Source organism: Plectropomus leopardus, chromosome 13 (assembly GCF_008729295.1).
Source record: "Plectropomus leopardus isolate mb chromosome 13, YSFRI_Pleo_2.0, whole genome shotgun sequence".
NCBI lineage: Eukaryota > Metazoa > Chordata > Actinopteri > Perciformes > Serranidae > Plectropomus > Plectropomus leopardus.
Window position 1 is genome coordinate 23,016,181 of NC_056475.1, and position 113,863 is coordinate 23,130,043.

Consider the following 113,863-nt stretch of genomic DNA (forward strand, 5'->3'; position numbering starts at 1 on the left):
GCGGTTTGATTGTAGTTTCACAGCATCAGCAATAACACATGAACTACTGCCATATTCAGATGTGGGCAGAGCAGTGGTCGAACAGAGGGCAGCCCTGAAAACACAGCAGGACAGGCAGAATTGAACTGCATACTGTGTGTCTCAAACATTTAGTTTAGCATTGTACATTTAGTATTTCATCTGTAATTATAACTTTTGGAGGGCTTGCTCTTTTGAAGGAGTCCCTTGTGGTTCAGCCATAGGGGGTGTATGTAAGTACAATACCAAAGAACTGTCCCTTTTTCATTTTGTGTTGGTAAACTGCACGGATCATTTACAGTATCTCCAAATCACATAGAGGGATGAATAACAAAGTGTTGTTTTGCACAATTAGCACAGAAAACGACAGAATGATTCTTTGTAAAATGCATTGGAAAAAAACTGATCTTCTCAAGAAGTTTGAGCTGAGTAAGCTGATAGTCCTGACCTTCAGCCCTCAGACTGCCATCATTCAGCGATACTTTGTTATTGTGATTTGGACAGAGCAGGACGGACTCCTCCCCCGTGGTTGAAATGCTGTATAAATGCAGCATCAGCCTGACAACAACAGTGTCTGAAAGCTTATTGGTACCCAAACATGAAGGGACTGAGCTTGGTTCTCCTTGTGCTTCTCCTGATGCTCGCAGTCGGGGAGGGTAAGCATTGATGTATACACCCATTTTCTTACTGTATGAGATCAAATCAACGGAATCACGATGTGGCAAAATGCTCAAATTCCACTGGGCTTGTTTGTGTGGCTCTGAGAAAACGTAAAACAAATAGTTAAATCACAACTTGACAGTTTTCGTAACAATTTTTTGATGATTTCTTTTTAAGATAAATGTATTTAGTGTGATCACAGTTAATGAAAAGGTCAACATGTCACCAGAAATATGGGAACATATTTGTGATTTTTACTATAATCATCTGCAGGCAATGATCCAGAAATGCAGTACTGGACTTGCGGGTATAGAGGACTCTGCAGACGGTTCTGTTATGCCCAGGAGTACATTGTCGGTCATCACGGGTGCCCTCGGAGATACAGGTAGGCCTGATCATAAAGTAGAATTCTGCATTTTAACATTTTAATATTTTTTATTTTATTGCAACGACAGCACTATAGAAATGACTTCTGATTGTAAGATTAACTTAAGTGGCATTGTGCTGATTTCCAGGTGCTGTGCTGTGAGGTCTTAGCACCTGCATGCACCAGTATGACGGCTGACGCAGGTAGCTGGGATCCAGGTAACGACGACAGCGTTCTTCCGGATAAACCATTTTGATCAACCCCTCTCGGACTTCTAACGTGCCGTGGGATGTGACTTTGAATGCTTTTGAAGTGGAACTTAAAAAGTTAGATTTGTTTACAGCTCGGTGCGCAGCTGTAATCCTGCTGCTCACAGATCTGTTATTGTGGCTTGTAACTGTGTGCGACTGATCCTGTATCTCACATTTAGTAACTTTGTGAACAGTCAGTTTTACTCTCTGAAATGCACTGCTGCTAATAAATGCATGAAAAAAGTACTGATGTTTTGGTTTGTTGCTGTTTAGTTAGGATAATCATCACTATCAGCTTTGATTATGTCGTCCCAAATGGCAAATTCACTTTACATCTGAAAAACATCTAAAATATAGTGTTAACATTTCTCTATGCAGCCCATTACCCACTTGGCTTGACCTTAGGGAAATAACAGCATGGAAAGCAGTCTGAGTCGAGTCTGGCATGCTTTCGCCCAGCGCTGTACCGACAGGACACAATAATGGTCAAGTGACTGACCCAAATAGCTGTGATGGAATAGAGCTTTTGTGAATGAAGTGTTATGCCTCTTGTCTGTGTTTATGTTATCTCACCATTCTGTCTGTCTGGACAACACTGTCTGGAACAGACGGACAACGTCACTATCCGCCAGTCACGACTGCAAAGCAAATTCATTGTCGTATTGTCTGCCATTCTCCGATTGGAAGGTCAAATGTCTGTGTTGGTTAACTTTGGCTTTGTTTAATTCTTTTTTTTTTTTCCCCAGGAAGCAACATGGCTGTCAGTTGAAAACAAATATGCTCACCTCAGTTTGACACCATTACTGGATGACCCAAAGCCATTTTAAATTATGAAATGCTGACATCCAACCAATTACACTTTTTTAAATAACATTTTATTATCCTTTTACTGAATGTTTTAGCAGAGTTGACAGAACCAGGATCTGAAGATGGTTGATGACCGGTTTAGGCCAGTAGGTGTTAAAGGCATGGATGCTATTTGTAAACAGGAGCCTCTGTATTGTGCTCTGCATTGTCATCTGGGTGGAATCTTTGTGCTATTCAGACAGAGCAGCGTGACCAACCCACAAAAGGGTAACCCACCACAAACCTGTTTACATGAGGCTGTCTGTCTTCACAAAACCGACAGCTTAAAACTGAAAGGTATTATTACAGCATAAATGTATTTTATTTAATTTTAGTAACTTTGAGAGTGTATCCATGTTTTACATTAGAGAAATTTAGGTTTGAAGATGCCATAGGTGCTTTTCATAAGGAGAAAAACTAATCACATAGATACAATGTGATGCTAACAGAAAAGTATGACCTTTGCACTGCAGCCCAAATAAGAGTCCAGGTAATACGAGTCCTGGTTAGGGTGCAGTTCCTAAAGTCTGAGTTGACTTTAACAATGCAGCTATCATTTAAGCATGTCTTCTCTGTTAAGTAAATGTGAATATATTTTAGGCAAATCGATGATGTCATGATACTATATACCTAAACTTAGTAAACAGTATACATTTAGGCAAATGCTATAGAGAACTCCAGTAATGAGTCCTAAAACATGGAAAAGATTTCGCATTTCAGCACCTCTGGTTCCCTCGTCTTAAACTCAATTGTTCGGTTTTTGTTGGTATAGACTACATATTTAGATGGACAACATGACAGTTCCCCCAAAGTGAAGCTTAAACATCTCGACCGCCCCCTGATAGCTGGCTGCAGTACGCGCCATAAAGCCTGACCCCTCCATGTTAATAAATGGTTAATAAATTTTTTCCCAAAGATAGTTTCTGTCATTTAAGGCTGTTCTAATCACCCTGATGTTTGTTTAAGTGATTGTTGTTCTGATTTGTTTGGTTTTAATGAGTTTTTTACTTCTATTAAAGGGGCTTTTCTGCTATGACTGACAGCTGTGTCAGCCAATCTGTGAGCTCATTTTCAATGGTGCTGCTTGTGATTGGTCGTACAGGTGATGTCTCTAACTCAAGATGGTAGCGCCCATATCCCATATATTTTGGCCTCACTTAAGCATAATGGGGGTACGCGGGGTCGGTCTTTATATACAGTCTGGTTTTTGGTTAGAAGCATTGAATAATGTCTGTGGTTAACACAAACTTAAGAGACTTTCACATTTTGTTTGACAACATAAAATATGTCATTAATACTACACTCGCTAACTCTGAAGCTTTTTTTGTGTCTTAAAAAAGACAGTTGCTAACAAGTGGCTAAATTAGACTACAGAATGTTATCAAGCCTAATTGCACTGAATACTTCTATACAGCCTTGTAATGGTGGCGACGCAACAGTAGTGTACTTCATTATAGCCTAAGATTAGCTTTTTACTTCTGGTGATTACATTTAGGCTTCAAAAATCTTGACAGAGGTGTTCATTTGTGAAGATTATCTTGCTGAACAAAACGTGTAGGTGTTGTAAACGATTGTGAAAAACACAGTTTATTTTCTGCATTAATCCAAAATCCAATGGAAAAATCCCATAGGCTTTTTGATGAGGGAACCAGGGCAGAGTTAGCTTCTGGTTTGCCTACAGGAAAACGTCATCCCTAGGGTGCTCTTTTAGCACTCCGGTGTCCATAGCCACCAATGCTGTTTGCACCAGAGATTGAATAGTCAATGTAGCTATTTATATCCGAGTGTAGAGGATGTTCCTGGGCGTCCTGGCATTGTTAGTTTATGAAGCTAACACAAAGGGTAAATTCAGCAATTCTGCTAACATTTACAGTGTTCATTCAGCAGCTTAATGCATTCTAAAAAAATGACAATAAGAGATAAAATCTAAAAAAAGTAAGCCAATATTCTTGTAAATCTCCCATTTTAATCTCAGAAAATAACTGAGATCGGCTTGTACTACCCCTAAAAATGACCTCTTTGCCCAAATCCTAACCCAACCTCAACACCTCAATATTACTTAGACCAGCCAGTCACAGCACCTTGGGAGCTATAATATTGCATTGTAGGAATGGGTGTAAATAGCAGAACAAATGCATTGTTAATATTCTCACCTGGGTGCAGGACGATTCTAAGGACCCATGACTGACAGGGGTCCTAAAAATACATTAAGTGATTTTTTAAATAGAAAATTATTAGCCATCATTAACAGACGATCTCATTTAGAATGTGCTGATTAATACTCACAATTTATTTTCCTTATTTGTTTTCTTTTTCTTTTTTTCTTTTTACATCCATAGAGCTTCTGTATAGCCCCCCCTGCATTTTCATGGAATGGTTCGGTCCGGTCCCCACACCTGGCGCACTCGGTAATCTGCTAAAAGGGCTGAAAGAGGAGCGTCGGGGAAGCTAAACTTACCTGTAAGCCTTCAAAATGAAACTCTAGGTACCAAAAAACAAATAAAAGGCAAGTGAGAGTGAAGACAGGGTGACAGTATGTCTGCACAAAGAAAGGTGAGTCACCGTGAGCGGTGGAAATTAAACTTTAGTCCATCGTGAAATAAATGAGGCTATATTTGCTCCCTCAATATTAGCTAATATCTTCACACAAAGTTCTGTTTACATTTTGCTCCTCGTTTAACCATCATTTAATGAATGTAGCCAAAGTTAGCAAGTTTAGCAAATAATTTGCTATTACTGTATTTCTTACATTTCCATTTTTACACACTTACACACTCAGCATACTGGGCCATACATGCTTTACTTTTTACATACTGCGCTAATTGTTTAGCATTACTGTATTTCTATTGTTATACTTGTTTTTTTTTATATACTTGTGCTTGTACTAATTTCTACTTGCTGTAATTCTCCATGCTGGCATCAGAGCGACTGTAATGAATCACAATTTCCCCCCGGGGATCAATAAAGTATTTCTGATTCTGATTATTCATACTAAATCAGTTGTCCCTTTCCCTGCCTGATATTAGGCCAGATGCAGAACAGATGCAGCTTCATGTCCAGCAGCCCGGTCTCACCAAAAACCCCCATCACTGACCCAGGCCTACTCCAAGCTGAAGGAGGTGAGCAGCACTCTGCCAAATCACGTCAGCTGGTAGTAACTGAAAATTTAGTTATATTGTTATTTTCAGTGGTGGAGGATGTACTTAGATTTTTTTTTAACTTAAGTCAAAGTAGTAAAAAAAAAGCCCCACAGTCTAAAATAACCTTGTTACAAGAAAAAGTCCTCAATTCAAAATGTTAACTTGCTTAAGTAAAAGTTTGTAAGTATTATCAGCAGAATTTACTTAAGTATCAAAGTTAACAAGTAGGTCTTATGAAGAATGGCTCATTTCAAAGTATCATAACCATACAAATATTATGTCTGTGATCATAACATGAGATACTTAGGTTATAAAACATCATATGATTCTGTTTGCATGTTGTGATTTGTTAATGTGGAGCCAATACTTAGATACTTTGTATACTACTGGGTAGATTAGAGTATAATACTGCATCAAATTTAAATTTAAAAATCACAGCTATGTATAAGTGTCAATAAATATTTTGGAGTAAAAAGTATAATATTGCAAAGGTAGAGTCATTTGAAGCTATCCATTGGATTCTGGTGGTGTGGTTACAGTATTTGTGCAGGATTCACGTGACATGTAGCACTCTTTCCCCCCTTACCTGCGATCAGATGTTATATACAGAACAGTAATGCAGCATAATGGTGTGATATTCCCGCCTTAAACAGGCAGTATAAATGCTGCTTTAGACAGCCATCAGGGAGTGTGAGTATGAGGGAAATAAAGTTGTTTTTTAAACATAAAGCATGTAAATGTAGCGGAAACCCCAAACAGAAGTACAAACCTGAAAATCAGCATAATAGGCTCCCTTTAAAGGACTTTTGTTTGGTCTTGACCTGTCTCCCAGACTCTTTGTGTAATCAAACCAGAGAAACGTTTTTCTGCTGCTCTTAGGGTCCATTATGTGCCATTACACAAGCTCTACGTAAAATGTCATATGCGTATTACTTATGCAACCATGAAAACCTGATTAATGGAGCTCTGCAGACACTTGTCCTTCGAGCAAGTTTACCTATAGAGGCACTCTGAAGCTCTGTGTTGTGCACCCTTTTCCGAGTCTGTTTCTTACTGCAGTCATCAGAGCTTATTTCCGTTCATTGTCAAAGTTTGGTTTGTGCTGTGACGTTTGTAAGTCATGCCCACTTAAGTGAATTTGCAAAAGGACAGTCAATGTGAAGAAATACTCAAAGGATGACACAGTGTGCCTCTAAGGTAATTTTAAAGTATTGTAGTATAGATATTTCTGTAAATGAACAAATATTGTGTGCAGACAGTCTTGGCTGAATTATAATACATACATATAGTAACATACCCGTATGACTTTGGATTAGACTGCAGGTTTTTGTCATGTAGACTCTAATTAGGAGACATAAACTGCATGCTGTATACAGCAGCAGGCAGAAAACATGCAGTAATACTTAACAGGGCTGCACTTTCCTTACATGCGAAAAAATCACAGTGACATCAATCAATCTGACCTGGTTCCAGATGAAAGGGATGGATTCACTTTTAACTCACCGCTTCCTTCAAAGTAGGTTACTAACCTCTTTACAGATGCTGTAATGATCACCTTAATAAGAAAACCTATGGACAGACCACAGCCAGAGCTCACTACTCAGTGCTTATCAGAGCAGCTTTTTAAGATGTGTGAAAGGTAGCAAAATGTGAAAAATCTGGCACAACTAATATGATGACAGCCTAATAAAACCACATTATAGACCTGTATAATAGATTTACTATGAATACATATCTTAATGTCTGTAACTTCTTCCAACCAAAAGCTACATTTCAGTTAAATAACCATATAAAGTGCTGTATAAGCAAATACTGGACCACCAAATCTGGAACCACTTTTAATCAATTAAAATGTTAAAACACAGAAACATTCAGATATATCTTGTTGTTCAGAGGCATGAAAATTAAAAGCTTCCCTGACAGAGAGGGGGATTTTATTCCAACAGTTTTTCCAGAAAACTGATTCTAGGACAGTTAAGGTACATGTAAAACATCAACTTTAACTGCAAAAAAATGTACGAAGTCCCTCAAATCGTATCAGTGCAAATTCGACATGAAGAGGTGAATTTTAGTGCTGTTAAAATTTATACGCCCCTCGAGTTTATGCATACAAAGAGGTTTTTCTTTTGCTTAATAAATCTAGTTTTCACTATTTCACAACAGTTGTAGAACAATTTTATGTACTGTCATCTAGAAAACTTCTAATAATTAAAAAAAAGCTATGCAAAGCTAAGCACCACTATTGTTTTATGAAGGGTTTAGTGTGGTCTGACAAAACATTTTATTGATATCTCATTGCTAATGCTGCTCAGATCTTATAATCGGGCAGTATCTGCAGGTTTTAGAGATTAGCTACCACTGAAATTTGCTGTGATGTTAAAGACAATCTCTGGAATTTTGTAGGATTAAAACATAATAATTAAAATATAATAATCAAATGTGAACTTAACTCGATGTAGCATCCAGAGGTCTCGGCAAAACAAGCAGAAAACCCAGTGCTGTAATTCATGGAATCCATTTTTTTGGATTGGGTCCTGAGTCGTCAAGTTGCAAATTAAAAAAACAAACAAACATGAAATACATATCAATAAATAAAAAATACAGTGGTATGTGCGTTCACTGCAATTTATCTTGTCATGTTTACTTTTGGTTTTCTTTGCAACATGAAAACCTGGACCCTGTGGTTTTTCTTAATTGTAATCCATCTTGAACTTTAAACTCATCCCAGTGATATGATATTGATTTTTGTTAGCTTTAGGGGCAGAATTATAGTATTTAAGAGCAAATGTTGCAACATAATGCTTTAGGCTACTAAAACATGAGATCTGAGCATGATACATTTGAAGTAGCAATTATTCTAAGTGGCATTAAAGCGTGTTGAAACAAGGGGTGTTTTGTCTCTCACACTACATTTTGTGTGTAATTCTATTTCTGACTTTGGTCCACTTTGTGCAAAACCTCAAGGGGAGTAAATAAAGTTTAAACAGCACTGTATATGACAACATGCAATTTCACTTCTGCAGCAAAGACATGCTGTAGCTTGGATAGCTGGCCTGTTGGGTTAAAATGTGTAAGATGTTGCTGCTGAAACAGTAAGGTGCAATCTTTCACATTGGTGGCAAAGCACAAACTAGATTTAAACAATTTGCTTGCCAAAAAATACTCAAGAAGTAAAACTTTTGTTACTAATTCAAAAAGTAAAATGCCCTTGTAATTACAGCAGTGGGCTGATCTAAGCCTGAGAATCCGATTGTCTTAGCTTAGGAGAAAGGTGTGATTTGTTGCCCTGTGTCTGATGGGCCAACTGAGTTTGAAGCCAATTTTCTTTCAATTAAAAATATAACCTGAAGCTTCATTTTTATAATTAAATCAGTGTTCCACAACTTGTTATAAAAAGTTTGATGGAAAAAAGTGTTCAATTTTTCTATTTTAAAGAAATTTAAAATCTCTACAACATGTCAAATGAAGTGAAATGAGAGTGCATTGACAACAACACTCCTTTCAAACAGTTTATAAAAAAATAAAGAGCCGCTCTAACAATCCGTGTGCCTGCCAGGACAGAACAAAGCAAACGCATCAGAAATTTGCAATGTACATTTTCATTTGTTGTTACAGAGCTGAATTAGCGGTCCGTTTTAGGACAAAAACTCTGACTCGCGCACAAATTGGCAGCAAACATTTGAAAACAAAACAAAAAAATCCACCGGAAAATGACAAAAGCAGTTATGAACTCAATATTGACAACAGTAAAACAAAATTAGCAAACTTATTTACATTGATCACTTACTAAAATAGAAACATAAATCATCCATCATTTCCTACTCTAGTATGCAAAATGCTGTCATTGAACCAGTCACAAAAAAAGGAAGATTTTCAGTCCCAGCCACAGAATGAAAGGTTGTAGACGAGAGGTGCTCAGTGCACACCAAGATACAATCACAAAGACTGACTGCCTGTAACTCATAGCTGCTCTTATGAGGCCAAAGAGTAAGATGACGATGGCATATTGTGTCAAATTCAGAGCAAAAGACCCAGAAAATATTTTGGCAGCGCTTCAATACAAACAGCATTTCATATTCAAATTTAGTAAAAAGTTATATGGATACCCTTCGATCCTTTTAGTTAGCAATCCATTTTCTACAAATGTTAATATTTGTCCAATTACTCAAAAGTAATTCTGATGCTGTTTGAATGAATGCCTGTCCAGCAGTGATGATGAGACCACACAAAACAATGCATGTCGGATTTTACAGCACTGAAGACTCTCTAGCAACTCTAATAACAACTCCGCTTTAAATCTTACCCTCGCTTATACCTCAGTCATTGCAGACATTGTAAACAACATATAAGGAAGGGCTATGGCTTAACTGTCATTAAAAAAAATAGATCACTGCATGCTACAGATTTACCTTGCAAAATAGGCCTCATGGTGTCTGTGCTGAATTATCTTGAGCTGAGCCGACACCTGGGTGTCAGCACAGCTCAAATGTGCCCCCTACCATTAGGATGGAGCATCGAAAAGGCTTTAAGTACCCATGAAGTGATTTTTTTTTGCTTCCTAAATGCATCAAATGCTCAAGTAAATTACACAGACCTGAAGGTTTGTAGGAAGTTTACATTGAAAACAGCCAAAACATGGGATTTATTGACTTGCATTTGGGGATATACCATTTTAGCTGGTGTAAGGTTTGAGCTACTGTACCAAGCACTCTCAGTAGAGCTTCGCAAAATATTGATATTACATTGACGTGTTGATATGAGATGAAATATTGTCTCAGATGTCTTAGATGCCTTAGATGTCATCATGTCTTAGATGTTAATATCATAAATGTTGACTGTTTGGTTTTGAAAACCGCATTTCAGTAAAGTAAGGGCTGACTCATTGTTATGAAGCTTTGATCATTGCCATGAAAAATCAGCATTCCACTGCTCCACGCATTACCCCACAACTTTCCAAACAGCCCACAAATTAAGAAATGGTTATCCAGCAGTGTTCATTATGCATTAATGTGAATTATTTTTAAATATTGTCTGAAAAGGACATGTAAACTTTATGACAGTTTTGAGTCCAACTCGCTCTCATCTAATGTTAGTCACCGGCAGTCCAGCAGCGCAAACTTTGAAACTGGTTTGTCAAAAATCCTGAGTTGGTAAATCACCTGAAAACTGTAAGTAACAGCTTAGTCGTGTTGCAAAGTATTCTTTTTCTAGCTATGATGGCGAATGTGCAATCTGCATGCTAACAAACTGGTTAGTTGTCATGCTGTTTTAGGTGCAACATACTTGTCTCTCATTTACCCCCCAATGTCCAAAAACTGTCATAAGGACAGCCATAAGTAAAGTGATGTAACCAGACTGCACGCACCATTTGCCCGTACATTACTGATAATTATTAACCAGAAATGTATTGTGTAAATATATTGTCAAAACACCAACAGTCAACCCTACAATACTGACGCAATATCCACACTGAAGTATTTGATAAAAAACATTGTGATATTTGATTTTCACCATATTGCCCAACCCTAACTCCCAGCGGTAGCAGGCATGGTAAAACTAAACACTGTCTCCATGTGTTAATGACAGAATCTAATATCTGATGACTGCTTCGTCATTTCTCATGACGGTTTTTAAGGAACCAAACGCTACTAAGAAAAAGAGAGAATACCTTGAAAGTGTCTGCACTAAGGAAGCATTCATTATTTCATCGGATGTTTTGGCTGTTTTGAGTGTTTATTTCTCATCTTGCGTCATTGTCTTTATCACTTAGACAAGCCACTTCTTACTTCACCTCAGGTTTGTGCATTGTAGGAGCTTTTCATATTGCCTGTTCTTAAAATTTGGACTTTCACATTTCCATAGTTGTCTTCCAGATTAAGTTTATTCAGCTCTAAGGCCTATTTTGCAAAGTAGTGACAAAAGAAACTATATATTAGGGTTTAGAGATGGGACAAATACATCAGCCATAGACTGAGTCTATGGCTGATGGTATTTGTTTGGCTGTTTAAATTGACCACAATATGTGCTTTATATGTCTGCCACAATGGGATTCAAGGCTTAAAACATGATGCAGATATTTATCCACCAGGAGCACAATTTCGATGCCATCAGTAGTTACGATGGAGCCAGCAATATGAGGCTTCAACAGCCTGCACAGTGTCCTACACAGCATAAAACACATTACCTGCACTCCAGTGTGGCTTTTCAAGACACATCATGTCAATATGATCTGTTTAATGGCTTTGTAATCCAGTAGTACACTGCACTTTTGCAAATGCAACACACAGTGTGGTTTAAGTAGTGATAGTTGCCATTTGGAAAAGCCTGCCCTATCGCCCAACCCTAATGTGTAAAACGTATGGTGATGTGGTGGCACAGAACAAAGTTATGAAAGTAAAGATATATGGCCAAAGATTTTCAAACACATGTTTGGCCGTGCATCAAACTGGAGGATCATTAGCGCTAGTCCAGGGAAATGATCACCTCTTCCACAGTCTGGCCAAGCTATGATGTGTGGCTCCAGTTTATACGTTGCAGAGTCCTATCTGAGTTCACTCACTTTTTACGATTTTGTAGACATGGAGGACTCTGAGAAGTGCCTCTTCTCAACAGATCTCATCTTTACAAAATTAATTCCACTTTTGGTCCCACTCTCCTTTTCTGAATTTCATCTTCAGCGACTGAAAAGCTGTAAAGGACTCTGATGATTCCTTGCAGTCCAGGGCAGCTGGCTGGCTTGTGTGTATGATGGTGGCTTAGGCTACTCACATTCAATGATGTTCAAGGCAGGAGCGGTCATTTGTGAAATAAGTACATCGGCCTCTGAAAACCTGTTGTGATAGGGGAAAACAGTTGAAAATGACATCAAGCTACAATGGTGAATAACATGTAATGCATAGAACTGCTCTGACAAATTAGTGAATTACCTCTTATTGAACACTTGGGGGCCCCAAGGTACTCAGAACTGGTGAAGCCCACCTCTGTTGTAAGGTATGATGAAAACTGGTCTGGCTTGAGGCGGATGCTGTGAAAATTCCTGCTAATATTATCCTGTAAAGTAAGAGAGAAAGCAGTTATTTCTTATGTCTCAGCCATTAAACCTAGATTTAAAATCACTAAGTGCATCCAGGTATTTTTGCTTTGTTACAAATGTCATGGTTTGCATCGCCCTGTTCTCTTAAGTTCCTTACCGTTAGCTTCTTCCTCCTCACGTAGGACTCCCAGGGCTGTGGCTCCAGGATGAAGATGCCACCAGGACGGAGATGTCTATAGACTCTCTTGAAGAGCCGCTTGAGGCCACCGTCTCCCCAGTTCAGGTGAACCCATTTGGTAACGCTCAGGCACATGATCACGTCATACTCTGGCCGCTGAGTCAAAAGAAGATTATCGTTCTCCAGGACGTAATTGGCCTAAAGGAGAGACAAGGTGCAGTGAGAAAAACATGGTCTTGACAGGACAAGCTACTTTGTGCTACTCAGCACTATGACTGCATTAAAGACTTTCCTGAGGGATATGGCCACAGCTGAAAAATCTGTTAACTGAAAATCTTATTTGATGTTGTCTGAAGTGTGTTAAATCTGCTTTTAGATCTATTGGACAGCAGAGTGCCGCAAAGGGATGGATTCTTTTTAGGAGCTTAATAAAAGATGCGTAAAAACAAGAAAAAGTAAAAGCCTACAAGTGAAAAATTTTAAATGTATCCTATAATTATTAGTAATTACAGGATGAATTTATAGGATACTCTTTGGCTCTTATAAGGAGTAAAAAGCAAGGCAAGGCTCTGCAACACAAACAAACAAAGGAGCTTTTGAGGAGGAATACCCATAAAATTTTACTGCTGCTCTGTGAAACCATTTGACTTACAAATCCCACAAGATTATTATGAAAGCGTTTGTGTAAAGAACTCCAGATTTATTGTAATGATTAATTTATCTCTTCAAGACATTTATCGAGTAAATGCCAAACATTAGTTAGCTCCCACTTCTCAAATATGGAGATAACTGGACTGACAGACATGACTGATGCTGAATGAGAAAAAGCAGAATAGCGGAGAGGAAAACAGAGTTCAGGAGAAATTTGATTCAGATCACCATTTAAACAGAAAACAACTAAGAACTACATTTAGGAAACGTGATTATCAGAACACACCTTTTTTCCAAAGTAAACATTTTGAAATGTAATATCAGGTAAAGATACAGATGTTGCTAGCAATAACTGGGGGTTGGTCTATCACACATCAAAGAAGACTTTTATTTAGTAATTTAATTATTTGGGAACTGAATGTAGTTTGAAGGAGTAAAAAAAAAAAAAAAAACCCTCCTTTATTAAATCATCCCTACAACTTTTCCTCACTCTAACTTTATACCAGGTAGTTTGTCAAACAAATGCTAGACATCCTGACATTTCTCCCACTAATCCATCTATTGTACAGGCTGAGGGGGCTCAGGCGCTCGTCTTGAGGCTTTTCACTCATTAAACAGGATAAGCTTCATGCCGCACTGCCATTATCTCTAATGCTGGTAGCAGGGAGGAGGCAGTCATCGATTTCATTCAGAAACAAACACTACGGTTTCTGCATCTAACCAATGCATGCAGCTGCCTACACAGAGCCTGTAAGACACAAGGCCAGCCAAGTGAAGAAACTTCGATAGAAATTAGAACAATAAAACCCTTAATGAGAAACCTTTATATTTATAGAAGAAAAGCTTTTGTAGTATTTGTCGAATTCTCAAACAATGGCAGCGCGAGATAGGCCGACGCCAATAGAAATGCTTGGAAAGGACACACTGCTTTCCTTTTTTCTGCTTCCATCTTTCAGTTCTCAAAATCAGTGACAGCTTCGGAGAATAGTGAGACTCTGGCTGGAAACACACACAATGAGCTGAGCAACACACACACACACACACACACACACACACACACACAATCATAAAGGTGGACAAACTTATAGTAATTCCCTTTATACTCCCAAACTGAATCTACTTGAAGTGACTCACAAAACCAAACTGTCGCAGATGGTTCCTTATCAAAGGATCTTACCATGAAATATTACGGCCAACAGGGTTGCTTAATTAACTTGAAAGAATGGAGAAGCATGTGTCCTTTTCACTACGAGAAAGTAGCTATTGTTTAACAGGAAAACAACAATTGCAATGAAAATTAATTGTCATCAATTGTCATTGATTTCCAAATGTATCTCAAAGGGCGAGACACCACCTGAATAAAAATTACAGTATCTTATTTCTATTTTCATGGCCTGGGAAAGATCAATCAAAGTTGGTGAACAAGAGCAATGTTTCACAATTCATTGTCCGTGAAGCAGCTCCAGACTTTCTAACCTTTGACATCACAAATCTGAGTTTTAACACACTAGTTTTTGGATTTGGGGGTTGTTTATTTTTACTGTCTTAAGACCATAAGAATATAAGAATACCATGTGTGAATTTTGAAAATGGAAATAGTTCCCCTTTAAAATTCACAAAATTGTTAAAACCAAATGTGGACAAAAGATCAACAGCTCATGTTTGATCCATTCATCTTTGTAGACCTTCTGACAATAATTTTAAATATAAAATCTATAGGACTCTATAAGACAAATAAAGACAGACTTAACTTTTATATCAATGTACACTATATGCTATTCCTTTTCCTATGTTCCTGGAAAATGAGCACTGTATGTGTCTCTCTCAGGTAGGCCTCATGGTGCAACCTGCAGTCTATGATGGAACTGACTGTGCTCTCACAATGCTATCCCAAATCTAGAGAAATGACAATTATCATTATCAGGATCCAGGGTGAATGAATGGGCGGACACTTAGTGATGTTTTGTTTTTTTGATGTTTTTGGATGCATTTTGATGTGGATCACAATGGAGTATTGCTTGTTTCTTTGCATTATGCAGCTATATTAGTCTAAATGAATATATAAGGTTCCAAAGTAATGCAGGCAGTGCATAATTGTGAAATATTGGCTTTATTTTGGCCGTTCTCTAGACTCCAAATGTTCTCACAGATAATGCTGCCTTACCTTCATGAAGGACACATTTGAGGGGAACTCTCCAGGCCGCGTGGTGGGCGTTTCTGTCAGTGGTGGTGCAGCAATGGGCCCCCTGGAGATCCGTAGGGAGACAGGAAAAGAGCAGCTCACAGAGTGATCTGCGGGGGGTGATTCACAATCCTCCTGCTCCTTTTCCTCTGTTTTGCCATCCTGCCTCTGGGTCCCTGCCTCATCTGTGTGACAGGAGTCATTGTCATTTACAGCCACTGCAGGGCTACTTTCTCCTTTCAGTGGTGTCCCGTTTTCATCCCTGTTCTCGGCTTCATTGTGCTTCTTGTCTGTGCCCGTGAGACTCTCATTTCCATTCCTCTCCTCCTGCTTGGTGCTCTTTTTCTCCTGCATTGCATGCCTGGCCTCTTGGGTCTGCAGTTCAGACAGATAATGTCTGATGTTCTTCCTGGCTGCATGCACCAGAGCACTGTCAATATCCAGGCCCAGAATGCGGGCAGGTCTTAGCATTTTGGCAATATAAAGTGTTAGGTGGCCAGAGTTACACCCCAAATCTAGAACATCTTTACCTTCAAACCATTCTGGACGTAGCAAGCGTATTCGTGCATCTTCACTAGTGCCTGGGTTGCGGTAGCCATAATACTTGTTGTAATTTCCATACTGGAACTTTTTCTTCTGATGCTCCTTCGCCTGGTTATGGGGCTGCTGGTGCTGGCGACCTCCAGGCCCTGGTTTGGAACCACTCCTTGGTGTGTGGAAGGACTGGGAATTTCTCGATCCTCCTGAACCCCAACTTCTGTCTCCAGATCCTGACTTTCCAACTGGTGTGGAATGGGTCACAGGGGGCTCCATTTTGCCAGAGTTGCGCCTACGCTTGCGCCTGCTTGTGTGCTGGTTTGGTGGCCCTGATATGGAGGAAGTGGAATCCTCTATAGATACAGATGTTGTGTCCTCCTTGCAGCTGGCTGAGTTGTCGGCTGAGTGCTCATGGGAATCCCCTGTGACACTGGAGAAACTGTTGGACTCTTTGGAGACGTCTAGTGCAGAACATGAGGCTAACATACCTGGAAGCGGTGCGGAGGTGCCAGTTTTAACCTCACTTTTTCCTGACTCTGAGAGGTTGATCTGTGTTGTTGAAATTCCACTACCACCTCCTCCTCCTCCTCCTCCTCCATGGTGTCTGTTGCGGTGTCTTTTCCTGCCTCCACTCTTGAATGGGGACACCAAAAAGCTACTGTCTGCTATCCCGCTATTCAGGTTCAGTGGATCGGTGATGTCCCGGGGGATGAGGATCTCCACAGGGTCTCGACTCTTCGCCGGCAGCGGGGAGGATTTGGGCGTTTCTGCATTGAGTGCCCTGTTGACCTCCTCATCAAGCAGGCTGTTGAGATTCAGTGGGTCAAAAATATTCCCCCCCAGGAGGAAATTGGTAGGCAGGACGGAGTCGCTCTCAGAGTTGGCCCTTCGTCTCCTCTTTCCAGATGTGGGATGCTTGAAACCAGAGTTTGCTGTGTTGCGGCGCTTTGTTAATTTTGTTTGTTGCGGCTGTTTGGAATGATGAAAGCTGTTCCTGCGATTGATGTTATTCTCGTTCCCCCTGGCTCCTTGTCCAGCGTCGTCTGAGTGGGTAAGCCCGTCAGTCGTGCTGGTGTGTTTTGGTGAGGCTGCTGTACCTAAGACAGGACAAGCAGCTGCAAAATCAGGGGTGGCTGCAGTACCCTCCACCATCACAGATATGTTGCTGTAACCTCCAGTACATTCTGAGAGCTGCAGAGATGATGCTGAGCTGGTCTGCGGACTGCCAGTCTTCACTGTATCCTCATCAACAGACATCTCTTTTGGTTTTCAGGGCTGGTGCAGACATGGAATTTTTTCTGGATCTGAAAGTCACAGAAAACATTTGTCAAATGAAAAACTTCAATAAATACACAGCGATTTGGTGAGCAGTGTAGCATAAAATGAGTTACATCCTTATTGCTGCAATCACACGCTCAGGATTGCAATGTAAAGTCATATACACCCACACAACTACTACATCATGGTTGTGAGGTTCTTAAACTTAAAGGTCCCATATTATGCTCATTTTCAGGTTTGTACTTTTATAATGAGTTTCTACTAGAACGTGTTAACATACTTAAATGCTCAAAAATCGCCATTGTGTGTTGAGCAGTGCACCGGCGCACTGAAATGGAGCGTACCCTGTGTTTCTGGGTCTTCTACATCTGCGCTCTGGGTGTCTCTGCAATATTATAACAGCCAGTGGATACGACTATAATGGCATTGCAGGGGCACATTCTACCTTTATTGATAGCTCTATTTTTCCACAGGAATTGCGCTGTTAGCCAAAAGCTTGAGTCCATGTTTACTTCCTGTAGGTTGATGTTACTCAAAATGCAAAACATTACAACAATTAAATGAGAAATACAATGAAATGTTATGTTACAAGTTTAAATCAGTCTATACAGTAGATTTGTGACATCACAAATTCACAGAAGTCCCGATGACTGTTTAAAGGCACAGTTTCTGAATTCAGACTTTCTTTCAGACAGTCTTTGTGGACTGAGCATTTTGATACTTGAACAATTTCTGTATCACCCCTTTACCTGTTGTATAATTTAAAAAATAAACGGAAATCTGACTTTTTACAATATGGAACCTTTAAGTCCAGGGACCTGCACCTTTAAAAAAAAAAGAAAAAAAAGAGGGTCATTTGAAGTGCACGTCGTGGTCTATCACGTTGTGTTTACAGAGGAGGATGTATACCAGATAACCCTTTATTTTCCACTGTCATTTCCTAAGATGGTGTGACAATAACACAAGTCTTCACTTTACATGCAGAGTCTGTAGGACTACGTCATTATCAGATTGGGTATCTGTTATCTGAAGCGTGTCTACTCGGGGTTTACTGACCCGAAAAGTTTAGGAGTCCCTCACTGTGTTGGACAGTTATCTAGTTAGCAAGCTAGCTCCTAGCTTCTCTATCGCGGGCCAGAACGTCGACTAAACGTTCCGCTCCACTCCGGCCAAAAAGCCGTTATTAGACAAACCGTCAAGTACCCACCTCGATATGCTGCTGCCCGAGCGCCCCTAAAATCGTGACTCACATTGATGAAAGTGATACTATCTACCAGATGGCCACCTATGCGCGTACAGGCAACAGTGTAGTCACCATCAAAGTAACAGTCTCACCTCTCAGTTCTCCCCGCCTCCGGCCGGACTGTCACCACCGCGCACTCTCTCCACTCGAGCTAACGTTAGCGTAGCTAGCTCTCAAGTGTCCCTACATCAACACAACGGTGGCAGGCAACGCGAACACGCCACTGAACACAGCGCGGGTATCCCGAGCTGGTCTGTCCGTGGAAAAAAAGCTCCTCTGCCCCCCAAACTGTGTTGTCGACTTCTTCAGTGAACTCCTAGTCGCCCAGTGTCAGGCAGGTTGGTGAATAAATTATTCCATTCGCTGATAGAGTCGGCATGGCGGCGCATCCGGGCTCCGAGCTGTAGTCCAAGATGACTGGGGCGGAGATCCCTGACTGGGAGGAGAGCTCCGTGTCTGGGATATTATAATGAGCCTCATGCTAGTAAACAGCAGGGCTGCAACTACTGATCATTTTACCCTATCGATAAAAAAAAAATAGTTTATGGTTTAAATTGCATATGATATAAAACAGGGTAAAGACGCGAATACCGTGAAACTCTCGGTGTTTAGCATTTTGCCTTGATAAATGACAAAGTGGTCAAAATGAAACAAAATTGTCGAAAATTAGGCTAATTTTATGTCAGTTTGTCGATTAATCGATCCAGTTCAAACGTCACTTTACATTGTGGTGTTGTAAGACAAGGGAAGTTTATTTGTGTAGCACCTTATCACACACAAATGTTCTTCAAAGTACTATACAGTCAAAAGGTATGAAAAAAGTAATTAAATTGTTTTTCGAAAAATAAAAGAACAGGCAGATATAAGAATAGTACAGACCAGTTTAAAAACTAACTGAAAAATAGATAAAAGTACCACAAACAATGTTTACTAAAAAGCTGCAGAAAAGAGGACAGTTGTAAGTTTAGTTGTCTTACATTTGGCGCATATCTCAAATACAAGGAGAGATGATTTCAGCAGCAGGCACCAGTGACTAAAACCTGATTTACCACATCAGTTTTAACACTGGGCACCACTAACTGAGCAGTCCCTGCAGATCTGAGGGCCCTACCAGGTTTGTACTCAGCTAACATACACAAAATATATTTTGAGCCCAGGCCATTAAGTGACTTGTAGACAACAAGTAGTATCTATATACAGGTATGTACATACATATACAGGTTTGTAAATTTTATTAGCCTACTGTCTGTATGAATATAGACATAACACTTTGTGTTTTCATTACAGGGTAGCACATCATTGATAAGAGGGAACATTTTTCTTCTTGAATATTCTAATTACCATGCTCCAAGACCTTCATGTATGCATCCAAGTCCTCCCTAGAAATACAGATTTTTCATTATTGATTAGAAAATAGGCTACACATTGAAATTATTCACCAGCAGAAACATTCCACTTAAATGTCCAGGCCCAGCATTGGTTCAATCTCAGCAGGCTGGAAGAAATAAGTCGGTCTGCGTTAGGTTGCCAAACCCAGGTGAGATTAGTCATGAATGATGCCCCAGAATCAGGCAAATAAGCTAGCCTGATTCTGGTTGGTGACACTGACATAACTTGCTAGTTGTCAAAAAATGACCTGGTCCAGCATCGGCCCAAACTCGGCATGCCAGAAGTCGGGCAGCGTCTGGTTGCCTGATTTTGCTGTAACTCTGCATGAATAACACCCCAACTATTTATTTGTCTGGCGATACTGCCATCACATGCCTGTATTCAAAAAACAGCCTGGCCCAGCATTAGCCCAAACTTGGCTGAAAGAAATAAATCAGGCCGCGTCCGGTTGCCTGACTTGGGTAGGACTCGGCTGCTATCACTGGGGTTCCACAAAAATTTCAAGTGTTTTATGATGTGAGTGTGTGTTTTATGATGTGTTTTATTGATGAATTCATTGTGCAAAATTGGCCGAGGACTGGAATTTAATGGCCAGAATGTATTTCGAGTAGTCATAACAAAATACAATGATTTTGTGGCCAAATTACCAAGGTTATCATGTTTTTTCTGCTTTTTTTCCCTTCTTCTCTCTGCACAGATGGATTAGTGACCGTAAATGCAACCTTCAAGCTCATGGTAAGGTTGCACACAAAATAATTGCCAATTTTTTTTTTGGATGTGCCAGTTAAAGATTGAAAGGCTTCTTCGTTTTTCTGTTTACCACACTCACAGCCATGGCTACAGTCCACACACCAGTTGTTGGTGCTGGTTTTGATGACACCCTCACAGTCAACTTCAAGGGCACAATCTACCAGGTAGGCCTGTTTAACCTATCATTGCTCCCCTGACCAGCGTCTACAGTAAGCCTGAAATTAGAGCTTTTGCTGAGGCAGCTGGGCGGCTTCTTGTCACGTCCATCTCCACATAATTGTGGTTGTTCATCACAACATAGCAGCCGTTGACGGAGTCTGATAAAGGCCGGGTTGAAGATTAACAGTGGGCCTGGTTTGGAACAGGCGTGATGTTGAGCTGGCCTGCAGACTGGAATCGGTCAGGGCTGCTGAAGCCAAACAAATTCCCTAGATGGCTGAGAGCTTTTATTTGTTTAATTATTTACAAAAGTTACATGCTTTATGCAGGGTTACTGACTTAACAACTGTGCGTTCTTATAAAATGTTACACCTGTTGTTTTATGATCTTAGAGTGAAACAAAGTAAATAAACAAAAGGGTAAGACTGTTTCTGGGGTCCATGCAAACTGCTTTACTAATTAGTCCCATGCTAATAACTGGCTTTCTATCAAGTTTTGTCAAATTATTAGCAATAAATTCATGTCATAATATAAATATCACCATACTCAAAGTCTTGGATTACAGTTAATCTCTGGCACCTTTGCATAGAGGCAAAATTCAAGTGACACTTTGATGACCTTTTTGTTGATCAGCGAAGCGACATATCTAAATGTTACGAGGAGAATTGTTGAACGTCTGCAAATGATTAATCAGGTGTCAGATTTTTATATAATGATATTTAGTTCAGTTAGAGATGGGTGATTTGGAGAAAATGGAATATTACAATGTTTCTGACCAAAACATTGGAGGATTATCTATTGGTGTTTTCCCAAAATATTTACACTGAGATTTCTGATAAATTATGATCAGTAATGTGAATATAATGACTAAGTGGACAAAGTATAAGTGGACAAATAATAGAGCAGCTAGAGTAGTCTGTGAAGTTCATAAAATTCTGTCACTTTACTCTAATGCAGCCTTTTAATCCAGGAAAAGAAAACACTTACAATATCAAAAAAAATCAAAGACCATATCTAGTGATATCTAGGTAGTATCAACATATTGCACAGCTCTAAGTTCAGTTATGTCATATTCTTACTGTCGAAACACGCACACACACACACACACACACACACACATACACACGCACACACATAACAAGGTGCACACCATTATGACTTCAATACGACTTAGTGAAAAAGAAACATGTTGCAGTTTAGACAGTATTTTCACTGTGAAGTGTGACATCGGGGGGGTTCTCTGTGATAAATGCAAAACAGTTGGACATATTCAGGGAATAAAGTACGATATGGTGGAGAAGAGTTGTGCAACATGTTTTCCATAATGAATGTACACAGCTTTGTACAAAGTACCCTGAAGGTTTAACCACTGAATTCACAAAAATACACAATAAGTTTGTAGTCTTCTAAATCCCCCCTCATTGCATCTAATCCAACTCAAAACATGAAACTGCAGGGCTTTAACCTCATTTTCCATGACAGTAAACATGCACAGCACTTTCTGTTTCTTTAACCCTTTGAAATCTGGATTGACATCAGTTTTCTTGTGCTGCGTTTAGAAGCCTTTGACAAATATTTAAACCTTTAAAATGTACGCAAACTGGTTTGATTTCTTTCAGAAACATGGGGAAAAAAAGACAATCAGCGACTTGGTGTCTCCCAAACTGCAAAAAATTAGCAAAAGGTGACAAAAACATGACCTGAAAATGAGCTAAAAAAGAGAGAAATGTAAGAAAATTAGCAAATGATTAGGGACATTTTTCAAAAAATATATTTGCAATTATTTTCATTATCTGATATTATTATTTAAATTTATTAATATTATTTTAGCACTTTTTGCAGCTCTTTTATTTGAACTTTTTCTTTGTTTGGTTCATTTCAGGTGATATTGTGATAACCTCTTGCTAATTTTTGGGTCACTTTCTAAGTTGCTCATTGCCTGTCTATCATGTTTTTGAAAAAAATCTGGTCAGGTCAATTTGCTCAGGTCTCAAAGGGTTAAAGTTGATATCAGAGCAAACTGAAAAGGCATGATTCCCCTACTCTTGCAATCAGATAATTAGGTCCCTTAGTCAATGTGGGATGCAGTAATTATGTAAAGAGATATTGTGCTGAAAGTGGTCAATACTGCGAGGACATATGAATTTATTGGAGGTGCCACATGTCCTCCAAATAGCCACTGGGGGGAGACAAAATATGAGTTTAACAATATGCAGTGCACCACAGACCACACATACAGAAATGCACTATTTAGTTTCTTGCGCTCCTCTTTCTCTCTAGTCTCTTCTTTTTCATCATTTTGCGTGATAATAATCATAATGATTTCGTCATTGTGGTGCTCAAATTGAAACTTAAAATGATATAGCTCAACTTTCCCAAGAAGTTGGTTTATATTGAAATAGAGGCGATAAAGGAAGACATTTCTTTTGAGAAAGTAATACCGTGGTCATGAGAACCTCTCACATTGTGGTTGGTATGACTAATGAGTGAAAATAACAGAGCGGCCTCAGTACACCCAGAGAGAGGCTCCGGCTCTACAATCTGCAGCTGTGGCAACAGGAGTGTTTATGTTTTTAGGTAAAAGATGCCTCTAGTGGAAAGAAAGGAAAACACTACCAGGCAGTTTCTGTATTGATACAGCAAGCAGGCTGGAATTTTCTTTTTTCTTCAAATCACCAGGGGTTTTATGATGGCTGTAATCTGAGAAAGAGCTTTACACAGTCCAGAAAGATTCAGGAAAAGTTGCTTTATATCACCCTTGTAACTTATTCATAACGTTGCTAGATACTCTTACATTTTAACAGCACATTAATTTCCAGTTATCAAATACAAGGACTCTATAGCTGCTTTATTTTGAGCTTTTGTATTGCTGTGGCCTGCTGCATAAAAACCTGTTATGTGTTACCACTTAAATCTTAGATTTATGCGCATTTGAAAAAACATTTTACTGGTTTAACCACCTGCTGGCGCTTAAATTTAGGGGAACAGTTAAATAAAAAAAGAGCCATTATACTTTTTCACCTAAAAAATTACAGCAATTCTGCCAAAGAACTGTAGCCACACACATAAAAACACACTGTATATAATAAAAAACTCAAACATGTTCTATTCACCCATATTTTGAATATAATGTTGAGTTATTCTAGTTTGACACATGCAAAATGAAATTTCCTAAATAAGTGATGAACAGGAACTTAAATATGGATAGAAAAAACTGCATTTTTTATGCAACCATAGATTTTTTTTCAAACAGGATCCTCACATTTGATATTCTCTGCTGCCGAGTTGACAGCTTGCTCCTAATTGGGTTCCAAATCAGCACCACAGACTCTGTTGAGTAAATGAGTCACCCCCTCTCTAATCTCTCTATGGAAAGGGGAAATAGGAGAGAGGGTACCTGTTCCCCCGCCTCTGTCCCTCTCTTTTCTCATGTTAATGGGGGTGCGGTCCTCGATCCCGGGCACCATCTGCCCTTCCTCGGGGTTTGGGCCCCAAGCACTCCAGACGTGTCCCATTGTTTGTGTGTGTCCAAGCAGAAAGTGGTGAGTACACAGGGTTCTTGTGGCCCAAAAGGCTGCTCCATCAAGAGCACGAGCCTGCTGTTCATTAGCCTACATGTGACAGAGGGAGGAGGGGGGGCTGCTCGCGTGCCCTGTGTGCAGTAACATGAGGGGGATCCACCGTTTGTTCCGCTGCGAGTCCTGTTCACATTTGATGTGTGATGTCATTGTAAGTAACCGTTAGCGGAGGGTTGACTCGACAGGTCAACACATTAAAGTAGGGCATTACATCAAAGAATTTATGACTGGTCACAGATGATTTTTTTACTGGTCTGCTGTGCTCTAAACGTAATCCATAATTGATTCAAGTTTTGTAAAAATCTAATGGAGGACAGACAGCCAGACAGATGGATAAACAAATGGAAAGACTATGGACAGGGATCAATCAAAGTTCCCAAACTGCACTGAAAAAAAATACAATTACTTTTTACGGGAAACTTGAATCAGATCAAAAAAATCAGAAAAAATCAGATCAAAACATAGTTTTTTTTCAGTGCAGTTTAATAAGACAAAGAAGGACTTTGAAGTTAAGTGCATAGCATCTACATGATACTCACATACACACTCTTTATTATGTGTCTGGGAACTAATAAGTGGCTTATAGATTAGATTAGATTGTAGTGCATATGAATGCTGGAATATAAATTTAGTTTCTGTGTGTGTACTAGATTTTAGGTTTTAAAATGATTCATCAATTTTCCTATATACTTTTATTATTATTTTTATTATATTACTTTATTTTATTTTTATAGGAGTCGTCTACTAAAAGTGACAATGTTTTAAAATTTAAAATTTTAAAATGTTCGATTCAATATTGATAACTAAAATATGACATATGACAAATAAGACATAGAAGATCTCTCTCTACCCACTAAATGGATCCTGCACCTTAATACACTGAACCAAAGGGAGTGCATATGGCACCTTCCTTGAGCTAATTAGTATAGCTTTATTCACATGCATCATCCTCTGAGCTCAGTCAAAATTGGGTGTCTGAGATGTGGCAGATGGATGAATGAACTGAAGGATGAAGACCAAACTATGGCTGCCCTTTCTCAATTTCATTATGTAGGGGGGATGATAAAATGGCAGATCAAAATGTCATTTGAAATCTTTGGAAGAATAATTGCAAACGTACAGCAATAACCTTTGATATGAGCAAGTTGATTACAAAGCAAATTATTCCGCAGAAATGGCTGAGAAGTTATTGATAAAATAAATGTGGTGCAAACTTGAATTGGCAAAATCGGCAAATACTGTGTTCCTGTGCAGAACTGTTGGCTAAATGAATAACTGGTTACGAATTCTAATAACCCAAAACAAAAGGTGTTAGTCCACCAGGGCATGTTTGGTGTTAAAAATTCATGAAAAAACGAGGACACAGGTACTCAAGAGGACAACATAACTGCAGAGCAAATTTGAAATATGAGTCTTACTCTGTTGTGCAGCCAAAGGTGTGTGTGCTATTTCTGCCCTATCTCTGAATCCTCATGTGAACTGACAAGGTAACCTCCCAGTTACCCGACACAACAACGACAAGCAGATTATGACTTTCCATCGAGCCTGCCCTACTCATTTTCAAAGCTACATGCTGCTGGCTGCATTGAGATTAGTTATTGAACTGTCCAAGCTAAGGGAAACAAGGCCGCTTCAGAGCCACGGCACACAATAAGCCAGCTGTCAGTGGGAGGGGCTTGTTCAGACCGCTGTTGTCATGGATAGGACTTTTGTGTTGTGTTGGCCTCTGAGAGCGGATAGGTGCTCCTGTCATGCACTGATTAATATTGACACACAAGGCTTGATTGAGGGCAGAGTTAAAGCAGGGGTGTGTTCAACACAGGCATGTCAGCAAAGGTGGAGTGAATATGGACTCTCTGTGGCTTGTGTGTATACAGGATTTTTTGAGATATGTTGAAAGATGAATACGCTTTATGTTGTTGGGATTGTGCTAAAGCTGCATCTGAATTATAGCAATAACTGAGTAATAACTGACCCTTTATAAGCTCTCAAATAGACCCCTCTCTCTAACCCCCACAGGCCACTATTTTCCCTGTTTTATATTCAACGGTGTGTCTCGGAGCATCTTAAAGCAGCGTCTGAGCTGGTGTCCTGAAATTGTTTCAAATTACTAATATTGTGTGATTTCATGCTGCTTCAATGAATAATGCAGGTTTGTTGTTATGCTGCACTTATAGCACTAAGGGTGTTTAGTAGTATAATTTTAGACTGTTATTCATAATCCTGTATATAACACTTTCTGGCCAGTCTGACATTGTACAACAGAAATCTAACACGACTTGTTGTTGTCAAAAAAGCTATGGTGGCCTTTAGGCGGGTCATTTTTCATGTTTTATTATGAGCCTCCCTGATTGTTACACTCAGCTGTTTGCTAAACAGCATTTTAAATGAATTAAGTGATTAATGTTTAATCAGCATGGCTAATACCTGACATATTTGCTTAAATTTATCTTAATTGCCCACCCCCATTAACTTTGTTGCACACCATAATAACATCAAACGCTGTGACGCTGCCTCATTTTAAAGTCTGAGGTAATTTAAGTGTGACATGGATTTGTATATTGTAGATTTCAGTGTCAGACAAATGTCATAATAAAAATCCCCTAATCCCTCTTCAGAATGGATTTACCAGACTGTGTTACAATCCAGAGGTTACAGTATGTTGAACGGGAAAAGTTCAACAGTAGAATAATACAGAGTCTGTGTATGGCATTCAGAGCATTAATATAGCAACAAACTAAGTAAACATATAGTGGCGTAATGGCATCCTGAGCAGGGAATGAGGTCAAACTACCTTTGTGTGCATTGTACCTCGAGCTTCTCGGTTAGTTGTTGTGGTAGCCAGTCAAGCTGCACGTGAAGTCCCTGTTTGTGTAGGTATATTCTACTGGCTTGTTAATAGTTGCCACTCTTTGCTCTGATCATACAGCAAATTCAGGCATTTACTGCTGAAAAAAGTATATATATGTATATATATGTATATTTCACTGAGGGCTTAATGAGTTTCCTCCAGGATGTGACACTACCCTGAACACAAATAAAATAGTTTTTGATATCATCATATTTTATCAGCACTAATCCCCCAAATTGGTTTACACATCACGAGCCAATATGTATTACATTTACAGCAACCATTCTCACATTAAATGCATCACGAAAGCCTCACAAACACCAGACACAGCAGACTATGATACTGCAAAATGTTAATAAGACCCCCCTCCTCCACACGCACACACACACCACCCCCAATGGAAATGTGTTTGATGGCACAAACTAGCAGTCATGATCCAAAACATACGGTAACATGAGTTAGATGAAATGCTCTCGGCTTTGGCACCCTGTTTAGGTAAGCAGGTTGAAACATGTAACATAGCCTACATTTAAAATCTCTGCAAAACACCCAAAGGTGTTAAGTGCACAACATTAAACCGCGCTGTAATCTGTAATTACTGCGCTCAGCTGTCACCGCTCACTGTTGAGCATTTTTCACTCTGAAAAGAATTAATGAGCTCACGTAGCACTGCTAACTTATCAATAGGTTACCCATAATCAGCAGGATAGAGGCCTACTAACCTCAATTATATTCCTTTGGGGGTAATCTCTGCTGTGCTAGTGCACACAAAAAGTAGTTATCGTGTTTGTGAATGTAGCTGTAGCATGGATGAGCGTGACCTATTATCTTTTACATGCCAAGTTACCAGTGGACGGCTTACAGAAGTTAATCTGATGTGGTAAAATGAAGAGCATTTAATACCATACCAGCCATCTCTCTTGTGTTTTATCCGCCGACATCAGCACACTTAGAGCATTACTTTATGATGCTGCATATGCTTTTTGGTGGTGTTGTAGTTGTGCAATTTTTGTCCTTTAAACATTACATTTGATATGATATAAAATACTCCAGTTTAGTTTTTTGATTATGCTGAACAAATATTTAAATGTGCTATTATAATTGCCAATATTCACTTTTATAAAACTATATAAGTTGCACACTTTAAATCTTAACATACTCCATCTTGGTAAACCACTCTTTGAATGAGTCAAACAAGCATCAAGTGTCTTTCATTCTGGAATTCAAACTGAAAAGCCAAAGAAACACTTGCCACTTGGATGTATGACTTCAGCAAAAAAACCCCAAAATGTTAGCATTTACTAAAAGAAAATTGCACAGTTATTATCACAAGATATATTTTCAGGCCCAGGTGAGAGGTGAGAGATTTTATTGATCACCATAGCAGAGAGCGAAGTTCAGTTCAGTGGGATTCGCCCACACACTTCATCTCCTCTCATATATCATCATTTCCTGCGAGGCTTGCATGTCTCTCTGAAGCTTCCCTCTGCCTCTGCTCCCAAGGCACACTGAGCTCTGCCATAATATGATAATCTAAACCATAATTTGATATAGTTCATAGTGTAGTGATTGACCAGTGCTGTGATTATTTGATTCTAGACCAAAGAACCTATCATCTCACATTTCTGCCTTCCATTTTGTGGAATGATACATTCTTCTTGGACAGATGAGAAGCGATCACGAGGAAACACTGCACATGCAGATGTGATGAAAGTTCACAACAAACAGAACTATTCAGTGTTTCTGTTGATGGTTATTATAGTTGGCCTTGACGAGTTGGTAAGACAGAGTTTTCTCTGAGGTCAAAGACTGGATTGCAAAACTTCCGTAAAATGCCATAAAATAATTGCACTTATTTAGCAAACTGCAGAAATTCACAATTTTTCCTTTTCCCCAGAAAGCAGTGGAGGCTGAGGCTCAGGAGGGGGCGGGTCGTCTACTCATCGGAAGATCGGCGGTTTGATCCCTGGCTCCTCCAATGCACGTGTCAAAGTGTCCTTGGGCAAGGTACTGAACCCCAAATTGTCACTGGTGTACAAATTTGCATGTGAATGAGCATTAGATTAGATCCTGATGAGTTGATTGACCCTCTGCATGGCAGCCTCTGCCACCAGCGTTGGAATGTAAAAATGGATGATTGTTTGCAATGGTCAGAAGACGAGTAAGGTGCTATGTAAATGCCATTTGCCAAAGTCCATTTATCACTTACCATCCATTTTATAAGAACCAAAGAACCCAATAATAGGTGCACAAATCTTTGAATCCAGTATACTATGTCACATAAGTTACAAAGTAGATACAAACAACCCTGTCTACAGCCATACTAGCAGCACTGTGGGGCTGTAGGCCTTAAGTCCTCCTCATACTTTATTTGTCCATGAGGGTTCGCTTGGTCCATGTGAGGTAATCGTCATCATCCACCCCCATCTGCAAGGGTTCAAGTGGACCCCTGTGTAGACGTCTGTGTGCAGAGGACTGCATGCATAGTGAGTGTGACAGTTGGGGTGCTCCAGTTAGAAAATATAATCTGTTTTTTTTTTTATAATCTCATTTTTTAGTTGTTTTTAGGTTATTTGTTTCCTTGTTATCTTAAAAAAAACACAGGAGCTCCTCTTGCTGTTGTAAGGTCACTATTTTCTTTCCTAAGGCACATGCTTGTTTTTGATTTTTTTGGCAGTTTGCAAACAAAGTTATTGTGTTTAATCGCCACCAACTGGAATGTGGATCGGGCATTGCGCATGCATGGAACGGTGGACTGATATGCCCCCTCAATTGCAGTATGAATAAAACTGCAGGCGGCCTTAATGGTACAAGTCCACAGCTGTCTGCAGACATGGAGCACGCAGAGTATGTCTGATCCTTTAGGCACAGTGCTGCTTTGAGCTAAATGCTAACATGACCATGCAAACATGCTCACAATGACAATGCAAACATGCTGACGTGATAATGTTTCACAGTTTAAGTTAGCATCTTAAAAATCTAACATTTGCTAAAAAGCACTAAACACAAAGTAGAGCTGAGGCTGACGGAATTGTCTTTAGTGTTGGAAGTCTTGAGCAAAGTGGGGACATGAATATCTGTAACATATTTAATAACAAGTCGCAACATTTTACAGTAAAATATGAATCATCCAGAAATCGAGAATATCAGTGGCACAAAATTTACTACTTTTTCCCAATTCACCCACTTCATGTGGATAAATTCACTCGATAAATCAAAGCAGTGACTGACCTCCTGGTGGTGCTAGAGAAAAACTGAAGGATTTAGCAGGTTTTTTTTTTCATTTTTTGATGGACACAATGGATATTTGTAACAAATTTCATAGTAATCCATCAAATAATTAGTGAGAAGTTTTACTAAGAAACAATAATATCAACCTCATGGTGACGCCAGAGTAAAGTCAGGGGATCACCAGGATCAATAAGATTCATCCCCAGGGCACTATGAATGTCTGCACAATATTAAATGGGAACCCATTCAATATTTGCTGTGATATTTCAGTCTGGATCAAGGTGGTTAACCAAACAACCAATAAACCATCTGTGAAGCCTCGTCTCGAGGCTACTTGTCTCAACTATTTTGCCTGTTTTCCCTTTACAAAATACTCATGATTCTCATGTTATGATAGATGTAATACTGCACACGCTTGTTGTGATTTTCTGCACAAATATGGATGCCACATTGATTTCATTATTTGTTGCACAAAAGGGTGAAATATGTGTGTTATTAAGGGTTACAGTGAAATAACAAGCCTAAAAAATGCTTAAAATTACAGGCAACAATAAACTCGGACACTTATAACCAGATTACAACACTTTTTTTTCCGCAACCTACCTAATTATGCTTAATTACGTCATATTAATCAGGTTATATGGGTTATATAGATTTAACTTGAAAGCGATTTTCCTGACTGTGCCCAAAGCACTAGTAAAATCCAGATGGGGTTTAATACAAAATGTCACCACAGAGATGTGCTCTCCCTGTGAGGATATTTATAGGATTCATTATATAAAGCTGATCACTGACAGCAGCCTATGGATACTAGTAAATCATGCTCCTCCTCACTGCAGCTGCAGGTTGTTCCGTCAGCTCCTCATCTGAGCTTTCACCACCAAGCCTTAGAAAAGGATCTGCCTTGAGTATTAAACGCTTAAGTTAATGAGTAAATGTAACATTTTTAGCAGAATGTGAAATAGAAAAAATATTGCATCAGTCAGTATGCAGCTGTTGATACTGAGAGTGTTTGAGACACCAGACCTGATTGAAGCAGATGTGGATACTGTGTAAATGAGAGATTTGTTTTTCCGTTTTATGACTCAGTGTTGTGCTGGTCTTTACAAAGGCGAAGCAGGTTTGGGTTCAGTACCTCTAAAGGACAACGACACACATGGCTGTGAAAGGACATATACTGACTATTGTAGAAAGTCTGTGACCTTTCTAATCATTGTTGCAATCCCAGTTTGTTTCCTTTGAGTACAAAACACCTAAGCAGATTTATCCGTCCACTTCACCTGTTAAATCCACTTGAATCTACAAAATGAAGGCAAAAGGAAAGGTTAGAGGAAAACTTGAGCATCATTTGAAGCATACGTCAGTGCAGGCATATAAAGAAGTTGTGTGTGTTTTTTCTGTTCGGTGGTGGGTTCGGACTCTGGCCGAGGCCCCATAAATGTTCAGCTTGGCCCTGTTGATTGGCTGAAGGAGGTTAACATGAAGTGCACACATATCACAATATTTTTAGGCTATATTGCGATACACAATATTTTGAGATCTCCTCTTAACCATAATAAACTTCTGAAATAAAAAAAGATTTTAAAAGAACCACAGTTACAAATAAAGTAGCTACTGCCATAAAATAAAGTTAAATAAACTACTGTTATAATAAAGTTGAATAAAATACAGTTACAATTTTAAATGATGTAAAGTATAAAGTTAAATAAAATACTATTGTAGTAAAGTTTAAAAAAGTATTGTGGTACTAGATAAATCAAAGGGGAACCTGTGGAGCTTTTATTGTGAAGGACCGGGCTTGTCTCAGGTTGGAAGTGTTGATGTTTTTGCTGTGGACTTGAAGCATCTTGTCAACAGTAACTGTAACATTCATCCACTGCGAGCTGGAAACAAACTACCAGCTCTCCAGTTCATATATTAATAGTATTTGTGCTCCATAGTTTCAAAATGCAACTAAATAGTCACTGTCTGGAACGCTGCAAAAGCCCTGCTTTTTGTGTGTGTGTCTGTGAGAGGGCCGTAGGAGAGAGAAAGAAAAAATGAAACGCTGAAGCGTCTCATGCTGTTGGCCAAAAAAACAGTAACGGTGTCTGTGTCTTGTGCTGAATCCCTTTCAGTGTCGCATTTCAGCTCTTCCAAGTTTGTTTGTTTTGGTGCCATGCATTGTGTAGACGCCCCCTCGGCCATTCTGACGGACACAAAACGTTATCAGATGACATAAACTAAATTAACAATATAGGATAATATGAAACCATAGATGCCTTTTTTATTGTCAGAAGATATATTTCATCATATCGCACAGCCCTATCGGCTTGATTTGTCAGGGCCCTTATAAATCCTTGTGACATTCACTCAGCTGTGGATGTCATTTACACTGTTGACCCAAAGTGCAAAGCTGTGGTGGCTTTGTTCCAAGAAACCAAAAATGTGGGTATTTAAAAATTTTAAAAAGACAACAATTAATTAAGTACTGTCACCCCACAGTTAGGAGTTCATCTTTCTGGATTTTCTGGATTTGTTTGGGTTTCTCTTGAATCCAAAGACTTGTGAGTTTGGTTCATGTTGACCTGGAATTGGTCATTTGTTTGAGGGTGTCAATGTGATGGGCCTGTGTCAGACAGTTGATCTGTCCAGGGTATTTCCTCTCTATCCTGCTGTGGTGGCCCCACTGAAACGTTGATCATTCAGAGAGTCACAGGTACGAAAGTCCTAAGCATTGAAAATGAATGATTCTGTGGTTGCTGCTGTATTAGACTCATGGGAGGATTTGATTGGGAAACACTGAAATGATAACATCTAAGAGTAGATATTATCCAGATGGGTTTTTTTGTCATGCTTTAGTTGTCTTAGATCCAGGAGTATTTTGACACTTTTCTGTATTATCTGCACCTTACCGTCTCTGTGTAAGTGAACAGTGATCCTGATTGTCAGAGCAAAACCTTCTCTCTGCTTTAAAATGTTTGCGTGGCACTGCTGAACTGAATCCACATTTGCATTTCTCTTTCGTGTCTATGTTGGCAGCGTTAAATCAGGTCTCGCTATTCTAACACTTGTGTGCCTGCAGAGCAGAGAACAATTTATACTGTCAAAAGATTTGCATTGGATTATTCCTGATATTTATTGTATATTTAATCCCAGAGACTGGAGAAGTCTCATCGGATTGTTTAAAAAAAAAAAAAAAACATCTCATTGTATCTTTATGTTTGATACAATGTATTATTTGAAAGCTCCCTTTTCCCTAGAGCTTCTCAGAATATATAATTGCAATGTAATTATAAAAAAATAAGAAAGGCCAACTTCTGATGTGAATTAAGGGCCACAGTCTTCTCGCTATCATCAGGTTCTCCATTTGAGTGAACACTGTCACAGAACAGCCATATTACTCTCCGACGAGGAATCGACATTACAGGGGTTGTCAGGACAACCAGCCATGATTCACAGAGCCTCAGATAGGCCTCCACCTTGGGCTTGAAGCACTAGCCATGAGACTGAGCAGATGCTGTGCCAGTCAGCCAATCACAGGTGAGATAGAGGAAAAAGATGACATCATAGGCAAATTAGGGCAAATGCAGCGAGGATTTTGGTTGTCCTCTCCGCCCGCTTATAACCCAGAGTCACTTTTATACTCTAGAAAAATGAAATTTGTAGACGTTTGGCAGAAAAAAAACATTCCAGAAAAATATGTAAATATATAATATGTAAGTGAGTCTTTTTTGATTCTTACTCCTTTCTTCTGTATAGATTTATATATATGTGTGTATGGGGCAGGAATCACCAGAGATGATATTATCATGAAACTTGAATCAGGATACAATTTTAAATGTATTCCAATATGCCAAATATATAGCCATAACATATATTGCTATTTTCATTTATTACCATTTTTCAACAGCAACCATGTTCCCATGGGAAAACTTTTAATAACCTCTAATAACATCTCCTTTATCTAATAAGGACAAGTTTTTAGTCTGTTTATTCATTTTTATTGCAGCAAAAAGTATCTATCAGACTGGGTAACCCAATTTATTTCATTATGTTAATAGGCTATCAAAAGTTTAATTTGTATCTGCAGTATTAATAATTTATATATTGATGAAATTGATACTTGGCATCCATGTATCAATACAATATTGCCACGTAAATTATCGCTTTTCTATGCTTTATATTTCTGTTCACCCCCATATATGTATAAAAATGTGAAAATTTAGCATTACAATAAATTAAAAACATCACATCAATAGAATCAGGTTTTGCCAGAAATGTAAAATTGTGCACAGAACAAGCATGCCTTTTTTTAACACCAATTTACTAAAACCATGATCCTATATGTCATATCATTAGTCATCAATTAGATGAGGCCAGTAAGGCCAGTTATAATATGTCACATCTCAGTTTGCACTAAACATCCTCATAGATAAAACAGTAGAGTTTCTTAAATTTACCAGCATCATCTACTATAAAAAAGAAAAAACTGCCTTACTCTGTTTCTATTTATTTTGAAGACTAATATAACTCTAAATGACAGAATTCCCCTTCCTGCACAAAATAAAAGTGTACTTGTCCTTTTTCTGCAGATGAATATGACGCTTTGAGTGGTGTAAATTTCAGAAATATTTAAAATGCAGTGATTTTAACTTGTGATTAGTTGTGAAAGCCTTTTATAAACTACTATTGGTGCAAGTCATTGTAATTTTTATTATATTTTTACAATTTACTTCCTAAATGCTGTATTCTTTCATGTGGCCTATACATTGGGAAACCGTAACTTTTAGAGGAACCAGTGCATCAAACACAGCCCTTTAAAGGCTCTGTCAGTTCAAATGTTACATATAAAAAATACTTTGGCAAAGCCTGTTTTTGTTCAATTTGCCGTCCTTGGACACACACTCTCTCCCTCCCTCCTGGCCCTCTCACTGAGCAGGTTTGCTCTGTTAAACAGAAAACTAACTCTGTCTGCCCGTTGGCTGCCTCCTCCCCCAGAGTCGCTTCCTGCATTAATATTCAGCCTCTCAGCCAATGAGCAAAGCAGGGTGGATGACATCATGGGCTAGGGAACAGTGAGCAGCCAGTGAAGCATCCAGCCTGCCGAACAAGCTTGCTTTTAGGGTCAGGAACTGGTCTGACAAGAGAATGGCAATCCTGCCTTTAAACTGTCATTAGGACTGTACGGCTGACGATGAATCTACCACAGCTCCGGGCCCAAAGGCGAAACACTGAGCAAGAGAATGTGAAGACATATTTCAGGTAATTCCCTCTCTGTGTATGGCAATAGGAGATGTGGAGGGGGGGAGGCAGAGGAGGGAGGAGAGGAGAAGAGAGGAGGAGGGGGAGGCTGTGTATGTAGGGGTGCTTTGTAGCCTTTTTTTTCCTCCTTCTTCCACTCTGCATTCTGCCCTGCTAAGAAGGCAGCTGTTTCATCAGCAGTCTGTCCGTGAGGGCGAGATGGAAATGGATGCCTGCATCAGATGTATTTGTATGATCATATACCCCCCCCCTCTGCATCACATCATCTCTGTATGCACTCCCTTGTGCCTCGCAAATAGCATCTTTATTGATGGGGAGGTGTTAGAATCAATGGTGGCGTTTGTGTGGGGCCTTGTGTGTGTATGTGTATGTGTGTGTGTGTGTCAGTCCTGGAGAAATGCAGCAGCTGCAGTGGCAACACTGGAACAAAAAAGAAGCAATGCTATTTTGGGTCTGTAGACCCGAGGCTGACGGATGGATCAGAGCAGTATATGCTGAGGATGGAGGGGGGTGATGGATGGTTAATATGCTGATGGATGCTCTTTTGTTATCTCTGCATTGCCTCACTTATGGCCTTTCTAGGGAGGATCTCCATGAAGAAATAGATTTTATTTCCATTTGTTTCTTTTAATGACCACAGAGAAAGAGCAGAGACGTGCCTCTGTCTCCTGGCATTAACATGGATGTGTGTAGCAGTTTCATGGCGGCTGTATAGTGACAGGGAGATATACAACATCTGGTCACCTGACTTCATTGGGGAGCGGAGTGGGGGTGGGGGCCGGTCCTGTGAAAGCTGAGCTGTTCTGCCTCGGATTCTTCCACAGCCATCGCTGGTGGTGAAGGAGAAGGATGGAAGGAATGACTATAGTAGTGACTGCGTGTCTCCCCATCACCTCTGCTCATTTAGATCATGGTGTCAGGGCTGATGTAGGGGGACGGAGGGATTCATCTCCCAGGGAGCGCAGTCATCCTCGGATTTGTGAGAGGCAGGGCCTGATGGGAGACCTGTTGTCTGGCTGTCGCGTGAAAGAGGGATGTTAGAGTCATGTCAGTGATGGAGGGAGGATGAGATGGTTGTAGAGAGGAATTGGGGGATGGGATGCTGAAGGTGCTGCTCCCTTTGAACATTGGCCTGTTGTATTGATATGATACGTGCCCCTCCATGCATCACTAATCTATCTGTCCAGACACCATGACTGGACTCTGTTCTTCTTTCACTGTGTTCATCCAGGGGTTCATATTGTGTCCACTAATGGTTTAGGAAAATATTGATACTCTTGAGTATTGCAGTGTTTTGTGATACTCAAAAACACTGTATTCAATTTTAATTTATAATATACATACCGAGATTTGTGGCATTTTGTAGGGGTTGACAGATTCTCGGCTTGGATGTTTATTGGGGCCAGTATTTGGCATTTGCTGATTATCTGTATTAGCATTTTATTTTACTGATCCACTATCAAATTAATTATTTAAAAAGTGCAAAGAAAGTGTGAGCAACTTTTAATTTGTTTTATTTAAATTTTTAGTTGACTTTATTTAAAAAAAGGTGCAGGGAACTTGCTGTATATGATCTTGAAAGTTTCAGTTTTAATTAAACATTTACTAAAGACATTTAAACAAAGTTTTGTTTTGGAGTTTGTTATATTCCAAATTCTAGATATTGACAGAAAGATTTTCATTTTTATTGTAAATGCATATTGGTTCCAAATATCGGTTATCTGTCTGATTAACTACTAATATTCAGTATTGGCCCCGAAAAAAGCAATATCGGTCGACCCCTAGCATTTAATGTTGTATTTAAACCCCAGCAATGTTGAAATTAGTCAACGGCCATTTGACTCTTCTGCTCTAACATAACAAATCACTATAAACGCAAATAACATGGCCCTATGAAACCAGCAGAGTCATAAAGGATGTACTATAACCTTTTAAAATTAGATTTTTTAAAAACTGCAATATATGTCCTTGCTTAGAGTGAAGTGATATACTGAATCACAATCCCTTTATTGTGATACGTATTGTATCACCAGATTCTTGCCAATATAAAGAGTGTTCACTGCTATTTCTTCCTGTGTGTTCCTCACAGTCACCAGTAGTTTAATAACATAAAATGATGATTAAAACTGTCATTTCTATGTGAAATAATCTGAATTTTTGAAAGTGCATAAAATAGTTTGTTTCAGTACTGCATGTTACACATTACTGGCCTTGGCCATCAAGAAGCCAGACCTACAGTAGTAATCTAATGCAGAGAATGGAGAGACAAACAGACGGAGATGCTGTGATATACCCTTAGAGTGTTTGGTGTTTATACATCCTGTTCAGCTGATCTGTGAAACTGTTGCTGGGTATTTGGCTGCCGCTCTGGGTCTTAGATGCTGTGCAACACATTCAACCAGCGTTATATATTCATCACACCTTCATCTACACAGGTCTGTTACAGACAAATGGACAGTTAGTAGCTCTGCGCTTTATATGTCTACATGTTAAGAGCTGTTAACCATCAGTTGAAAGTGTTCATATGAGGCCTTTGTCTCTAGGTTACAGGCACCTCATGAAAATTTTATGTTTGCAAAGAAAGCTCACAAATACAAGCTAATTGAAAGGTGGTATCAGGTCTGGTCTGCATGTTAGCTCTGTATTATTAAAAATAAAAGTAAAACTGCACCCTAAAGAATACGGTTTATAGTGTAAACATGAATTGTGCAGGCAAAATCAAAGCTTATTTTGGCTTGGCTTTAATTGCAAGTGTTGTCACAACTGACCTGTATGATCATCTTGCATAACCAAAACTACCATTATTTTTATTAGCCATAAATATTTATGTGAACACCTTCTGTAGTGCTAGATAGAGATACCTTTAAAGATTGAAGGGAGGGAAACATAGAGACAAAATAATTATTTATCTTCATTTACTTATGAGGTACTACATGTAATTATATTCATATGCGCTTTTAATAAATGAGGCTTTTCCTGCTTGACAAAAGAAATGTGATATTTTACTCAAATAAAGGATTATTCTATTTTTTAGGCAGGTATTTTATGCAATACTACCTACAAGAAACTTATAATCTTTCAGCCATTTTGATAAATGTATTGGTATGTTTCATTTTTTTCTTTGATTTACTAATTGGTCCAGCAACCTTGCCTCTGAGAAATTACATGTATTATGTCACTTACTGTTTGGAATTTATGTTGCTGTAGCAATGTAATTACTGCCGGGATTATATTCAGAGACAGTGTTTCCTTCAGGTAGCTAAGCACTATATTCATGTACCATGTAGACTTTGTGGTGGAGGAGGATGGCAGGCGTGCATAGTCCAGGACTTTGATAGCAGATCCCCAGTTTTGCATCCAGACTCATGTTTTAGGTTTTGGCAACAAAAGCACTCTGGTTAAGGTTAGGAAAGGATCGTGATTTTAGTTAAATGTGACCAGAAAAGGGAATAGAAAATGATGCCGTGGTTTCTATGAGTGGATACTGTCATTCAACATCGCCTGTTTTGGGGGAAAACAAATGAAATACATTGTCAAATACATATTTGCTGCATGCCAGGTACGTTAGCAACATTTCCTAACTATGCTAATGGTGAGGAAAAATGCTGAAAAAATGTAATTTGCTCAGCATTATGTCTCCCTCAAATTATATTTGCTGTTTCAGATTACTTGTAGGTACCCTAACCCTAACCCCATCACAACATATACATACTGTATATATAACCATAAATTGTCCTGCACCCTTATTTAACATAATCATAGAAAAGAAATGATACAGTACAATCAAAATATCATTTCTACACTGAAGCATTATGAAACATTTCTTTCCAGTGTATCTGCCTGTGTGTCTTTATGGCTCTTAGTGTGCAGTTCTGGGCTTCCCCTTGTTTTCCATTGGCCAGTGTAACCCAACACACACAGCTTCTCTTACCTTACCTCAGCTAACAAAAGCAGTAGACACAGGACCTCATCTTGGCCTGTAGCCTGCTAACTGGGCTGCCTGAAATATGATAGTAGGACACACAGCACATACAAGTAGGCCTCCATCTGTTGAGGACTTAGTCTGGATGAGTTATGCTGCTATTGTTCACTGCGGTTATCGTTTAGGACTCTTGTCGACAGTTGATAAATGTGTAGTGGCCTCATGCGGGGTGTTTGTGTGTGTTTAAGGGCATTGCTGTCTAAAGCAGAGCAGTAGTCTTGTGGTAGGTGTGTCAGAGCTACAGTCTGTGTGATGTGGATTAGCATGTAGGATTGGAAGCCATCTGGCCATTTTGTCTCAGAACGGGGAGGGGGGAGTAAGCGAGAGAGATGGATGGAGAGAGACAGGGAGAGAGAGACAGAGGAAACACTCACACACTGACACATTGACACAGCTCCCTCCGTAATCTCCCTATGTGATGTCTGTTGCTACTTAGAATAAGGCTGTGTGCGTGTGTGTGTGTTTATGTGTCCCCCTTTGCACTTTGTGACAGAGATAGTTCTTCTGTGACTTCTACTGTTTCTGATGCATCAAATGCAAATTGCAAATGTGGCTTCAAGGTAGTCGAAGAAATGTCTTGGGAGGATTCCAGAAAGCAAGAGGTGTTAAAGCCTTTACAGTAAGATGATGCAATGGGTGAAGACGTTCCAGATGGATCGAGACTGCAGAGAAGAAAGGGATGAAATGTTGCAGAGGAGGAAACAGGTTCAGGGGGTTTAAGAGATTAACAAGTTTCACTGGGTCAAGAGTTTGCAGAGTGGCAGAGGGGCGTCTGAACTTGAGTTTGCTTGAAGATGAACAGGTTGCAGAATGAAAAAGGATGGAAGCCATTGAGTGGAAAGAGTTTTCAGATAAATAAATACCTCAAACTTGGTTCAAAAGGTGACGGTTTTCTCTCTTTCACATCAAGAGGAATTACTGTGATTGTTATAAACCCACATTGGGCCTCATTCTTTTTTCGTATGCACGGTATCTCCTATATCTATATAAAAACAGATAGGGAGACTTTAATTTCAACTTGAGTTTAAAGACAGCACGACTCATGTTTGATTAAGATTCGTCAGTGCTCAGAAAGTGAAGTTGAATTACTGAATAGAAACCCAAGTGCAGTTTCGGTGCAAATTATTGCAAAGCTGTAGTCATGACCACATGATTCAAGCTTTGTAACTCCAGGAAGGAAAGGAATTACTCATCTGTCACAAACAAATAACACCTTTGAACTAAAGATCAGAGTGGTGCTGTCACACTATTTCTTTGCCTCCAAATAAACGACGAGGAATTCACTTTCTTTTCTCAGCTGCGTGGAGGTGCAACTGCTGTGTGTGGCAGCACGCTGCCTCTCAGTTAATTCACCTGTTGACACAAATATTAGTCTCATGGTGGTGTTTGTCTATGCAAAATTTGAATGCAGTTATGTGTTTGGCAGGGGAGACATTATCAAAATGAAATGAACAGCTACACTCTGTGCAGTGTAGTCGTAGAACATGATGCAGAGCCGGGTTGTGTAGACATAGAGACACATTACAGACATACATGAAGGACGTTACACCTCACATTATCTCAAAACATTATATAAACTGACCTTGCATACATGAAAACAGTAAATTTCTGGAAAAGTTGCTCTTGAGAGTGACAGCACGTATGTATCCATGAACAGTTTTCTCTTCCTATGCTCCTTTTCAACGAGTGCATTTTAACCCATTCATGTTAACTCAGAGCAGGTGCACCAGCTGGCATTGCAGGAGGGAATCCACTCCCCTCTCTGTGTCCAGCTGGCACTCAAACATGCTCACCCAAGCCACACTAATACAAAAAATCCCCCCACTTTTGTACCTTAAAGTGGACAATACATAACTAGTGGCCTAACCTGTACTTGGTGCTCATGTTGTTGTTAGGCACCGTATAGGATATTCAGATTATTAATAAATCAGTACAGATTTTTTTCTATGTTAATATAAAGTGGAGTAATGGCATTCTGAGCAGAGAATGAATGCACGCACGCATCTTCTGCGTGTGTTGTATTCCGAACTTCTCTGTTGTGTGTTATGGTACACCACTCGGCTGTACATGTATGTCAAAGCATGTGAGTTCCTGTGTGTGTGTGTGTGTGTGTGTGTGTGTGTGTGTGTGTGTGTGTGTCCCACTAGTTACTACTAGCTACTAACTGCAACTCTGCACTGTGCTCAAATTGCAATTACCGATGTCATCAAGACAGCGTCATTGCAGAAGCATAGCGCCCAACCTCTGGTCCCCCGCAGGTTAACACTGTTAGCTCTGTCAGCACTGTTGCCATTATTTAGCACTGTTACATTATTTAGCACTGTGACTAAATGTCGGCAGAAAAAGTGTCAGTGTGAAGGACAGGGAACCGTTGGTGTCTCTTGCTTTTCATTTTAAAAAGTGATATATTGTATGCCTTGTTACTTATATATGTATTCATTCCATTCATGTATTCATGGGTTGCAGCCACCAACATGGTGCTGCAACCATGACGGTCTCTTGGGATGTCAAAATTGTATGAGGTATTCAAGGTTGTGGCATCCCTGTGGCCTAGTGTACCAAGACGCATGATTTATAACTGTAATGTCATTTGTTTGATTTTCCTACAGTTTCTTGTAAATCTCCAACTTTCAATTTAAGGCAAAATACCATAAAAACAGTTTTAACGGTGTTGAGTTGGTTTCATAAACCACTACACCAAGCCAACCACAAACGTCTGCATCCATCCTGTGCCTATAGTTTGGACCTGAATGCATGTCAATTTATAATTTGAATTTCTGAGATCTTGAATGCAAGGTTAAAAGTAGCACATTTGTGCAAAAACACTTCATATTTCTAAATGGACAATCAAATATGATTGAAAAGAAGGCATTCTGTCAAGTGAGGTACCATTTGTTCTGTCAGGGAGAATAAAAACGCTATCATGGTGCTAGTATGATAAATTGGCTCTGTCAGGCAGGAAATGCCTATCAGAATAAACTGTTCTAGAAATGTGCTTTGAATAAAATTAGACCTTTCTGTCAGGAAGGAATAATCTCTCAAAACAGATGACGAGTAGTCTAAATAAGGTCGCTAATTTTTATCAAGTTTTTAACAGCTTTTGTCCACTTGACAGAATGAGCAACCGTTTTCTGAAGCACAGTCATACCTCTGGTTGTCCAGAATAAACTGCTTCAATCTAAGACACTTTTATTCTACCATTTAAAGAGACACACTGTCAGAGCACGATGCAAGGCAATGTCGTCATCTGGGACTTTTTTTTACATGCTTTTAATTTGATGTTGTTTACTTGTGCTGTGACATGACAGTATCAAAAAGTTTGCGCATACAGCTGGTTGAATTACTCGAGAAAACACCTACAAAACAATTATTTTGAGAGGCTGATTTAAAAAATCTGAAAGAGAAAACTAACATGACATGTTAGAGATGTGAATAAAGTGAGTGTGCATAAACGTGCATGTGTGGGTATGAGGGAGCAGCAGTGGGGTGGGTTCACCCAAACTAAATATTAAATGACAGTGCAAGCTCTCAAGCTGCCCCAGCAGGGGAGTTAAAGGAAGGTATGATGCCTGTTAAAATGAGAATCAGGGTACATTGGAGAGTGTGGCAGATAAATGGATTCTGAGTGTACACCAACTTGTTTTTTCTGTCTTGTTTTGTATATGAGTAATACTATTTCACAACAGTGAGCAGAGGGTTAATTGATATTATGTAAATCAGCAAAAACATAATTGTGTTGTAAGATCATGGAATATTTTGAATCTTGGGTGTGAGATTTTGTGCTTTTCAGTCTCATTCGTGTCGTTGCTGACTTGCAGCAGACAAGATCAATGTAGAATTCAACATCTAAACAAAAAGGTGCATTGTGGTAATCTAATTTAGATTAAATGAATCAGGAATAAAAAATAAGTAATCCCGACTGCTGGAAAAATGTCTTTACTCAAAATGCTCAACCTGAGATATGCGGTGGATTTAGGTCTCTGGAGTTTAGGACCTCAATTTGTCATCTCTTTATCCACAGTAGAAAAATCAAGTTTTGTAACTGACCCAGTTTCATCGCTGTGCAACTTTGTTGTGACATTTGCATGAAAATAGAACTAATATATTATACATAGAGTGAAAAAAGTCACCAGTATGCATAATAACAGTGGGTTATCTAGAGTTTCTGGAGAATCCATTAATAAAAATGCCATGATCAAATGAAACAAGATCAGACACAGACATCTGGCTGGTGGCTAATAATAGATCACTGATTACTGATTGGAGATGTTTATGCGCTGTGTGCTGCTGTAATCATCTCGAAGGGATAATACGTGAACTGACTGTTTTTCAGCTCTTAAAGGGATGTGATAGGTCAATGTGAATGGACATTTAAAGTGGACTGTTGCATCCATTTAGGTTTGCTTTTGATATTGTGTAATCATGCTCTAGTTAGCATATTATGAACGGGTATAATCCTTTTATACCAACACGATTAAAGATGTTCATGTTCAACATTTCCACGGCTTTCTCCCAAGGCATGTGTATCAGCTATAAATAGAAATTTGAGGAAAAAGTTGTTGTTTTTTCCCCCTAGTATTGGAACACATGATTGCACTGCTGTGAAGGAATCGACAAACAATGAAAGAAACAATTTCACACTTTATGAGAGGTGACAACAGTTGGATCAATATTTATGAATAATGTAATGAAGCTTTTATCAAGCTCTTGCTCCAGCATCATTAATATATTATCGAGTTTATATTTATTGTGTCCCTTTATAGAGATGTTTGATGCTGCTCAAAATAGTTGCAGCAATCAAAGTTTCCCCCATGACATCATGAAATATGAGACGGGAACTTATGTACTTACAGTGAACTCAAGAAGATTTATGCTTAGTTGTCGTGTTGAGAATAAACTCACACACACACACCACTGTCTCACCTGCCACCTGTTGTAAGCAAACTGATGAGATTGCTGTGACTTGTCCCTTTCATGAACCAGGCGTTGGCAGCTGTATGCAAAGTAGAGTTTACAGGAGGGGGACCAAACCAGAGAGGTGGAGCCTCATCAGACAAAAGCTGATATGTCAAACATTTTTATATCAAAGTAACAAAGTAACAGACATTGACTGTATTTAACAGGAAACAGCTCTATTTTGATTATTTGGAAATTTCAGGTTGAATGTGTAGGCCATGATGTGTGAGTTGGCTTCAGAGTGTCAAATTTCAGCTCTTTTGGTCTACTGAGTCTGACTTCATACATGCATGAACCGGACGAACATGTTGCGACTTAAACAAACAAGATATAACGTGTGAGCTTTAGAGGTGCTGGTATAGATGGATTTAGTTACCTTTGGACAGAGCCAGGCTAGCTCTTCCCCCTTGTTTCTAGAAGGAGAGTGGAATCAATCTTCCAATCTAAAGGCCTCCGAACATTCCAGTCCATTTTTTTTGTCTGACATTGTTGCACATTTAAAACAACTACAACCTCATGTTGTGTAAATCACAATCTGAAACTGTCATCTGTTATGAAAGTAGAAAACCAGTTCAATTTTCTGCATTTTTTGGCATCTCTCGCTCTCTCAGACACACACACACGCAAACAAACACTCAGTGTGTGTGTCCTTACCAAATATATGTTACCTCCGGCTGTTGTTCAGGATCAATTAGATTGTGAAAATTTGTGGTCATCTTTTTTAATGTGTGATTCCAGTATTGCTAGCAGCATATCAAGCTGTACCACCGACATCCTGAAATAGACCTGGAAACGATCGGAATAATTCTGCAGCTCCTTTATCTGCAGGTTCAATGCTACCTGCTTCAGACGCCTTCTCAGGATTTCGTTTTCTGCTTTCAAAAAATGAGAGAACCTCAAAATCATTCTCACTTCTTGACAAATCTATTTTGTCTTGTAGTGCAATTTTGTTTGCAAGAAATAGAACAATGAGACACATCTGACTCAGTGTACAAGGTTTCCACATGTGACAATTATTATTGGATGACAGATTTAAAAAAAACAACAACAAAAAAAAAAAACATATAAAAAATACAGACTTGGTGTGCAAAGGCCTTAACTCTCTGCTAGAAAGCGCATAATTACACAATAGTTCCCCAAAATGTCAAAATATTCCTTTAAGCCTTGAAGCCAGACAACACTGTTGATATTGGGTGATTCTGCAGAAGCCTGGATTACGTTTATTAATTTCAGATTTAGGACTGGACCCCACTTCTGGTACAAACCCAAGTAAATTCTCAGGAAGACAGAACTTAAGTGCCTGTGGAAGTAATGGCTCTTCAGGAAAATGCTACAAATATCTAATAAATGACATTATAACCATCAGGTGGTAAAGTGCAGTCACATAGCATTATGCTCCTGAAGCAAAAAGACCATTTAGCCTCATGCTCAACTTTTTATTTAAAGGTCCAGTATGTAGAATTTGGGCAGATATATTAAATGGAATAAAATATAATAAGTATGTTTTCATGAGTGTATAATCAGCTGAAAGTAAGAATCATCATGCTTTTGTTATCTTAGATGAGCTGTTTACATCTACATAGGAAGCTGGTCTTTGTTCACAGTAGCACAGGACAGAAAACTCAAACACTGCCGTTTTCGTGACGGCCACTGTAGTTAGCAGCCCCTCTGGAATGTGCCGAACAGTGTCGGAAAAATACATATTTTTAGCGTGAAACTGCTTTTTTTAGTGTTTTTAAATATTTAAATCACCAGGTCTGTTTGTTTTGGAGAGGAAGAAATCTCTGTGAATAACCCAGTAAAAACCTCCTGAACGTCTGAATCTTAAGTCATTGGGGAAAAAGCGTGAGCAGGCTTCAGCAGACGCTGGGCTACCAGCCCGTCTGTGTTAAACTGAACAGTGTTTGAGAAACACTGAATTGTAACATGAAACTGCCTTATTCAGTGTGTCTGCTGGTTTAAATAAGCAGGTCAGTTTGTTTTGGAAGAGACCTCTGCGGATAATTCAGCTTTCGGTAAAAACCTCCTGAACAATGAACACTGAAGGAATCCTAACCGTTAGTTCAAGAGAGAAGTTTAAGCTGGTTGCAGTCTACAATCCTGAAGATGCCACTAAATCTTACGCACTGCTTTATTAACTAAAATGAATAAATAGAACTAAAATTAGATTAGATCATTTGCTTGAGGACGCTGTGGCATGTTTGACCACATGAGGTTTTGATCTTGTGACCATAAATGAGTCTCACATCCCTTTCAAACAGCGTCCTTTTTAACTTAATTGAACTGTTCAGACCAAATTTCTCCTCCCCCAGCCTTGATTTGAAATTAAAGGGGGATGGCATCTGCACTGTGACTTTGTGTGTTTTATTGTGACCTTGAGGGCCAACCATGTGAGAGAGCAGCGTTTGTGCAGTTGCATGTTGACATCTGTGTCTCGTCGGCCTCCAGTGCTTTAATGTCTGGCTGAAGCGTCTGTGTTATATGAAGGTTGAACTGGCCTCGTCTTTCTCTGCTCTTGCTAACAGTAAAACCGTCCAACTTCTCTGACTCTGTGTTTATAAAACACTCTACAGTGGCCAGTAAAAGTATTGTATGAACAGCACCAAGATGAAGGAGATAACAATGGTAAACTGCAGCTCTGGCGTATCCCCCCCTTCCTCCTTATCCTTTAAATGTCCTCTAGCTGTCCACCCCATCCAAGTAATCAGCATCCTTCAAAGAAGCCCAGCCAAAGCTAAAGCCAAGTCAAACAGAGAGCGTGTCCTAATCGGGGGCATGAAGAGCCGGGCTTATGGAGCCCTCCCCCCACTGCGGGGCCATTACTGGGCCGCCATGGGCTCAAGATTAGAGCCTCTTCCTGTGTTAGCCATTCAAATTCTGCATTAATGTTTGAAAGAGCCGAGAAAATGCCTGCTCTTCATGGATAGATTAATATTTTATGGAAGAGAAATGTGAAAACATCGCCAGTAATATCTGAGCTGAGCTGGTGTGTCTGCGGTGGTTCTGGGTGGTTTTTTTTAGACACTTGTGCATTTATACTGTATATCGCTGTCATAACATCACGAGCGAGCCAAGCAGAGAGAGGTTTGGGTTTGTAATATCTGAGAAATGATCAGATTGTCCATCAGTGTTACAGCTGCATTTTTACACATATTGGTTTTTAAATGATCTGTTGTACTGTTGTCTGCTGAAATAGTTGTGCCTTAGACGCAGAGTTGATTTATAATGTCGAGAGACTGGCCTATGTGTGTTTCTGAAATAGGAGCTGCTTGTTTCAGGGACAGTGTACTCCCTGACTGCTTGCTTGCCTGTCAGTCTGCACAGTAAATAGGTCAGTGTTTTATGTGAGTGAAGAATCAGTAATGTCTGGGCCTCCATGAATCTGCAATCTTTAGCCGTCTGAGCGCTCGGCAGAGCTGCTGCAGCAGCCCGCGGGTCAGGTGATTAGCCAAATAGCCACACAGCAGCAAGTTTGTAACAGTTAAAATTAGGTTTCTTGGGATTTCCAGCTGGTGGCGCAAATTGCCGCTGCCTGACAGAAGTGACCAAAGTCAGATGCTGAAGAGTTTTTCTGCTACATAATTCATCCACACTGCTCTCCAACATTTACTGAATTATCATATTTATGAGCTCTGTTTTATGCAAGTGTATCCTGTGTTGCATGCTCCCAAGGAGGACATTAGCATCGATAAAGCAAAGGCACACTGTATGATTCACCCAAGCCTCAAGGAAAAGTCAATTTTATTTTTTAAATGGCTCAAAATCTCCTGTCACCTTGTTATTATTTGATGTTGCAGCTATTGATCTTGTTTCCTGTGTATTTGCTGACCAGATAGTGACCTGATTGATCAGGTCCCAGCTGCTGTTGTCAGATTTTGCCTGTGCCATGTGCATGTGTCAGTGCATCCACTTCTGTGCATGGCTATATAAAAGCTGTATGACATACTGTAGCTGGCAATGTGCTCACATGATTATGTTAATGGATTAACAGGGGCATCAGTCACAGCTGCATTAGTCTGAACAGGGCAGTACCACTTGCATGTGTCTTTGTAATGGAAACAAGGTGACTATACGTAAGGGATTATGGTGCTTACACTGAAACAGTAACCCTATGACCCTTTAACTTTAAACTCTGGCTCATTGTGTCATGTGGCACACACCACAACATGCCACCATGTCTTCTTTCTTGTTTTGACATCTTCCTGTAGCTTTTTTGTCATGAGAGCCATGTTGTCGGCAGCTCCCTGTTGCTCCCTGTCAACATTACTTTGTAAACAGTAGAGTTTTGCTAGGTTTTGTTGTTAGTGACACGCCTATGCCCCAACCTAAGAGAACCTGTTTGCTGCTGTTGTCTGGACTCTCACCTGGAACTCACCCAACACGGTAGAAACTGCCAACAGAGTCAGCCCTCAACACCAGTGTATCTCATATGATCCTGAAAATCCACCAGGAAAATAACTTTAACAGCAAGTACAGTACGATCATAAAGTGTTTGTCTGGAGCTGTCTGGTTATTTAAAAATAGCGGGTGCCTTCCAGCTTAGATGAATCAACATGTAACTTATTAATAACCAATCTGTCAAGAGTGAGTCACATTTCCATTAATCTTTCCTGTAGTTCACTGTTGATGCCACAAGGGGTGGGAATCTCTAGGTAATTCGCAATTCCGATTCAGAGGGCTACGATATGATTATTACTCAGTGTGTGACTGCGACTTTTAAACATTTGTAATGATCCATAATTAAAATAAACAGATGAATTCACGTTCATGAAGTATGGCTCTTGTCCAGGTCCCTTTTCCCTTGAACTTGACAGAGGCCAAAATGCTTGCATATGCTCGCTTTAAAGACAGGGGCTTCCAGATTGTATCCATCTGCGGTTGCTCAAGCTCAGCCATCCTCACCAAAACTCAAGAAATAGCCTAGCTTGGAATGTAAACATTGCGCACATGTTTACACCTATTAAGTTTCACCTTCCAATTGGTTTAAACTTAATGGGGTACTGTGCCAATTCTCAACCAGCTTGTATCAAAACAATGTGGGTAGTATGTGTAAATGAACTGTGGTAAACTTCTCTTCATCTTACCAGCGCCCAGATCTCTTGGGCTGTAGCTCTAACGACAGATTGCACTTCTGCATTTTCATATGAAAAGAGCTGATGGAGAGAGACAGTCGCTCCCCTCTGTCTCTTGAAGTCAGACCAAACTCCGAACTGCACTGCCTATTTCTTGCTTAAAATGCTTTAAGAAACATATTGTACTGCACTGTTTGTATGTAATGTAAGTTTGTGAACAGGAAATGGGCACCATACTGTCTGATCACATATAAACCAAAATTTTGTTACTGTTTTGCCTATTTCCCGTCTAAAATGTTTTCAGAAACATGTTTTAGTGCACTGTTTAGTTGTTATTCGAGATTGTCACAAACTGGCAGCCTTGTTTTCATATGTTTAGATGGAGTAGTTAGCATTATGTCTCCCTCCAGAAGGAGTGTCTATTGATCTGGTGCGACAGCCACAGACATTTTTTCTCTGTTTACTGGCCATATAACACCAGTTTCAGAAGTGTTTATGTATTCTACTGCAAAGGCAGCTGCATGTTATGAAAAGTGCATCTTTACAGCTGTGAAATACTTCTTTATAGAATGTAAGCACGATACAATAATGCACATATCTTACAGTCCTTATGTTTTATTATCCAACGGGTTCAGCCCTAAAAAACATCCCGGAAATGTTAAAACATAATGTTGAGAATCAGGTTAGAGATTTCTTATTATTGATTTTTCTAAACCGAGACATAATCTCTGAAGACAGAATCAAGACGCATCCAAGAATTGATTTTTCCCTACCCTTAGTTGCCATCCTCTTGCTTCTCTATTTGTTGCATGAAAATTCGTCTATAGTGAGCTCTGGTATTCAAGCCCAGCCAAAGTTTGGGCCAATATCTACCAATAATTTCCTGCAGTGATCATAGAACAGTTTGTCCTTTTGAAATGATCACAATCCAGTTTCTGTGTTACATTCTCTTGCCAAGTGAAACAAAATTGTTATTCTCGTCACACCACCAGCAGAGGGGAACAAAAAAAAAACACTGTCGACTTTAGTAGGAATCATCAAGATTGTGTTGGTGGTCTTTTATTTCAGACCAATGTTTGATCATCAAGACTTTTTTTTGCATGATAATTATTGGCAAATATTTTATCGTCTAGCTCAAATGAATAAAACATTAGAATCATCTGAATTACATATTAATGATTAATGCCATCTAAAGTAGGAAAATTTGTTACATTAGATGATTGACTTTTCTACTTATATGGAAATACGATTGAAGTATTCAGATTTACGGGGACAGTTCACCCCCAAATCAAAAATACATATTTTTCCTTTTACCTGTTGTGCTGTTTATCAGTCTAGATTGTTTTAGCGTGAGTTGTTGAGTTTTGGAGATATCAGCCGTAGAGATGTCTGCCTTCTCTCCAATATAATGGAACTAGAAGGCACGCGGCATGTGGCACTTAAAACGTTAAAACAATACATTTGAAAAACTCAACAGTAATGTCTCTTTCTAGAAATGATGACCTGGTTATTCAAGATAGTCCACAGACCTTGTTGTAAGCAGTTTTATGTTGTTTTGTTTTCTACGGGAATGCACACCTGCCAACAGTATCAATGCACAGAAGGAAGCATGCACCTATGGACAAGAGGTTCATGAGGTTGGTGACAGTGCAAGATGTAAACATTAATGGCATTCTCCTAGCTGAACTGTAATGTTAGCTAGCTCATTGGTACCAGATGAAATAGGAGTAGATGCACTCTTCCCTCTGTGCAGTTATGTGATTGCCCCCCCTAGCATTTTCAAGTGGTATTGTCTATTTTCTCATAGTTTCCACACTTACTTTGGTTGTTCCACCGTCTGCCATTTCTGATATTGGTTTATTGCAAAGAACTTATATTTTTACTCTGTGTTAATTGAGGAAAGGTGCAGATAGCTATCAGGGAAAACAAAAGAACTATCTACTTCCTTATTTGGTTGCATAATGGTTGGTGCACTTCTTTCTACAGTAAGTCAAGCCTTCGTTTTCCTGGGAGTACCTAGTGGCAGACGCAATTTCATAATGAAAGCGAGGCTTTTAAGGAACCGATCAAAAAGCAGAGGGTGTCATTATTCTATAGCACATACAATGTGCAGTCAATATTTAACTTCTAATGATAAATTAAAGCAAAACACATGGCTATTTTCACTTTAAATCAAATACCCATAAGGTAATAGTTATAGAGTTATAACAACAATAAACATAATCTGTGAGATTCTGTTGGTTTTTTGCTGTTCAGTCCAAACAGGAAGTGACACATTACTGACAAATATGTTTCACAAGAAGACAATATTCATATTGTTATAATGCTATTACTGTGGACATATCTGATTCTCTCATTAATATATACATTTTTTCTTCTAATCTAATTCCTTAATTCAAAACAAGTTCTTTTGGAAACTTAACAGAGAGTTGGGAGTCACCAACCAGATTTTGCCTTGTGCAAGAAGATGGTTACATAAAATTATAAAGGCCACTATGAAGGCATACGTGTGATTTGTCAGAGGCAGTGAGCGCTGTGTAAGAGCTGAGGAGTGGTCTTTGTTTGCTAATGTAGGTCTTCACTAAGGGGGCAGCCTGGATGGCCTGCTTTCTGGGACGGTTGTGCTGCACATCACATGATGGGCTTGGCCTCAGGGTGAGGCAGTGAAGGAGTTTAAGATGGTAGTGTGGGATGGGTAGATGGAAGACGAGAGGATGAGTGATGGGAACGTTTACTCTTGCCCGTTTCTCTTAGAATCAACTCCTGGTTACTGTTTTCACAGCTGAACTGAGCCGCTGGACATCAGACTACACCTCACTTCCCAATCCTCTATAGCAAGGGGAAACACATTTCATATTCTCAATTCTCTTTTCTTTTGCATCACATTGAAAATATCAGTTGAGTCTTCTTCTAAACAATATCTAAATCTACTGTTCTCAGTCTCAGACATGTTAGCAGAGAATTTTGTAGATCAGACCTGCAGCCAGTGTCGCTGTAACAGGATCCCTTGTGCTAAAATAGGCCACAGCTCGAAAAAATACAATAATTTGAAACTGTAACTCAGAGTCTTCTGTAAGTGTTGGATCTGTCTGAATGCAAGTGTTGATCTGGCTTTGTCACATTTATATTACCCCAGTTCAGCTGATTCAGAAAACAGCCACAGAGACATGAAATACACTTAAGCCTTTGCAACTCCTTCAGTATATCATTGTCCATGTTGTTTTAGTTATCTCACTAGAATAATTTTGGGTGTTGGCGCTTCAGGAAACATCATTTTAACAAGAGGGAAACTCTATTTGACAGGGGAACAGACTTCAACACCTGTATGTGCACAATGCCCCTTTTTTTGCCCCCTCTATGCATTTAGATCATGTAATAGAGTGTTCCTGGAGTGAATCCTGAAACTTTGAAATGACTTTTTTAGCACTCTTGGTTAAGTTTTCTGAATGTTTTTTTGGTAGGATGCTTGAAATAAGGTCTGTAGTTCACACAAGCTTAAAAGACTTTCATATTTTCCAAGTGTCTTTAAAAAGGCAGTTGCCAATAAGTGGCTCAATGCGACTACACGCTACACTTTTCTGAGGTTTCTGCCATTTTTTCCCCCGTTACAGGTTTTTTGGGGGGAGTTTTTCCTTAGACAATGTGAGGGTCTAAGGGCAGAGGGATGTTGTTTGCTGTAAAGCCCTCTGAGGCAAACTGTGTTTTGTAATAATGGGCTTTATAAATAAATTGACTTGACCTGACTTGACAACATTATCATGCCGACATGACTAGTTGGGTTAGGGATATTAAGTCAAGTGAACGTGGTGTAGTTTGTTTATAGCCTCACGTTAGTTTTTTTTCCTTCTGGTGATTGAATTTAGGCTTCAAAAATCTTAAAAGTGGTGTTCATTTGAGAAAATTATATTGCTGAACAAAACTGCTATAATCCAGAGTCCAAAGGAAAAATCCACTAATCTTTTGACGAGGGAACCAGGCTGACACTGATTTCGGCCTACAGAGAGAAAAATCATCCCTTAGGCACTCTAGTCTGCATCATTAAACTAAGGCCCCGCTCACCAGCCTGCTCATTAGTTTATTTTTTTCTAAGTGGTAAGCAAGAAAGTATCAGCAGTGTCATTTTACCTTATTATTCATTTTGAACTGACATAAAGTATTTACTTGGAAAGGGTATATTTTTTACTTTTGTGTATTTCCATTGCAAGTTTGGTCTTTGTTTTTTTTCTAATTGTTATTTAAAAACACTTCAAGTCTTAAATTGAACGTGTTTACCCATTTAGACCACTTTTATGAAATAGAGACTTTTGAGTCAAAAATAAAAATTCATGTGACTGCTGTAATAGATTTTAGAGTGAATGTGGTAGAGAGAGGGGATGACATGCAGGGACTTAACTTTTGTGCATTCGGCACCCACACTACCAGATGAGCTGGTGGGGCCCCCCGAAAACTTAATTTTAATAATCAGAAAAGGAGAAGATTCACTGGTCCCAGCTTTTCAAATTTGAATTTTAGCTGCTTTTCTCTGTATAACATCATTATAGATTTAATACTTTGGACAAAAGAAGCAGTATTAAAACATAACATAGGGCTCTGATTTCCAGTGGCCAATTCTACACTCTTTTCTGACATTTTATAGGTTAATTTAAATTATAGATTATGCATTTCACCAAAAAAAAAAGAGAAATATGTAAAGTGTGCACAAAGTTGCCCCCATTGCTTGCAGCCGACCTTGATATTGACACATAATATAATTGTGTTTTTTGTAAATACTATGGTAAGTACTTGTAAAAATTCAAGATTGTTATGTTTGGTGCATCCAGCGAGATTCTGTAACCTTCACGAGTCCCTACTGATCCATATCCAGATTTTTTTAACTCCTTCATCTCTCTCCCCTCTCTCACAGGACATTGTGAGTGCTACTAAAGATGTCTGATAGTGTCGATATTGAAGAGAAACCACCAGCCCCCCCCTTGAGAATGAACAGTAGTTCCCGAGACTCTTCATCGCTGAATCACGCCTCTAAACCGCTTCCAATGGCTCCTGAAGAGAAAAACAAGAAAGTCCGCCTGCGCTCCATTTTCCCCGGGGGAGACAAGAGTGAGTATCCTCCCCCACATGTCACCCTCATGCTCTGCCCCACTTTGATTCACATTATTTACAAGTTTACCTGTGTGTACAATTACTACAAATCAGCCTGTAATCATTTCTTTTTCGTCTCCTGCAGCAAACAAGAAGAAGGAGAAGGAACGTCCTGAGATATCCCTACCCTCAGACTTTGAACACACCATTCATGTCGGCTTTGATGCTGTAACGGGAGAATTCACAGTGAGTATCTCTTTCACCTGACAATCGGGCATATAAACAGGGACTGATGTGCTTCTAAAATCCTCCTCCCACCTGAAAGCACAGTCCCAGGCAAGCATTTCTAAAATCACAATCCCCTCAGGCACAGAGTCAACTAATGATATATTTTCCTCCGCATAAAGTTGGTAATACAAGTGACTTGAATAACAATCACTTGATCTCCTCTTTCAGGTGAAACCTGCACTGGAATACTTTAGTGTTTCCTGGTACATTACATTTTAGCTGCAGTTTCTGTTGACAGCAGATGTGTTGTTCTTACACAAACCTGGATATATAACACTACAACTCTGTCTCCTTCTTTAATTTTCTCTATTTAATGATCTTAAATTGATCTGAATTTGATGGTTTATTCTTTATACCAGACCCGTACCATTAGGGACTCTTAGTTGATCTAATATATTATTAAGGACTTTGAAACTTAAACACTAGACTCATTATCTCACTACCAACTTGCCAAATGCCAGCGCTTTATCAGTGGACCTCATCAGCAGGCACTGATGCACAGAGGCACCTTTAGCAGTGGTATTGTATGCACCTGGCGGTAGTTGTTTCTGACGCTGCCGGTCAATAAATAAAGAGCGAGAAAGTCTGCATGGAGCAGATAGATGGGGGTGTGGAAGGGTCAAAGAAACTCCGGACTTCAATCCAGGAATCTGGACAGAGATTGCGCTATAGGGTCACAACATAGTCCCCCCTTTAGACCATCTCTGAATGTTTACACAGAACCAAATGATGGCGGCATCATATTGCTCCACTGCAACACAATAAATGAAAATAACAAAATAATAATTAAAAAAATCCCGCGATCAAAATAGGCACAGTGGGTGTGACGTTTAACACACAATGTCCGCTTCCAGTATGACATATAACATGTGCGTTGGCAGCACTTTATAAACAATAACAAAAGCATTTACCATCTCTGATCACATTGTTTTCCCAGTTTGCGGACATTTACAGCTGCCGTTCTTCTTTGAATTAGCTGCTATGCTATCAGCTGCTTTTTAAATCTGCCACGGTGGGTTGCACACATAAGCACGTCGTCAAAATGTCACACTCATGCCGACCATGGTCATGTCTGTCCGGCTTTATATTTTACACAGAGCTCGTTTCAGCGCCGTTACTACCTCCAGTCCCAGCTTAGAGGTGAGACCACTCTGTCCCCCTTTCCGTGATCGGATGTTATTTACAGACGGCGAGACGGTATAAGGATGTTAATCCACCTTGAACAGGCAGTGTAAATGTGGCTAGTGAAACTAAAAGTCCCCCTGTAACCCTGTCACATGTTGTATGTCACGTGACATTGCATGATGTTAGTAACGACCCTACTCATTTTATGCCAAACCATGGTGTTTTTTCCCTAAACCCAACCATGAACTTTTGTCACCTAAATTTAAAGAAGTAAACCTAAACAGTTTTACCTATGTTGTAAGTTCAAATGCCTTTAACCAGCAGAACCTCTGCATTCCCTGTGAAAACGGAAGTGTATTTTGAAGAGACACAATGCATGTAACAAGCGTAAATTGACACGCTAAGCCTGAAAGTCCAAAAGTGAGACAAGCGGGTACTGGCCACATCATGTTTTGATGTGTAGGTCAACTGACAAAGCATTGGCATTTGACTAGTTGGGGTGAGAAAGTGTTGGTTTGCAGTGATCTTGTGAGTGCTTCAATGGAATAACTCTCAAAAAGCTTATAAACCTTTTAAAGTTCAGTTTTCACTCCATAGATGTTTACAGCTATTTCTATTTTGTGTATTTTACTTTGAAGTTTGTCCTTCCTGTTTACTGGCGAGGAAGGTGTTGCAGGGGAAGTTATTGTAATGAATTGCATTACACTGTTATGTTGTTTTGCACACCTTGTTTACAGTATGTTAATGACTTATCATTGAGGTGATCCTCTGTTATGATAAAAGCATTGACATTATGCTCTTTAGAATGAAAACACATAAACAGATGTTTGTGTACTGTTAATGTGTTTACTGTGAAATGATTTAGTTTGGCATATGAAAACATGCATAATAGAATCATAATACTATAACATGGAAAAACAGACACATAGTAATATAACTGAGGGGAATAATTATTTTTCTATGAAAGAACTGATGAGCAATCCAAGACTTAAAACAACTTTTACAATCAGGATCTGCTGCATGTGTTGTGGTCTATTTGACTTCCAAATGTACAGCTCTCAGTGTGTGACATCAGTAACAAATAGTTCCTTGTTCATTTGATAAGCTGTGTGTATGAAACAAAGTGCCCCATTAAGACCATTTTATACCAAACCTCTTTGATTCCACTTCTTTCATGGTTCCCCTCCAAGTATCATCCTTTACTGCTTCCACTGAACAGTAGTCTATTTAGTCAACAGTTGCTTTAAATATCCACAAGTTTACAGAGATGGGATGAATGAAACCCATTGTTAATCCACATTCAGCTCGTGTCTTAATGTCTTAAGTCTTAATGTTCAGCGATTAAAAAATGCAATAAAACAAATAGGCTAAGAACAAAATGACCATCGGCATTTCAGTTACTCACCTGGTGTTACGTTGAATTCAAGAGAAAACTTTAGTTTTTTCATATGCCTCAATGAAAGACGATAAAAATAAACCATACCTCTGTTTTTTTGACAGTTTCTGGCTGTGATTGAAGCACTATTAACAACCCACACTCGTTCCTCAGGGTAAAACCTGAAAATTGCATTAATATTACAACTTTTTAGCATTTGACCGCTGTCTGTTTGTGCAGGGTATCCCGGAGCAATGGGCACGGCTCCTACAGACCTCGAACATCACCAAGCTGGAGCAAAAGAAGAATCCGCAGGCCGTGTTGGACGTCTTAAAGTTCTACGACTCCAAAGAGACAGTTAACAACCAGAAATACATGAGTTTCACCTCGGGAGGTAAGCAATACCATAATACTGGTAAAAAAAAATGCATCAACCAATATATATAAAAAAAGCATTTTATATTCATTCTTATGCCTAATACAAAAGACTTTAGTAACGGTTGTTTCTATTTCAGACAAGTCGGCACATGGGTACATAGCAGCAAACACTCTGGTGAGTTCTTTTATATCTAAACTTACTTTGGTTGGTGTTGGTTATAAGCCTAAATAATACATTTGATGATTATAAGAAAATCTGACAAAATAAATGTCAGTTAATAAAACTTAATTACTATTTAATGCTCAATTTTAAATGAATCACGACATTGTCAATTAACATTGGAGGTTGCTCCTCTGCTGCTTTATCAGGGATTTTATTGCTGCACTGCGTATCATGACCTCCCCAGACTGTCTGGTTATTATATTAACATTACAAGTACAAATCAACCCAATAACTGTGTCTTAGCCATGCACTTTCTCTGCCATATTTCATTGGTAAATCCCTCAACTCCAAAGTATATTTCTTCATGATTTATATGTAACGGTGTAATCATTTGACAGGTAAGTTGCAACATTATGTGGCTTTATTTTATCGCATTAAACCTCACAGCAGTTATGCCTCTGTGACTACACCACAGTAAATCTTCCTCCCTTAACTCCACTAATTCTGCCTGGGAAGTTCTGGGATGGACTTTGTTACTCTCCAGCACGTTCATCTTGCACAGACTTGTGCCTCTAATGGGCTAAATGTGTGTGTTCCCCTCTGGAGGCTTACTGCCCTCACTATGCGGCATAATGCCCTGAATTTTGCATACACGCCAATCAGTCTGCAACTGCTGCACGGCAATGGTGACTGCTGCGAAAACCACTGCTGCTCATTGTTTATTTTTCCAATCTACTCAACCAGATTGATTTTGAAATACCCATAGACAAGCTTCACTGGAGGCTCAACTGCATCTAGAGGGACTCCCGCTGTGCTGACCTCATTCCTGGCTTTGACCAGAGTAATCTATGCTTTGAATGCCTTGGCCTGTACACGCTCAGTGTACACGGATGAAGAAGTGGAATCCAAGTCTGTTCAGTGGGATTCGCTGCCCCAGGCAAACTACAATGGGATCACTTAATGCAGGGGCTGCTGCTTGAAAGAGCTCTTTGCCAGTGAGGGGCAAGCGGGTGTGGCAGTAAGTCTAAAAGGTTGTGTGAGCCCAGTGAGGGTGTTTGAGAGCATCTCAGCCTCGGACTGTCACAGTGGTCCTCGGCCAGGGGAGGTGACTCAGCTATTGGCGACTGCGCCGCAGACTTCGTCCTAGGTTTGGTCTGCACTGTCTCAGGCAAGCAGAACTACTGTAAAGGAGGGGTGCCAATATTTGGTCCGTGGAAGCTAAATTGTCTCTTTTCAGATAGACACAGTAACCCACCATGACTCACCTGATGCTCTCTGTCACATTATTTTCAACACCAGCTTCTACAAACCTGCAATGCAGGTAAATATATGACAGCTGGTGTGTTGGCTCCTCTTATCACCTGTTACAGTCCGTATCTACTCTGCAGTTTTCTTGTCTTGTCGTGAGGGATTAAAGAGACAGTTCACCCCCAAATCAAAAATACATATTTTTCCTCTTCCCTAGTGTTATTTATAAATCTAGATTGTTTTGGTGTGAGTTTTGGAGAGTTGGAGATGTCAGCTGTAGAGATGTCTGCCTTCTCTCAAAACTAAAATAGAACTAAATGGCTCTCGGTTTGTGGTGCTCAGAGTGCCAAAAAAGTACATTTGAAAACTCAACAGCAAAGTCTCTTTCCACAAATTATGATCATCGCTTACTCAAGATAATCCACTGACCTTGTTGTGAGCAGTTTCATATAGCCCCCAAAGTGAGGGGCTTTAAAACCAGTTTTCATTGTGGCTGAAGAGTTAATCCCCCAGGTGATGCCGTGGGCATCTGTAAATCAGTAGATACATTGTTTTTCACATCACAATCAATGCGAAATGGAAAGTCTCCAAGAGCTGCCCAATTTAATCATTTTACCCCCATTTATGTTAGCAAATCGCTAAATCCTTCATTTTTGGCTTCATGTGCCGCTGAGCATCTTTCCTGGGAATGAAACCCCACCTCCAATGCTGTATCCCGTTCTCTTAATACATCAGTGGTTTCATAAAGGAACCATTTTTTTTTCTACTGAACTACCCCTGCCAACAGTATCACTGCGCAGAAGTGTCCATCAACTCATGGACGAGAGGCTCATGACAGCTTGAGATGTAAATGTTAATGGCGTCCTCCTCAGCTGCTAGCTCAGTGGTGCTAGGTGAGCTAGCGGTAGATGCAGCATTCCCTCTGCATGGTAATTTGATTGGTTGGTGTAGTTTGGAAGAAAGAAAATGGTTCCTACATGAAACTGCTCACAACAAGGTCTGTGGATTACCTTGACTAACCGGATCATGATTTCTGGAAAGAGACATTGCTGTTGAGTTTTTCAAGTGTACTTTTTGGCGCTTTGAGCACCACAAGCCGAGTGCCATCTAGTTCCATTACATTCAAGCGAAGGCGCACACCTCTATAGTGGATATCCTCAACACTCAGCAACTCACACAGTCAAAATCTAGAATGATAAATAGTGCTACAGGTTAGAGGAAAAATATTTACTTTGGATTTTTGGGTGACGTGTCCCTTTAAGGCAGAAATAGCACTTCCTTCTATCAGATAGAGAAGAGATTACTATCCATGGGTCATATTGCAAGCTCTCTGGGTTTTACTGAACCTCTCTGGGCGTCCATGTGAGCCAGTTGTTCATGCTGTAGGTCGATTAAGTGCCTCACCTTGACCTTAGCTCAGCATACATTTATAACTGCGGATAATGGTGCTACAGGGACACTGTGCTGCATCCTAATTAAGCTTTGGTCGGACCAAGTTGTAATTACATTTTAGATTCAAGGCTCTCTGTGAGACTTAACTTCCTGTGCCTGGTGTCCACTGTGACGTGCTAATTATTGCTCTCAGTGTCCACCTCTGCCAGACAATAGAGTCACCTAAGAAATTGTTTTGGCAGGAGAAAAAAAACACTTTTCTTTTATAATACACAGAAAGGAAGGTGATACTTGGCAGTGTTTCTGGATCAGTTTTATCTGCTTTTTTGTTGCTGCTTCAAGTGATTAAGAACTTTGTATTTGTGTTGTGGTGTTACATGTGAGGAGTTCCCCCTGTTTAGTCCTCAGTTACTCATATCTTTCATTTGACATTATCTCTACCACCAGGAAGTCATGAGCACCAGAGCGCAGGACTCATCTGTCAACCAACACAGACAGCTCGATTATGGTTCATATACCTATGTTCACAGCAATAGCGTGAGCTTTGCCTCACATTTCCATAAAAACTTAAACTGTTAATTATTAAGTCAGTATTTATGTTCACAGACTGTAGCAGATTAGTTTGATTTGTCAGTTCAAATTGTTATTTGTTCAGTCAGGTCTAACAGCTCCATGGCTCTGTTATTATCATTCCCAAGACACAGTCAGTAATTTTCAGGCTTTAAAGTAAAAAGCTTCCAAAATGAAGCATTTTCATTTTCACATAGCCAGTTCATTGGAGATTAGTTAATGCTTAGAAGTCAACAATTTCAAGGACATGACGCTATGTTTTTTCATTACATGGTCATAATTATGATGGTCGTAAATTTTTGATAGTGTAATAGAAAACAGCATTTGTTCATTCGGATCAATGAGCAGCTGCTTCATCTTTATCAGAGTTTTATAGAGCTAGGTCTGTTTTATTAACAGTGAAACCATTTTCTTGTCTGTGCAACAATTATGCGTCAATATCCAAAACAACTCCACAGTAATAAAATGCAGAACTTTTCGTTAAACCTTGTTGCAACGTTGCCAGCTAATGTAAGGTGACACTGAACATTAAAAGTTAGCCAATACAAACTTACGTTTCTGACAAAATGTGTGCTGAAATGTGTTTAAACAAATATAGTTGAAAAGAGAGCAAATTCTAAAGTGCAATTTGGGGTGCTTAGTGCATACTATGACAGTACTACACGATAACTAAGTTGTCGGTTGCACTGCATCTTTAACATGTTATCAGGAAATTTCTAATCAGGTATAAGCATGTGATGGGTGCATGACCAGAAATGGAAGTTATCATTCATAGAGAGGCGTTCAAACAAAAGCTGAGTAAAATAACATTTTATGTAAGAAATCCTTAAATATGTTGTAGACTTGGGCAAGGACAGTCCTCAGGTGGCATAATGTGTGTCCATCATGTCCTCTCCTCATGCTGGGTGTCAAGAGGACAATTTATGGACTTAAAGAATAACTCTGATGTTTTTCAATGTGGAAGCTATTTCCCAGGTTTTTGTGTCTAAGTGAATAATGGAGAAAATGACTTTTTGAAATTGGTCCAGCATTGATCAAGAACATTGCAGCTAGCAGCAGTGAAACAGGCTGCAATGTAATCCCTGGGGACAAATGTGCACTGTCAATGTACGCCACTAAAAGAGGTTGTTTTGCTACTGAAAGACTCAGATTGTTACTCTAAGTGTCTGACAACATTATGAAAAGGGTCCCTACAGAGATGGACCTTTTTGTTAAAGAGTAAAATCCTTTTTGTTTAACCAGAAACACCCTTTAATCGCTATTGCCAAACCCATCAGATTTCATATCAATAAATGGCAATCATCATAAAAAAAGCTTTATTTAAATTCGACAGATTCAAAGTTAAACTTACAGAGCTGTCCTGGTTTGTTTTAACACTGTCCCAACAGTCACCCCACTCTGTTTTGACTGAAATAAACCCATGATTCACCCACACAGATGTGAAAATATACCGGCTTTACACAAACTAAAATTAGAGATTATTTAAATGGGCTCTGGTGAGTTTGGCGATTGTTATTTTGGAGCTGTTTCTGGTATAATACAAATGATCTTATTCTTTAACAAAAAGATATATCTGTATAGAGATCCTTTCCGTAAGTTGTCAGACACTTATAATAACAATCTGAGAAAAAAAAAAAAAAACAGCACTTTTTGTGGATGTACATTGATGGTGCTCTCAGTTGCCCGCAGGAATTACAATGCAGCCAGTTTTGCTGCTGCTGGCTGCAGTGCTCTTACTCAATACTAAACCAATTTAACAAACTGTCTTTCACATTAATCACTTAGACACTTAAACATGGTTAAAAGGGGTCCAGGTTGAGAAATACCAAAGTTACTCTTTAATGTCCTTCCCTCAGTAGCATACCCCTGCCCTCCCCCGCCCCCCCCTCCCCTGAAGTCCACATACTCTTAAACATTGTGTGGGTTTGTTTTGAGTAAATCCCATTTTCAACCTTCACATTCAGAACCGACTGCTGTCATCTGGGCCTCCTGTCAGCCTTAGAACCTGCAGCGCATTATTTGACAAGGTAACTCCTCCATATTACTTTCCATATGATGTATCTCTGCATTGGCTTTCAAGCTAAATTTGATCACCTAATTTTGATTATTCCCACTGACTAATGCAAAAAGGCATATAAATATTTGATTTTAGACACATCATCACTCTCTGCATTGAAATTTCATGGGGGCTATGATTAAATCACTTAGTCTTGGATGTTTCTGATATATTTACTTTCTTCCACAAGAGCACCTCTAATCTTTTCTCAAATGGACCGTCTCTGAAAAGGCAGGGCAGGGGCGCATGCCACAGAGGGTTGTGATGACTGTCAAACTGCATGTATGAGCTCATACTCCTTACAATTCACATTGCCAATAATGTGCCTGTAACTTCATCACCATTGTAGACATTACCGCATGGCTCTGTAAAAGAAAAAAACACATGGCACTGCTTACAGTTAGCTATGCACTCATTTCTGCACTGCAGTCTTGGCCCAGCCCTCCTTGGAGTGGGTCAGAAGCCCAGTATGTCTGAAAGAAGGACTGGGACTTTCCTTCAGCCAGACCCTTTTCCTTTAATCACTAGAAATAAGCTGCACTGCTTCATTTATGCATGACGAGACTGGAAATGGATGAAATGTTTCCACTCCATAAGAGGAAGATGATCCAAGGCCAGCAGAGTTTTGGATGGGGGAAATAAAGGCTGACCATTAGGCATAATAAATATGCCTGAGTTTTTTTTAATCAGTCTCGTCAAAAGGTACCACCATATTGAGAGGATGTCTGCTGTTCATCACCATGTTGCACATTACTGCAATGTGGCAGCATGTTTTCTCTCCAATAGCAACGTTAAATACAACAGTTTCAGTGGCGCCCCCAGAAATTTCACATTGGGGTGGCCAGATCAGGCTACTTCATATTTTGGGGTGGTACACCAAAACCAAAAGCCATAACTGAATTTCAGGGAATTCCATTATGCTGTTTAAGCACAAACGCCAGTTGAAAGCTATGTCAATATAGAGAGTTAAGGAATCACATGATGATACACTTTGGTTTTTTACTAAATATCTGATGTTCATAGACTAAAGTTAACATTTTGAGTTCCACAAAAACCCTGTTTTAATATGTTATGTATCTCTATGTGCTAGGAGATTAAATCTTTTTAAACAGACTAGTTGTCATTTTCCTTAAAGTCTGGGTAAAGTGAATTCAGAGATTTGTTTCAAAACACATTCTAAATGTTGGTAACTGATTGTTGAAAACATGTTACAAAGACCCTTTACTATATAGTACTAATTTTTTGGGCTGGCCTAAAACCATAGCTGACTGATGCACTGGAGCTGTACTCAGAATAACCCCGCCCCTGACAGTGTAGCAGTATAGAAACGAGAAGCATCATCAGCATAGGCATCCGCTCCTCCAGAGGACAGGCCCCCAGCATTTCAGATCAGAGAATACTGTGCATTTTTCAGGATTTTGAGACCTTCTTTTACATACTTGGCAATTTTTTTGGTAATTCAAATTTGGTCATGTGTTTAATAACACATCTTTCTGTGATGTGACAAACTCAGAACACATTTTAATTATCACGTTACCCGGACTTTAAGAAACCAATATGCATCTTTAATCTGGGAGCATCATTTAGCCCCCTTCCCAACAAGCTATATCAACATGGTTGGTACCATTGATGCCTTCGGTTGTCTAGTTTTACAACATACCACTAGCTTCATGCTTTAAAAATGTAGTGGCCAGTAGTGGCGGACTGGCAATTGTATCAGGGGGGCCATGGCCCCTCCTAGCAACCGCTGGGGGGCGTCACTGAACAGTTTCTCACATTGAAATTCATTCTCATCGTTGACTCATGTCACACTGACCTGACCCCTCAGCCTAAAAACCCTCATGTGAACTGCACTGAATGGCACCCCACACCTCTAACGCTTGTCTCTTTAGCTCTCACTGGACTCATAGTACCTCCCTCCACCGTTAACACAATCGCTCCCAACAGTTTAATCCCATTCACTTTTTTTAAATGATGATCTGTTAAAGGGTATCACAACAAATAAACAGTATTTCGTTAATGTCGACTACATGCTTATTTATGTCACCACTTTAAAATGACATATTGATATGATCTGAATCTGTTGTTTTGTTGATACATTTTAAAAAATGAATTCACCATCACCACAGCTTGTGTGTACGACAGTTTCTTTTGAAACTCAACTGACCAGAACTAAAACTCTGTTCATGGCTGGTTTGAGGTCTGCAGGCTGTGTACTGTGGTAAACTGTGTAAATTTGCTTAACTTGGGGAAGAAATTTCAGGATCTGTACACACTCTTTCCATTCCATGCTTCTACATGGCACATACATCCAGATTCACTTATGTTTCTTCCCACCAGGGCGCCAAAACATCATCGTCAGAGCCGCCAATTGCTCCACCTGTGTCAGAAGAGGAGGATGAGGAAGAAGAAGAAGAGGAGGAGGAGGAGGAAGAAGAGGATGATGACGACGAACTGCCTCCAGTCATCGCACCTCGGCCCGAGCACACCAAATCTGTGAGTTGACACGATGCAGTGGGTCAAGTAATTCCTGCAAATGTAAAAATCGCGTATGCATTTCTTTGACATTTCTTTTCTTCTCGCAGATCTACACGCGCTCCGTCATGGACCCACCAAAGCCACCCACCCCTGTGAAAGAAGTGTTGACTCCTCCAGAGTCGCAAGTCCAGCCGGAGAACACGTCCAACACAATGTACCGGCACACTGACCGCCAGAGGAAGAAATCCAAAATGACAGATGAGGAGATTCTGGAGAGACTCAGTATGTTATAGTTTTATACAGTTTATAAAATCTTCTGATATATAAAAAATGTTTAGTTATGTTATTTAGTTATATTTTTATATGAACTCCGTAAATCATTGTAAAAGCCATCTTTACATTGGTAGAAACTTTTGGGGTGGAGAAATCCTATCTTGATTTTTTTTTTCTTTTTCATTGTAATTTCCCTAAATATTTTTAAATAAAAACATCTGGAGTCTTAAAAAATAAATAAATAAAAACCGTACAATGTGAAGTCCTCCTAGGTATTAAATCCACACATTTCCAAAAACAATACTTGGGACACAACCTCAATGTCCTATGGTTTACGAAACAGTGATTCAGAAGACAGGCTGCATATTTGGTTTACAGTGGCTGTTTGCCATATATTATTTCACTGCACTAATTAGGTATATTGAGAAGAGTTAGAACAGGGAGCACTAATATAATCAGATTTGGACGAAGAAGTACTTTTTCATTGATTGTGTCCTATCCCTTCTCTCCAATGTAACTTCAGCCCAAATGACGAGCATGCACACTGCAGTATAGAGATGCATGCACTCAGACTAGCTGCACTGTGAGGCAGGGTATGTCTGACATAAAAGGACAGAAAAGGTTCAGTGATGATGTTTTTATGTATTTGTGTGTTTGTGTGAAAGCCTTAATGCCTCTGAATGCCCACATTATTTTTCAATCATTGTATATCTGCTTTCTGTCCCATTCAGGGAGTATTGTGAGCGTGGGGGATCCCAAAAAGAAGTACACACGCTTCGAGAAAATAGGACAAGGGTAAGTCCATCTGTGATCATAAACAAGTCGTCAGAGTTATTGAAATAGAGCAATTTCAGAAGCAGTCAGTCTCGCCAGGAGAGATGGAGCTGTGGCGACCACTTTAGTGAGACACAGGCAGAGGGAGGGTTAGGTTGAATGACTGGGAGAAAAATAAGTAGAGGAAATGAGAACTGTATCCTAAAATGGCCAAGGGCCAGATTAGCTCAGCAATCTCTCTCTTCCTCCCCTTCTCTCTCTCTCTCTCTTTCTCACGTTGTCTTTCTGTGTTTTACACGTCTGCACTGATAAAAACTGTGGGGTTGTTATCTGCTCTGACATGCTCACTATTTCCATATTTGATCAGGAAGCTCCTATCTTAAACAGTAGATAACTGTCTATTTACTTTGTGCTGGGGTATCTGTAACTTATTAGTACCAGGAAATGTGCATCATTATTCATAGTGTGTGACAGTACACAGGTGTAGCTGGCAGCAAGAGAAAAGAAGAAAGACTAGAAGCCTGAATTCACAGCTGAGGGGTTTTAGTATCATGAGTTTCACTTCCAAATAAGGACAGAATGGCTGCACACTATTCAGTTGACCAGCTATTGTAAAACCATACTTTCTTTCTGATCTTTGTGTTCATCACTATTAAAGGAATATTTCACCATGCAAATGACCATTTTCGTTGAATTCATTTAGAAAACTTTGTTTTTCTCTAATGCCTCCTTGGTGAAGAAAGAATTCAAAAAATAAGAAAATTCTTGAGTTCAACAATAGCAAAACTATATCCAAACATCCACTTAGAGATGATAACACAGCTCGTGCAGTATAATTCAAGTTTCATTTATCCAGTCATATGCTCAATACTTTCCAAACAGCCAGCCTTTTCTTAAGGGGCACTGAGATGCAACTAAAATTGATCAATGGTTTTTTCAAAGCCAGACTCCCTAGACAAAATCAGTAATTTTATCTCACTGAACACAGAAGCTGCTGGTCCACATCTGCCTCAAATAGCTTGTGTTATTGTGTGACTTTGGTGTTTTAAAGGGTTCGTTTGGATTCACCTAAGTCACACAACAACACAAACCAACCACCTCATTGAGGTGGAGGTGGATCAGCAGCTCCTGCGTTCAGCTTGGCTAAATTACTGTTTTTTCAAAGAAGAGCATATATATATAAGTTTGACTTTCAGTTCAGTTTTCTTGCAGAAAGTCTGTTTGGGAGGTACTGAGCATACAACTGGATAAATGAGACTTGGATAATACTCCACAAGTTGTGTGAGAGTATGTAAATGGACGTTTTGATATAATTTTGCTATTAAATGCAGACTCCTATGACTTCAATAGATTTCATTCACTCTGAAGGCATGGGGAAAAAAACAAAATTTTCTTCACAAATTCAACGTTACACAGGGCAAGTAATTGATATAAAAATAATCATGTGGGCGTTGAAGTCCTCCTTTAATATAGTTTATTATAAGTTAAGTTTGTGTGATAACACTAACACATAGACTTCATAAATAAAGAACCAAGAAGAACTCATAAAGCCTCTGGCATCAAGGGTAGCCTGTTTTACGCTGAGGCTCCACTGTGGTATTTTGTTATTTTATGACATCATTTTAGCTAGTGATGAGCTGGAGTATCAAAGGAATAAATCTGTTGCTAGGCCAACATACTAACTCCAACTATGTTATTTTACCCCAGCAGTGGGGTTTTATTGTTAAGTTAAATCAAGTTATAATAGGCCAGCAGTCTGTAAGCTGACTGTTAAGCAGTAAATCTGATGGCTGCAACTAAAAATTGGTTCTCATTTTGCTGAAGTATAAAAGTCTAATTTTTAAGACCTTGTGCTGTACAGACAAAATAGTAATCATATGAAAACACCAATTAGTATGGGTTCAAAGCAGATTCGCTGAATGAGGAACTTTTATGTAAAATGAAATACGTTTTTTTACAAATATCAGTGTCACATAAATAACATAAATAGTGTATCATTAACGTGATTTTGATCTTTTGTTACACCAGAGCGTCGGGCACTGTGTACACTGCCATCGACATAGCAACTGGCCAAGAGGTGAGTCTGATTCTAATGTTGATCATATCACATTCACACACTCCACATTATTATTTTTTCCTTACAGCGCTATCAAGCCGCCTCCTCTTGTTCTGAGCCACAAATTCCTTGCCTGTTTTCACAGGTGGCCATCAAACAGATGAACCTGCAGCAGCAGCCCAAGAAAGAGCTGATCATCAATGAGATCTTGGTGATGAGGGAAAACAAAAACTCCAATATAGTGAACTACCTGGACAGGTCAGTTTTCAAATGCAAGGTCACATTTCACACAAAGCGAGGTCAAGGCTTATGAGTGATTATTTGTGCCTCCAATTGGCATTTTCAAATACCTTTCTTTGTCCAACCAGAAGCCCAAACCTGAAGCTATTCAATTTCTTGTTATATGTATTATTGAGAAATAATGAGCAAATCATCACATTTGGAAAGTGGGAGTCAGCAAATTCTTTGTACTTTTCAGAATCAGGTTTTATGTCACTTCTATAATACACAAGGAGCATAGATGGAAGCGAAATAGCATTCTCCACAGATCAGGGTAAGATTTAAAAAATACAAAAGACACATTTAAAAACATAAAAAAACATTTAACAAAGTGCTGATGCATTTATATTTTGCTTGATAAAGGGCAATTATTTGAACGTCAAAGTTGCTGTCACTTCATTTTCTCCAACAATTCAAAGGTATATAGCACAGTTATATAGCGTTTGCTGCATATGTTAAATCATTTTTTGATTCTCTAAGATGGTTAAACACAAATAATCTTGTACAGCAGTATGAACGTATTTGGTGGTAACTTGCCCGTAGCAACTAACATGTGGTCTGAACTTGGACAAGGTCAGTGTTGTTACCATAATGACATTGAAGGATCCTCCGAGCCTGCTTCTCAGATCCTTTTCCTTTTGCTTCATCTTCTTCCTCTTTTTGCCTTTTAATGGTGGTCAGCTTTCATCATCTGGTACATGACTGCCACCTACTGTTCAAAATCATAGAGAAGAGTTCAACTGACTCAGTTTCCATCATATTTTTAGCATCTGTTCCACTCAGCTCTGATTTCATGACATTGATTTTTCTGCTGTAGTTCACAGCTGGCAGTAACATGCTCGAGCACCTGCTGTGTGTTGTAATTAACCAGCATGCCTACTGTCAATTATTGATTTTTCTAAGCAACAACTGAACTTAAATCTGAAATGCTTGTCTAACTTAAACTGTATTTTCCTTTCTCGTTTTTTTGTTTTGTTAGTTATTTGGTAGGAGATGAGCTGTGGGTGGTGATGGAGTATTTGGCCGGTGGCTCATTGACAGATGTAGTGACTGAGACCTGCATGGACGAGGGCCAGATTGCTGCAGTCTGCAGAGAGGTAAGACGCCAAGTTTAGACAACAGCAGTGCCACCCACGACTTCTGTGGCTATGATGAGCCGACCCTCACATTTACACTTCACCCGGCCGGGAGAAAAAAACATCCAAATATGTGTGTACTGCAGGCTTCCCTTTGTGCATGCATATGTCTATAAGATACAATTTTAAGCTTTTTCTCTCTCATCAGTGTCTTCAAGCCCTGGACTTCCTACACTCAAACCAGGTGATCCATAGAGATATAAAAAGTGACAACATCCTCTTGGGTATGGACGGATCCGTCAAGCTCAGTAAGTTTTCACTTTTTTGTTGTTTAAACCCTTGGCTGTTATGGGCTGGAATTAAAGTAAAAAGCAAAGATTTATGTTGAGAGAGATGGTAGTGTGCTTTATAAAAGACCACTTAAATTATATATGGGGAAATGCCAAGTCAAACTGTGTGTTTAAAGTGATAATGCTGAATGCAAACAAAGAATATAACACACCACTACACTTCTCTCCCTCTGCAGCCGACTTTGGCTTCTGCGCCCAGATCACTCCAGAGCAGAACAAGCGCAGTACGATGGTGGGAACGCCCTACTGGATGGCACCAGAGGTGGTGACTCGGAAGGCGTATGGCCCAAAAGTGGATATCTGGTCTCTGGGGATCATGGCGATAGAGATGGTGGAGGGAGAACCGCCCTACCTGAATGAGAATCCACTCAGGGTAAAAAGACACTAAACAACACTCTTATACTTTAATGAAATCATTTCTACTGATTTCCAAAACCACTTTTATTTCTGGCCCCGAAACCATACATCCATGAAACCATGGATGTATAAAGACACCTGGATACAGTGTTGGAGACGAGGCAGCGCTCATTCCTATGACAATTGCTCAGTGGTGCTTGAAGCAAAAATGGATCAGCTGCTGTGTATAAAATTACCCGGGTGATTGGCACTGCTTCTGCACTGTGTGCCCTTAGTGGTGATAAAATGATTCAGTCGTGGGGCTCCTCTAGACTTTTCAAATGTTACTGCACCGAATGGATTCAATTATGTTAGTAAAGCAAGTTATTCCACGGGGATTGTGGCACTCAAAACATTTATCCACCAATTTACTAACGCCTCTATTGCTTTGTAAATTAATTGAAAAAAGTATTTTTCAGACATAGAGCATCATTTGACGGTGTAATTACACTGTTTGGCCACTATGAAATCTTCACTTTCTGGGGGGCTGCAAAAAAACGTGTCTGTTTCACTCCAAACTACACGGTTAGGTTTGAGAAGACATCATGGTGTGGCATCAGTTAATACTTTTATCACTAATGTAATGTGAAATATGTCATCTGATGTATGTCATATACGATACACCACATGTAGCATGCTACACACACTAGCATACTAGGCTATAGCGATGCACCCACAGCCTGCAGATTGAGTGTGTTTAGGTGATTCGGGTGAGCTTGTTAGAAAATATTGGCGTTTTTTCTTCGGTTTGGATAATATGGTGACAAAGCAGCATTCTGAGTAAGTTGTTATAATTTACAGAGAGATTGTGCAATAATCCAGTTTACATCCTCTCTCCCCCACTCTGTCTCTCTGTCACAAAACAAGCAGCTTTCTCATCAGTGCTGCTGCACTCAGCCTTTCTGATTCGGCTTTTGATTAGGAAAATTTGGCCAACATATTTAAATCGATCTTAATGTCCCGCTAAAATATTTCAATTACATAGGCCTAACACTGTATCATTACAGCAAGCAAGAGTCTCTCTGTCCACACTGAATATGTTAATTATGCACCTCCGTAACATCATGTAAACACATCATGTAGCTTATCAGCTGTGTGCACGAGATCATACTTCAGACGTAACCACTTAAAAAATGGCTGAATACGTGCTGTCTTTCTGTCATTTCTACTTTTTAAAACAAGAAAACACACACTTTACATTGTGATATTAATGGAAATGACATACAATATAGCCAACAGCAAGCAGGCCATTATCAGAAACTATCAGGTTTGCGGTTTAAGTTTGTGTTATTGAGTAATACATATGTGTGCGGGTGCGGCGGGCGGGTTGGCTCTCATTGTGGGCTGGATTGGGTTGAGTTTTAAAAAACCCTGCCCCGCACATCACTTTCTGGGCTGCATTGTTTTTAAAAGGAGTTAACACTAGTCAAACACTAGTCCCCTGGATAAAATTCCTGTGTTTGTTCCACCACCCCTTCGGCCCACCCCGTAAGGGCTTCTTTGATATATGCACAACTTGCACAGACTTTGTTGCTAGACACATCACTTCCTCCTTTTCTCCTGTAATAATGACCACGGCCTTCAGGTGGCACTACCTTACAATAAATGTAAGTATTGTTTGTAATAAGGTGTTTGCACAGTTAACCTTTGAGGTCGTTTTTTTGGTGTGAGACAGCAGGAAAACACAGGACTCATGTCATGCCATGTCATCCATTTTTCCAGGCGCTGTACCTGATAGCTACCAACGGGACTCCAGAGCTGCAGAACCCAGAGAGGCTGTCATCTGTGTTCAGAGACTTCCTCAACCGCTGTCTGGAGATGGATGTGGACCGCAGAGGCTCAGCCAAGGAGCTGCTCCAGGTAAAACTAGATCCTCAATAAAGGGTGCTTGCTAATTATTATGCTAGATAACAATAATAATGACACAAGGTGCCTTGCCTCCTGCGCACTTGCCTCCAGCAGATGTCACTGAAACATCACTACTTTTTCTAATTCTGTGCACACATCTGTCTTTGGTTCCATGTCTTAAGGTTGTTTTTTTTTCCATCTTCAACAGCATTCCTTCCTAAAGCTGGCGAAGCCTCTATCCAGCCTGACGCCTCTGATTGTAGCTGCGAAGGAAGCCATAAAGAACAGCAGCCGCTAGGGTGTGCCCTCTGTCCCCACCCGAGGCTGGAGCCCTGCCTGTGATGTGTGCGTTCATGGGGGCAGGGGCTTGGGTGTATAGGTGGTGGGTGACGTGACAGTGACAGCACAAGGAGGAAGGGGGATTTGTGTGACTTACCCTGGCAGCACAAGGACAAAAGACCCCCAGGCCTCGTATGTAGGACGGACATCTGGCCTCGCAGCCTCTCGGCCCATGCTGCTGAAAAAGACCTTGCCTCCTCGTTTACTTCTCCAGCACTCTGTACAAGTAGAGCAGTCCATCACAAGTATGCGTGAGTATATGTGTGCGTGTGTGTGTGTGTGTGTGCGTGCGTGCGCCTGTGTGTGTACCAGCTGTGCACATCTCTTTGTGTCATATGTCTTGTTTGGCAGCAGTCGCTCCAGAAAAACCAAGAAATAAGGTGAAAAAATCAAAAAGAACGTGTGCCCATTTTCAAGAAGAGACTTGAGAAGCGAGGAGTATGTGAATCCTTCCCCGCCCGGCTTTAGGCTTGGTTTTCCTTCCTCTAGTCCCTCCATGGAGCACAATCAGGCCACACTTGCACCTGCAGTGACCAGCTGATGTGAGAGAGTGACTCTGGGACCCATCCTTTGCCTGCATGACAATGGCTCTGTGGAGAAACACCATTACTCTTCTGTCACATCTCGAGGTGGCATATATGTGTATGTATGTGTGTGTGAATGAGTGTAGGGGTGCAGCTACAGGGGAATAAGTCAGGAATAATTTCACATGACCTATGCCAGCTTTAAACATCCTTCATCAGTCTGAAGAGATATGGTTCCCGTATTTCATTCGAGCCAACGTCTTTCACACAGTCTCTCTCATACAGTAGAGTCACCGGTGTCACCTGCAGTTATTTATTGCATAATCTCCCCCTGAGAGTGGCTATATGTTATTAGATTTAATGTTTGTGCATATAAAACATTGACTTTGTGACTCAACTGTAGATCAATTGTGCAAATATTTTAATTTCAAACTTATAATATACATGCTATACATATTTTCTTAAAAATTTCAAGAGGAAAGTGCTGTCATGTTTGTAGTTCGAGACATTGATTGCACAGACATGGAGATGAAGTGTCGCGCATTTAAATCAACACTTGTTACTGAACACGAATCCCGCACACATGTATTCCATCTGTGCAGGAAAGGATCAGAAAGACTACAAAATAATGCCAGCTTCATAACTAATGCAAGCATTTATATACGAATTCCACAGATAATTCTAACATAAATTGTAGCATTTAATATGCACAAGCATCTCATATAGAATAACACACAGATGTACGGTATGTGTGGCATTTGGTAATAGGCGTAGACGATTCAACATCTATCTTAAAGGTTCAGTGTGTAGGATTTAAGGGCATCTAATGGCAGAAAAGGTATATAATATTCTGAGGTGTGTTTTCATGAGTTTATAATCACCTGAAACTAAGAATTGTTGTGTTGCCATTACATCAGAATGAGCAATTTATATCCACATACAGAGCAGGTCCTCTTCCATGGAGTCCACCACGTTGTTCCTACAGTGACAAACCAAACACTGGCTCTAGGGGCCGTTTCTGTTTTCATGTTTTTGTGTCTGCCACCATAGTTCTACAAGCTTGGCACACGGGAGAAGTTTTAGTTCTTCATCACTAAATGCCACTTAATCCTACACACTACCTTTAATTGCTGTCAAGCCCTTGTTTTTCATTATATCTGCCAATTAGGTATGAAATAGATGGAAAATACTTGTTCAGAGACTCAACAGAAATATGAATGTTTTCACTGAAATATTTATAGAGTGAGGGATTGTCCTTTTTAAGGTGCTGGCACACAGCATTACAGCTTATCAAATAAGATTTTTTTCTACAGGAGCTGCAAACAGAAGGTCTTGTAATTATGTACCTACAGTGAGATGAAGGTCTAGTGCCACACATTGTCAGTTTCTCATAATGCATCACTGTGACCTTAAACCTTAAGCAGAAAAGATGCCTCTTGACAAAAAGCAGGTAAATTTTCAATCCAAATTGTCAGTCTGAACAAAAAATTGTGACAAAACATGGAAAGCCATTTTCATAATGTAATTATGAAATTATGTTATTATTTAGGTAGTTATTCGTGGTCACAGCTTTCTCAAATAATTTTGATGCTAAACTTTTAAATATGAATATGGAAACGTAAGATGCAGATTAACCCCTTGAATCCCGGATCAACATCGCTTTTCATGCACTGCGTCCAGACACCTTTCTCGAGGATTTAAACCTTTGAACCCTGGTTTGATTTCTTCTTTGAAAACATGAGCTAAAAGTCAATGAGCAACTTGAGCAATCTACTTTTTAGTAGATTTAGATTAAAAAAAAAACTTAAAAGATAGGTCAAATGTCCAAAATACTATATTTATATTGACATAATAACATATTTAAAATTATGTTACAGAATTCTTATTTTTAAGCACTTTTTTAGGTCTTTGCTTGTATTGTTTTCTGCTAATTTTTAGGTACATTTTTTGTAACATTTGACTAATTTCTTGCTAAATTATGGGCCATTTCTTTTTAAGCTTCTCGTTGCCTTCTTTGAAAAGAATCAAGCCAATTTGCTCAGGTTTCAAAGGGTTAAAGAAAAATGAGTTCCCCCCTTTTTTTTTTCCAAAAAGTCATGTTAAGACTGAAGTGGTCTTATTATCTTACATTGCAGGTACATTATAAAACTGTGACTTTATATGTTCGGAATAAATGCCAAAATAAAGTCTAACCTGTTTGTTCAGGTGAAACATCCAAGTCTAATGAGGCAGTGGTTGTCCTCCTCGTCCACCTGTCCCCTCCCCGTCGTCTCCTTTTTAAGCTGCTCATTCAGTGTCCTTTTGTCTTTTAATGGCGTCTTATGTGTCTTCTTTCGTATGATCTATACGTTCTGTAGTGAGTTTTTGGGCAGATCAGAGAGGGGGGATGTTATCCAATGAGCAAAGTCGTGGCGTGGGTGCCGTTTTATGATTGTACCTTGTTCCTAATGAGAACTGAAATCTGTAGTTGAGGTCCAATATTGTTTGCTAACATTTCTTTCATTCCTGGTTAGCGTTTAAACTCATTCCTGTACAGAAGTTATCTATTCTGTGTCTGTATTTTTGGTAGCTTCGTCAGGCATTTCCCACGTAGCATCCCTCTGTGTGTGAGCGTGTGTGTTTGTGTTAGGGGGCTACCTCAATCTGCACTAGAAGATGCCTCACTCGTGTTGTCCACCTTGACTTTGAGGTGCAGGGTAGCTGCTTAGTCATATTGTACCTCCATTGTACAGCAGATGTACAGAAGATGAAGGATGTTAGACAGGAGGATGCAACAGAATCCATGCATGTAAAACAAAACTATACACTGTATCTCATCTTCAAAATAGGTTAAGATTGTTAGGATATGTATGTATGTATGTAAATATGACGGGAAAACACCCCCTTTTTTCAGAATTATGTAACTTAAAATGACAATATTCAGGTTGCTCTATGGTATGTATCAATAAATGTTTTGCACCCTGGAAATCAAAAAAAAAAAAAAAAAGACGAAGAGAAAAACAAACACGCTGTCTCCGCACTCCTGGATCCGGCTCTCCTGTTTGGGCTTTATCGGACACTCCTTCAGCCGATGAATGCAGCGCTCTGTGTGCGGGCCCACACAGTCTGTCCACTGCTGAGTGTTAGTACGTGTATGTGTGCGTGCGGTAGGTGTGGGTGGCCTGACAGGAAGCTTCGCCGGCACCTGGGACGTTTGGCCTCTGCCCCCATGTACAGGTCTGAACTATGAGCACAAAAAGGTGAATTTCGGGACAAGAGACGCCACTGCTGACGTGCCCCTTTTCCTGTGGTTGCTCCTGTACATTCCTATCTTCTGAATGTGTAAACCTGTACACGTGGTGTGAAAATTCCTCTATTAATGTGTATCAAGAGAATGGAACAAAGACAAAAAATGTTACTTTTTAAATTATTATTATCATTATTATTATTATTATTATTACTCTTATTATTGTCTAGCTTTGTAAAAACTGCTGATCCATCTGGCATACCTCAGCAGGCCTTTCCCCATCTTTGAAAAAGGACAAACAAGTGACGGGGAAATGAGGTTTTGGATAAACTATTTTTAATTGTGGTTGAAGCAATAGACTTTTTGAACTTTGAATTGTGCATGGCTGTGTCTTGAGTGTAAAAAAAAAAACAACAAACAAAATATTGCAGTTTGGGAACTGGACTGAAATAAAAAGAGAGAGAAAACCAGAGTTTTTGCAGCACTTGACATGTTTTTAATGACATTCAGAGCTTTGCATTTTCTTAACAATCGTAAAAATAAAACATGATGATATGAACTGATAGAAGAAAGGAGGTTGCATGAAAGAAATAGATGTATTGTTTATCTGTTGTACATTTTGTAAGTTGTTTTGCATAAATGTTTCTGTAAAAGACAAAATTATAGCTGATGTATGTTAAGACTCACAGTATATATAGTGTAACATAAAATCAGGAATGATATCGTATGCAACTTGCAAAACGTCAATATAAAAATATTTTATGTTACACAAAGATGATTTAAAAGAAGTAAAGATAGAACAATTGCATAAACATGAAAGGAACTGACATTCAGTCCGCCCTGCTCACCTCTCAGCTTTGCAAACAATTCACCGACTTACAAATAAAAGGGTTAAATCATACAAGCATGGACATCTAGCGACACAAAACAGCTCAAACCATAGCTGTATTTGGTGCTTTGTTGATGCAACATGCCAAGTAAGATGTTCACCTGATTGTTTGGCATTGAAAAAAGATTCAGCCCTCTCTTAGGCCACTGATAGATCACATGGCTGTCAGCTGAGTGGAGGTGACGACCCTAAGGGTGATGGTACCGGGCATCTCGTCCGCCATCTGCCGTCCTCGCTTCCTCAGCTGAAGCCTCTGAGGGTTAAAAGTGTCCTTCACTGAACCGGACAGAACCACTTGGCCCATAAACTCATCCTTCACTGCATTGCTGTTCCACACCTGACAAAGACAAACCAGTGTTAAATGTAAGGAAGCCCACTGTGTTTAGCGACAATCTCATGCAGCATTACATCTGTCAACTGACCACTATTTGAGCTTTTCTAGTGAATGGATTCAATCTGTTGATGTTACTGACATACTGTACGACAGCTTTTTTAAAAGGATTTTATCAGTGACATAATATGGCATACTTTTTGAACATTTATATGGTTTTTTGATCGACACTATACAATGATTTTTTTTTTCAGATTTTTTGAAAGATACAATATACTATGACTTTATGTTTTTTAGTGATAATATGTTTTTATCAATTTTTGAATTACAAACTATTTTATTATGTTTTTATGATATTTTGCACAACATAGTACACTATGACTTTTTATGCTACTTTGGAAGACAATATAGTATGACAATTTTCACGCCATTCAAGACATAAATTGTAGCACTTAATATGTATAATAGACTATACTATTACCTTGATACAGTTTTGGATAACAAACTATAGTATTTGAGACTTTGTTTGCTATTGTGGATTACATACTATGTTAGGACTTTTTTAATGCTTTTTTTTAATGCTTCTCTTAATGCTCTTCTCTAGGACATATTAGTCATACATAAGGTATGACTTTTTATGCTTTTTTTGACTACATACAATAGTGTGACTTAATTTTTTAATACTTTTCTGGCAGACATACTATATTGCAACTTTTGTGCTATTTTGAATGGCAAACATCAAATATTATGTATGTGTAAATATTGGTGAAGTAATATCATTTTTTTCTTTTTTTTCTGCAATTTGTTGATACACATACTATACTATGACTTTTTTTTAAATCAGTTTTTGGACATCATATTTTACTATGACATTTTTATCAATTTTGAGACGACATACTTAAGTATGACATTTTGATGAATTTTTGGACCAAATACTGTACTCTGACGTTTTGATCAATTTTTGGACGATATACCATACTTTGACATTTTGATTAATTTTTTGACATAATATACTATGGTGTTTTGATCAATTTTTGGACCACATACCCAAGTAAGACATTCTGATAAATTTTTGGACCACATCTTATACTATGACATCAAAAAGTTGGCTGGAAACAACATTTTATAGCTTGTATTTACATGTCATAGTATACAGTGTTGGAAAAAAAGAGCAAAAACATCATAATATAGCATGTCGACAAAATGGCTGAAAACACCAATGTACAGTATGTTGAAAAACATCAAAATTTGACGTAAAACTATTGTCTGAAAACGACTTAAGATAGCTTGTAGAGTCACGTCATAGCATGCAATGTCAAAAAAAAAAGTCAAAAACGTCATAATTTAACATGTTGAAAAACTGGCCAAAAATCACATACTATAGTATGGCAAAAATGTCAAATTTTGACATCTCTCAAAAAATGGCTAAAAACAACATATTATAGCTTGTAGTAATGTGTTATATTATGAAAAGTGGAAAGAACGACCACAAAAAAGGGCAATAACGTCATAATTTAGCATGTTGAAAAAAACGCAAAAAATCACATACTATAGTATGGCAAAAATGTCAAATTTTGACATGTCTCAAGAATGGCTAAAAAACAACATAATATAGTTTATAGAGACGCGTTATATTATACAAAGTGAAAACAAAGGCCAAAAAAGAGCAAAAACGTCATAATTTAACATGTTGAAAAAATCGCAAAAAATCGCATACTATAGTATGGCAAAAATGTCAAATTTTGACATCTCTCAAAAAATGGCTAAAAACAACATATTATAGCTTGTAGTAATGTGTTATATTATGAAAAGTGGAAAGAACGACCAAAAAAGGGCAATAACGTCATAATTTAGCATGTTGAAAAAAACGCAAAAAATCACATACTATAGTATGGCAAAAATGTCAAATTTTGACATGTCTCAAGAATGGCTAAAAAAACAACATAATATAGTTTATAGAGACGCGTTATATTATACAAAGTGAAAACAAAGGCCAAAAAAGAGCAAAAACGTCATAATTTAGCATGTTGAAAAAATCGCAAAAAATCGCATACTATAGTATGGCAAAAATGTCAAATTTTGACATCTCTCAAAAATGGCTAAAAACAACATATTATAGCTTGTAGTAATGTGTTATATTATGAAAAGTGGAAAGAACGACCAAAAAGGGGCAATAACGTCATAATTTAGCATGTTGAAAAAATTACAAAAAATCGCATACTATAGTATGGCAAAAATGTCAAATTTTGACATCTCTCAAAAATGGTTAAAAACAACATAATATAGCTTGTAGAGACGCGTTATATTTTACGAAGTGAAAACAAAGGCCAAAAAAGGGCAAAAACATCATAATTTAGCATGTTGAAAAAAAATCGCAAAAAATCGCATACTATAGTATGGCAAAAATGTCAAATTTTGACATCTCTCAAAAATGGCTAAAAACAACATAATATAGCTTGTAGTAGAGATGCGTTATATTATACAAAGTGAAAACAAAGGCCAAACAAGGGCAATAATGTCATAATTTAGCATGTTGAAAAAAACGCAAAAAATCGCATACTATAGTATGGCAAAAATTTCAAATTTTGACAAGTCTCAAAAATGGCAAAAAACAACATAATATAGTTTCTAGAGACGCGTTATATTATACAAAGTGAAAACAAAGGCCAAAAAAGGGCAATAACGTCATAATTTAGCATGTTGAAAAAAACGCAAAAAATCGCATACTATAGTATGGCAAAAAAGGTCAAATTTTGACATGTCTCAAAAATGGCTAAAATCAACATAATATAGCTTGTAGAGACGCGTTATATTATACAAAGTGAAAACAAAGGCCAAAAAAGGGCAATAACGTCATAATTTAGCATGTTGAAAAAAACGAAAAAAATCGCATACTATAGTATGGCAAAAATGTCAAATTTTGACAACTCTCAAAAATGGCTAAAAACAAAATAATATAGCTTGTAGAGACGCGTTATATTATACAAAGTGAAAACAAAGGCCAAAAAAGGGCAATAACGTCATAATTTAGCATGTTAAAAAAACGCAAAAAAACGCATACTATAGTATGGCAAAAATGTCAAATTTTGACATCTCTCAAAAATGGCTAAAAACAACATATTATAGCTTGTAGTAATGGGTTATATTATATGAAAGGTGGAAAAAACGACCAAAAACGGGCAATAACGTCATATTTAGCATGTTGAAAAAATCGCAAAAAATCGCATACTATAGTATGGCAAAAATGTCAAATTTTGACATCTCTCAAAAATGGCTAAAAAACAACATGATATAGCTTGTAGAGACGCGTTATATTATACAAAGTGAAAACAAAGGCCCAAAAAGGGCAATAACGTCATAATTTAGCATGTTGAAAAAAACGCAAAAAATCGCATACTATAGTATGGCAAAAATGTCAAATTTTGACATCTCTCAAAAATGGCTAAAAACAAAATGATATAGCTTGTAGAGACGCGTTATATTATACAAAGTGAAAACAAAGGCCAAAAAAGGGCAATAACGTCATAATTTAGCATGTTGAAAAAAACGCAAAAAATCGCATACTATAGTATGGCAAAAATGTCAAATTTTGACATGTCTCAAAAATGGCTAAAAACAACATAATATAGTTTATAGAGACGCGTTATATTGTACAAAGTGAAAACAAAGGCCAAATAAGGGCAAAAACGTCATAATTTAGCATGTTGAAAATATCGCAAAAAATCGCATACTATAGTATGGCAAAAATGTCAAATTTTGACATCTCTCAAAAATGGCTAAAAACAACATAATATAGTTTCTAGAGACGCGTTATATTGTACAAAGTGAAAACAAAGGCCTAATAAGGGCAATAACGTCATAATTTAGCATGTTGAAAAAAACGCAAAAAATCGCATACTATAGTATGGCAAAAATGTCAAATTTTGACATCTCTAAAAAATGGTTAAAAACAACATAATATAGCTTGTAGAGACGCGTTATATTATACAAAGTGAAAACAAAGGCCAAATAAGGGCAAAAACATCATAATTTAGCATGTTGAAAAAAAAAACGCAAAAAATCGCATACTATAGTATGGCAAAAATGTCAAATTTTGATAACTCTCAAAAATGGCTAAAAACAACATAATATAGCTTGTAGAGACGCGTTATATTATACAAAGTGAAAACAAAGGCCAAAAAAGGGCAATAACGTCATAATTTAGCATGTTGAAAAAATTGCAAAAAATCGCATACTATAGTATGGCAAAAATGTCAAATTTTGACATCTCTCAAAAATGGCGAAAAACAACATAATATAGCTTGTAGAGACGCAATATATTATACAAAGTGAAAACAAAGGCCAAAAAAGGGCAATAACGTCATAATTTAGCATGTTGAAAAAAAAAACGCAAAAAATCGCATACTATAGTATGGCAAAAATGTCAAATTTTGACATCTCTCAAAAATGGCTAAAAACAACATAATATAGCTTGTAGAGACGCGTTATATTATATAAAGTGAAAACAAAGGCCAAATAAGGGCAATAAACGTCATAATTTAGCATGTTGAAAAAATCGCAAAAAATCGCATACTATAGTATGGCAAAAATGTCAAATTTTGACATCTCTCAAAAATGGCTAAAAACAACATAATATAGCTTGTAGAGACGCGTTATATTATACAAAGTGAAAACAAAGGCCAAATAAGGGCAAAAACGTCATAATTTAGCATGTTGAAAAAAAACGCAAAAAATCGCATACTATAGTATGGCAAAAATGTCAAATTTTGACATTTCTCAAAAATGGCTAAAAACAACATAATATAGCTTGTAGAGACGCGTTATATTATACAAAGTGAAAACAAAGGCCAAAAAAGGGCAAAAACGTCATAATTTAGCATGTTGAAAAAAACGCAAAAAATCGCATACTATAGTATGGCAAAAATGTCAAATTTTGACATCTCTCAAAAATGGCTAAAAACAACATATATAGCTTGTAGTAGATGTGTTATATTATGAAAAGTGGAAAACAAAACGACCAAAAAAGGGGCAAAAACGTCATAATTTAGCATGTTGAAAAAAACGCAAAAAATCGCATACTATAGTATGGCAAAAATGTCAAATTTTGACATCTCTCAAAAATGGCTAAAAACAACATATTATAGCTTGTAGAGACGCGTTATATTATACAAAGTGAAAACAAAGGCCAAATAAGGGCAATAACGTCATAATTTAGCATGTTGAAAAAAACGCAAAAAATCGCATACTATAGTATGGCAAAAATGTCAAATTTTGACATCTCTCAAAAATGGCTAAAAACAACATAATATAGCTTGTAGAGACGCGTTATATTATACAAAGTGAAAACAAAGGCCAAAAAAGGGCAATAACGTCATAATTTAGCATGTTGAAAAAAACACAAAAAATCGCATACTATAGTATGGCAAAAAATGTCAAATTTTGACATCTCTCAAAATGGCTAAAAACAACATAATATAGCTTGTAGAGACGCGTTATATTATACAAAGTGAAAACAAGGGCCAAATAAGGGCAATAACGTCATAATTTAGCATGTTGAAAAAAACGCAAAAAATCGCATACTATAGTAGTATGGCAAAAAATGTCAAATTTTGACAACTCTCAAAAATGGCTAAAAACAACATAATATAGCTTGTAGAGACGCGTTATATTATACAAAGTGAAAACAAATGCCAAAAAAGGGCAATAACGTCATAATTTAGCATGTTGAAAAAAACGCAAAAAATCGCATACTATAGTATGGCAAAAATGTCAAATTTTGACATCTCTCAAAAATGGCTAAAAACACAACATAATATAGCTTGTAGAGACGCGTTATATTATACAAAGTGAAAACAAAGGCCAAAAAAGGGCAATAACGTCATAATTTAGCATGTTGAAAAAAACGCAAAAAATCGCATACTATAGTATGGCAAAAATGTCAAATTTTGACATCTCTCAAAAATGGCTAAAAACAAACATAATATAGCTTGTAGAGATGCGTTATATTATGAAAAGTGAAAACAAAGGCCAAAAAAGGGCAATAACGTCATAATTTAGCATGTTGAAAAAATTGCAAAAAATCGCATACTATAGTATGGCAAAAATTGTCAAATTTTGACATCTCTCAAAAATGGCTAAAAACAACATAATATAGCTTGTAGAGATGCGTTATATTATACAAAGTGAAAACAAGGGCCAAATAAGGGCAATAACGTCATAATTTTAGCATGTTGAAAAAAAAAAAATAAAAAAGACGCAAAAAATCGCATACTATAGTATGGCAAAAATGTCAAATTTTGACATCTCTCAAAAATGGCTAAAAACAACATAATATAGTTTGTAGAGATGCGTTATATTATACAAAGTGAAAACAAACGGCAAAAAAGGGCAATAACGTCATAATTTAGCATGTTGAAAAAAACGCAAAAAATCGCATACTATATAGTATGGCAAAAATGTCAAATTTTGACATCTCTCAAAAATGGCTAAAAACAACATAATATAGCTTGTAGAGACGCGTTATATTATACAAAGTGAAAACAAATGCCAAAAAAGGGCAATAACGTCATAATTTAGCATGTTTGAAAAAATTGCAAAAAAATCGCATACTATAGTATGGCAAAAATGTCAAATTTTGACATCTCTCAAAAATGGCTAAAAAAACATAATATAGCTTGTAGAGACGCGTTATATTATACAAAGTGAAAACAAATGCCAAAAAAAGGGCAATAACGTCATAATTTAGCATGTTGAAAAAAAATCGCAAAAAATCGCATACTATAGTATGGCAAAAATGTCAAATTTTGACATCTCTCAAAAATGGCTAAAAACAACATAATATAGCTTGTAGAGACGCGTTATATTATACAAAGTGAAAACAAAGGCCAAATAAGGGCAAAAACGTCATAATTTAGCATGTTGAAAAAAACGCAAAAAATCGCATACTATAGTATGGCAAAAATGTCAAATTTTGACATTCTCAAAAATGGCTAAAAACAACATAATATAGCTTGTAGAGACGCGTTATATTATACAAAGTGAAAACAAAGGCCAAAAAGGGCAAAAACGTCATAATTTAGCATGTTGAAAAAACGCAAAAAATCGCATACTATAGTATGGCAAAAATGTCAAATTTTGACATCTCTCAAAAATGGCTAAAAACAACATATTATAGCTTGTAGTAACGCGTTATATTATGAAAAGTGAAAAGAACGACCAAAAAAGGGCAAAAACGTCATAATTTAGCATGTTGAAAAAAATGCAAAAAATCGCATACTATAGTATGGCAAAAATGTTAAATTTTGACATCTCTCAAAAATGGCTAAAAACAACATATTATAGCTTGTAGAGACGCGTTATATTATACAAAGTGAAAACAAAGGCCAAATAAGGGCAATAACGTCATAATTTAGCATGTTGAAAAAAACGCAAAAAATCGCATACTATAGTATGGCAAAAATGTCAAATTTTGACATCTCTCAAAAATGGCTAAAAACAACATAATATAGCTTGTAGAGACGCGTTATATTATACAAAGTGAAAACAAATGCCAAAAAGGGCAATAACGTCATAATTTAGCATGTTGAAAAAAACACAAAAAATCGCATACTATAGTATGGCAAAAATGTCAAATTTTGACATCTCAAAAAATGGCTAAAACAACATAATATAGTTTGTAGAGACGTTATATTATACAAAGTGAAAACAAAGGCCAAATAAGGGCAATAACGTCATAATTTAGCATGTTGAAAAAAACGCAAAAAATCGCATACTATAGTATGGCAAAAAAGTCAAATTTTGACACAACTCTCAAAAATGGCTAAAAACAACATAATATAGCTTGTTGTAGAGACGCGTTATATTATACAAAGTGAAAACAAATGCCAAAAAAGGGCAAAAACGTCATAATTTAGCATGTTGAAAAAAACGCAAAAAATCGCATAGTATAGTATGGCAAAAATGTCAAATTTTGACATCTCTCAAAAATGGCTAAAAACAACATATTATAGCTTGTAGTAATGTGTTATATTATGAAAAGTGGAAAGAACGACAAAAAAGGGCAATAACGTCATAATTTAGCATGTTGAAAAAAAACGCAAAAAATCGCATACTATAGTATGGCAAAAAATGTCAAATTTTGACATCTCTCAAAAATGGCTAAAATCAACATAATATAGCTTGTAGAGACGCGTTATATTATACAAAGTGAAAACAAAGGCCAAAAAAGGGCAATAACGTCATAATTTAGCATGTTGAAAAAACCCCAAAAAAATCGCATACTATAGTATGGCAAAAATGTCAAATTTTGACATCTCTCAAAAATGGCTAAAAACAACATAATATAGTTTGTAGAGACGCGTTATATTGTATACAAAGTGAAAACAAGGGCCAAAAAAGGGCAATAAAACGTCATAATTTAGCATGTTGAAAAAAACGCAAAAAATCGCATACTATAGTATGGCAAAAATGTCAAATTTTGACATCTCAAAAATGGCTAAAAAACAACATAATATAGTTGTAGAGATGCGTTATATTATACAAAGTGAAAACAAAGGCCAAAAAAGGGCAATAACGTCATAATTTAGCATGTTGAAAAAAAACGCAAAAAATCGCATACTATAGTATGGCAAAAATGTCAAATTTTGACATCTCTCAAAAATGGCTAAAAACAACATAATATAGCTTGTAGAGACGCGTTTATATTATACAAAGTGAAAACAAAGGCCAAAAAAGGGCAAAACGTCATAATTTAGCATGTTGAAAAAAAATCGCAAAAAATCGCATACTATAGTATGGCAAAAATGTCAAATTTTGACATCTCTCAAAAATGGCTAAAAACAACATAATATAGTTTTGTAGAGACGCGTTATATTATACAAAGTGAAAACAAGGGCCAAAAAAGGGCAATAAAGTCATAATTTAGCATGTTGAAAAAAAACGCAAAAAATCGCATACTATAGTATGGCAAAAATGTCAAATTTTGACATCTCTCAAAAATGGCTAAAAAACAACATAATATAGCTTGTAGAGATGCGTTATATTATACAAAGTGAAAACAAAGGGCCAAAAAAGGGCAATAAACGTCATAATTTAGCATGTTGAAAAAAACGCAAAAAATCATCGCATACTATAGTATGGCAAAAAATGTCAAATTTTGACATCTCCTCAAAAATGGCTAAAAACAACATATATAGCTTGTAGAGACGTTATATTATACAAAGTGAAAACAAAGGCCAAAAAAGGGCAATAACGTCATAATTTAGCATGTTGAAAAAAATTGCAAAAAATCGCATACTATAGTATGGCAAAAATGTCAAATTTTGACATCTCTCAAAAATGGCTAAAAAACATAATATAGTTTTGTAGAGACGCGTTATATATATATACAAAGTGAAAACAAAGGCCAAAAAGGGCAATAACGTCATAATTTAGCATGTTGAAAAAACCCCCAAAAAAATCCCATACTATAGTATGGCAAAAATGTCAAATTTTGACATCTCTCAAAAATGGCTAAAAACAACATAATATAGTTTCTAGAGACGCGTTATATATTACAAAGTGAAAACAAAAGGCCAAATAAGGGCAAAAACGTCATAATTTAGCATGTTGAAAAAAATCGCAAAAAATCGCATACTATAGTATGGCAAAAATGTCAAATTTTGACATCTCTCAAAAATGGCTAAAAACAACAACATAATATAGTTTGTAGAGACGCGTTATATTATACAAAGTGAAAACAAAGGCCAAATAAGGGCAATAAACGTCATAATTTAGCATGTTGAAAAAAAACGCAAAAAATCGCATACTATAGTATGGCAAAAATGTCAAATTTTGACATCTCTCAAAAATGGCTAAAAACAACATAATTAGTTTGTAGAGACGCGTTATATTATACAAAGTGAAAACAAGGCCAAAAAAGGGCAATAACGTCATAATTTAGCATGTTGAAAAAAAACGCAAAAAATCGCATACTATAGTATGGCAAAAAGTCAAATTTTGACATCTCTCAAAAATGGCTAAAAACAACATAATATAGCTTGTAGAGACGATGTGTTATATTATGAAAAGTGGAAAGAACGACCAAAAAAAGGGCAATAACGTCATAATTTAGCATGGTAAAATAATCGCATAAAATCGCATACTAAAGTATGGCAAAAATTTCAAATTTTGACATCTCTCAAAAATGGCTAAAAACAACATAATATAGCTTGTAGAGACGCGTTATATTATACAAAGTGAAAACAAAGGCCAAAAAAGGGCAATAACCTCATAATTTAGCATGTTGAAAAAAACGGCAAAAATCGCATACTATAGTATGGCAAAAATGTCAAATTTTGACATCTCTCAAAAATGGCTAAAAACAACATAATATAGCTTGTAGAGACACGTTATATTGTACAAAGTGAAAACAAAGGCCAAAAACGTCATAATTTAGCATGTTGAAAAAAGCGAAAAATCACATACTATAGTATGGCAAAAATGTCAAATTTTGACAGTTCTGAAAAATGGCTAAAAACAACATAGCTTGTAGAGACGTGTTATCACATGCAAAGGGGTAAAAAGGCCAAAAAAGGGCAAAAATGTCATAAGTTAACTTGATGAAAAAATCGCGACAAATCACATACTATAGTATGGTAAAAATGTCAAATTCTGACATGTCCCTAAAAGGGCTAAAAATGCCATATTATAGCTTGTAGAGATGCATAATAGTATACAAACTGGACAGAAAAGCCAAAATAGGCCAAAAACATCACAATTTAACATTAATTTGATATTTCTCAAAAATGGCTAAAAAAGACATATAATAGCTTGTATAGCCACGTCATAGTATACAAGATACACATAAATGAAAACAGAGGCCAAAAAAAGCCCAAAACTTTATGAGTTAGCATGTTGAAAAAACTGTGAAAAATCGCATGCTATTGTATGGCAAAAATGTCAAATTGTGACATGTCCCAAAATTGGCTCAAAAGCATTTATTATAGCTTACAGAGACACGCCATATCATAGCATGTTGGAAAAAAAGGGCCAAAAAAAGCCAAAAAGTCATAATATAGCATGTTGCAAAAATGAATGAATAGAATGGCTAAAATATGAAATTTTGACATGTCCCAAAAATGGCTGAAGACTTGCCATAGCATAGCGTTTTGAAAGATGGGCCAAAAAAAAAAAAGCCAAAAACTCATAATATTGCATGTTGAAAAATGGCCAAAAATCACATACTATAGTATGGTGAAAAATCTTAAATTTTGACATCCCATAGTATGGAATATTGCAAAAAGAACCAAAAAGACCATAAAATGGCCTGTCAAACATACCACCCAAGAAGCCATACAATAGTATGGCGAAAAATGTCAAAAATGAATTGTCCCAAAAACAGCTGAAAACCACATAAAATAGCTTGCCCAGACAGGCCATTGCATAGAATGTTGCAAATAGAGCCAAAATCACCATTAAAAAAAGCATGCTGAACAATGACCCAAAATGCCATACAATAGTATGGTAAAAAATGTCAAAAAAATTACGTCTCAAAAACAGCTGAAAACCACATAAAATCGCATGCTGAGACACGCCTGCCTGTTGTAAAAATGGGCAAAAACCCCATAATATAGCATGTCCAAAAAAAACAGACAGAAAATACCACACTACATGTCGAAAAATGTCAAAATATGACGTCCCAAAAACAGCTGAAAACCACATAAAATAGCATGCCCAGACATGCCATAGCATAGGTTGTTACAAAAACAACAAAAACATATATAGCATGTTGAAAAAAGGCAGAAAAGGCCATAGTATAGTATGGCGAAAAATATCTAAGTATGACATATCCGAAAAACAGCTGAGCTGAAAAACACATGAAACTGTTGCACAAACGGCCAAAAACACCATAATATAGCATGTTGAACAAATGACCATGTTACGTAATTGAAGCTTCTTAATGATGACAGAGCCCGTGTCTTTCATTTTGAACCTCACCCTTCATTTATTGAAATAAACACACTGCACTGAACACAAGTCTGGTGTTGACCTTGACTTCACATCAAGCTAGCATTAAGTAAAAAAAAAAAACAGAACTTCCTGGGATTTCAAAATAAAAGTAATTTCAGAATAAAAGCATTTCCTGTCTGGGTAAATATTTAACCCCAAGTAATTGCAGAAGCAAATCAATTAACATTTCATGTAAATAATGCATTAACTGTGTTCTAATTACCTTAACATGAAATGATTCATTTATGTGTAACATAAATTGTTGTTCAAGAAAACAATTCACAACATCCTCCGTCCCAATGAACAACAGTTTATCACTATAAGCTCAACTATCTTAACTTATTTCTAATGGATAAATCAAATGAACAGATGTCCTAAACAAACTTCATGTAGAAGTACGAACATTAAAAGAACGACTGAGTCCATCTCTCCCTAGAAACAGCTCTGTGATCCTACCCAGTTTCCAGGTCTGCCTGGGCATGTTATCTTCTCCAATCAGAAAGACGTCTCCCGTCTTCAGCTCAGTGGGTGCGGGTGTCTTGCTCTTGTGCACTGATTCCAAGTCCATCAAGTAATCCTTTTTCCAGCTGGACCAAAAGTTTGTAAAGAGTCCCTGCAGGTACTTCAATCTCCGACTCATGTCCTCTCTGCTCACATTAGTTGACTGAGATGATGCAGGCAAGTTCTTTGGTGGTAATAGTATTGTCAAAAATCCACAAGCTTATATTTGAATCAAGAGCACAGTGTTTTCATTTGAGAGCGCAGTTTTTTAAATCAAGCACACAATTTTTTACTTAAGAGGAAATTATCTCAATTTGAGAGCACAATATTTTAATCCGAGCACACAGAATCCTTCCTGCGTACTCTCAATACTTTACTCACACTTTCAAATACACTTATTTCTTTTCTCAAGACTGTACTGTTACTCTTAATACTGCTTACTCTCCATACCGCACGCTTGGACTCAAATACACTGCCTCGCTACACGGAAAGTTTTCCCTCGCTTCAAAACCTAGGTCCTCGCTTACAGATTTTTCCTCCTCTCCACGGACCATTTCTCCTCTCACCACAAATCTTGATTTGAACCCACAAATATGAATGGTTTTCTGATTTTTGCCAATGGAGTTATCTCAGCTCATGTATTTGAGTGCGAGCGTGCGGTATGGAGAGAAAGCAGAGTACAGCATTGAGGAAAGGCACAAGTGCATTCGAAAGTGTGAGTAAAGTACTGAGAGTATGCAGGAAGGATTCTGTGTGTTCAGATTAAAATATTGTGCTCTTGAACTGAAATAATTTCCTCTCAATTAAATTGCGTGCTTGATTTAAAAAACTGAGCTCTCAAATGAAAATACTGTGCTCTCGATTCAAATATAAGCTTGTCGATATTTGACAGGAAAATTACTCCATAGTAAAGAGGTGAGCCTTTCTCCAATGAGGAAATGAGAAGGTGTGAGTGGCTGAGGCTCCGATGCATCACTGAGTACATACATATGAGAGAGGCCTGGAGCTAAACACAGTCTCTACCTCTGTAAGCATCGTCAGCAACTCCTCAAAGTTCAATAAAGTCTTTCCCAGGACCTTCTTCAGGCACGCCTTTAAAGATCTCACAAGTCTTTCCCAAAAGACACCCCACCACGCAGCTCAGCAATAAACTTCAATGTGATCCCTTTGTCATCAAAGAACCTTGTGAGCTCTGGTTCTCCGAGTGACTTCCACAGGTCTTTCGGGTCTTGGTCTGCTCTTTTGAATGTTTTGGCATTGTCTGAGTAAATAACTCTGCATAGCCCTTGCCTAGCGATAAATCTATTTAATGCTACAACAAAGTTTTCAGTAGTCTGATCTGAGACTAACTCGAAATGCAATGCTCTGGTGACAGCACATGTGAACAGTGCAATATATGCCTTTTTAGACTGACCAGTTCATTTGGCATGTAATGGTCCTGCAAAATCTACCCCAGAAACTTCAAAGGGCTGAAACTCTGTGATTCTGTCTCTGGGTAATGCAGCTGTAACCTGCTATGCTTGTTTCACCTTCAGTTTCCCACACTGATAGCATGATGAGACCATGCGCTTAACAAGCCATCTGCCCCTCAAAACCCAGTATCTCTCCCTCACTTGTGCTAGAGAATCTCAGAGTGCATCGCTCTCTCATGACAGTCCTGAACTAATAGATCAGATAATCTGTGATTTGTGGGTAGCACCCATGAATGCTTCTCTCTGAAGCTGAAATAAGATTGCTGCAGCCTGCCACCTTCACTAACAAGGTCATTTTCATTTAAAAATGGTTTCAAGTCTTTAAGTTTTCAGTCTCTTTTAACATTTTGTTCAGATTTTAGACTTAATTCTTGACTGAAACTTTGCTCTTGTGTTGCCTTCACCCAATACATTTCTGCAGCACTGAGCTTCCTGAGTTCTCCCTGAATCATTTGCCTTGAACAACAGTCAGCTATGAATCTTTTCACCCATGCAGTAATCTCTACACTGTCTTTAATCTGCTGCTCTTCTCTTGATCTAATAGTAGCTCTGCTTGTTCAGTGCTAATAAGCTGTGCTACATTCTGAAACGAAGACCTGATCTCAGAGTTTACCTGATCTGCAATGCAGTCCTCATCAGGATTCTCGAATGCATCAGCTGTTGACAGGGAAGAAGGTCCACACCACCAAAGCTTTCTTTGGATGAGGTTCTCCACGTGCTGCCCTCTGGTGGGAGGTTCGGCAGGATTGTCTTTACTGGGGCAGTGAGACCACAACTCCGGGTTTGTAAGGCTCTGGATTTCAGTGACTGTTTGACACAAACGGCTTCCAGTTTTGTGCCGTGCTGCACACCCGGTGTAGCACAATCATTGAGTCTGTCCACATATGAAGCTGATTTCTCTCCATGCTGAGTGGCTTGAGAATATTATTTCCCAGCCTTTCCCCAATCAGTGCGCCCATGAGCTCCAGGCGCAGCAGTGTCATTTTCTTCAGTGAGGCAACTTTGGATTTGGATGCAACAAAACTGGTTACAAACTCTCCTTCCTTTGTCCTTGCAGATAGGCAACGGCACTGTATGCCTTTTCACCAGCGTTGCAGAAAACATGCAGTTTTATTGTCTGCAAGTTTGGCTTGATTTCAATTTTATACCACCTTGGAATGACCACCAGATAGAGCCGTGGCAGCTGGTCACATTTTTCAGCCAAGTCTGGAGGGAGCTTTACTTGTATGGTGAATGGAGTGAGGAACCCGATGGGGTCGAAGATGCGAGCTGAGGTACATTTCTCTTTGTGATTTCTTTGTTCTTTCAGCTGTCCATTAATCCCTTTAGATTGAACACAAAGTCATGCTCTGCACCATTTTCTGTCCACCTGGCTCTCAGATCTGACTTGCAGAGGTCCATGCCAGCATGTGACAGAATCTCCTTAGCTGTTGTGGTAACTGAAAAGGCCTTTTCTACACCACATGAACTGGAGAGGAAATCCTCCACATAGGAGTCTCTTAAAGTCTCTACTGCATTTGGATGCTCTGTTTCATAATGTTTGATAGGTTCTCTTATCGATGCAGCTAATGGGCATAGGCTGGGTGACACCCCAAACACTACTCTGTTCATTCTCATGATGCACAACTCATCTTTACAATCTTGTCCATGTCCATGCAGCCACAGGAACCTCACAGCATCCTTGTCTCATTCTGCTAGTGCTATCTGAAGGAAGACTTTGGTGATATCTGCAGCAAATGCTATCTGGTGGAGTCTGAATTTGATTAGCACATCTAAGAGATTTGAATTCAGATTTGGACCAGGAAGTAATTTAGTAATTTAGGGATGGGCAGCCCTCCTTGTGTGATGATGCATTAAACACCTATCTAAGTTTAGTCGTTACCTTGTCTTCCCTTACAACAGCGTGATGTGGAATGTAATATTTCACCGCCTCTGATTTTTCTTCCACTGAAGTGTTTCCTGGCACATCCGCACAGTTGCCCCGCTGCAGGTAATCCTGAATGGCATCATTGTACACGTGGCTTTGGTTACACTGGAGGTAGTAACTGGCCCTTGTAATGTCCACCCAAAGCTGCTTTCTATTGTTACAAGTTCTGTGATCTTCAGGATCTCACCAGAAACTACTTGGCAGTAATAGTCTGCTCCGACCAACAATAACAGCTCTGGATCATCATGGCCCTCTAGAGGAAAATCTGCAAGTTGCAGACCCTTTCTTTTCAGTTGGTCCTGAATGAGTTCACCTGGTACTTTGATCACAGCTGTACAAACCTGAGATGTTTCGATTTCGATTCGTTGCTTCTGTGCTTCTGGTGACCTTATTGAATTTAAACTTGCATGGCTGACCCACACACTCGCAGACTCCTGATAGTCCTGAGTGACTGCAATTTCCTCCTCAAGATCTTCCAGCGGCGTTTCGTCCCAGTGCCTTTGTCTAAGTCCGTTAAACTTGATTCTTTAGCTGACAGTGCTGACAATATTTCACGGAGTTTCTCACAGTCTGGTTCATTCTTGTTCACGTCCTCTTCAATGCGGATTAACAACTTCGTTGTCGAGGCGCGGATCGCTCCCCGCTTCCTCTCATCCGTTCAAAGCGCTCCGTCATCTCTGCAGCTAGCGTTAGCTACCATTAGCATCGAACCACGTCGGAGTTCCGCACGGTCTAAAAGTCCTTAAAGTCCGGGTTTCGGCACCAAAATGTTGCGCAATTGAAGATTCTTAATGATGACAGAGCTGGTGTATTTCATTTTGTACCTCACCGTTCATTTACTGAATTAAACACATTGCTTCACCGAGTGAACCCAGACGTGTCGTCTCAATGCCGACTCAAACTGGCAGTAAGGTCAACAACACAACTTCCTGCGATTTCAAAATAATAGTTCTTTCAGAATAAAAGCATTTCCTCTCTCGTAATTATTTAATCCCAAATAATTGCAGTAGCAAATCAATAAATATTTCCTGTAGATAATGTATAAACAGTTATAATTACCTTAATATGAATTTATTGTTTTTGTGCAACATAAATCATGCCTTTTGTTATATTCAAGAAATCAATTCACAACAGTGTGAAAATGCCATACTATAGTATGGCAAAGATGTCAAAATATGACATGTCCAAAAAACAGCTAAAAAACCACATAAAATAACATGCCGAGACACGCCATTGCATAGCATGTTGCAAAAATGCCCCAAAACACTATAACATAGCATGTTTAAAAAACGACATAAAATGCCATACTATAGTATGGCGAAATATGGCAAAATATGACATGTCCAAAAAGAAAACCACATAAAATAGATGCCAAGACACACCACGGTATGGGATGCTGAAAAACGGCCAAAAACACCATGAAATAGCATGTCGAAAAATGACCAAATATACCATACTACAGTATGGCGAAAAATGGCAAAATATGATATGACCTAACCACATAAAGCCACATAAAATAGCATGCCCAGACACGCCATGGTATAGGATGTTGCAAAAACGGCCAAAACACCATAAAATTGCATTTTGAAAAAAAGACCAAAAATGACATGACATGTCCAAAAAACCGCTGAATACATCATGAAATAGCACGCTGAGACTCGTCATAGCATAGCATAGCATAGAATGTTGCAAAAACGGGCCAAAACACCCCAATACAGTGTGAGGAAAAAACGACCAAAATTGCCAAGACATCATATTTTGACATGTGAAGAAAATGGCTGAAAACGACATATTATAGCTGATTGAGACACTTCATAGTGTTTAGTGTTGAAAAAAAGACCAAAAACATTATAATTTAGCATGTCAAAAAATGGCAGAAAATGCCATAGTATAGTATGTCGAAAAGCATGGAATTGTATGTAATCAAATTTAGCATTAAAAAGTTATAGTGTGAATACAACAAAATAGCTTTGAGAAGCCATAGTGTAGTAGGTCATCCAGAATAGTATAAATAAGTCATAGTATAGCATGTCTTCCAAATTATGAAAAAAAACTGCCATGTGTAAGTTTATAATTAAAAACAAAAAAAATCAAGTCATTGTATCACTTTTCATCTGAAATAGCATAAGAAAGCCATAGTATACTATGTCGTCCGAATAAGCATTAAAAGTCATTGTGTAGTATATCATCCAAAATGGAATAAAAAGTAACATTATAGTGTGTCTTTATAAATAGCATAAAAGAGTAAAAGTGTAATACTTCAATGAAAATTTGCATAAAATGTCATAGTATAAATATCTCAAACTCAATAGTTTAAAAAGGTTATGCTCTGTCATCTAAAACAGCAAAAATAAACATCATAAAAAGGTCTTTGTGTAAATGTCATAAAATAAAGCATCAGAAAGTCATAGGATATGTATTTCATTCATGATTGAATAAAAAATACAGTACAGGTCGATATTAAAAAAGCCTTAAAAAGTCATTGTGTAAATTGCATATATAAAAGCATAAAAAACTCATAGTATATATTTTAATTAAATTCAAATTATTCATAGTACATCATTAAAATAGCATAAAAAGTCATAATATAGTATTTCACTGAAAGTAGCATTAACAATGGCCTTTTTTGCACCAACAGTTATTGAGATTAAGTCAGGACCAGCTGACATCTTACCTCCACAGTTATGGGCTTCCTGGGCTTCTTCCTGTAGAAAATGCCACTGGTTGTAAACTCAGGTTGCAGGGTGTCCTTCTTGATGGTGGATCGTACTGACCAGCCTTCACAGGATATGATCACATAGGGATCTGCACCTGCATGAAAACATGAAAAAATCAATCTCAGTAAACCGTATTGGGGGATTATAGGCTGATCGCAGTGATTTGAAAAACTGACTCTGATGCCCTCTAACCTCCTGTACTGTCTTGGTTCTGCAGCCCCTCGGCTGCGTGGACATAGACGTGACTCACAGCCTGCGGGTAGCCAAGGAATGAACTCCAGCACCTGACCCTGGGCTTATCCTCACACAACTCCCTGCAAGAGTAGAGGAGCATTTAAGGTTCAGGAGAAGAGCAGTACTTTGGTATGTTGACCTAGATGTTGCTACACAGAGAGAAGTTGATCTTACTTGAAATAATCTTGGAAACTAATTGCCTTAAAAAAAGGAAAGTAAATGTGAAAATTAATCTCAATTTATGTTTTACGTTTTTTAATTTAAAATCCAGGTGCATTTACCTAATTTTGTAAAGTTGTTGCAACTTAAAAATGACAGTTTTAGCAATTTCAGCAAACCAAATTAATCTGACATAGATCATTTTACCAATGATAAAATTAGGGGCTCTGCAACATCTGTTTTTCTTAAAATTATTAAGAATATACAAATAAGATTAACTAGTTTTCAGCCAGCAGAATGCAGATATACAGCACAGTGAATTTGGTTTACTGAAGTTGCTTAGAATTAGAAAGATTGATTCAATTAAACTTGCCATTTGAATTAAGTTGCAACAACTTCACAAAATCAAGTGAAGGCAAGTAAATTTAACAATTAGTCATAAAGTAAACATAAATTAAGACTATAAGTTATATTTACTTACATTTTTGCAAGGCAATTGTTTCACTATATTTTTTTAAGTAAAATCAACGTTTCAGATTTTACAGTGGAGCACTAAATTGGGAGACACAAAAAGAGGCATGATGCTCATGTTTTTCACAGACACAACACTGGTTGGACGAGCCAGCTTGGATGACCTCTTTGTGAGAACGTCAGAAACAAAACAGAGTCTGGCGAGACAAAATCTTGGGCCAAGAAAAGCACTAAGAGAATGATGTTACTTTGTACGTGATTTAATATGAACATAATTTAATAGTCTCCTTTCTCCAAAACAGCCATTTGAGTGCATTCCTTGGATATAATCCATTCGTCAGTGTCTGAAATTAACAAAGAACAGCGGTGTTCTCACTCTTCCTGCAGTGTCTCCAAAGATGTAATAATTGTAAGATAATGCTACATTTTTCCTGACAACACAAAACATCACACCTCCACTACAATCGTACCTGCAGCCTGAGTCCACATCAGTGTAAACTCGGAGCATGTAATCCCCCAGCGTGTAAGGTTTGAAGGTGGTGGGGATGATTACATAGCGGCCCTGTGGGAGAGTGCTTCTCATGAACACAGCCCGAGCGTTGATGTAGGTAGACGTCTCCACGCACTGTTGGGTCAGGATGTCGTGCATCCTATACTTCCTGTTCAGCTCCACCTGAAAAAAGGAAAATCACTTGGGCTTCATTTGGTGTTCATATAGAATCATTGAACAAACTGACGTTACTCTACAGGTCCGGCAACTTACTTAAACAGTGAGTTTTTCATGCATTGTATTTACTTGTGCGCTAGTATCCTGGTTATGATCAGGTTTTTGCAGTAACCTGGTGAGTGTTTGTACATGTAAACAGAAACCTGGATATGTTACGCGGAGTACACAAATAAAAATAAGGATAGTGTGGTATTTAAACACCTTATCTAGGTTTCTAAATATTATTTGTTGGAGCAGAACAAAGTTGCTTTGAATGGTAGGAAACTCAGTAAAGTATCTCATGTTACATGTAAACATCAGATCTTGACTATGATGAAAGCCAGGACATTACTGCAGTTGTGTACATATTCACAGCTATTATACTGTTTTGGGTGTGATGGCCCTTGTGTCATGGATTAATTAATGTGAGTTAATGAACTGGCCCACTGCACACAGGCCCAGCGTCCCAAAATCTGTGCCATTTACACAGATTCTTCTGCCTCCTGGTGGCAGAAGAGTGACTTAGTTGTTAAGTGTGCATTACATTGTTTTGGAATTACAGAGTAATGCAATGCTTGTTGGTAAAACAAGTGGCATGTCAGTTGAGCAAAAAACAAAATAAAACCAAATAAAATCAAATAAAAACTACAGAGTGGTCTTGCACACACTTCTTGTTTGAGCAGTTAACAGATGAGTTCACATAATAATGATAATTCTTAAATTCCAGGCTTTCACAAAGTTGCTGGGATGCCCTCAAATACATCTTCAGAATCACTGATTTGTTAAAACGACCAGATACTGTATGACAGAAAGTCCTTATATACTTCAGTTCCCAAACAGGAAAATGCAGAGAGAAGGAGAGGACAACATAAAAACAAAACAGAGGATGTGAGCACGTTGTCTGGAGTTAATCAAATGAAAGAGGGGGATATAATCACTTGTATAATGACAATAGTTGATGAAGGTTAAATCCAGATTCAGGCAGCAATTCGAAAGGCCGGCCTGCGTGTTGCTTTTTTTAATCACACTCTCCTTGTGGCACCAGCATTTATTGCTGTCCAGAACCTGCCCCTTTGGCAGCACTTCTGTCAGCATGATAAGAGTTTATGGTCAGTGTGTGTGTGTGTGTGTGTGTGTGTGTGTGTGTGTGTGTGTGTGTGTTTGAACATAGCCAGATCTCTGACAAGTAAATCATATTATGATGTCAGTTTAGCTGCACACGGTTACATGGCCTTATTTGAACGTGACAATCTAATCCAAGCGAAGAGGACGCTATCTAGTTTGGCAAGTTCAGCTGCCTGAGAGAGCTGCGGTGACTTTGCATTAAAGACCTCTGCTGAAACACGTTAGTAAGCTGTACTGATTAGTCTCTATAAATGTTGAAGTTCTAGACAACATTATCTCTAATTTATAAGCCTACCACCTGTTTCAAATATTATCAGCTTATTAAATAATCCATTGCTAGCACTACTATTAGAACAGTTCAGACGGGCCAACTGCACCTAAAAGGCCAGAAGGTGTATATCTAACATTGTTAAATGGTTACAGTTTTGTTAAGTTTCTCTTTGCTAGGTTTAGTCACCAAAAATACTTGGTTAGGTTTAGGAAAAGATCATTGTTTGGGTTAAAATAAGTATGTTGTTACATGTAGGTCACCTTACAATACTACAATACTTGAAATAAGTCAATTTTAATTTATGGTTTCACACAGGACACTAACATTGGGATCCTGGATCAGGCTGGATCAGGCTTTTCTCATTGTCTAATGCACTATAATTTGTACATACCCATGTAACCATGAGCCAGTAATCTGTGTATATTCCACATAATCAAGAAGGCTGTAATTGTTTGGCCAACGCGCTAACGAGAGTAAAGACGGAAGCACATTAAAGGCTGAAAATGTGTATATGGTGACAGACTGAGCTGGTGGATTTGTTAAACTGGACAGGACTTTCTGACAGGAGACTGGAGTCCATGTCCCTTAAAGTGAACCTTGAGATATTCTACGGTATGTCAACACAATGTTTCTTTTTCTAGGCCTACTTTTGTTACTTTACTTGCCTAAACCTAACCTACATAACTTTACATAACTTCACGTTAAGTACATTCCTTAATGTACAATACGTAACATCATTCATTATTTGTCAGAGTACGATCATACTATGTAAAACCTATGCTGCTGATGACAACTGATAAAGGCCATTTAATGGGCTGATGACATATGAACCTGAGGTGGTTTTTGCATGTACAGTATGACACCATAAGAATGTATACGCATGGATTTTTTTCACCAAACACAGGTTTGCTCATAATGCATGAAATTTCTATAGTGGTTGCAGAGGCAGTGTACATGAACACAGGCGAGTGAACTCTTTGCACCTTATTTGGAGTTTTGTCACAAATTGTGTTCGGGTCCACTCTGTTTTTCAGCTTGAAACAATCAACTCAACTATGTGCATTTGTTGTGTTTAATCATGTATGATTTAGCCGCTTGCTGAAATGATCTGTTTTGGTTCTGATAAAAGTATCAAGTAATGTCTGCCTGTCAGCAAAACTGCCAGCAACTGTTCACTGTTTGCTCAACAAATGAGCAGAAAAATCAAACAAAGCCAAAAATTTTGACCGAGAAGAAAGCCAAAATGTGATATAATGACCCTGTTTTCCACCCAAACAAACTGACCTTTGACTATCGCCTGCATCCCACGTGAACACCATTTTCTCTAGAGTGAACTCATCTCTGGTCACAAATCCTTCAAACTTTCATGATTTTTTTAACCTTGGTTTATCATGCATCATGTAGTCAAGTGGAAGTGTTACACAATGTTACCTTGAAGACAGCAAATCCAATGCTTAGATTTTCTCCTTGGCCATATTTTCTTTGACTTTTCAAGTCTTTCTGTTGCAAGGAAATGAGGACCTCATCAGCCTCTTTTGTGACATCAAACAGGTACTGTAAAGAGAGTTGAAAAGGGGTGAATAAATGGATACATGTGCATGAACATAGGTGATGTTAGGAGTCTGTTTATAGTCTGCAGTACCTGTGGGTTCTGCAGGAATGTTGGCTTGTGGTTAGCACAGCCGCCGCAGCGGTTTAAAAGTGGCTCTGCATTTTTGGTCCAGCTCCCAAAGTGCACAACCTCATGCCATGTCTTATGGATACTGATCATTGCTGTATTGATGAGACGGCATGCATCTGCATCTGTGAAGAGCTTGCACCAGTCTGTGAATGACATCCTGAGGGTGTGAACAGAAAACGCATGATAACTGTACACTCTGAAAGAGGATGTACACACATTATGATTGGAGGAAGTTAATCACACACCAGAACTCTCCATCGTCCTCTACCACGATGCCAAGGTTGCCCCTCTCCATATCACCAACCTTTTGCCATTCCGCGGAGCTGAAAAACAGCAAGCAAAGAAAACACATACTTATGAACTGCTACTAGCTAAAAATAAATGACCTATTTTTAAAGTTAAAATCCACATAAAATCCACAATTTGAGCCATAAAATGTGGCTATATTGTGCTTTTTCACAAAGAATGGATCCAGTAGACAGGTTAGATATACAACAGTGACACTATATTTCAGACATAACAAGATGTCAATACTCTGGTGAGCCTGTGAGTTTCCTACTCTTCCTCAGATCTACAACAGCTTAAACCAGTTCTCACGTGTCACTCCAGGCGCCTTTCCACTCAGTCCGGCCCCAGGGGTTCCTCATGCGGATCATAGGAATCGTTTCGTTCTTGAAGTAGGCCAGCAATCCATGACCCAAACGTACCCTCTTCATTGCGGTGACTGAGTACGCGTGGCCTTTCACCAGCCCATTCGCCATCTTGAGTTCAATCTCATGAGGTTGTGCCTGATGAAATTAAAAACTGGTCAGTTTCTCTGAAGTACAGAGATAAAGATGCAAACATGTAAGAAGAGCACAGACCTTAATGGAGCAGCTTATGATTCCTCCACGGTCCCAGACCTTCAGTAGATCCTCAAACAGCTTGTCTTGTTTCTCCTGGTCCTTATAATAAGCCTCTTTCTCCAGGTCGATGGCTTCTGCCACAGCGCCACTAAAATCCACCACAGCGTCTCCAGTGTTTCCCCCCTCCAGGGACTCATAGCAGCCAGCGAGCCTGGACAAAAGTCAGGCGTGTTACAGAATTATGAAAATGTTCTCTATACAGTCGTTGTTGTGCATATCAACATACTGCCAATATATTGTAATTTGTCTGCAACAATTCACACAGTTACATGAAACAACACTTATTTTCAGAATTGTGTATTCTTTGTACAATGTATAGAAAACAGCAATAGTTTTTTGATTATATTATGCATTGCAAATATTTGTAATTATTAGTAGTATAATTTATTACATTTTAACACGATGAAAAGCTTTTTTATAATACAGACTAAACATAAACAGAAAAAATAGGCCTATATTTCTGCAAAAGGGACAATGTGGTTTAAAAGAATACTTCATGCTTCAAATGATCTTTTGTTTGTCAATTACTCACCCTGTGTCATGTTTAATTTGTGGGGAGAACTTTGTTTTTCTCGCATGCCTTCACAGTGAACAAAGAATCCAAAAAAGATAAATTCGAGTAAATGGGCAACAACAGCAAAACTGTATCAAAACATCCGTTTACAAACTCTCACACAACTCATGCAGTCTAATTCAAGTGGCATTTATTCAGTCATGTGCTTAATGTTTCCCAAAAGTGTGGGTGTGCTACTTGGTTGTGCATGACTCTGTTTATGTTGAAGGGTTTTAAATATTACAGTTTTAACAAAAATGCATGTTTTTGGGAAGTACCAAGCAAACGACTGAATTAATAAGTCTTGTATTAAACTCACACGTTGTATTAGAGTTTGTTGACAGATGTTTTGGTATAGTTTTTGCTGCTGTTAAATGCGGACCCCTCTGACTGTAATTTATCAAAACATTCACCTGTGTTGGATTCTTCATTAAACATGGAGGCATGCACGAAAAAAGTTTTCTTCTCAAATTCAACGTAACACGGGTTAGTAACTGATATACTAATGTTTATTTGGAGGGTAAAGTATTCCTTAAAGTGTACTGACTTGGCATAGGCCTTTTCCAGCAGAGCACTCCAGAATTCGTTGTTGTCCTTCGAGTGACAGTAGATGAGTTCATTGTTGATTGTAGGCAGCCGGTCATCCACCACCACATCCACCCACTCTCCAAACACCCAGAACTGAAAGTGAAAGATTCCTGCATAGTTCTCCGGGTGTTTGGGATCCCACTCCTGCTCTTTATGGTCAGGAATTACCTAAAAACACACAAACAGTTAAAGTGCAACAAATGTATGAGTGACAAATGTTTGATTTTAAATTGGGTTTTGAACCTCAGTGATATGATATTTAGTACCTAATGTGAGATTTTAACAAAAACAAAAACACTATATCTTTCCACAATATAAAAAAGTATTGAGAGTATAATACCATAATAGGAGCAAAGTAGAAAAGCCTCCTGTGTAAAATCAGAACCTATTGGTGTACCATAAATGTTATTTATTACACCAAAAATTGCAGTATTACACAAGGGACAAGTGTAGCGGTAATATGCTTTTGTAATTTAATTTTTGATGTGGCAGTGCTATATGAAGGTTAATCTTCTTCTCAGAATTAAAGTATTGTAAATAATCTTAATCTAATTATCATGGCTTTAAAAACTTTGTATCAGTAATTTTCTTGTTTAAAGCTCATAACATTCTAAAGAAGTATTTCACACTCATTTACTTATTTTGGTGAATAAGGCACTCTGTTAAACTTAGACCAGAAAAAAAAAACTCATTCCGAGATAAGATCAAGTATGTGACACCGGATAGCTTTCACTGAGGCTCTAACAGTTACATTTTGCATTGTTCATTCGCTGAACAAGAGAGGAAAAACCCTGTGAGGTTTTTCAGCAAAACTTTCTTCACAAAGCTGAATATTAAGTTTATGGCTGAAATCAGCCTCCTTTATTAAGATCTTCAGTTTCTTTCTTTTTTTCACATCATCTTCTTTTTTATAATGTAAAAGTATTAAAATGATGTTAATTTTATAGAAATGTTACAATATTGTACAGCTTAGATGATACCATCTACCAGCGTAGACATAAGTATAATAACTTTAAGTCATTTTGCAAAAGGAATCTGGTTTCGCTGTTCATCATCTCTGAACCCTCCCTCAGCTGAATTCTTGTTGTCCTTATTTGACATTTGCTGTCAGCATGCTTTCAACCCTAACCGCTTACTTCAATGCTAACGTACCTGCTCTACCTCTGTCCTTTTTGGATTTACAAACAGTACAGCAACAGTAGCAGTGCACAAGCCCGATTACCAGCCTTACCAACATTTAATGCCAAAGCCCCTCAGCTCACACAGTCAGAATAAAGGGATGAAATTGACTCACCTTCTTCCAGAGGTGTGACTTCAGAGCCAGGCAGGAGCAGGCAGCAACAAACCAGCAGTTTCCCACAACTCCCTGGTTCAGGTCATGGGCGCTGATGCCCTCTACAAACAGATGAGGCTCAGGGCTGATCTCCTTCAACAGAAACATAATCAACCCAAAACACATTTTCATTTCTCAATTCCTTTGCCATTGATTTTCAAAATCATTTAAAGTGTAGTGGTGGTGCAGTGATCTTTTTACTGTGTCTTCTGCTTTACACTTAGTGGTTCAAACCCACTAATTTTAATATAATTACAGTTAAATGGCATCTGGTACTGTAGAAAGTAATGTGTTGATTTGCACTCCCTGATGGATGTAAGGTATGGATCACTTATCTGTGCCACTCACCCCTGGTCGTTTCCACTCCACATAACCAGGAGGTGCTTTCCTAAAATACAGCGATGAACTGGCAGCTGGGAACTCTGGATCCTCGAACAGTGTCTTGTCATTGATGCAGTTCTTCTTCAGCTCAGAGTAGTGCTGGTTCTTGAACGGGACAGCGGAGGAAAACATGGTCCAGATGCTAAGACCTCACAGCTGCGGAGTGAAGACAGACAGCAGACGTGCTCTGACTTTATATAGTGTTTGGTACTGCTTCACGTGTGAAGGATTTCCCTTTTGACTCATTTTTGGGCGCAGCCTGCTTAAGTGTACCCTATAAAACTATGCACCGCTTTATCCCAGATTAACAGCAGACTGCTCTGTGACACAGATTCCCTCTGGACAGTTTAGAAATAGTGATGAGCAAACGATGCCTGTTAAGATATAAAATGTTATTTTCAGAATTTTAGAAATGGAAATTTCCATCATCACTAAAATTGGACTTTGGACGCAGTCTCTCAAGAGCACATAGATAGAAATGTACATTTTTAAAGACATCTCGAATGCTAGCATTTATTGGGAGTGTGTCTTTTAAAAGCGTGGTGTGCTGCATTTATCTGACTAACAAAGGGGATCCACAATTATCTTACAAATCTAACTTTTTTGTATCCATCAACACTGACAAGAAAAGAAAATAATTACATGCCCTCTACACGTCAACAACAGGCAACAAAGGCGGCTGCAGTATGTGTGACTGTCTGATCCATCAGTATTGTAAAGACAAACATGAGTTATATTCATGGCTAGATTTTGCCTCAAAAGAATAACTGTATTCATGACAGAGGAAGTGATGCACAACACAGCTGTATTCTCTGGAGATTAATGATATTTTAACTCTTGATCTTTTTGTCCCCTCACACTGACCGCTAAGGACTGCGTTTGGACAATATGTGCCAATATAATCTTTGCGGATAAATTTCAATATTTTAGGTTTGCCAAGTATAACACATTTCAGTACAAAGAAATATAATTTACTGGAAGCAGCGTTCTCTAAATTGAGGGAAAGTTTCTTCTTCACAAGAAAAATATGCATTTTCTCAGAAGTCAAATAATTTATTAACATGGACTGATCACTGAACGGGCCAACTGGGCACAGGCACAGGGCGCTTTCACTTCACATCAACACATACAGACCAAGAAAAGACTCAAAATGACCACAAAGAGATGCAAAGAAACGCAAAGTAAAAGAAACTAACTGCAAATCGAGCAATACAACTAAAAGACACATTGGATGACAATGAAGACACACAAATCAACCAAAGGGAGACACAAAATGACTACAAAGTGATCCAAAACGACACAAAAAACATAATATTACTGCAGAGAGACACAAAATGACCTAAAATGGCACCAAATGCATTCAAAAAGACCCAAATGACTACAAACTGACAAAAAACATCCACAAGGTGATACAAAATGACCACAAAAGACACAAAATGACAGCAAATGAACACAAAACAACCACAAAGGGACACCAAATGACTATAAGACACACAGAGCAACCCAAAAAGATGAAAAATAATTACCTCAAAGAGATGTTAACAATCACAAAATGACACAAAACAACCAAAAAAGGCCAGAAAGAGAGGTAAAACTACAACTATATAAGTAATGACTTCAAAGAAATACAAAACCACCAGAGAGTCAGTGTGTCCTGCTCCTATGTGGAGGTGGTGTGGGATTTTGCATATCTGTGCCCAGCCCATCATCTCATAATGCACCCATGTTTAGTAAATAATAATTAGGGTAAAGTGTAAGTAACTTTGCAGATACAGCAAATAGAGAACATCTGGCAAGCAGGGAGAGATGAAACGTCTGGAACTGGAACCTCAGATTACGTTGTAATGTTGGATGTGAATTTGAATACCAGAGTTACACGAGAAGAGGAAAGAATGGAGAAAAGAAGAAGCAACAAATGTCCACTGTACCTCTCAGACAGCAGTAAGACAGTTGTTTCTTCCTGCTCCACAATAAGGAAGTTTCCAGGAGCTTTACCTGTCTGCATTGCCCTCCCACACACAAGTGGCCTATATACGCATGTGCATTGTTAGAGCCACACCCAGACTGCGTTAGTCATACTCAGTATTGGATTTTAGTACCTGTAGATGTTATTGTTTAACATGACATTAGGAAGGAGGGGTGAAATACTTTATATTTCAAAGCTACTATTTTTAATTTAGAAAATAAATCATTGTGTGGCTATGCGTAAGGGGGTAAACAAAGGTTTGGAGTTTGCGTGTGTGTGAGTGTTATCTCTTTTGAAGTTCCTGGATAATGTGGTCAGGCAGGTTATTTTTGGTTGGTTATTTGCTCTTCTGTAGTGGACCATATGTGTAACACAGGTATGCAAACGTTTGTTTCTTGTATCGTTTGCAGTATTTGGTCTTATATTCTGCGTTTAATCTTCATGAGTGTAAAGGTGTCAGCAGTTCACATTCCAGACATCGTCAGGAGTGCCGGTACATGGGCTGATGTTGGGGACATTGTTTAGAGTGTTTTGGTCTCTTTTTCAGAAAATGAACACAAGGGAGTTCTCACTGACTCACTTTCCTGAGAAAACCCATTACTAAAACACTAAATGGCTGAAGGGAAGTTTTAAAACACCGCTCATTATCACAAGTCATTACATGTCATTTAAGAACAGGCGTAGGGGTTTGAGGCAAGAAAGAAACTAAAGATGTCTCATAAGAAAATGATGGTAATTAATCAACTAAATCACAAGGAAATTACACAGTTAATACCACGAGGCCATGGTAAAGCAAAAATATAACTAAGTGTAAGCTTGTACTCAAAAAGTTAAAAGCAGCACTCACGTGTAGTGAGCCGTCTTATCCTTGCAGTGATGAGTTCAGACACATTCAACGTCTTCTTACTCTCCTTTAAGATGTGTTAAATCAATCCCACATTCATGAAACAACTGTTTGTCGCACCTTTCTCAGAACCAAATCTGGCTTCTTGGGTTTAAACTCCCGGCTACGAGGGCTTCTGTGAACACAAACACAGCCTGAGAACTGGTCTGACGAGCACCTCTCTGCAGCAGGAGGTGTTACTATGCAAGTGATTGAAGGAAGGGAGGGAAAGAGGGGACTGAAACTGAACACCTTCACTCCCACCACCCAACTCATAGGTGAAACAAGCTAAAACTTGTCCCATTCTGTGTCTGTTGTTATGTAATGACAACAAAAACCATTAAGTATTCCTCCATGAGCAGAAGGTCAGTCAAACTGGACAAATGTAACTAATAAGCCATGTGCGATCCTCATGCTGTCAGTGAGCTGTGGTAATAAGACAAGCTGGCAGGCTATTAGTGGTCTGGGCTTAGCTTTTAAGGAGCACAAGAGCCACTTTGACTCCCTCAGACAGTTAAATCTCGTCTGGATAATTCCATCTGCAAAACTTTGTGCCAAAGAAGAATGCTTGTAGGCAGCCAACAGTAATAAGGTAAATCCACGCAGCAGCTAAGTAGACAGGAAGAAGAAGAAACTGATGAAAATCCTAAAATTAAAGTTCATTATTTGGCTCAGCAGTGATGTGAGAGAGGACCAATGCAAAGTTTGATCACAAGTTCATGAGAAAGTTTGAGAGACAGGAAGAAAAATATGAAGGCACGCAGTATATGACATGAGCCTATTTATAAAGAGGACAGCGCTGTGCAGACCATCAGAAAGCCTAATTATCTCAAGTTATCACATTCATAGTCAACATTGCACCGGATAAATATACACTACAGTTAAAAAAAAAGGGCAACTTGAGTGTGGTCTGATGGTGGCTCTAAGGAAAGGGTCACAGGGTCACCAGAGTCAGAGGGTGTCTTCACTGTGAGAATGTATATGTTCACAGAAAATGTCAGTTTGACACTAGTTTTAATGAGATGTTGGTCATATAAAAAAAAGCACATGGAAAACGTTCAAAAAATCCACTAATTTGACGAATTACATACATAACTATGTATCATTATCAGTATTTTAAATACTCTATAATTTTAAAACTTATATGAATTCAAACATGTTCAGTTCAGTATACTGTAGGATAATTGTAACAGCAGCTCATTAGAAATGTTTTATGGCCCTTTTGAGCTAAATAAAAGCAAAGGTTAGTCCTTATGCACTGTGTTTATTTTGAGCAGCAGCTGGTTGGTTGGTTCAGAATAACAATGGCATTTTTGCTGCTCTGGCTAACAGGAGCTAACTGGCTAAATTTGGCTGTTGATCCTTTTGCTTAGGGCAGGCTGGGATCATGTGACTGGCTAAAAGGTGAGGGAGTGGTACCTGGTGACAACACCACTGTCATGTGAAATGAAATTATGAAATGGAAAATAAAAGCGTACTTGTTGTAAATCACATCAAATGATTCAAATGAATTAGTTCACATATTTACACATTATATATATATATATATATATATATATATATATATATATATATATATATATATATATATATATATATATGGTTATTTATTTAATGATGTCTTGTCTATTTCTCACCTTGGAATAACAATACCCTCTCTATCAGAATCCATCCATTACTGTAATTATGTAAGTTTAATGTGAAAAGGGCCATAGTTAGTGTTCTCACTAAGTTATGTATGTCAATGTGTTTACATTGTTTTATTTATTATAACTATTACTGTAACTTGACCCCGTTACTATTACATTTAAAAAAAAATCTCATTGTTTTAAGGTATTAAATATCCATTGTATCAAGATATATAGCTATCCTAAAAAAGAGGTGTAAAAGCCTTTCTTACTTCTCTTGCACATTTTTTCTCTATGTTTGTTGTTACCTACTTTTGTTTTTATTTTTTGTTCTAATAAACTAAACTAAAACTGATCTAATACTAAACCCTTTGGGACTACATACATAACTGGTATTTAATTCAGAGTAACTCAGGACTATTGGCTCTCTCAGCGGGGTTGATGATGTCGGCAGGTCTGTTCTGCCAACATTCATATTCCAGAGAAAAATATCTCATCATTTACGGCCCAAATGTTTATGAAATGTACTCAAGGTCTCCAGAGGATGACTTTTTTGGTGACCTCCCGCCATTTCATCTAACATCACCATCACACAAAATCATGTGCCCTTGAACACAACTTTTTCACTTTCATTAAGGCCAAAAATAAACTGACACACAAAATATTTTATAAACTGATGATCAGACTGATATAAAACTCTCATGAGGGATTTTAACCTCATGTCCCTACCTCTAATGCCTCCCTGAGGACAAACTGTACACTTTTAACCCCACCGCTACAACGCCACAAATTGCACAAGTATTGTATCACTATGTTGCACACTTTTTCCAACGCTTTGTGGGATGTAAAGAAAATCACAGCCTCTTGGGGCTATTAGCAGAGAGATTTAGACTTTTCATTATGCTGTTACAAAAGCAGCAGCCAACAACTTTCTGCTTGTTGTGTCCCACAGTGATATTTATCACAAACAGAGTATAATCACCTTCATGTTTCTAAAAAAAAACCCTCATCACCCCCAGAAACACACTGTTATGATACATAACGGAGACTGTGTTTGACGTAGATTAGAACAGAACAGGTCAAATAAATATATCTGTCCGGGCTAATATTTGGGAACATGAAACCATTTCTCTTGAAGACAGAAGGTGGTGAACTTTAACTCTCGATGTTGTCAGGATGTGAAATCTGAAAATGAAATGTGAGTTGACCATAAAGGCTCAGAGTATTTGGAATATGAGTACATACCCTGGCACAAAATAAATATCCTCTGTTTGATCAGGAAGTCACCCTGATAAAATACAAAGTGTAATGTCAGTGTCATCAGAGGTAAGAGCATTGTTCACAAATATTGACTGGACTGTTCCAGACATCAGGAATTACAAATATGAATTACAACAGTATTTCCAGAAATATTTCTACAAAGCCTGTTTATTGCTGTTCTGCATTTATCTTGAGATTAACGGTCTCCTGTCATATCTGCCATCCAAAGACCAAACAACCTCATATCTCATAAATCAATACTTTAGCAAAATGTCCCAAAAAAAATAATAAGCATGCTTGTTTGTTTAAAATGAGCTACTTAAGACGAAGAATGTGTTGTGTAATCGAACTGATAACAACCCAGATAACAGGCAGACGCTGTGACATCATGCAGCCACACTTCTGTGGAAACTTTAAAGGACAGTTGCAAGAAAAAAAAAACTTTTTGTTGCTGATGTTTAAATGATTTAAAGCTCTTATAAAACAGTGTTATGACCTTGCAGGGCCCAGAATATTTGGCAACAAGATGGACATTCAGTTCTCTGTGCCCATGTTAAATATTTACAGTCTTTTTATTGTACATTTACCGAGCAAGATAGTGACTGATAACATTTCAGTTTCTGTTTATTTTTCATTTTTTTGGCAAGATACCGATCTAAAAGTTAATTCTGGTGAGTAGAGAAGTCAATATATTTTAATGTTTATGATTTTACTGAAGCTTTAACTCTTTCCTCAGATATGATGATATGCAGTATATAAGCAGAAGCCAGCAGATGGCAGGACATTCATTAGGGTAACTGTGTGTATTTATTCATGTTACTAAATATTGCCTGTGTGTGTGTGTGTGTGTGTGTGTGTGTGTGTGTGTGTGTGTGTGTGTGTGTGTGTGTGTGTGTGTGTGTCCATACTTGCACCATGCAGCAGAGGCCGCCAGAGTAAGCTACATAAATCAGCGTTTCAGTTCCAGTATTGCACTAAAGTAGTGAGAGGAGGGGGCTCTCTCCAACACAATACATATATTACAACTATAAAAATGTGAAATATAACTGGAAAGAATATGCTGTGATAAATCCACATTAAGATACTATTCACATATGTAACATATATAATATAAAGTGAATATATTTCTATGCATATGCTCCATATTTAAAACATGTAGGGATTATAAAGTGACAGCAAGCATGTGCAAATTGTCCTCAGTATTTGTGTTTGTGTGTTGAGTTACTTATGTGGACTATAGGACCATGGGAGATAACTATGTGCCCAAATTAAGATCTAATATAGTTCAGTTGTATTCTGCAAAATGTTCCACTGATCCATATAGCATATTTATCAATTAAAAAAAAAAAGGATAAAACCTGAGCCACATACCATATCACATGCAAGGATCTTGCTCTTAAATGAGCTTACAAATAAAAAATAATAAAATATTGTATAAATTACTGAAATTAACTTGCTAATAGATAGAATTGTTTATAAAATACACAAAACAGCATAAAGCATCACAGTTCAGCATTTTCTTTCAGGCATATGTTATAATTAATATACTGGCAGTGTGAGCCATTGTTTAGCATGTTTGGCCACCACTGAAAACATGAGAGACAAATTTCTTGTTCCCATGGTGATTGGGATGGTTTTGTAGTGATCTCTGAAATACTATTTTTAACTCCTATAAGTATTTTATCTATTTTTACATCTCTTAATAGATTCCTGGCACACACTGAGCATTGGCCATCACGGTTGCACACATACATGCATACACATTTACACTCATGATGATTCATTTCTGACTTTGCCAGGAAAATTCTGTGTTAGGGATTCACCAGTCAGTGAATAGGGAATAGATGCAAAATCAACGTATTGTTGATTTGAAATGAACACTGAGACTCTAAAATGTGAATAAATCTGTGTAGATCAGAAAAGTTTTTAAAGGAATACTTAACCCACCAAATGATGATTATATTAATTACTCACCCCATGTTATTTAAAGGTGCTTCTACCTACAAAGTGCAGATGCACTGCTTGTTTGAGCATATTTTGTATAGAAAGATTTTAGTAAAAAATATGATGCGTTTGGTAAGTACTGAGCTTACAGCTGCACAAACGTGGGGGGTATTCCATCAATGAAGCTTAAGAAAGGCCACCTGAAAATGCCCATTTTAAACTAGTGCCATCTCCCAGTGAGCCTCAAGTTGTTCCACTAACTCAGTGTAGCCTCACGTAATTAAGGCTGACTCAAGACGGGCTTGTATAGCCTCGCTTTGTGCTCACACCCTGGGAACACAAGAAGCCCAGACGAATGGACGGATGGATGAAAAGCCGATCAAATGAGTCAAAAAGAGGGAAAAATTAGAGCGCTGGGTTTTTTTTTAGCGGCTGAACAAACGCTACTGATGAAGCTTTATGAGGAATATAAAGCGTAATAAACTTTACAGGGCGTGAGGGCCTGGGGAGAAATTCTGACAGAGTTAAACAAGCCCACTTATTTTTTTAAATTTGTATTAGATGATAAATAAATAGTGAGATGGAGGCTAAAAAAATTCAGATGTGTTTAAAATGATTGCATAGGATTTCTTGGGATAACTTATAAATACACTGCATTTGAGCACTGAAACTTCTTCACCTACTCACTCATGGTGTAAATTGTGAAGTAACCCAAAAACTACAATAACCAGCATAAACCGCCATTTGCTGAATAGACAAATCACGGACACTGACTAAACGTGATATTTGCATTTTGGAACAGAAAACAGAAAACCGAACTTCAAACCACAATCAACTCAGTCCATCACAATGCAGGATGGGAAATGGGGCATTGCTACAGCATAGCCTACAGTCTAAAATCTGTAGGGTGATCATGAATAAAATGAGGATTAACTGAAATAGGTTGGCCTATTTTGAATATTTAGTGGCTTTTTAAGACAGTAAAAGTGGTGGGACATGATTTTTTAAAGACTTAATTATTCTTACATTCTTTGTAACAAAATCAAATACGTACATTCATG

General features: G+C 38.3%; 3 protein-coding genes across 6 annotated transcripts; 1 reads left to right on the plus strand and 2 right to left on the minus strand.

Moving 5' to 3' along the window:
- Window positions 1–7,113: 7,113 nt before the first annotated feature.
- On the minus strand, window positions 7,114–18,772 carry mepcea (methylphosphate capping enzyme a). Of its 2 annotated transcripts, none has more exons than XM_042498933.1 (5): window positions 18,477–18,772; window positions 15,309–17,167; window positions 12,473–12,691; window positions 12,209–12,332; window positions 7,114–12,112 (listed from the first exon to the last, which is right to left on the minus strand). In XM_042498933.1, exons 2-5 carry the CDS (start codon window positions 17,118–17,120, stop codon window positions 12,078–12,080), a joined length of 2,190 nt encoding a protein of 729 aa, XP_042354867.1. In that variant the 5' UTR covers window positions 17,121–17,167; window positions 18,477–18,772; the 3' UTR covers window positions 7,114–12,077. The 2 variants fall into 2 exon arrangements, with proteins under 2 accessions (XP_042354867.1, XP_042354868.1); XM_042498934.1 differs by lacking the exon at window positions 18,477–18,772 and adding an exon at window positions 18,349–18,436.
- A 16,654-nt stretch (window positions 18,773–35,426) lies between these two features.
- LOC121952544 (serine/threonine-protein kinase PAK 3) lies at window positions 35,427–75,423 on the plus strand. 2 transcript variants are annotated; one of them, XM_042499297.1, is made up of 16 exons: window positions 35,427–35,587; window positions 54,501–54,693; window positions 54,821–54,921; window positions 57,704–57,857; window positions 57,979–58,016; window positions 63,179–63,241; window positions 65,611–65,766; window positions 65,856–66,030; window positions 66,753–66,816; window positions 68,824–68,872; window positions 68,997–69,109; window positions 70,110–70,227; window positions 70,415–70,514; window positions 70,733–70,929; window positions 72,675–72,812; window positions 73,009–75,423. In XM_042499297.1, exons 2-16 carry the CDS (start codon window positions 54,522–54,524, stop codon window positions 73,096–73,098), a joined length of 1,728 nt encoding a protein of 575 aa, XP_042355231.1. In that variant the 5' UTR covers window positions 35,427–35,587; window positions 54,501–54,521; the 3' UTR covers window positions 73,099–75,423. The 2 variants fall into 2 exon arrangements, with proteins under 2 accessions (XP_042355231.1, XP_042355232.1); XM_042499298.1 differs by lacking the exon at window positions 63,179–63,241 and having other exon boundaries at window positions 35,427–35,586; window positions 54,500–54,693.
- A 1,952-nt stretch (window positions 75,424–77,375) lies between these two features.
- On the minus strand, window positions 77,376–108,140 carry LOC121952491 (calpain-5-like). Of its 2 annotated transcripts, none has more exons than XM_042499213.1 (13): window positions 107,935–108,140; window positions 105,089–105,277; window positions 104,702–104,833; window positions 103,367–103,575; window positions 102,225–102,417; window positions 101,959–102,149; window positions 101,607–101,684; window positions 101,323–101,518; window positions 101,112–101,234; window positions 98,049–98,251; window positions 96,907–97,028; window positions 96,672–96,808; window positions 77,376–78,115 (listed from the first exon to the last, which is right to left on the minus strand). In XM_042499213.1, exons 2-13 carry the CDS (start codon window positions 105,251–105,253, stop codon window positions 77,933–77,935), a joined length of 1,932 nt encoding a protein of 643 aa, XP_042355147.1. In that variant the 5' UTR covers window positions 105,254–105,277; window positions 107,935–108,140; the 3' UTR covers window positions 77,376–77,932. The 2 variants fall into 2 exon arrangements, with proteins under 2 accessions (XP_042355147.1, XP_042355148.1); XM_042499214.1 differs by lacking the exon at window positions 107,935–108,140 and adding an exon at window positions 107,050–107,104.
- Between the last annotated feature and the right edge of the window lie 5,723 nt (window positions 108,141–113,863).

Bases quoted from the DNA above. Each gene is read 5' to 3' on its own strand.
- mepcea (XM_042498933.1), bottom strand. From the start codon at position 17,120: ATGTCTGTTGATGAGGATACAGTGAAGACTGGCAGTCCGCAGACCAGC. The intron at 12,333-12,472 runs GTAAGGAACTTA...CTTACTTTACAG, and splicing joins TGAGGAGGAAGAAGCTAACG to GATAATATTAGCAGGAATTT. The intron at 12,113-12,208 runs GTAATTCACTAA...CTATCACAACAG, and splicing joins CCCCAAGTGTTCAATAAGAG to GTTTTCAGAGGCCGATGTAC.
- LOC121952544 (XM_042499297.1), top strand. From the start codon at position 54,522: ATGTCTGATAGTGTCGATATTGAAGAGAAACCACCAGCCCCCCCCTTG. The intron at 54,922-57,703 runs GTGAGTATCTCT...CTGTTTGTGCAG, and splicing joins CTGTAACGGGAGAATTCACA to GGTATCCCGGAGCAATGGGC. The intron at 65,767-65,855 runs GTGAGTTGACAC...TTCTTCTCGCAG, and splicing joins GGCCCGAGCACACCAAATCT to ATCTACACGCGCTCCGTCAT.
- LOC121952491 (XM_042499213.1), bottom strand. From the start codon at position 105,253: ATGTTTTCCTCCGCTGTCCCGTTCAAGAACCAGCACTACTCTGAGCTG. The intron at 102,418-103,366 runs GTCAGTACACTT...ACTTTTGTCCAG, and splicing joins CTGGAAAAGGCCTATGCCAA to GCTCGCTGGCTGCTATGAGT. The intron at 78,116-96,671 runs GTAAGATGTCAG...TGTCTTTGTCAG, and splicing joins GGAAGCCCATAACTGTGGAG to GTGTGGAACAGCAATGCAGT.